Below are 144179 nucleotides of genomic sequence, written 5' to 3'. Positions count from 1 at the left end.
GTACATGGTTCTCCTCCCCATTTCACCCTCACAACAACCCTGTGAGGTAGGTTAGTCTAAGACAGGGGTCTGCAACCCGCGGCTCCGGAGCCGCATGTGGCTCTTTTACATCTTTGCTGCGGCTCCGGGGCAGATACTAGCGAGGGGAGGAGGCGCATTGTGCGCCCCGACACTCCCCACTGTGGCGGGCGCTGTACTGGCTGTGACATCGCATGGGGGCAGTGCGTGCGTTAGTCACGCACCGTCCTGACATCACCTTCCCGCCCGCTGTCAGATCGTGGCTCTGGAGATATATTTGTTTTAAATGTCACAATGGTTTTGCGGCTCCCAGTTGTTGTTTTTCTTTGGAAACGGGTCCAAGTGGCTCTTTTTGTCTTAAAGGTTGCAGACCCCTGGTCTAAGAGATGGTGACTGGCCCATGCTAACCCCTTTGGCAAAATAGTGGTGCGGGGCATCCCAGCTCTAACTGCACAATTGTCTCTCCTTCTGAAAGGACCAGGCATCTCCCTCCTTTCCGTTTGATCCTTTCCCCCATTTAGGCTCCTCAGTTCCTGCACACGGCTGTGACGCTTGATCAAACAATATGAAGTTTCCTAGTTCTCCCCTACCTCCCCCACCCCTAAACATGGGAAAGATTGTGATCGTCATCTGTTGTAGTTGATTATCTTCCGCATGCCCATTTAGGAACAATCATCTCTCCACAAGACAAATGGGGATTATCCTAAAATTGAGGCAAGTAACTGGGACCGTGTGAAGTCCTGCAGTTAAAGATAAGATAAAAGTGCTTTTTATCTACAGATATGTTAACTGTGATCCCCATTTATGGGCTATGAGGGTAACCTAGCATTTAAAAGCTTCCTTCAGCTTATTTGCAGTTTACAAGGCAGTTTCGCTTTTTGGCATGATATTTCCCTCCAATCAAGGGCATGATATCTGCACTGGAGAGCCATGTGCAATGCGGGGCCTGGATCATCTGACTTCCTTGATTCAGAATATATTATAAAAGCATATGTGGAACTAGGGGATAATGATCACCAGCATAGCTTTGAATTGCCAGCTCTACAGAAAGCTGCAGAAACTGCTCATAGTTCTTCTGAGAAGCGGTGTGAGCCCCCTCTTTGAATATTAATGTTACACAGCCATGCAGGAGCATTGCACATGGATACAGGAAGCATTCCTTACTTGCATGTTATATATATGATTCATGTCCAAAAGCCACTCTGAAAGGACTGCAAGACCAGAGGCAACACTGACTCTTGCAGGGTTTCCATCAAACATGGGAAATTGGGTTGGGAGGGAATATTGAACTTTTTTAAATGATCTTGTTGTAAAGCTTATGGAACCAAGATTTTCTAGATAGCCTCAAATGCAGGCAATCCTTACTAATTGCCACTTCCCCCATGTGTTTTAACTCTTCAAGGTGTAGTTCTCTAGCAAAGTAATGTGCGCAAAAACGCACATCTTCTTTTGCAATCACTCGTAGCCAAGTAAGATTGTCTCCAAGAAAACGGTCTTAACAGTGAGTCCGTAAGTGACTGTGGAGGCCAATTCTGGATCCACATGTCCTTCCACAGTGAGGACATAGGTTTCCAGGCAGGAGCTGATCACAGTGAGGGTTTGCCAAACGTGCCTTCCCCTTAGCTTGTTTCTCCTTTTCGCCCTGAGTTTGTGCTTCTTCAAAGTCCACGACAACTTTGGTAAAGGTTGTTCTCCAATTGGAGCGCTTGCAGGCCAGTGTTTCCCAGTTATCAGTGCTTATACTACATTTTTAAAAGATTTGCCTTGAGAGTGTTTTTAAACCTTTTTTTGTTGTCCACCAGTATTTCGCTTTCCATTCTTAACTTAGAGTAGTTGCTTTGGAAGATGATGATCAGGCATCCGAACAACATGACCAGTCCAACAAAGTTAATGTTGAAGAATCATTGCCTCAACACTGGTGAGCTTTGCTTCTTCCAGTTCACTGGCATTAGTTCACCTGTCTTCCCAAGTGAGTAAAGTGGGTATATAATTGCATATACTTGTGAAAAGACCATACAAAAATGCATTACATTTGGGGAAATTGTTTTGCCAAAAATGTTTATATTAGGGGAAATGCCATATAAAAATGTGTCTACTAAGAGAAAATCACACAAAAATGCTGATGAATTCTCATGAAAACTTTTTAAAAAAATGCAAACTGATTTGGAATTTAAGATTGGAAAAATGAGAAACCAGAATGGACAGATTGTTCCATCACTACCACATTGTGATTTTACAGAACATCAGATACACTGACTTACAACAGCATCCTATGTGACTTACCCAAAGGTGAGCCTCAGAGTGTTTAGTGGGTAGTTTATAGGATTGTAGCCTTATAGTGTGAAACTGAGAAGTGTGTGTGTTAAGTAGTGCTGTTTTTCTAGAAAAAGAGGTGCCAGAACTCACCATGAATTGCCTCCCTTGTTCTCTTATAATGGCAATGGCTCCCACCTGAGAGGTGCTGGAACTGAGCTCCAGAGAGTTTAGGGTTCCCATATGTCCGAAATTTCCCAGATATTGCTGGGATTCGGCCGTCGGAACCAGTGTCTGGGAGGAAATTTCTGGAATGTCCAGGGAAATCAGGCCATATGGCTGCTCAAGCCATGCCAGAGGCGACATGGGCAGTGGCGGCTGTATCTGCATCAGCAGTGGCTGTGTCAGTGGCGACATGGCCTCTCTGGTCCTGCCTGAGTCTTCCCATCTGATGCGGCTTGAGCAGCCATTGGGGGCCACCATTGCTTCTGGGGAAGGGCCAGGCAAGACTGGAGAGGCCACAGAGCGGCAAGCCTCCCTGTCTGGGCCCAATCCTGGGCATGACCTTGCCAGTGGTCACTTGGAGGCCAAGGGCCTGAGAGGGAGAGGTGGCTCCATAGCTAAGCCCACTCAGCGGCCTGGAGTCAACTCCCAGCAAGGGTCCCAGCAAACTGTGGGGCCAGAGCGGGCGCTGGAAAGGAGCAGGGCAACAACAGGAGAAAAAACCTCCACTTGGCTGTGGCCTCCATGTCAAGGGCAGGTCTGTCCTGGAAGGCGGTTTTCAAAATATGGCAACCCTGGAAGAGTTCCACCTTTTTAAAAAAGCCCTGGTGTTAAGTTTTATGCCAATTGCCTTTAATGGTGTCTGACATGCTCTGAGAACAACGCTAATTTGATAGCTCCAGAATAGCCAAGGTTGTTCTCTTCAGATGCGGTTGGACCACAATTCCCATCATGCCTGACCTTTGGCCATGTTTGCTGAGGCTGATGGGAGCTGTAGTCCAATGACACCTTAGCTATCCCTGCTACAGCTAACACTGCCTGGAATGGCAGCAGCGGCTGCTCACCTCTGAATTATTCTCAACTATTACATTGTTGTGGTTTTCTTTTTAATCCCAATTTTTCACAGAGATTGTGTAAGAATCTAGAGTTTCCCTCTTTTGAAGAATACCCTGCAAATGCTTCCTTGAACTTCCCATCACTCAGGAAAGTTGCAGGGTTGGGAGCAAAACTGTTTTCGTTTGTGATATATAGTAAAGAGGGAGCAGCACATGAGTCTTTCTTCTTTTAGCTAGGCTCTCACTTCTTACAGTCCCTTTAACACATGTAAAGCATATTTGACATTTATAATAATGGAATGATTAGGAATGTTACTGACATCAAGGTTTAAGGGACTGGGTGACATAAGGAATTTATGTTCTACTTTAATCCATTTGTCAACCTCTGGGACCTGTTTTTAAATCTAACTCAAGCCATATACTGATTATGGGGGATGCCCCCCCCGACCTAATCCAGCATCTTGAAAAAATACTAGATATATGAATGCAGCATTTAAAACCTATATTTTAATACAGAAGATAAATAGTATTTGTTGCTGTGATGTTCTCAGTAGAATTGTTTAGTTACTCTTTCCTCAGACGAATAGCCAAAATAAACACGGGTGGATTATTGAAGGGAATAAGTACACAGAGGCAGACAAGGGTGTGCAATTCCCTACGGTGCTAGACACTAAAGACTTATGTTACACATCAAGTCAATTTTCATTTTAGTGACACAGGGAGAAAACATCACTTGTGGGCTGGCATTGATTTTACTTTTGTCAGCAAGGAAAGTTTCACGATGCCTTCTTTGCATCATTGCTCAAGTATGTACTGCAGCACTCATAGCAGAGGCTTTTAAGATATCAAAGATGGCAGTATCAAGTGCAACAGAATTAACAAAATTACCTGAAATAACTCTTTTATGCAGCCAGATGACAGCCTGTTGTTGTTATCCCAGGATATAGAAGGGAAGATGAGGATGCTCTGATGGGGATAGGCCTCAAATGTTTCTTGGAGCAGAAAAGCAGATCCCAGGGCTCATGTCTGTCTGGGATTACTGGTCTTTGAATTTCACTTGACCAGAACACAACTTGAAACGTAATTATCCTTTGGATTTTGCACTTCTGTGAAATTTGCAATAGCGTTATATGTCCAAATGCATGAAAAATATGTATCTTTTAGACTAAAAACATTTAGAAGTACACACGTTAAGGCAACTTCTCAATTTAAATACAAATTTTGTGACAAAACATTTATTTAAATAATAAGTAAAGGTAAAGGGACCCCTGACTGTTAGGTCCGGTCATGGACGACTCTTGGGTTGCGGCGCTCATCTCGCTCTATAGGCCGAGGGAGCCAGCGTACAGCTTCTGGGTCATGACTAAGCCGCTTCTGGCGAACCAGAGCAGCGCACGGAAATGCCGTTTACCTTCCCGCCGGAGCGGTACCTATTTATCTACTTGCACTTCGATGTGCTTTCAAACTGCTTGGTTGGCAGGAGCAGAGACCGAGCAACAGGAGCTCACCCCATCGCGGAGATTTGAACCACTGACCTTCTGATCGGCAAGCCCTAGGCTCTGTGGTTTAACCCACAGCGCCATGCGCGTCCCTATTTAAATAATATGTGAATACAAATTTCCGTACAGTTTCTAAAAAAGATAATCACAGATTAACATGGAAATAGGACAAATGAATTAACACATGCACTCTTGATGTGGAGCTGAAATGGATAGATCCACCCATCACTAAAGTGACACTATAGGAGCTCAATAGAGAGAAAAATGTATATCTCATCTGTTTAGGATTTTCACTTGTCCTGATTATATGTTCCAGGGCTGACTCCAACACTGAAAATGGAGCTGAGCCCTGGTAGAAGAAGAAGAAGAGTTTGGACTTGATATCCTGCCTTCCACTCCCCTTAAGTAGTCTCAAAGCGGCTAACAATCTCCTTTTCCCTTCCTCCCCCACAACAAACACTCTGTGAAGTGAGTGAGGCTGAGAGACTTCAGAGAAGTGTGACTAGCCCAAGGTCACCCAGCAGCTGCATGTGGAGGAGCCGGGAAGCGAACCCAGTTCACCAGATTACGAGTCCATTGCTCTTAACCACTACACTACTCTGGCTCTTAATTTGGTACAAATTAAGACCTGATCTCCAGCGTTCCATGCAATTGAGTGGCATTTGCTATACTGAATTGCTATTGGGCAAATTTAACCCATTACATCACAGAGAACCCTATGGGTTATTAGAACTTTAAAAATCTGATTTACCTCATCCGCTGAGTGTAGGTCTAAATTCACGTTCGAGCCCACTCTCACCCTCCTGAATTTTCAGAGTTGCTCTCAGTGTACCTGGCCACACAAAATGCCACCTGCTTCAGCCACACAGCTTGAAAGACATTAAAACATTTGGCAGACCCCCTCCCCAAGTGTCCCTAATTTCCTGGATTTATGGAAGCTGTCCTGGTTTCTGATTTGATCCTGGAATGTCCTGCTTTCCCTTAGGATGTCCCGTTTTCATCAGAGAAATGTTGTAAGGTATGGAGTTATGCAATGCCTGACCCAAGGCGATAAGTAACTATGCATCCTTTAGAAGACATCTGAAGACAGCCCTGTATAGGGAAGTCTATTTTTAATGTTTAATGTTTTATTATGTTTTTATATATGTTGGAAGCTGCCCAGAGCGGCTGGGGCAACCTAGTCAGATGGATGGGGTATAGTAATAGTAATAATAATAATAATAATAATAATAATAATAATAATAATAATAATAATATAATAGGACGTCCATATTTTCATCAGAGAAATGTTAAAGGGTATGACTTAGGGTATGTATGGAACAATTTTGTGCCAGGTACATACCTGAAAGTACATTAAAGAGCTAGTGCAGCCTGACCACCAACACATCTCCTGTCCTGATCAATACTTCACATTTTTTCTTAAATATTGTTACCCTATTAAACAGATGTTAGTAATTGTGAGTTCTTATGCTTTTTAAAAAAATGTCTCCTTTTCTCCTTATACTCCTCTCTCTCTCTTTGACAGAGTTACTTTTTCTCCTTTTGCATTGGAGCAAAGCTATTGATCGGTGTGAGTACAGAAAGGGAGAGAAGCCTGTATTGTTTTAATTAACAATTCCAAGAACAGTCTATAGTCTGAGAAAATGAAAATGCATAGGCAAAAGAAAGAAAAAGAAAGCAACGTAGGGGCAACCAGGAACAAACCAATTAAAGTGGAGGAAAAAAACCTCTGCAAAAGAAAGGCTCCACTAATAAGTTTTTAAATTATCAAGTTTGAGTAAGCAAGAATATAATTTGCATTAATACCTAGGGAACATGAGAAAGAACTTTGATTGTTGAAAGGGCCATAGAAGTTATGAAAGTGTCAGGCACATTTCATCTCCCAAAATTGTTCCATTTAGATGGACTTTTCCCTACCTCTGAGGAATGTGTAAAAGGGGTAAGGAGTTAATTCAGAAGGACTGACCAGGGATAATGCTTCCAGATCAAGCTGTGGAACTGCAGACAAGATGAAAGGCAAATGTCTATGGTTGCTTCATAAAGTCCTTCCTATCACAATCTGTACTCATAGCTTAACTGGTTTCAATCGGCCATCATTATTATCATCACCATCATCCAAACTAATGAAAGAAATAGCAAACTCCAGCAACACCAAACTGCATGCACCAATTTAGAAATCTATTAGAGAAATTATCTTTGAACAATGGGAAGACACTGGAAAATTGGAGAAAGGGAGAGGCTGGTTTGGTATCTTCAGAACATCAGCCTCTTACATCTACATAACTTTTTAAAAATAATAATAATAGGTTACAGCTTTTCTGAAATATATTTATTCAGTATCATATTGTTATAACTTGTTTAATATTTGTACACTGGAAGGCATTGTGGGAAGTAAGTGGTATATATATATGTGTGTGTGTGTGTGTGTGTGTGTGTGTGTGTGTAAAATCTCAATATAATACAGCTACAGAGGTATAGTGCAGATGGATCCTCAGTTGAAGGAAAGGTGATTGGTACCTTCAGCAATCTTCCATCCAATCATTGCCAAGGATCAGGAACAACAGCAGACCTCTTTATATTGCTGTTTGGTCCTATTTGCAGCATATGAATAATAAAAATAATTCTTTTACATATATTTGTTCACTGTGGGCAATTACTAAATGCACTAAAGAATCGAGTGAGATTAAGAAATACAAAATATTGTGACATGTAAATTGCTTTTAATTCTGGCAGTTGCAGTCTTGAAATTTAAATTTAAGCTGTGAGTCATTTTATTTTGCTCTGTAGGTGAAGTAGAAAGCATATGAATACAGGATGCGCAAAGCCCAAATGATCGTTTTCACAACTGTATGATATATATTTAGCAAACTCTAAGCCTCAGCAATTTCCATCAGCCTTTCTTTCAGATTGCTTGCTTTGGGAACTGGAGAGGCGCGCCATAGTTCTATCAACAATTCTGCCTGTCAATTAATTAGAATATATATTCCTATTAATTCAGAAATGTGAATGATACGTCTTTTATTAGGCATATAAAGCTTTGCTATGCAACTCTGTCACTGGAAGGTAGCCCTGCCATGAATCCCAACGCGATGCAAAGTTTAATTTTCCATATGTGAGAATTGTACTTCTCATTATTTGTTTTCCTAAGCAAAATCTCTGTGAGTCAAGGAACAAGTTTGCTTTCTGATTTATGCATTCATTACTCTTATTCCATTTTTTCCCTTTTGTATTTGAAGGAAGATCTCCCATCAGGGGAGGCAAGAGGATACAAATATGGAATTGGGCAGAGCAATCCTATGCTTACATCAGATCCAGCCACCAGATCCTTGGTGTGCTCAGTGCAAGAGGGGAGAGGGAAAACACACAGGAAAAGAGCAGCAAATGACAGACACATCTACAGTGTCCCTGGAAACATTGCCACAGCCCATCAGTCAGGGAGTGTGCCAGCAAAAAACAACCATGTGCCTCTTCAATTCTGAGAGCTATCTCATATTGATGGGAATAAACCACAGGCACACGCCCCAGCGTCTCTACAGTTGGCAAATATTATTTGGCAAGTGTCACATGTTCTCACATGGCAGCAATGTGTGATGAACATAAATCACATGATATTACACGTGAAAATATGTGTGTATAACTTTTGTTGTTTAGTCGTGTCTGACTCTTCGTGACCCCATGGACCAGAGCACACCAGGCACTCCTGTCTTCCACTGCCTCCCGCAGTTTGGTCAGACTCATGTTTGTAGCTTCGAGAACACCGTCCAACCATCTCGTCCTCTGCCGTCCCCTTTTCCTTGTGCCCTCCATCTTTCCCAACATCAGGGTCTTTTCCAGGGAGTCTTCTCTTCTCATGAGGTGGCCAAAGTATTGGAGCCTCAGCTTCACGATCTGTCCTTCCAGTGAGCACTCAGGGCTGATTTCCTTAAGAATGGATAGGTTTGATCTTCTTGCAGTCCATGGGACTCTCAAGAGTCTCCTCCAGCACTATAATTCAGAACCATCAATTCTTTGGCGACCAGCCTTCTTTATGGTCCAGCTCTCACTTCCATACATCACTACTGGGAAAACCATAGCTTTAACTATACAGACCTTTGTCGGCAAGGTGGTGTCTCTGCCTTTTAAGATGCTGTCTAGGTTTGTCATTGCTTTTCTCCCAAGAAGCAGGCGTCTTTTAATTTCGTGACTGCTGTCACCATCTGAATGATCATGGAGCCCAAGAAAGTAAAATCTCTCACTGCCTCCATTTCTTCCCCTTCTATTTGCCAGAAGGTGATGGGACCAGTGGCCATGACCTTACTTTTTTTGATCTTAAAATTCGGGCCAAATTTTGCACTCTCCTCTTTCACCCTCATTAAGAGGTTCTTTAATTCCTCCTCACTTTCTGCCATCAAAGTTGTGTCATCAGCATATCTGAGGTTGTTGATATTTCTTCCGGCAATCTTAATTCTTAAAATGTAACACATTCCCCATGTGAAAAGTACTTCTGGCTAGGGAATAAGCCTGGAAAGTTACATGTAAATTGCAACATGAAACGATTTCCCCAGGCTTTTATTTCATACTCTACACATGCTAAGTGAGCGAACATTTGCAAGTATAGTGAAATAGATGGGTGCCATCAGACACAGCAATCCATTTATGTTTGCCATGCTTTTTTCCTGCTTTGTACTTCCCTTTGCAATAAAAATTACAGCACTATGTTTGCACACATTTTGTGAGTTCTGCTCACATGCAAAAGAAGCTCATCTTCTCTTCTTTGGGAGGAAAATGACACATGTTTAATGTATAGTGGGAACCAATCCTTAGAACTGCAGGGTTTTATCAGAATCGACATGTTTGTTCTTTAGGAATAATCACATTTGTTGGGTCAAGAAAAAACAGCCAGCCAATGCCCCAGCAAAACTGAGCCTTAGCAGACTATTATTAAGGGCACCAATCAAACAAAGGAAACGTATTGTTTTTGGAGAGTGCTAAAAGAACAACAGCAGCAACAACAACAAGCAGGTTGATTGGCATCTTCTGTCCTGTAGATAAAAGAAACAATTAAAGGAAAGGTCTACTCCTTGCACAGGTGGAAATTAGAAAAATCAGTCTTCAGATATACAACGGGTGTTTCTCTCTGTCTCTCATTTCCCAGATATAAAAAGTAATTCAGGACTCCTGGAATTTTATAGCATGTAATATAAATAAATGCATCAGCAGAGTACTGGGGCATTTGGGATCTTGTATGCACAGCCTTATATATACGTTTCGTACGTGAGCTCTGCATATTACATGCTGGAAATATACACGCATAAAGGCAGACACATGTATGTGTTTCACATCAAACATCTTCTGTATGTTTCATGAGGGAGACAAGACCCATGTGTTTTGCAGAAGCTTTTAAAGCTGTTTCATTTATTTTATTAGCCTTTAATGAATGTAATTAGAACCCAAGTAATTAAATGCAATTGTGCTCAGTATGTTCCTGTTGTAAATTGCCCTAAACAATGTGCATGGTGTGAACAAATTTGTGGGATTAATAGAGGATAGATAATGTTTTTGGATAGTATTTCACACTAAACGGCCGCAGAGAGAAACAAAGAAGCTGGCGCAGTGTCATTAATCTTAGTCAACTGGCAGCTTTGGTGTAATTTGCATGACTTAGGCAGTGACACAAGATGGGGATAGCTTAGGATGGGTGTTAGATCATCAGGATATGTATGTATTTCTTTTCCTTTGGAGATTTATTTATAAGCAGAGAGAGGTTTGCATGCAAAAAAAGAAAAAAAAAGGTGATATAGACTAAGACATAAATGTGTGTAAGATAGAATGTATGTTAGGTGAATAGAAAAAAAAATCCACAGAATTCTGTATGTATTCCTTTGTTTTCATACTTAGCATATTGGTTTATGGGTATTAAAAAAAACCATCCTTGTCAACTATGGAGGGTGGAGGGAATACTCTGACGGGCTGCAATTGGATAAGATGTTATCACCAGAATAAATTCTTTGTATTTCTGTATCGGAAAGTATTTTCTGTTTTGAGTGGCTTCAAGTGTCAGTACAGAAAAAGCAACTGTATTTATTTACTTAGGATGCTTAATTCCCTCTCTCTCTCTCTCTCTCTCTCTCTCTCTCTCTCTCTCTCTCTCTCTCGCTTTGTGTGTAGAATTGTTGTACTTAATAGGAGTGAGCTTTTTCATAACAATATATTTCTTGGATGGGGCAACCCAGTCAGGCAGGCAGCATATTATTATTATTATATTTTTATTTGCTTGGTTTGACACATTTCCCCCTCGCCTGCCCCACCATATAAAGAAGCTGAATATGGTTCAGGAAAGGAAACAAAATTATTAAGAATAGTCATCATATGCTACTTTGATATGGCTGTATAAGGCTCGCATTAGGAAAATACTTTGAACTGATAGAAAAAACATAATCAATAATAAAATGAGAAATACAATCAGTTAATTTCCCTCCCCCCATTCCTTTGATCTAGCTAGAAAAATCTATGATTGATGCAAATATTTACAGGACGAGGGCCTGTACAATGAACAGAGTGGTACGTTAATAGTCTGCAGAGGTAAACAGGGCTACTATAGCTTTAATTTCTGAAAAAGAAAAAGAGATGAATTTCAACAGGTGCATTTTTCCTCAAGCCAACGTGATCAGAAGCACATACCAACACCCCCTGTCCTACTATACACAGGCTTCCTATAGCAAAATTGCTCTACTTTTTATCCTTTTTACATCCACTTTGCTGAACATTTAAGTCTAACAGGCAGTGAATGCTGTGAGCATACAATTAGTTACCACCAGCATTCCATTGTTTTTGCTTCAGAATCGTATCTTTAAAAAGCTTACCTTAGGAATTCAAAGGAGGACTACATAATGCAAGGCTCTGCACCTTAGAGAGATGAGAATTTATATGTTGCTTCTCAATAAAGCTATAACTGTGCTGTTACACTCATAGGATTACTGGAAAGTGCACCAAAACAGAAAAAATGATCATGTAGTCTTTTAAAAGTATATAACTGATGTCTTATATACTTATTTAATGGATAGCCCATATGGTGCCCTCTGGATTTTGTGGCCTGTAACTCCCATCATCGTTCAGCCTGGACACTGAGCTCCAGCTCTGAAGGCCTTCTGGCAGTTCCTTCACCGCAAGAAGTGAGCTTACAGGGAACTAGACAGAGGGCCTTCTCGGTGGTGGCACCCGCCCTGTGGAACACTCTCCCATCAGATGTCAAGGAAATAAACAACTATCTGGCGTTTAGAAGGCATCTGAAGGCAGCCCTGCTTAGGGAAGTTTTTAATGTTTTATCTTCTATTGCTTTTATTATTATTATTATTATTAATATTCTGTTGGGAGCTGCCCAGAGTGGCTGGGGAAACCCAACCAGATGGGTGGGGTATAAATAATAATAGATTGATCACGATCATGATCATCATCCCTGACTATTGGACTTGCTGCCTGGGGCTGATGGGCCTTATAGTCAAAAACATTTGGAGGACCCCCATTGGCTACTTTGGATTTATTCGAAATAAATGAGCAAATCACCTTCACCACACTGGCTCATGGAAGGATTCCTGATGTGCACTAGCATAGAGTCTGTACACATTAAAGCTCAACACGACCCCACCCCCACCTCTCCCTTTCCTCCCTCAGAACACACAGCTGCGTATCCAGGCAGCACAAAGGGCTGTTTCAGGGAGTAGGGGTTCTGTGCATATATCCCACATCCGTGTTTAATGTTCCCTTACCACTGACAGGCTAAGTTGGTGGAGTTGGGGCATCCATGTGCTCCTCCCATTCCTGAGTTATTATGCAGCAATGGGACAGGGAGCAGGCAATGCGCTGAAGAGCACCCCTGACAATACGCAGCGATATGTGAGGACAATTGTTTTCTGAGGTAAAACAACTCTGGACATCAAATGTGGTGATTTTGTATAAATTCTTAAAACATACGAAATCTTAAAGATTTTGGAACTTGAGAGATATGAGCAGAAGAAATCAGTAGTTCTGTTTAAATATATTCAAATATATTCTGCTTAAATGTATCCAAGAGGAATATTAAGTAAGTTTCCTGATTTTATTATTAGCTTTAACTGATTTTATATTTATTGTATTGCTTTAACCTTGCTATACACTACTGAGAGTCTATGGTGTTAAGTGGTTTAGAAAGTGTGGAGATAATCCCTAAATTTCCAACACAGAAAATACAAGTTTCTCAGAATTGTACTAACAAGGACTTTCCCACCACTTGTGCTTGCTCATGTATATTCAGAGCAATTCTAAATGGAACACTTTTTCGTTGTTTGCTACATTCTAGGCATGATTTGGAAACCTCTCAAATGAAAACAAGACATGCCCTCTAAAATATTATGAATAGTTGCAGGATTGCACCTTAATGGGTTCAAGAATATGGAAGTGCATCTGGATCGGCATGGAAATAAAGATAACCTTTTGCTGGGCCAGTTGTGAATATCCTTCTGCACATTTCTACTAAAGATTGAAGTTTTGTACATTTTTGTGAACATAACGTGATTCTGGGAACTGTGTTTCCTTACCATTATTTTGAATTGTGCTTAGCTGAAAGTGCCTCCCGACCTTTGCAGACTCATCTTCTGGTTGCAAAAGTTGCGGTTTTAGGGAGTGGGGTAGATAAAATTGTAAAAATTTGGGGAATGGGGAGGGGGCTAACATTTACGGCATGGTAGAAGAGCCTGCCTTCCTTCCTTCCTTCCTTCCTTCCTTCCTTCCTTCCTTCCTTCCTTCCTTCCTTCCTTCCTTCCTAAACCTTTTACTTGCAAGCATTCTTCCAGAGATATAGTAGGGGCAAATGGCCCCAAAACTGGCTAGGAGCACTGATGCTGCTTGCTGCAGTGGCAAGAAGTGTTGAAAGAAAGAATTCTCTTCTACCCAACATTAAACATAAGTATATCACACACACACCCTTTTTAAATATAAATTACTCCACCCTGCCAGACAGTTCCAATCTCAAGCCCTCACAACTCTTCCATTGCTATAGGGAGTTACTGAATATTTCTGAAACATGTTTCACTCACCGTATTATTCGGTACTGCGTAGAAATTGCATCCTGACAGCCATCCTGGCAGATGGAGCTGCCTTTGGTATCAGCGCAACTGGCTAAGGGGGTCTACAAATATGGGAAAGAGCATGAGGAAGTGAAACAGATGCTGTGCTAGACCATTCAACCATTTACCTTGAAAATCAGTTTGGCTGCAAGGAGATGAGAAAAAGAAGTATGCATTGAAGTAAGTCCTTGCCTCCTGACTGTTAAGGTTCTTTACAACGCCATGTATGTTAGAAGCAGCCAAATCGAGCACAAGTCCCCTCCACTGATCTGCCATGCAAGGCTGGTGCAAGGAAGATTTGCTCAAACCCACTCTGGAGAAGCAAGCTAGTCATCTTGCAAAATGCTCCTAATTTTTTTCAATCGAACCTTGATGGCTATCATCTCATCACAAACTGTTTTCTGGACAAGTTTACTGTGAACAAAAGGCACAGCTTTGCAAATTATCACCAACTCAGCTTTTGTTTTTGCAAACTGGCAGTGGCTAAAGGCAACCTTACCCGAAACTGCCCCACCCACTACTCCACTGCCACAAGCAATGTGGCTGCCTGCACCAGCTCAGATTTGCCATTTCTTCTTAATATGTGTAGTTAGCCGGACATAATCTATGCTAGCTTCCACTCTGAGGAGAAAGCACTATGTCTGCCAGGAAAATGTGTGAAACAACAAAAAAGTAATTAAGAATTTATGAATACAGTTGGCTCCTATTAATAGGCCATTGACCTGAATACCCATGCTCACCATTTAAAGACCAAGGATAGCAATATTTATTGTGAGGTCAGACATATTGATATAACATTAAATGAGACATATTCAATACACTGCATAGCAATTATGATGTTAATGTAGAAAGTGGCAGGGATGTAGCATGGATATGGATTGACAGCAAAAGGAAGTTTCGATGGGAGTGCTTGAAAAAACTGGCCAGCCAAAATGTATCCACACATTCAAAAGTGGTTGTGGGGATTATACTATGCTGTACCCAGAATACCCTGCTGAATATTTTGGAGGAAAATGAGGCAAAATTTTCTGCTTTTTCTATTGTGTGTTGTTGTTGTCACACTTACACGGTTCCCTATTCCTCCCATTACTTCCAAAAACTAAGAACACCCCACTCCCAACAGTGTTATGTTTTTAGACTACTCCAGGCCTGCCTAAATGAATGAATGAATGCATTTCGTAGATAGGTTTGTGAAAGCAGATGGACACATTTGGCCTTTAGTCATAACGACATTCCGTTAGCAGTGGGTCAGATTTAACTACAACATAGAGCAGACCCACTGAAATTAATGACAAGGTTATTTATTTCAGTGGGTCTACACTGAGTATGATTAACGCTGGGTTTCACTCAGCCTGTTCTATTTTTTTGGTTTAGTTATCTGATGCTTTTATTCTTTTGATATCTTTTATTATATTATCACAGAACCATACAGTTGCAGAGCTGGAAGGAGCTCTGACGGTAACCCAGCCCCATGCAATGCCGGAATCTCAACTAGATCATATATGGCAGGTGGCCATCCAGCCTCTGTCTAAAAACCTCCAAGGAAAGAGAGTCCACTCGTAGGAGTCTATTCCACTTTCAAAATGAAGTTCTTCCTGATGTTTAATTGGAATCTCCTTTCTTGTAACTTGACTCCATTGGTTAAGACCCTAGACTCCAGAGCAGCAGAAAACAAGCTTGCTCCATCCTCCATATGAGAGCCCTTTAGATATTTGAATATGGCTATCATATCTCAGAGGAGCTAAACATACCCAACTCCTTCAACCATTCCTCATAAGGCTTGGTTTCCAGATCCTCGATCATCTTGGTTGCCCTCTTCTGCACTCATTCCACCTTGGCTATATCCTTCTTAAATTATGGCACCCAGAACTGGACACAGTATGCCAAGTGTGGTCTGACCAAGGCAGAATAGAGCAGGGCTATTACTTACCATGATCTGGGTACTTTACTTCTGATGATGCCGCCTAGAATAGCATTAGCTTTTTTAGCTGCTGCATCCCACTGTTGACTCATCTTAAGCTTGTGGTCTAGTAAGACCCCTAGATTCTTTTCGCATGTATTACTGGTAAGCCAGGTATCCCACATCTTATATTTGTGCAGCTGGTTCTTTCTGCCTATTGAAATTCATTTTTTAGTTTTGGCCCAGTTCTCCAATCTGTTAAGGTCATCTTGAATCCCGATTGTGTCTTTCAGAGGCATTGGTGTCATTTGTAAATTTGATGAGCATCCCATTAATACCTTCCACCAAGTTGCTCATAAAGACGTTGAACAACACTGGGCCCAGGACAGAACCCTGCAGCACCCCACTTGTCATTTTTTTCCAGGATGATGAGGAACCATTAGTGAATTGTGAGCACTATTTGTGTTCAGTCAGTAAACAAGCTAAAAATCCATGTAACAGTAATCTCATCAAGTCCACATTTTACCAGCTTCTCTGCAAGAATATCATGGTGGACTTTGTCAAAAGCTTTACTGAAATTAAGGTATGCTGTGGTTTTATATTATTTTGAACCACTCCAGAATTTAGATAATGAAGGCTGGTCTGTAAATGTTTTGGATAAATGAAATAAAACAATAACGAGTGGGGTCTGCTGAACTTTAAATAACTATGCAAATAACTGATGAGTCCGAATAAAAATGCAGCAATAGTAAGTATGCCTGATGGAATGGGATTTGTGGTTTAAATTCTTATTGGCTGATGGTTATCCTACAGTGTTTAAACACATGATTAAACAATTCCCACATTATAGTGACAGACATGTGTTACTGCAACACGAAACACATTATGGAAAATGCAACAAACTTGGCTATTATAAGTATTTCAGTGTATTACAAGGGTGGGGTGAGGGGTGAGGGATGGTTGTGGGAAAAGGAAGTATCTGTGGGACTGAATGTGGGTATGTATGAATATTTTTAAGGATTGTATGAAATGTTTGTTTGTATATTCATAATATGTATGTATTAATGCTTAATTATTTTAATAATAAAATATTTTTTAAAAAGTATTTCAGTGTATTGACATTTGTTACATATCTCCTTTGAGTTGTTACAGAGCAAGCATCCTTGAAATTTTCTCTGTGTGGTGCGAGGGCCTTCTACTGTCTGACTGATGTGGGAAAAATTTGGGCAGGTATTGAAGATTCCCAGAGTCAGTTGGAAGTAAGAGGGAACTATATGGATGTGGGTGGTGCTGTGGTCTAAACCACTGAGCCTAGGGCTTGCCGATCGGAAATTCGGTGGTTCGAATCCCTGCAACTGAGCTCCTGTTACTCGGTCCCAGATCCTGCCAACCTAGCAGTTCGAAAGCATGTCAAAGTGCAAGTAAATAAATAGGTACCACTCCTGCGGGAAGGTAAATGGTGTTTCCATGTGCTGCTCTGGTTTTGCCAGAAGTGGCTTAGTCATGCTGGCCACATGACCTGGAAAAAATGTCTGCGGACAAACGTCGGCTCCCTCAGCCAGAACAGCGAGATGAGCGCCGCAACCCCAGAGTCATTCGCGACTGGACTTAACTGTCAGGGCTCCTTTACCTTTATATGGAGGACACAACATACTGTATTTTTGGAGTGGCATGGAGAAGACATTGTGCAGAGGCAGTTTCAAGTGGTCTCTGTGTGATTAATGTAATGTGCAGACTTACTCTCATATTTAGACCAGAAGAGAGATGGTTGCTAGAGTACTTTAGGAGCAGGGAATAATATTTGCTGCCCTTTCCCCTTTCTTCTTCTCAAATCAAGAAGCATTTGTTGACAAAAGGTTTAAGAAAACTATGTGTTTTTTTTTTTAAAGTTCCTAATATTCCGTTTACTGTTTTTCTCTCTGTCATTGTTCAGTGAAAAGCAGGATAGAAATTTAATAAATAGCACTGTAGGTTGGGTTGGATTTGATCCCCGGCCACTAAAGAAAACAAATCTCAATGCTGTTTTAATGTATTACCGTAATTGGACCTCCATTTGAGCTTATGGTCACCATTCCTTTGAAGAAGCTACCATTCGAGGTAAATTTTCTTATTGCAATAACATCTGCGTTGAGGATGACAGAATTAGGAGCCTTGTCAGTCAATAAGGGCCTTTGCGTAATTTATGAGATTATTATTTGTCAAGGTCTTACTTTTATCCTTAAGGTGAAAGGGTTGTTTTTTTCTGGTGTTGTTTAACAAACATTAACCCTATCGCCATACATCAAACTGCTTGAGGACAGAGAAGATTACGAAGTTCTTCATAACATAGCATGGGGCAGAAAATGGCTACAGTTCAAAGACAAATGTGAACAAGCTCACAGAGCATGAATAAGCCCCTTGGTCAGCCTTTAGTCTATGGGCTTGTCCTTAGCTTGTGTGTCAGCCCTGTGAAGGTATTATAAAGAACTAAGACTAAGGAAGGTGTTGGTCTGAAATGAATCAGGGAGTCCTTAGCTGAGTTGGCTTTTGAATCTGGTCAGTTGTGAGAAATAAAAATGAGAAAAAGTAGTAGGGGCAGACGTAATAGAAGTGTATAAATTAAGCCTGATGTGGAGAAAGGGAAAAGAGAGATTTCCCTCCTTGAACGTGGAGTCATCCTCTGAAGCTGAATTCTAGAAGACTCAGGAGAGAGCAGTTGCAGTGGTAATGGAGGATAAAGCTATCAATGGCTACTGGTAATGATGGCTTTATACTATCTGCAGTATCAGAGCTGATATGTCTCTGAACACCAGTTGCTGGGAACACAACTGGGAGAAGGTTATTGTTGGGAACCATGTAGAGTGGCTGGGGCAACCCAGTTAAGATAATAAAATAATAATAATAATAATAATAATAATAATAATAATACCCATCTGGCTGGGTTTCCCCAGCCACTCTGGGCAGCTTCCAACGAAACACTACAATACAATAACCTATTAAACATTAAAGGCTTCCCTAAACACGGCTGCCTTCAGATGTCTTCTAAAAGTTTTGTAGTTATTTTTCTCTTTGACATCTGGTGGGAGGGCGTTCCACAGGGTGAGTGCCACTACCTAGAAAGCCCTCTGCCTGGTTTCCTGTAACTTGGCTTCTTGCAGCGAGGGAACTGCCAGAAGGCCCTCAGCCCTGGACCTCAGTGTTTGGGCAGAACGATGGAGGTGGAGACACTCCTTCAGGTATACTGGACCGAGGCCATTTAGGGCTTTAAAGGTCAGCACTAACACTTTGAATTGTTCTCGGAAACGTACTGGGAGCCAGTGTAGGTCTTTCAAGACTGGTGTTATATGGTCTCGGTGGCTGCTCCCAGTCACCAGTCTAGCTGCCGCATTCTGGATTAGTTGTAGTTTCCGGGTCACCTTCAAAGGTAGCCCCACATAGAGCGCACTGCAGTAGTCCAAGCGAGAGATAACCAGAGCATGCACCACTCTGGCGAGACAGTCTGGTGAGATGGGTGGATGATGATGATGGTGGTGGTGGTAGTCATGTCCTGCTTATGGGCTTCACATGGGCATCTTGTTGACCTCTTTGGGAAGAGTATGCTGGACTTGATAGGAGTGTTGGTCTGATTCTGTTCCATTTCAGGGATGGGACACCTGTGGTCCTCCAGATGTTGTTTGCCTCCAACTCCCACTATCATCTCTGACCATTAACCCTCCTGCCTGGGGCTAAATGCAGTTGGATTCCCAACAACATCTGGTGAGCCACAGGCTCCCCATCCTTGTTCTACTCAGTGTTTCTCATGCATTTCTGAAAAGCAGAATGCATTCCTCAGGATACAAATAGTGTTCAGAAAAGCCCCACCTCACACATTGTTGAAGATGTGTTTGTTTATTTCTCAAAGGAGTGGCTTTTTGAAATAATCAGTTCTGTTACCATCATGGGTAAAATATATGCAATCAGATTTGCAAATAATGGTGAAAGTATGTAATTACCGTAACAGAAGTATTGTGGCTTTTAAAATCATTTTTAGAATGCATTTATTGCCTGAGCTACCAGTTGATAGGATCCATGACGAGAGCTGCTTCTTTTTCTTGATCAGATTTCTCAGTTGTGCCACATCATCTTGTCTCAATTCTGAGCCAAACTACTTAGCGTGGCACTTTTCAAACAAAAAGGAGAAAAAGAAGAAGAAGAAAAAGAAACCTTACTTTTGTCACTCTTATAAATGTGCCCTTTCTAATTCCTTTTTCTTTTTTTGCTTTTAGAAGAATGAAAAAGACAAAAAAGACTATTACTGTAATTAAAAGTCATTTTTGAATAACCTCAGAAGATTGTTTCTAGAATCAAAACATCTTTATGGTCCCTTTTCTAAGGAAAGAAAGACAAGTGACTGGGATCCTGTACACTTTACTGTAGTCTACATTAATTACCTTCTATTAAAAAAATTGACAAAGATCTTTTTGAAAGGGAATCTGGCACTCTTTCCAGAGAAATGATGGCAGACACCCTACTCTCTGCTGATTTCTTGACACTTCTAATTACCTGTATTCATTTGAAATCACTTTCTTTGTAGTGAGTTATTGGCATGATTTTCAGAGAACAAGAGGAAAATGGAAAACATTTTAGCAAGTTAAGGGGGGGAGGAATCAACAGTATCATTGTTTGCAGCTTTTGTTGAAACTACCTTTGCAAGTCATTTGAGGGACATGAAGGTAAATGAAAGGTTATACTTTGCCCTGCACGTTGTCGCTGGTATTTGTAATGTCAATAACTGTAGAAGGTTGTCAGGAAACTGGAGAGATAAAGGTCAATAGAAATGACAAATATATCATTGTATGTGTTTGAATATGCAATATCAGCCTAATCTCGTGGTGGAGGTTTTCACACCCTAGAAATATCAATCAGATGCTGTATCAAATCTATGCGTCGCTTTCTGTGCACCTTGTCTAAAATGGGATAGCATGAAGTGGTAACCTCTGCATTTTTATGCTGTCCCTTGCCCAATTTATAATAAAACCACAAGTTCAGGCAATTTTCAAATAAGATGGCTATGTTTAGAATTTATTGGAATAATTATACCAGAATATGGTAATTGGGAACATCTGCTTTATACATGGTTTATGTAATCACAAGGAACTTTGGCTGGAATAGACAGAATGGAGATAAAATCAATATTTAAATGGGAAATGTAATCTTGGGTTTTATTTGTTCCATGGTTTCTACCTCATTCATTTGCGATACAAATATAATTATGAGAATTGCAAAACAAAACCATGGCTTCGATCCATATTTTCCTCTTGCTGGAAGACAGGGGAGAAGCAGTTTTTGCCGATTTGCATGCCTCCACACAGTCATTTGAACCCTTTGAAATTCTGCTCTGGGAGGCTGCTTATACATACTTACCATCCTATATATCCCTACTCAAAAATAAGTCCTACTGAATTTGTGGGTCTTAGTCATGTGTACCTTTAAAACAAACAAACAAAAAAACAAAAACAAAAAACCCCCTAATCTGCCAGTTATTCATCAGAAGAAGTGGCAGGTGGTTGTTTACAAGCTTGCCTGAAAGAGATGTCTACGTACAGGAATATTCTGAAAACATTCATCATCTCTATCAGGTTTCATCTATGCATTTATTTTAGATCTTAAATGCACTGTGCATTTATTTCAGATCTTATCATTTATGTGGAAATGTTCAATTTGGTTGTGTACTTCTTAATGTTTTACTTATTGTTCATGACTAATTTTGCTATGTTTATAATTATGTACTTTTTCGTGTTGTAATCCGCCTTGAGCATGGTTTGAACTATGGAAAGGCGGCATACAAAGAAAACGTATGTATGCATGTATGTATGTGGTGTGGATGTTGAAACCCCCTAGCACAGTTTAGTGCCAACAAAGGTCCGTATAGTAAAAGCTATGGTTTTCCCAGTAGTGATGTATGGAAGTGAAAGCTGGACCATCAAGAAGGCTGATCGCCGAAGAATTAATGCTTTTGAATTATGGTGCTGGAGGAGACTCTTGAGAGTCCCATGGACTGCAAGAAGATCAAACCTATCCATTCTTAAGGAAATCAGCCCTGAGTGCTCACTGGAAGGACAGATCGTGAAGCTGAGGCTCCAATACTTTGGCCACCTCATGAGAAGAGAAGACTCCCTGGAAAAGACCCTGATGTTGGGAAAGATGGAGGGCACAAGCAGAAGGGGACGACAGAGGACGAGATGGTTGGACAGTGTTCTCGAAGCTACAAACATGAGTCTGACCAAACTGTGGGAGGCAGTGGAGGACAGAAGTGCCTGGCGTGCTCTGGTCCATGGGTCATGAAGAGTCGGACACGACTAAACGACTAAACAACAACAACAAAGCACAGTTTAGGGGTGAACAATGCTGTTTCTGTTAGTTCTGGCAGGCAAAAACGTGGGTAGCAGGGTGGGTATAATATACTACGTAATTTATCATATTCAATTGCTTAAATTTTATACCTTTGGACTAATATTTACACACACACTGGATGGCTTATTCAGAACTGATCCATTTAAAATGGATTAATTTGGAGGATGGATAAGAACATTAAGAAGAGCATTCTCCACCAGGCCAATGACCCATCTAGTCCAGCACCCTGTTCTCACATTGGCCAACCAGATGCCTGTGGGAAGCCTGCAAGCAGGACCTGAGCACAGCAGCACTCTTGCCTCCTGTGATTCCCAGCAATTGGTATTGAGAGGCCTACTGCTTCTGACAGTGAAGGTAGAACATGTTAGAATTCCTGCTCCGTGATTGCAGTCATGGGATTTTTGTCTTTCACATGGCGGTATATGTTTTGACTCCACAGAGTGGGAAGTGATGGAGACAGGATGTTTGTGTTACTGTGTTCCCTGAAGTGTTCCGTGTATGTTTATATGTAAATAAAGTAGATTAGCCAAAATGCTGAGTTGCTGAGGTCTGTTACGCAACTGTGCAAACTCTGTGGATCCCTAAGTGTGCTGATATCGGTTGGCATCGGTCGCTGTGATGTTCGGGCTGAAGAAAGCTTATGAAGCTCCCAAATGATTGACCAGGAGGAAGGGAACATGCCAGTTGGGCATGTGTCTCTACCAGGGTCCTACTCGAGTGTAGGCTGAACTCCTGACAGAACATAGCTACCAGGGCTAGTAGCCATTGATATCTTTATTCTCCATGAATTTGTTTAACCTTCTTTTAAAGCAATCAAAGTTGGTAGCCATCACTGCCTCCTTTGGAAGTGCGTTCCATAGTTTACTCTGTGCTGTGTGCAGAAGTTCTCAATACGCTCTGCATCCACAACTAAATTAACTTTTGAAATTAGATCCATTCAGAATCTTTGAGCCCCCTAGACTTATTTATGCTTCTGGTCATGTCATCAAGAATGCAACAGGGCCTAGAAACTTTGCCCCTTGAGGACCCTTTCTACCTCCTTCTGCTATTAAGGCAGGGAACTTCAAGGAGGGCTCATGGCAGGCTCCTAACTAGAACTTCCTGCATATGTTTTCAGCACCATTCAAGGACTGCTGGCATTATTAGACACTGCGATGATCTCATGTAGCAGAACTCGGTGACACTTTTGGATGCTGCCGAGAGACAAGGGGGAGTGAACAATTTTATTTTCTCCCTTTTAATTTCTCCTTATTGTCTTAAAATACAAAGAACCAACATACCACAAACATAAAAAGTGGGAATGGTAAAAAAAAACCCCACCTATACCTTCTACAGAGTTGCAGTTCATTGAGAACTATCAGAGCAAACCATTTCTTCAGGTTTCTGGTGCCTCTGTGCACTGATGTGGGAAACTTCAAGTGAATCTAAAGAATTTTTTTTAAGTGTCTGAAGCATCCCATTTCCCACCCATTTACTACACTATAATAGTCCTTGTGAAAGGAGTACTTAAAACGACTTCCAGTTGAAAAACTTGCAGCCTCACCTTGCGTATTATCAAAGCACAAAAAGCATCTTGTCTAGAGCAAACTTCAAGCAGGTCTTTCCCACTGAACCCTGAGAATAGTTGCTCTATGTTTTGGGGCTACAGATTTCTAACAGAGTTCTTGGCACCTTCACACAATTACATTTTGAAGGTTTCCTTAGGGCAACCGCTACAGTTTACCCAGTTTAAAAGCAATTTAGGATTGCAGAGTTGATGTGCCCCTAGTGGTTTCATTGTCAAATAGAGTTTCGGTATATATGAAATCAGTAAAGCATGTAACTGAAGAGATTCGTTTTACGCATGTGCCAAAGTCTATTCATATTTGGCAAATTACTTAAGCATGTTGTTACGGATAGTCCTGGGCAAAAGTGGACTATGTTTTTTCCCTACCAGATGTGGCCTTGGCACTTTAATTTTCATAATGGGTATGACCTCATGATAACTTTCAACTCTAAGCAGCTATCTTAGCAGATTCCTTATGCACATGATTACTGAAGCAGTAGATCCTGGAATACGACCCCATATAGGTGTATTTGTGCACCAGTCATTTTTCTTAGATATGACAACAGATCAAGTCAGTGGAACCTACTTCTGAGTATATATGCATAAAGTTAGGCTACAAACAGATGTCATAGGCCAGGAAGTTTTTCTCTATAAAGCAGTGCTTGGGCAAGGGGTTGCATACGTTTCACAGACTTCATTTCATAATTCCTGGGTCAATTTGTTAAGGAATATGACTTCATATTAAAACTGCATTTTTAAAGAAATCCATTCTTAAAATGTTCTATTTACAATCAAGTGGCATGTAAATTTTGTTAAATAAGATAAATAAAGTTTGAATAAGTTTAAAGCAATAGGAATTATTTCTTTCTGGTGAATTAACACACAAGGAGCCCTGCAGGGGCAAGCAGAGTAGGTCCACCATTCCCTGTCACCGTTTGTGTCTTGATGTCTTGGAAGGCAGACATATCCAGTAGGAAGTCTCCTATGCTCATGGAAGGTCCCTGCACATTTTAGAAGGCTGATTTTCCAGGCTTCAAAAATGCCCTGGGAGCCTCCAGAGATATACTCCCCACCTCATACATTTGCCCTTCAACTCGTGGGGGATGACCAGACTGGGAATTGGGGGTGGGCAGAGATGGTGTGATTGTCTATGTGCTTTCCCCTATATATGTTTACTTAATTTTATTCATTTATTCTAAAAATGAATACCCTGCTTTTCAGCATCTGGGTCCCAAGGCATCTTACAAAACATTAAACACCATATATAAAAATATCAGGGTGCCGTTCATGGTGCGAACAACCTGTGGAATAAAATAGTTTTTACCAGCAGGCACAATGCCTACCTGATTTCTATGGGAAGGAGTTCCACAGAGTTGGGCCCATGTCCTTGCCCAGATGATCTCAGTGATTGGCTTGGGATATACAGGGGAAGGTGGTCTTTAAGGCAGGGGTGCTAACTTGCCCCCCCCCCCACATTGAGGGGGCCCAGCATCACATGACGCATCCTGCCCCCACCAGGCACATGAACGCTCACCTGGTGGCAATGGGGGGGATGGTAGCCCCCTCAATATTGGTCTACAAATATTGAGGGGGCTGAAGCCCCTTCTGCCCCCTATAGTTGGCGCCCCTGCTTTAAGGTATCCTGGGCCTACACTAGTAGAAGAACCTTAAACCTGGACCAGTAGCAGATGGGAAACCAATGCAGGTCTTGGATTTGTTCTGATGTTGCAGTTCTGTTCCTAGTGGGCTCCTGGAATTATATATCCACTGTATCTCCATGTGTTGGATTGCAGGTTCTGTGAACTGAACTCTACTCATGAATGTTCCTACTGGACTCAATATTTGCTGAGTCCCTCTTCCCTGTGTAACCCTATGTGCCTCCTGAAAAGCTGCTGGGTGACCCTCTGAAGCAAAGTGAGAGTTGGTACAGGTTTGCAGGGAGAAGTAAGAATCTGGAGGAATTGCATTTCCCCTTCCTCCAACAGAAACATCTCCTGATACTCAGGCCCTTCCATTAGTGGAAGAAAGACTTCACAAGAGGGGACAGTCTGGATCTGCAAAAATTAAAAATCAATATGGATATTCTAGGAAGGACTCGTGACAGAATGCTTGATTCTTGCTGGCTTCTCGTAATGAATATTTCCTGGAAAATCCATGTCAAATATTAAGGCCCAACACACTATTTCCCTCTCTTCCCAATGTAAGCTTTCTGGGGAGTCCAACATGATGCTGTGAAGAAAAGGGTTTTTTAAGAGGCTCAGTCCTGCTCATTTTATATACAGTGGTACTTCAGGTTACATACGCTTCAGGTTACAGACTCCGCTAACCCAGAAATAGTGCTTCAGGTTAAGAACTTTGCTTCAGGATGAGAGCAGAAATCGGGCTCCAGCTGCATGGCAGCAGCAGGAGGCCCCATTAGCTAAAGTGGTGCTTCAGGTTAAGAACAGTTTCAGGTTAAGTACGGACCTCCGGAACGAATTAAGTACTTAACTTGAGGTACCACTGTATTCTCAACTCCAGTAGCAAAGGCTGATGACTAAGTGCAATGCAAACTCACGCCATCTCCTGGCATTATGTATACCACCTGTTTTACCACATGCTGAGAGCCTTTTTGCACACAGCCGTAGAACGGGGAATATCTTCTACATTTGTTGCTTTTCATATAACAGCATGATAGTGAATTGAAGTCCAGACAGAGCCAACTGGTCCCTGGAATGATTTTTCCACTATAGCAGCTTTCCGCTCTTATTCCCCAACCTTCTCACCTGTAAAGCCCTCGTTTCACAAGAGGAGTGGGGAGGAAATGGCTTTGACTCAACATTGGTGGAAAAGATCAGATCTTGCTTTCGGGCAGGCCTGTCTCTATCATGTCTGCCATGGGTCTGTGTGGAGGTGCAGAAGCTCCTACAAGCTGTGGGAAAGAAACCCGTGTCTGTGGACTGTGTTTCCCCCCATGTCTTGACTTGTTAGAAGGTGCCTGAGTTGTGAATGGCTTTTACAGTTTCACATGAGATCATAGCATTGTAGAGTTGGGATTATGTGGGTGATCTAGTCCAACCCTCAGCAATGCAGGAATCTTTTGCCCAATGTGGGGCTGGAACCCATGACCCCAAGATTAAGAGTCTTGAACAGTTCTTCTCAAAGATGAGATTTATCCCCATATTTTTTTAAAAATAATAATAATAATTCAAAGAAAAGAATCTTGTTCCAATACAATTATATATTTATGCATTTATTAGTTAATACAATGATAATTCAAGATATATTGCACTGCACCTGAGAAAGTTAGCTCCCTGCTCGCCACCCACCTAAACTCAGAAAGTGAGAGGAAGACCTCTGATGAGATTTAGGCAAGCTGATATGGAATATGAGTCCTTTAGATACTTGGGACCCAAGCTATTTAAAGCAAATAGTAAATGGTAGCACCCTGAATTGTTCCCCAAAACAGGCCCACAACCAGTGCAGGGCTAAATCCATCAACATCCCAAGACTTTCAGTCTAATGCATTATGAAGGAATGCAACCTCATCCCTGGCTAAATAAACCATCCATCCACAGCACCTCCCTCTTGTCAGTATTGGGTTTCAGAGTATTGGTCCACATCCAGTCCCTTACTGACCCCAGACGCCAGTTTAGCACTTCCACAGCCTCATCTGACTCAGATGAAAAAGAGAACTAGAGGCACTGGGTAAGGGTAAAGGTAAAAGACCTCTGAACAGTTAAGTCCAGTCAAAGGTGACTATGGGGTTGTAGCACTCATCTCACTTTCAGGCTGAGGTAGCCGGCATTTGTCCACAGACAGCTTTCTGGGTCATGTGGCCAGCATGACTAAACTGCTTCTGGTGCAATGGAACACCGTGACGGAAACCAGAGCACATGGAAACGCCGTTTATCTTTCTGCCACAGTGGTACCTATTTATTTACTTGCACTGGTGTGCTTTCGAACTGCTAGGTTGGCAGGAACTGGGACAGAGCAACAGGAGCTCACTCTGTCGTGGGGATTCAAACCACCGACCTTCTGATCAGCAAGCCCAAGAGGCTCAGTGGTTCAGATCACAGCGCGACCCGTGTCCCTACTAAAGGCACTGACCACATACTGAGTAATGTTTTAGTCCAAATCTGTGGATTACCAGGTAGTTCCTTATGAGATAGACAAGACAGAACCTTATGCAACCTTGTAACATAACTGCAAGATTGCGAAGCCATCCAGATAAGAAAAGAAGCACCCAAAAGTAGTCTATCTGATCCTGAGCAGGGACATCCTTCCTAGAAGGGTACCATGATAGCAGAAGCTACCGGGAATCTCTGGGAAATAAGCAGGGTCATACTCCCCCTTTCCTTCTCCCACATAGGTAATCAATCAGAGTGAAAAATGCATGTCAGTACCAAGCCCAGGCCTGAAGCCAGATTTTAAATTCAACCTGGACAAAAATTGCTGGCCAGTGCAACTGAAGGAGCACTTAGGTGATGTGATCAGAATGTCTTACACCAGACAACTAGTCTACAGCCGTGTTCCGAACCAAATGATGCTCTTAAATGTTTTTCAAAGGCAGCAAAACATAGGGCACATTACAATAACCCAACAAGGCCATGTAGGGATGAAGCTGGTGCCCTGCCTGAAGCCATTGCCACCACCTAAATATCCATACACTCTGCTGGATCCAAGAGGACTTCCAAGCTACTTGCTTAATCCTTCAGGAAGAGTGCAACACCATCCTGGACACAACCCTAAATCAGCTTGTTTGGATATCTTCATCTTGTCTAGTTTAAATTTGAGCTTATTTTTCCATGTATGCTGCATCACCTGCCCCAGAAATACCAGGATGTAGCATGAGAGAACCATGTTAAGTAATTTAACTCCACTGGACAGCATGGCATTATCAAATTTGGGGGAAATATATGGCATATTTCATGTTGTACCCAATTATTTCGATTTCCTGCTAGACTAAAATTTCCTGGGAAATATGCCTATGTAAGCTCAAATAACCAAAGACCCATCTAGTCCAGGAATCTTATCCCATTATTGCTGTTCACCCAGGAGTCTTTGGTGAGTGACTCTGTCAAAAGCATTTTAAAAGTCCAGGACATAGTGCCTCCCAAATCATTCCTATCCATTTGTTTATTTACACTCTTAAAGAACTCTAAAAGTGTAGTGATACAGAAAGCCATGCTGATTCTTATTCAGCAAGACTTGTTCTCCTATGTTTTATCCTTAAAAATGCTTTTTACTAGTTTACTCAGAACAGACATTAAGATAACCAGCCACCAATTTCTGAGATCCCTTCTTAAAAAATGGGTTTTACATTGGCCACTTCCCAGTCGTCATGTATGTAATATTTTAAGGACAAATTACGTATTTTTGTTAGAAAATAAGCAATTCCACATTTTTATTTTTAAGAAGTCTCAGATGCATAAAACCCGGATCCAGTGATTTGCTTCTCTTCTATTTGCCAATAAGGTCTAAAACTTCTGAAGATGATCAGGCACATGTGGGAGGAGATGGGCATAGCCAGGATTTATGTTGGAAGGACAGGCTTTCGTGGGGGGGGGGGCAGAACTTCAGATTTGTATTGATTTTTCTTGATGGGGGGGCAGCTGCCCCCTTGCCTCCCCTTGGCTACATCCATGAGGAAACCCAAAGCCTTTCACCATAATGATTAATACCAGTATTTTAGATTGATCCCAGAAACTTAAATATGATTGTCTCTTACTGTTGGTTCTGTTTTGGACCAAGTGAAGTGTCTGTTCAAAGGCAATCCCATGTATAAAACACTGTCCAAATGATAAGGTTAATAGCGTGTGTATAACTAGCAAGCTATCTTTGTCCAGACAGGGTCACAATTGGTTTAGTAACCTAATCTGATAAAAGTTGCTTTAAGCTACTAAGGCCACCTGTGATACCTGTTTATTTACAGCAGGTGCCTATAGATGCTGCTGTATTACAGCTCACATTTCCCTGACCATTGGCCATGCTGGGTAGCGCTAATGGGAGTTGGAGTCCAACAACATCTGGAGGACCAGATATGCATCCCTGCTCTAGAGCCAATTCTGGATTCAAGGGCACCATCAAACTATGAACTTGGTCCTTTAGGGTGGTGGTGCCACTCAACTGGGCAGACTAAGTACCCACTAACAGTTCCTCTTTCTTGTGAGGTGTCTTAGGGTTATATCCAATGAAATCATTGCACACGTAGAACAATTTGTTGATTTCAAAGGGATCTATGATCTCCTGCATGTGCTTAGGCTCTCAACCTGACGCTACCATCAATATCCAGCTGAGGTCAATGGCAATTCTTCCTTTGGTGGATGATTCCATGCATTGGCCACAACCAAACAATAAAATATTGGATGTCCAATTGGGCACTCCCATCGTTAGCAAAGGGAGAAGCATGTATCTTGAACACATGCAATATTTATCCTCATACAGTAAATTCCCATGGGCACTAAAGGATTTGGATCACATCAGATGAATTAGGTGGATTCTGTTGGACCTAGGAAAACAAGGTTTCAGGTGGACTCTGTGGGTGGTCATTAAGCTTTCATTCTCTGCCAACCTCAGAGGGATGTTGCAAGAGTAAACAAAATAACTAAAAGTGACATGGGAATGTTAAGTCAGCAGCTGCAGCATGGAGCATGAAGCCACCGGGTTGTCCTTTGATAAATAGGTTTTCTCTTCCCCTCCTCACAATCAAAATCCTGCATAATTATCAGTTCTTCCCTTGGCAAAGGATATTGGTTCTGTCTGATAAACATGCATCTCTTCTTTCCTGAAATTTAGAATTATTTGGCCTATGCTAGTTGTATAAACAAATTAATTCTGAATGTTCTCTTCACAAGTAGATCACATGCATTACAGGACTTTATTCTATTCACTGTAAAAGGGAAAATAACGTGTTTCTTGTGAAGAATTTTTGGACTGTAAACCTCCAGTTTTCTGAAATGATACGACAGTAAAATACTTTTTCTTGAATTTATCCTTTGTAAAGACAATAGGCTCATGCATATTTTGCAAAATAATATTAAAATCTCTAAAGAAACCCCCTGCAAACATTTCAAAGATTTGCTTGTGCAAAACTGAAAACTCCGCAGTTGTAGGGAAATTTGATTTAACAATGCACATTTGCAATTTTTATTTCATGATTATTATTATTTTTTCTTGACAAAGAAAGGCCTTTTGTTCTGGTTTCTAGAACAGAATCACATTCTGTGACTTTCTACTGTCCCCTAGTGGCACGTTAATCTTTCTGCCTACTGTGTTATTGTCATTCTATATTGTTTCTGTGGTTTCGTGTGTGTGTGTGTGTGTGTGTGTGTGTGTGTTTTCTTGAGACTATCATTAACAAACATCTAAAATGCTATTGTATAGCCCACCAATTGCACATACTAGTACTACCAGGGCTCTGTAGCCCAAGTGATCCTTTCATTTATTTTCAAACAATATAAACAAAGCATGAAACCATATGCTATCTATATATTGCATTACTTCATTACAGTAAACACTGCATAGTTTTAGATGTTAATACTAAACTGATGAAAGTAGAATATTATTAGTTGTGACAGAGTTTATACATATCCTACAGTAGCTAAGATGTAATTTGTGACAGGATGGAGGGTTTTCATCAGTGCAGCGGCAAGCATCTTTTCTAAGCATCCATTCTTTTCATTTTCTTCCAGAGAATTCAGTGATTTCCCCAGAACGTTGGCAAATTTGTTCTTTAATATTGGGTCTCTTATAGGGAAGCCTGAAGATATTACAAGTTATATTTACCTACGTTTTTACACGCATACACACTTTAATAGATGTTCAGAATGTTCACTTTGCTTTTTTCCTCACAGCACAACACATTCTGTCCTAAAATTCCCCATCAGGCAAAAAAAATATCACAAGCTCTTGTGGAGTATGCCTGGTCATCTCTCTGTGAGAGAAATTTTATTATTTTAATACAAAGAGCTAGATTATCTTAACAAGTTGAATTGAAAGATTTGGCACATGTACACAAATTTGCAACCAATCCCAGCAGTCTTACTGAATATCCCTTCCACACAATTCATCTTGAATGAACCACATAATGTAACCAAATAAAGTGTGAGGAAAGAAAGAGGCTGTTTGCTATGTTTGTTATATAGAAACTGCGTTAACATTGGCTTAAATTTAGGTACGTGTTAACTTGAACAACTAGTTACCACAATTGCTTGTTAATATCTGCAAGGGAGATAGATAAAAATAAATAGATACAAATTCCTACATTTACCCCAGTAACTCAGCATTTATAGACCCTGAACAGCTAAATACTGCGATAATGACTACCTAACATGGTCAAGTTTTGTTGTTATAAGCTAATATTGCTGTCAAGTACCTGAACTTGGCACTGCGGTGGGTGGAAGTCATTTGGCATTCCTTATTGACATGATGCCTCGGTTTGAAAATAAACAGTAACATCATAAGGGACAATGTCCTTTTTTTTTGCCAGAAAACTGAGTAGGCAGAGGATTCTTGAGAATTTTCAGCCCTCAGAGGTCATATGGCAACTCAGTGAGGTCTGTTTACATGAACCTGTGTTTGGTTAAGATCTCTCAAAATAAAGCTTTAGATTGCAATCACTTTTGGCACATGTACACAAATTTGCAACCAATCCCAGCAGTCTTACTGAATATCATGCGAAAACGGAAAGGGAAGAACTCACAGCTCTGTTTCCATGAGGGATGAAAACAAGCTGGTTTCCTGCCTCTGAAAACATAACATAACAAAACAAAACAAAACAAAAGCCTTTAAGTGTAAAATTACAGGTCCTTAAAATTGTCATTTTTCAAATGCCCCTCATTCTCTCTTATCCATCAGACATTTCATTCACTTTTGAAAAATTATAAGCGGGTAGTCTGTCAAAAGTGGGAAGTGCTATGACTGGTGAGTGAAAGTGAAATTAAACTTTTAATTAGGATTTCACTCCCACACCTGCATTATCCAGTTCAAATTTGTGACAGACAAGATAAAAGCATCAGCTTCCTCTTTATTAGGACACTTGAACATTTAGCTGTCCCATAAAAGGTCTTTTGCAAGAGTTTTTTGTTCTTGTGTTCAAATTATGCTTTTTGTATGTTACAAAATAGCAAAACATGACCCGAATTCTGTCCCCTCCTCCCATGCAGTTACACTCTTTACAATATGGCTGACAATTTAAATACAATAACATACTGGTGGGGTTATCTATTTTGTGTGTGTCATGGGCATCTGGATGTGCATTTACTTTCCAAATTTACTTGGCCTTCACAGACCAAAAATATAACTAGAAATATCAGAAGCCCTTATAAACAATGTTCTAAAATGCTTAAAAATTGAAACAGATATAATTCATATACACTGGATTTCATTTTTACCTGTTGGTTTAAGTTAGTTGACTGCAACAGAGAACTTCCTACTCTTGTTACTTTTGTTGTTGCTTTACAGCAACAGGTAAACATCTAATTTTTAAAAGAATGAATATTTTAGCACGGTTAGTCCAGTGTCCTGTCTTACTTCCAAGAATTCAAATGTTCTATCATTGATAATAAAGTTTGAACTTGACCTTCCAGGAGGAAAACATTCTGGAAATGTGATATAAAATTGTACTTGATGATGAAATATATTGTGTTCCATATATCCCATGCATGTGGAATTTGAAAAGTTCTAAAGCAGGCATAGGCAAATTTGGCCCTCCAGATGTTTTGGGACTCAGTGGCGTAGCGTGGGGGGTGCAGGGGGGCCGGCTGCACCGGGCGCAACATCTGGGGTTAGGGCAAATCCACAGGTTAGGGGGCGCAAATCCACGGGTTAGGGGGCGCAAATCCACGGGTTAGGGGGTGCAAATTACTTGCCTTGCCCCGGGTGCTGACAACCCATGCTACGCCACTGTTGGGACTACAACTCCCATCACCCCTGACTACTGGTCCTGTTAGCTAGGCGTGATGGGAGTTGTAGTCCCAAAACATCTGGAGGGCCAAATTTGCCTATGCCTGTTCTAAAGTGTTCAGTAGGGATTCCTCTCTAGCAAGTGTGTTTAGGATTGCAGCCTGGAAGAATGCTTCTATTTTCCAGTCCCAAGACTTGATCCAGCAACAAATCAAAGCTTAGAGCAGGCTGTGTTGGTTACCGTCTTAAGGCAGGGGGGAAGAAGAGAGGAAAATAAGTAAAACAGAATCCATGTTTAGTCAGTGCACGTAACCATTCCTGTATTGAGGCCACTCCTTTATAGTGAAGCTATAAAAGTAAACATGGAGCCACTAGACTGCGGTTCTGGACCAATTATATAAATCAGGCTAATGTAAAACTCTGCAATGGAGTTGCCTCACCACAAAACATTGCCCAGCTCTGCCATTTCATCAGATTTTAATGTTTAACGATACAACAGTGATGACCTTGAGTAAAGTTCTCCTTGCAGAATGCACAGATTCCCTGGGAAACAATGAAAACGCCAAAACATTATGAAACAGGTTGTCAGGATTATTTTTGTTCTCCTTGCGTACCGTACCCCCCACCCCATTTTACTTTTTAGAGGGGTCTAGCTTTGCAAAATCACTCGGCTTTACTATCGCCACCGCCACTACAGTCAATGTACACCACTTAAAATATTGAAACAAGCCTTGTCTATAAAAATCTCATTTCACAAATTGCTTTCTTGGAACCTGGCACAGGATGAGAGAACCTAAATGACATGGGCAAGCTAAGAGGGTAATATTAATCATCCTTAGAATTGAAAGTGGAAATTAAGACAGTTTGGAAGGGTTAAAAGTGAGATGTCTAATCTGAGAGGTACATTGAAGAGGTTTTGTTGTCGCTGCTGGCTTATTAATTCAGCAAAGTAAAAGCAGCTGATGGCGACAGTAGCTTACCAACCAATGATGTTTGACACTAGATTCCTACTAGCTGATAAAGGGTATGCTAAACAGAGCCGTTTGAAATGTACAGCCCCAGCCAAGCTCTCTTTTACAAGTTCAGAAGAAGTATAAATGACATTTTGAATGACCCTGTGCCACAGCGGATATATAAAGATATTTCTCTCAGTTTAGGGCGACCCCGTTTGTATACCAATATACAAAGTGCCGCTCAGTTTTAGTGTTTGCATATCTTTGCCAGTGTGGAGGTATGAATTAGACTGAAGTGCCTTTCAAATGTGACACTTTATTCCGCTCAAATAATAAAAATCATTTATTGCAGTAATGTAGATTTAAAAATGGATTAGTTTGAGCGAAAATATGGCCTCCCTGGGACTCCCCGCAGCCCTTTAAATTCCACGGTGCTTTAAAATGTGCTTGTGACTTGGGGAAAATACAGCACCCACAACAGTTAAAATAGCCGTTCTTAATTACCTGAATTAGAAAATGTATTCTAAATGATTAACCGAAAGAGAAAAATCTATGATTCTTCATTTGAAAAAGAGGAAGAATAGTGATAAACAAAGCAACCATGTGTGATTTATTCTCTGATTTTAAATACAGACATCCACCCATTCAAGTTGGCAGGTTAATTATTTATGTTAGTGTTAAACCTACGCACATTATTTTATCCTCTATGCTGTTCATTTCATTTCATTTGTGTCATTTATTTCCCAATTTTTTGGGAAAACTTTCTATTAAAAAAAGCATTCTATAAAGAAGTACTCCGTTGCTCAAGGGAACAACAACATGAGAAGATTGTTGAATCTATGCAATTATGGGAAGGGGGAACAGGTAACTTTTAAACACTGTTGATAAGAGTGTAAATAACTGTTGAATGCTTTTATTGAGTTCTGCTGGCAGTATTTTTAAAATATGAAATAGATTGAGGCACACAGATGTCAGCTCAAGGAGATACCAACATGTTTGTAATATAGTATTTTAATTGGACCCCATTTGGAACACAAGCCCACTACTACAACAATATTCAGTTCTATCAGAATAATATAGTTGTGTTTAAAGGAAAAATCTATTCCATTGCAAACAATTAAAGGAAGATATATGGAAATCATGAGAAGTAGCAAAGTAGTGTTTAAAAAATGCTGCATTGTATTTTTCACTATTTTTTCTTGATTTATTTGTAGAGTAACTAGTGTAGATTTGGACTGAGACATTGCTTTTGGAAGTTATTTAGAAACAGCCACCTCCCACCAGTTTCCATTACTTAGGTCACTTTGAACCTAAGAACATTACATGGGGAAAAATATATTTCAAAAGCTTCCAGCTATTTCTGCTAATGTTAGATGTTGACAACAGATAGTATATTCGCACACTTTTTAAAAGTGCATCAATTTATAAAACATAGCGAAAATGGGGTGGATGGACATTATTAATAATAGTATTCAATTCATGTCTTTAGGTATCTTTTAAAATGAAATTAAATCCCATCAAAAGCAAATAATAAAAGTTAGTGGAGAAGCCATTGATCTAAGTCACGACAGTAGCTCATTTATCTTTGTCTTAACAAGACAATAGCAGATAACACTAAACTGGGTTTTTTATGCATTAAGATTTCCTTCTTAAACAAATGCAGTCGGGGTGAGTTTTGTTTTCCAGCGACTGCCCAGGATGCAATGCCACTGGGCAGAGTTTTGTCCGGTCTTCATCCAGAGGAGGATTAATCTTTGTGATGGTGCAAACAAAATGTATGTCCGGGGTCAGAGTGCGGGTTGTCTTTTGGGATCTGCATTGCATTAATGTCATTTTTGGGTTCCTGATGTTAATCAAAACCAACACCATAAAGCGTCACTTAGCTAATTTGTGTATTATTGTCAATGTTACCATTAATTATGCATTTGTGAGGAAAAAGAGGATTAATGAGTTGTCACAGGTAATTTACAATGATCAGGCTCCCCAGGACATTAGGAAAACACTCGCTGTGTAAGATTACCATGCTAACATTAGGAATGGGCAGCAGGAAAGTCTTTGTGAACCCCTCTGAGCCAAGTTCGTCCTTTACTATCAACATCCTTTTTTGTTTTTTTAACTTTCTTGACAGTAATAATTATAATGTACTTAAAGTGGTGCCGATGGACTTTTTTTTTTTAAATAAAAAAAGCGTACTGCCATCTAAACTGTTAATCATGAATAACTGGTGTTATATATTAATTGGGAATTGTGGAATTTGTTCTGCGTGTTGCCAAGTTACTCAGACCATTGTTCCCCCTGCAAAGTTTTCATAGGCAAAGTTAATGAGCACACAAAGCCTCATTAAAGGTGCCACATTATCAGGTGGCAAGGCCATCATTAGCACATGTCATCACTGTAATGTGATGCTACGTATAATATCAAGACAGCAGGGACAGTGGGCAGCATTATATGAGCCTCATGAACTAGAAAACCTTCAGTCTGATTAATAAGCAGAAGATTCAAGTCAAATGTTGGGAGAAACGTGCTGACTCCCATCCTCACCTAGGGCACTTCTACACACACACACACACACACACACACACACACCGCTTTAAGTGAAGGGCACAAGCGCAGGACATTTCACTATGATTTGAACACACTGATTTATTTATTCATTCATTACTGATTTACCTTTTTCGTTAGAAAATTGCTGGTTTAGTACCAGGATTCCCAAATGCACAGAGAGGTGTCCACACATGCATGAGAATAACCTATTTTTTAAAAATATGGGAATAAACACAGAGAAGTCAGGGGTAGATCCTACTGTGGACATGCTCTCTCCTCCCTCCCTACATTAAAATGCAGTGTTACAACACGGTAAATGCCTGAAAAGGGTTATTAAATTAAAAATTGGCCACTGGATTGTATTATTAGTACATATTCTCTTATATTTTATTTCCCAATTTTGCACGCATAAAAAAAGATGAGGATTATTTTTACACAAGTTGAGTATTCCATGAATTCTTCTCTGGCTTGGAAACAACGAAAGGAGCCACTGCAGAGAAGGCCCGTTCTCATGTTGCCACCTTCCAGATCTCCTGTGGAGGAGGCACATGAAGAAGGGATTCAGAATATGATATCAGGGTCCAGATAGGTTCCCATGAAGAGAGGCAGTCCTTGAGGTATTGCAGTCCTGAGTATTCCATGAATTCTTCTCTGGCTTGGAAACAACGAAAGTTGGCTCACTGTCCTTGTGGTCACTGTTGGCTCACTGTCCTTGTGGTCTACCAATGTGTCTTATTACATTATTGACTGCATGATTCATTTAGCAGCCTGCTAGAGTCCTACCTGCCTACAATGGATCAATGAATAAATAGCCACTTCAACAACAACAACAACAGCCCACCACACACCTCTGCTTTTAATGTCTAACAGTAATTATCCTGATATAGGGGTTCCTTACATATATGGGGAGCAACATAACAGCTCTACTGTATATAAGGACTTTTAGTGGACAGGGAGGAGGTTCCTTTGGTAACATTTCTCTACATTTGTGGAGATGTCGACACCCAACAGAGAACAGAGTACCAGGGATAGCAGAATACTGGGAACAGAGTACTGTTTTTTCATATATTGGCATGGGGAACCCTTTTTAACCGAAGGGCTGCATCCTTCATGGTTGAAGAATAGCTTAGTTGGTAGAGAATGGGACTCATAATCTCAGGGTCATGGCTTGTAGCCCCACATTCCTGCATTGAGGGAGGTTGGACTAGATGTAGCCCCTTCCAACTCTACAATTCTATGATTCTATGACGTTCGTGGTTCATTAAACACTTTATTTTACACAGCAAAATATGCCATTTCTCTGTGTGTTTATTAAGGCAAAAGCCAAGGCCTAGCGCATCCATCACACATATTTTTTATGGATTGAAGCCAGTGTTTTTATTTTATTTATTGAATTTGTATACCACCCTATACCCATAGATCTTAGGACAGTTCACAACATCAAATTACAACGTAAAAAACACAAAAAACATGATAGAAATATGAACAGAAACAAACCAATAACCCTCCCTTCCACAGCACATTTAAAAGGGCATCAGATGTCAATCAGTCATAGGTCTGGTTAACATGAACTTTTTCGCCTGGTGCCTAAAGGGGTATAATGAAGGCGCCAGTCAAACCTCTTTGGGAAGAGTATTCCACAAATGGGGAGCCACTGCAGAGAAGGCCCGTTCTCATGTTGCCACCTTCCAGATCTCCTGTGGAGGAGGCACATGAAGAAGGGATTCAGAATATGATATCAGGGTCCAGATAGGTTCCCATGAAGAGAGGCAGTCCTTGAGGTATTGCAGTCCTGAGTATTCCATGAATTCTTCTCTGGCTTGGAAACAACGAAAGTCAGAGAAGAACTATTGAGGATAGGCATACAGTTGACAATGGAACTGGGCATTATGAGTTTCAGAAATATCATTTAAGAGTTTCAGCAGCATCACAAGTTTTCCAAAAGTCCCTAAAGGATCTCCATTAAATTGGGATAACCTTAAGGCAAAAAATTCAACTTTGCAACCATTCAGATCCCATCTTCTTTATGACTTTAACAATGGAAAGACAAAACACAATGACAAAAAAGGTTTTCCTTTTTCTTTTAACGTAAAGGAACATAACACATACTGAAAATCAGAAGTGGGGAATCTGTGGCCCTCCAGATGTTGTTCAGTTCCCATCAGCCTTAGCCACTATTACCACAGTTTCCCCATTCCTGTGGTAAATATTTGTTGGGAGGTACTTTCCAATAGCACAACACCAGATACATCCTTGCCATAGTGTAATGAAAAATGCAGGGACAATCCTGATACATGACAATCAATAGGAATTTTGCCTTTGGTGCCCATGAAATGTGGAATGCCTCTGATAGCAACTTGCCTCTCAACATAGATGTGAGTTATAAAAATGTCCCTCTCCCATCTGTTAAAGTACAGCAACAACTATTTCACAGGAACCATTGAATTCTCCAGGACCCTCATCCATTCATAATGAAAATGAATTCTTCTATCAAAGTAGAGCTATAAAATTGACAGAAGTGCAACTAATTTTGTTTTCATAATGTGGCAGTAATTTTAATTGATGTCATGGCAGACTTTAAGCTAGTCGTTCCCCAGTGTGTGAGGAAAGTCAGTGCAGTCAGGGTGCCATGGGAATCTTTTCACAACTCTGCAGTCTCACATCTTAATCTGATATTCATTTCATACCATTCATCACCAGCAGTGCCAGAAGCTAAGTCAGATTCTTATGGATGAAAAGTCTCTGTGTGTACAGTACGCTTTAATGAATGGCATTTGCTTTTAATACATTTATTCTCAGTGAACGTTATTTTAACAAATTGGTAAGGCTATCACCTACAACCAAGCCATGCAAAATTCATTCGAGTGGGCACTGTATGGAAACAAAATACCAATTAGTTAATTGCACATAAGACACACACTGTGATTTATGCAGGAACATATATATGAAAAGGCTCAGAAAAATGTAAAAGAGCTTTGTGGACGACCTTTTCTTTTATTTAAGCATTCGTCATTTTTGTCTGGGGTTAAGTAAATATTTGACCTCATTTGGGTTGGTGATGTCAGACCACATCCTCCAGCATACACACAGAGGGGAAAAATGATTAAATCAACAGAAATATAGTATGCAGATCAAGGGAAGTAAATTGTACCGTTCTATTCTGCATTGGGTAGACCCCACCTGGAGTACTATGTCCAGTTCTGGGCACTACAATTTAAGGAGAATATTGACAAGCAGGAACATATACAGAGGAGGACAACCAACCTGCCTCCACTCCTCTCCAGCCTCTGGACTGCCCTCTGCAACAGCCTCTCCCTGCTCACTAAACCCTGTTGCCTCTTCAGTTTCTGACACCTCCTGCCCCCAGTCTGTTCCCTCCTCTCCCTCTGACCACTCATTGTCATCCCACCACCAATCCCCTGGCTCTGAGCCTTCTTTCCCTGGGGGTTCCCACCATTCCTCTGCATCCAGCCAGTCCATGACATAAACTCTGGAATCCTGGTACATATAGCAGAAGCAAAGGTTGGGATGCTGGCTGGGAGCCTCAGATGAAAAAATGAACTGCAGTTTCCTAGCTTCCATGTGACTACACTGTAACTTGAGCCAGAGCTGAACTGGCACAAACTTAGTCATAGCTGAGCCTGAGAAAAATCTGAACCGAATATTTTACCAGCTTAACTCTCTGATTAGCAAACCATTTTTTAAAAAAATAAAACGAAATCTGGAAAACCAGATTTGGCCAGTTACACCTGCAAAAAGCTTCATCCAGCTCTCATTTAAATTGATGTGAGCTATGCCGCTGATTTTAATTGAAAGAAGATCTTGGCCCTTAATGAGGTGGAAATGTAAAACCTCTGGTTAGCTAATGTGAAAGGTCTGTGGTAACAGCTACAGTATTCTTAACAGGCAATTGCACTGCAAAGTCTGCATCCGCCAATAGGAAAGGATTTGCAGTTACTACATACAGAGGCTTATAGCAGCTGATGCGAAAAGCCTGGACCAGATGTGTTGAAAAGTTTTCTGCAGCTGATGGAAAGGGTTCAGGCTGGCCAATGTGAGAGACATATGGTCATGGCCTCAGGGCTGTAAAGGATATTTACAGGACAAAAAATGTACAAGAGCTGGAAAGTGCAGGAAACTTTGTTCTGATCTAAATAAAACCAGTTTTACAGTAATCTGTTGAGGCCACATTCATTCTCAGGTTGCAGTTACAAAAGATGACCTTCCCCAGCACTCTCCACTCTTCGGAAAGTTGTGAATCCACATTGTTCAGCTTTCCCATTTTGCATATGGCCTTTGGCACACCACTCTGTTGGTCCCACCCCAGCTCAGATCCCAGTAACAAGAGCCTGATTGGACATCTGTCATCAATCATTATAAGAATACATTGCTTACTGTGCTCAAGGAGCTTTCATTTTATAATTGTGGGCCAGCTCCGTGTAATTTTTAAGGTAGTATTTCACACAGAGAGGGAAATAGCCACATGGAGAATTAGCACACGCTTTCAGCAACGCTAAAATAGCTTCTTGTCAACCAGTAATACTGGAATCAAACTTAGAAACCATTTCTTGTTTGTCTCAAATGTTACATTTATGCAGATTACAATTAACTTTAAGAAAAGTTGCCAGGAATTTGTCTCTGTATATTTCCTGGAGGGTAAAGAACATATAAATGGTCCTGCTGGATCAGATCAGTAGGCTATATCCGGCCAGCATCATGTTCCTCCCTGCAGCTAAACGGATGCTTCTGAGAAGCCCACAAGCAGGACGGGAAGACAACAGCCCTCTAATGTTGTCTCCAGCAGATTCTCCTCCCATACTGGAGGTGACATAAAGCCATCATGAGTAATAGCCACTGATTGCCTTCTCGTTTTTCTTGGTCCCTTTTATAGGCATGGGGGCCATTGCCACGTTATGACAGTGAATTCTCTAAATCAGTTATGTCAACAGTGGCTCCTAAAGCAAGGTGTTGCTTGCCTGGCTTCCCAAGGAGGAGATCACTGCTGGTAACAGGAGGAAGGGCAGGGTGGCATGGTGCGAATGTAGCAGCGGGACCGGTGGATTGGCTGTGTTGATGTGTTTGCACTGTGCCAACCTCTCTGCCCCTTTCCCTTTTAGTTTCTGCATTGATGTCTGCATTGGGAAACATGGGGCCTCCCACTGCCCTGCCCCACCAGCTGTTACTGAATTAAGTGCTGTATGGAAGGGGCTTAGCTGACTTGCAACTAAGCTCACTGGATTCAGTGGTGCACACCCCAGTGGACTGTGTAGAAGTGGTGTGTGTATATGTGTTAACCCCAAACAACACGAAAACAAGACTCTTCTCTATCCTACCTTACAAAGTCGTAGTAAAGAGGATAGGTATGTCATGAATAATAATAGTTTTTAAGACAAACAACATTGAACTCAGTAGGAGAAATGTACGACAGTGCAAAAGAACTTCAGCACAGGCAATAATAAAAGTAGGCTTGGTTTCCCCCATTGTAGCTTCTGTCCTTACCCTGCCCTATGAGTTTTTGATTGGAGGCCATAAAAAAACAGTTTCGATATTCTTTTCCAAAGCCCTGAACCATTTGGAAATTGTTAGGTGTTAGATGTCGCCTGTGTTACAGAGACCTGACAGGCCTCAACTAGAAGTCAGGCATTTAGTGCTACTAGGCTTATGCTGCGGAACATTCTTCCATCGGATATTTGGCAACCATCAGGCTTCTTGTGAAGAACTTCTTATGCCAATGGGCCTTTACAGCTGCTTAACTTGATTAGCTAGTCACTTTAATGATTATCTGTATTGTTTCAATGGTGTTTTATGTTTTAGTGTTGGACACGGTACTGACATCTCATCACGTGGTGGTATAAAAATACTTTTATAAATAAAGAAATAGGACAAGACTTACATTGCATGATGCCTTATAATTGCTTATAATGGGACGGAATAGTAGGAAAGCAAAGAAGCCTGTGTAAAAGGCAGCAATCAACAGGTATAGCCTTTCTCAGTATTAAAAGTATGGCAGAGATATTTTTCTTGTTGGATCCTAGCATGTTTTGAAGCTGTTATTCTGACTATGGGAGAAAGGCTTAGGTAGTAGTATAGCTACCCCACCCCTGGCTTTCAAATCGCTGCAGGAGAAGGATCGTGAGAAATATAATGGGAGAGGGGTTTCTAGGATGAAGGTGAAACTGTGAATCATCCACGTTGCATTTGCCAGCAAGTGTAAAGTTATTAACACAAACTTGTTGCTATTATGGTTATTATGAATTTTGTTCTTGCAATGGTTGATTTTGCGACATACTCCTATTTTCTTTATTATAAGCCAGTTTGAACATTATTCTTTTTGCGAAAAAGTGGAATACAAATAAAAATTTTAATACAAAGAACAGCAGCCTCATTTGTCAAAGTAATAATTCAACTTCCCCCAACTTTTTTTTAAACCCCGTCCCCCACTAAGAACACATTTTGCTACAAACTATAATGTTTTAAAGTAAGTGGATTGAAAAAATGGAGTCTTTCAGCCTTGACCTATTACATAAAATTCAGTCCAATTAGCTTCAAAGTAATTGTAATATTGGTACACGGGTGGCATTATGGGTTAAACCACAGAGCCTAGGGCTTGCCGATCAGAAGATTGGCGGTTCGAATCCCTGTGGCAGGGTGAGCTCCCGTTGCTTGGTCCCTGCTTCTGCCAACCTAGCAGTTCGAAAGCATGTCAAAGTGCAAGTAGATAAATAGGTACCGCTCTGGCAGGAAGGTAAATGGCATTTCCGTGCGCTGCTCTGGTTCGCCAGAAGCGGCTTAGTCATGCTGGTCACATGACCCAGAAGCTGTACGTCGGCTCCCTCGGCCAGTAAAGCGAGATGAGCACCGCAACTCCAGAGTCGTCCGCAACTGGACCTAACGGTCAGGGGTCCCGTTACCTTTAATTTTAATATTACATTGCTTAAGTGTCCATTGTTTGTTTGTAGGATAGGAGGAGATGGTGAAAACCAGAACCAAATTTCTCTCCCCGCCTCCAGTCACTGCCTTGTACCTACCTACAGTGATCCCCCAAGCTTCCCTTCTAGATTCAGTAGTCACTGATTTCTGAATTCTAGAACTTTTAAACTGATCATGTACAGAAGCTCTTATACTCAAACAATGCAGGATTCCCCTTACTTGTTCTCTTATTAATTTAAAGAATTGTGTACTACCATTCCATAGTATGAGTTTCCATTAAGGTTCTGTACTTCTGTATTCATATATCTTTAAAAAGTGTCAAGTTTTTAATCACGCTTCCTATTGCTGTTGGATTTCTCTTGTTCTATTTTTAATTCCCCAATGTACTGTAATCTGTTATAAACTGAATGAATGAGTGATTGTTTGAATAGAGGCTGGCTCTGCTTAAACGACTGAGAGAAAACAATGTGATGAGAACTATGGATGGCCATCTCAGATAAAAACAGGACTTTGTCTTTGTGAAAGCAACAGAGCATACAGTTTTCAAGATGGGATTAGAAGTGAGTAACCTTCCTGGGAAGTTATTCACAGTCATGGCAGCAGAAAGGACAATAGCATCCCAAAAAGGCTAGAGTTCCTATCATTATCATGCCCACCTGCCTGTCATGTAGCTTTGGAAAGTGCAGACAGAGGAAAGGACCTGGAGGAGCACATGCCAAGAGGCAGGAAAAGTGTAAGAACTATTGGGATAGAGCCATTTTCTAGCTAGGTATGCTCAGGTACGCAAGCACCCATTATTGTAAGGTAGATTAAAGGGATGCGGGTGGCGCTGTGGTCTAAACCACTGAGCCTCTTGGGCTTGCTGATCAGAAAGTTGGTGGTTTGAATCCCAGCGATGGAGTGAGCTCCTGTTGCTCGGTCCCTGCTCCTGCCAACCTATCAGTTCGAAAGCACGCCAAAAAGTGCAAGTAGATAAAGAGGTACTGCTCCGGCGGGAAGGTAAATGGCTTTTCCATGCGCTGCTCTGGTTTTGCCAGAAGCGGCTTAGTCATGATGCTGGCCACATGACCCGGAAAAACTGTCTGCGGACAAATGCTGGCTCCCTCGGCCTGTAAAGTGAGATGTGCGCCACAACCCCTGAGTTGTCTGTGACTGGACTTAACTGTCAGGGGTCCTTTACCTTTTAAAGGTAGATTAAAGCAGGTCTGCCTTCCCTCGCCTTGTACCCCCAGTCCTCTGACACCTGCTACTGACTTATCATTAATGTTTAAAGCTGTTAATGACAAAACCCACCAATGCCTGAAAGACTGCCTTCTTCACTACAGACCCTTTCAGGGGCTAAGTGAAGGGCATGCCCTTTGTTGTTCCACTGCCCTCAGAAGGGTTGGTGGTCAGGAGAGGGCATTTTCTGTGGCATCCTCTAAGTTGTAGAGGAGGTGAATATGGCACCTTCATTTTACAGCTTTCGGCGGATGTTGAAGATGTGCCTCTTTATCCTGCCTTTTGACACTTGAGGTGTATGTTTTTTGTTGTTTAGTCGTTTAGTCGTGTCCGACTCTTCGTGACCCCATGGACCAGAGCACGCCAGGCACTCCTGTCTTCCACTGCCTCCCGCAGTTTGGTTAAACTCATGCTGGTAGCTTCGAGAACAGTGTCCAACCATCTCGTCCTCTGTTATCCCCTTCTCCTTGTGCCCTCCATCTTTCCCAACATCAGGGTCTTTTCCAGGGAGTCTTCTCTTCTCATGAGGTGGCCAAAGTATTGGAGCCTCAGCTTCACGATCTGTCCTTCCAGTGAGCACTCAGGGCTGATTTCCTTCAGAATGGATATGTTTGATCTTCTTGCAGTCCATGGGACTCTCAAGAGTCTCCTCCAGTACCATAATTCAAAAGTATCAATTCTTCGGCGATCAGCCTTCTTGATGGTCCAGCTCTCACTTCCATACATCACTACTGGGAAAATATGTGTATGTTTTAGGACCCACCTTATTTCTGTAATTTTAAGTTGCTTTAAACTGTTTTTAATTTTTTTTTAAAAAAAGATTAATGTTGCATTTTAATTGTTGCAACCAACCCTGGCACCGTAGGGTGAAGGGCAGGTAATAAATTGTAACAACAATAATAATTTTGCTTCGGTTTAATTGCTGGAAGAGAAGTCAGTAGCAGCTGGCGGAGGAATGAGGGAGCAAGGAGAGGTAAGACAGGAGGCCACCTCAAGGAGGACTGTGCCTGCTTTGATTTCACTTGCAATGATACAGATGGCGGTGTTTGAAATACTCACTGAAAGGCTGCAGTGGGGACTTGAGGTTCTTGGCAAGCAAATGACACAGGGCGAGTCCTTTTCCACTGTTCCACTGACTACAATCCCCATAATTCCTTGGCAGGAAATGATGCTGCATGCATCATTTGCTGCCTGATGGTTGACCCGCCAGGATTCTTTCACCATCAGCTGACTGCTAATGCACCCCGTGTCCCCATGGTCCTTTCTGTCTCTTGAGCAGAGAAGGGCTCCAGAGAAGCCCTTCCAGAGAAGGGTTACTTTGTCCTTCAAGCATCTGTACCTTCTAAGCCCTGTCAAAATTTCATCCTATTGAGCTTTATATCACTTGAATGGCACAAGTGGTTTTTGAAGTGAACACAAGGGTGCTCACCTATCACCTTTGCTATAATTTCTATTGCGTTATGATCCCAAGAACCCTGCTTGCCAAACTCTCTTCTTTGGAGGATGTATAGAAGCAGTTGTGTTAACTGCCTGGATGTCAGGTGTGCGTGCAGCAACCAGGCCCTGTGACCAATAGGACTCTGCATGACTGGGGCCTTCCTAAGTTTGTTCTGAAGAGGCAAGGCGTAGCCACACAGGTGAGGCCGATTGGTAACTCACAGCACCTGGTGGCAAGAGCCGGGAAGGGATATAAGGTCAGCATTTTGCCTTTGCTTTTTGCCACAGCAACACGTTCCCTGCCTTGCTGCGTTTGACTCCTTAACTCCTTGCTTCTTGATCCTCGGACCCCTGACATTGTGACTCCTTGCTTCTTGATCCTCGGACCCTTGATTTTGTGACTCCATGCTTCCTGACCCTCGGACCCTTGGCTTTTTGACTCCTGGCTCTCTGACCCTCAGACTCTTTGCTTTCTGACTCCTGGCTTCTGGACTCCTGTTCCTGCTCCCATCCCGCCATCTTGCCCCTGGTCACGATGTCCCCAGTCGGGACTTCGATCGCCCGTGAACCGGACCGTGACACTGGATCACCTTTGTATTCTGGCAAGCCAACAGGCTCAGTTGAGAAATAGACAAGAACTGATATCAACTTTGCTGATCTGCAATTGTACAACATCCCAATGTAAAGTTACTACTCTGCATCTTTCTTCGCTCTGTTGTATTGCAATATATCATCAACCCTTTTTACATGTTATTTTTTATGAAATTCAAATGTGATGACTTAGGGAAAGCCTGAAAGGATATCTATTTTCATATATTTTAGTCTTTTGTTGAAAAAGCAATTGTTGCTTATTTTATACATATTTTGCGAAAATACCGCCTGCTGTAAAAACAGATTCCCTTGGGAATTCCAGACCATTTAACCTTCTCACCTCTCGCCATCCCTGTTTTGTTTCATCAGATTTTAGTTGGCTCAAAGTGAGCAAAGGTTCCATGGATTCTAACAGCAGTTTTTTAAAACTTGATCTTGTACTCTCCCCCTCAAAAGCATTATGCAGTTGCAAAGAAACTAATAAATTATAAGCTGGGGAAGGGGGAATTAAGATGCTAGTGGTAGATGCCCAAAGGAAACTCTTGTAGTGGTTACAATCTGTTTTTTAAAGATCCCCAAAACAGAAACAACAAACCCAGAACAATTTGTATGGTTAAAATACCACACAGCAAGATGCTGTTAATGGAATATCTGTAATGATTATTTAGGCATTGGTTGCTGATTATGTCTCAGAGGCAGCCATTCACTATGCGTTGCTTTTGAGCTTACAAGGACCTGTAATTCAGGGTTGATTATGCAAAAAAAAGTCTGCAAGAGTGTACTGTAGGATATCAAACTAACCTCTCCTTGTTCTCCTGATTTCAATCATCCTCTTCACCCTTCTCCCCTGGAATTATTGTTGGTACTGATTGTGAGAATAAAGACTAGTTACTTCAGTGAAACGATCATAAAGTCAATCATGTGTATAAAATTACTTAGTAATTCAGCCAGCTGGTCTCTATTTGGATTCACTTTAGTTCATTAGTTTACAGGGAGAACTCCCTTCAAATTTAAGGAAAGAAAGGGAAAAATGCATAGAAACTGGTTGATAATTAATTGCAGATTTTAAAGGAAGAAATCAAATTACAAAATGACAGAGCAAATGCTTGATTCTGCTTTCTTATGCACCTTTTGCATCCTTTCTGAATCAGGTCTTGTTTTCTATTCTTATTTGAGCTATATATTGGCTACATACATCGGTTTGCACTGAAAATGATTATTACTGGTATTTTCTTTCCATGGAATTATTTGCACAGAGCCTCCAATCCATACCACCACCAAAGACTTGCCTTTCAGCAATTTAAGAACTGTTTGGGCAAATGGCAAAATGCCCCTGACACTCTGTAACTGCTGTCTTGCAGATAATTGGGGGACCTTAGATGTAAGCATGCATAGAGAAGCTTGCATGTCTTGAAAGAACTGAGCAGCTAGTCTTAATTAAAGTATCGTTTAATGGAACCTGTGATAATAAATGCACTATTCTTATTTGGACTTCTTTAATCAAAAAGTACATAAAGGCAGTGAAGCAGCCAGGGAGTTTATAGCTTTCTAATCCCTTAAAATTATATCCATATTGAGTTCAAATAACTCCTAGATTTTTTTCATTCAACTGGAGAAACCTATCTGAATGTTGAAATTAGGTGACAAATGCAATGCAGACCTCCAAGCAATTAGTAGTGCTATCCTATCTGAAGTGCTTTTTTCTGGGGGGACACATACCCCTAAACATTTTGTGAATCTAAGTTTGGCCTCATTGAGGGGCAGTATTTCAATATGAATAGGAAAAGGAGATTACCCCTAAACGTTTTTTAAAGAAAAAAAGCACTGCCTATATGCACTCAACAACAACAACAACAACAACAACAACACTTTATTATGCCCATAGACCAGCATAAGGAGGGAGGGATACAATAATTTAAAATCATTTAAAATGTTAAAAAACACAAACTAAAAGGGGTTAAAACAGAAATATATATATATATATATATGTGTTTGTGTGTGTCCATAATATATGCACTCTGTTCAGGGGGAGGTGTTCAGGAGTAATTACACACAGGATTTCAGCAAGAGCAAGAACTAGAGGAGAAAGGAAGACATTTTTCACATGTGGCGGAAATGTGCGTTTGTAATGAAATATTGGAAAATGGTAAACATTCACTTAGGAAGAATCTTAGGCTCCCCTACTTCCATACATTTTACTGAATGTATGTGGAGAAGGTCCACAGCTCAAATGCATAAACAATTATACAATAAAAAGTGGGATTATGTGGTCATGGCAAAATTAATCTATTATATTTGATTAAAAGAATTGAATTATAGATGAAATACCGTATTTTTCGCCCTATAGGACGCACTTTTTCCTCTCCAAAAATGAAGGGGAAATCTGGGTGCGTTCCAATGGGGCAAATGCAGGCTTTCGCTGAAGCTTGGAGAGCGAGAGGGGTCCCTGCGGGCAGACATCGGCCAGCCGCACAAGCTCGGGGGACAGCAGGGAGGTGCAGCGCCACCATCCCGCTGTTCCTCGACCTGGTTCGGTTTCCCCAACCTGCTTTCCCCCCCCTTTATTTCCCCCCCAAAAAACTAGGTGCGTCCTATGGGACGGAGGATCCTATGGGATGAAAAATACGGTATTTCATGATGAAGATAGACTATATTTGTAAATCTGTGTAGATTATATGAGCTTCCAAGTGCATATTATGTTTTAAGCAATGCCAATATTTGGAAATTATTGTTTGTGTGGTAGGGTTGGGGAACATGAGTGAGCATGGGCAACAACAGGACATTAAACTGTAGTTCAGTGATGAACTCTTATCTGATATACAAAACATATTTCAGTGCACTATGCAAAGGTTATCCAACTTCTGTTTTGCATGTATTTAAACATCTTGTGTTTTGCTCAAAATGTGTGTTTGGACCCTGGGGGTATCTGTGGATAAAAATTAAGAAACAGGCAGAATAAGAACCTTTTCTGTAAGTTTACTCCTCCTTGTAAACAAACCAGCCTGACTACATAAATCAACTCTAAGAAGGCCATTATCTAATGGAATCCAAAGGATAATCTGAAATCCTTATGTTCTGCATTAAAACACGTGTCTGGCAAATCCATACAATGTAATGTATATATAACAACAAAGCCAAATTCCATGCGTGTGTAAGATATTTTTTCATCATCAGCCCTTTCCCATTATTAATTTATTCATCCCACAATGTATGCCTCACGAGGCAAGCCCAATACCAGTCTTCGAAGAAGCACACATAAACCAACCCAACATCATAAAACATCATGGTAACTTGAACTGGGCCTAAATCAAGTTAAGATGGTATAGCAAAAATAGGGAACTAGTCACATAATCTTCACTGCCCCCATAGTCCACTATTTTTTCTATACCATTTAGATGCTATACCATCTATATAGCCACCTGGTCTTGAAAGCCCACATGGTTGCTGCTTGAACCCATTAAAGACGTTTTGTGGGGCCCAACCATGCAGATACAGATATAGCGGGAAGGGAATGTAAATCAATAGGAATAAAGAAGTAATCCACCATGCACATCCAGTTTGCATTTAGTAGAGTTCATTGCTCTCATTCACTCAACAAATTCAGCAGCAGAGCATATACTGAGGCAAAACCTCCTTCCCAACACTGAAATGGTTACTCCTTGTTTTGTGAAGACTAAAATTGGAGGGAGCCAGGGATGGATGTTGAGGATTCCTTCAAGCCTTGCTGTTTCCCCCCTTGCAATATGGAAATTTCTGAACCTGTGCCCTTAGTTTCCCTCTGAGTGATGCGGGTTGAAACTTTTCCCCAAAAAAACCCAACAACCCCCGAAGCAATTGACTATTTAAGCTTTAGTCATATAAATTTTTCCATAGCATATAGATGACATATTTGTGGAATATGTAATTAACTATAATTAGCAGAAATAAGAACTAACACCATTAGCAGGAAAGTGCATCTATCTAATCTACTTTCAAAGTAGTTGAAAGAAGGGACTCCTAGCCCATGAAATCCTATGTTCAAAAATTGCATTGGAAAGTTGATCTTTAGCCCAGCTATAGTGTGGTTACAGAATCAATTATAGTTCTTCTCATTTGCAGACAAGCTGATCTTCTAGGTACAGGTCAGGTCAGGTCTAAGATCAATAATGGGTTAATGTGGTAAAGCAATTGCAGTGGATAAGTAGCTGCTCCGAACATGCAGAGGCATTAGTTAAAAAGGCAACATTTCACTCAAGTGTTTTTAGATGTGAAAAAGATACGAAAGACTGCTTCTCTAAAAGCAAAACAAAATTTTGTCTCAAGGCTTGGAAACATTATTTTGGATGTAGATGAGCGTAATTTAACAAATGCTTAGAATATATTTTAACAAAAAATCGATGTGTTGCGATTTGGAAAAATCCAATGATGGTTCTTTAGCTAGAACAAGATGGTTGCAGAGATCAATTTTGCTAAGTTTATTTAATAAATAATAATAATAATAATAAAAACAGATAGATGGGTGATTTAGTTTGTGCGCAAGCTACCTTGTAGGACATCTACGGGTTTTCAAAGCCATGAACAAAACTTTAGCAGAATTATTATTGGCTCTGAATCTCATTTTATCTGATTCCAATTAAATAATACAAGGATTGGGGTCAGAGGCTTCAATTTCTTCTGTTCCTCTCATTACTAGAATCGTTGAAAATGAAAATGAGTAGAGGGCCATCCATTTGACACATTTATGGCATGCCCATTCTGGATGAATTCTGTGAGTTTCTTTTAATTTGAAAATATTTGGAATTTTGCAGCTTTGACGTCAGGGCAGGCAGAACTGAAGAGCCTGAGTACAGGGTACGGCTCCATGGTTATTTACTAATAGAACAAAAGGAGATTTAAGTAATTTGAATATCTGTGGTGGTTTGTATGGATTTCATTCAACATCACAGCTGGATAAAACAAACATCACCACTAGAAAAATGCACACTTCATTTCCTGTTTTGTTTTGTTTTTTTAAAAAGATGATCTGAAAAAAACTTATATTTCTCACCGATTACTTCAATGCATCATCAGAAGCAGAAATAATCAGTTATAAGGTTCCCTGCTGTGTAATTCAGCTACACATCATTCGCAGGCCTAGGCTGTATGTCTGTTATTCAAGGCCAATTGGAAACATGCATCTTCCCTCACAGGGACCACTGACCTCGCTACTGACCCATGCAAATATTACATTGAGTAACTTGTCCTTGACTTAAAGGAGTTATGATCCTTATTAGTGACTTAAATATAAACACAGAATTATCACCGAAACGTCCCATAATCAAAACCATCTCCCTCTATAATTAAAAAGAATGTTAAGAGTTCCCCTAAAACAGAATATGAGCCTCTTATGAATAGGGTAAATAAAATATATTTGATACAGCATGTTGTACTGAAACGATACCTGAGGTAATAAAAACCTTATTGAAACTGAGGTACTGAAAGACTGTATTAGAGCACATGAGAAAATGACCTTCCATAAGTGAAAAAAGAATGGAAAATTTTGGCACATATGGACCCCCTACGTGGATCTATTTGCATAAACAACAATGGACACTTGGCAAGTCTGCCAATAATAGAATCTCCCCTTCCCGGCTCCTCATGGACACACATGTACACGGTGGTTGCTTGTTGTGAATTTCTTTTATTTCTTTAATTATTAATGTCTGTTCTATTTGGGGGTTTGTTTGTTTTTTAATTCTTTCCTTCTCCTTTCTCTATACAGTGGTACCTTGGGTTAAGAACTTAATTCATTCTGGAGGTTCGTTCTTAACCTGAAACTGTTCTTAACCTGAAGCACCACTTTAGCTAATGGGGCCTCCTGCTGCTGCCGCGCCACCAGAGCACGATTTCTGTTCTCATCCTGAAGCAAAGTTCTTAACCCATGGTACTATTTCTGGGTTAGCAGAGTCTGTAACCTGAAGCGTATGTAACCCGAGGTACCACTGTATAACATATGCAACATCTATTTAAATATTTAAAATTATAAATACAGTGGTACCTCGGTTTATGAACTTAATCCGTTCCAGAATTCCATTCTTAAACCGAAACCGTTCTTAAACCAAGGCGCACTTTCCCTAATGAGGCCTCTCGCCGCCAGTGCCCTTCCACCTTTCAGATTCCGTTCTTAGACCAAGGTAAAGTTCTCAAACCAAGACACTATTCCTGGTTTTGTGGAGTTTGTAAACCAAATCGTTCTTAAACCGCACTGTTCTTAAACCAAGGTACCACTCCAAATGGTATCAGAGCAATCCTATTTTCAAATTGTGAGGGGTAATAAGATTTGACAGAAGGTCCACTGCCCCAATGGGACATGAAATACACCACCATCATGAGAAATCGATTGGCAGATAGTCCATTGGATCACTTCATTAGCACAAAGATGGGCCAAGAAAACAGGCAGAACAGAGCAGAGTAGTGGATGGGATGAGTCTGGCCTGGCCGATGAGGACACTTAGGTCATATCCTTTTCCACATGACAATTGCATTGACAGAGCATAGTGCTCATCTAGTATATATGAGGTACAGGTGTGTTTTAAATGGTTGTATGAATTTTATCCTCAATATTTGTTAACTAGGTGTATACAATAAATAAATAAATAAATAAATAAATAAATAAATAAATAAATACAGAATAAACTTGGTTCCTTGTCTCCTTGAAGTTCTCTTAGTTTAAAACTAATTTATGGTAATACATAATCACACCGAAAGCACCAAGCAGACAAATCAAGACAATGACTGGTCACCAAAAAAACATGTGGTGAGGAATTTTGGCCCAAAACAGGGGAAATAAAGAAATTCAGAAACTCAGCCCAGTCTTGAATGAGTAGTCAGGCAACTTTTCTCTGACTCTGTTCCACTTCATTCCCTTATAAGGTTCACATGGCCTTTTGTTCCTTACAGTGAGCTGCTCAAGTGGCTGCCATCAGTGAAAGACACACATTGGTTTCAACAAGCACTCAAGATGGGCTCAATAGCCTGCGTGGCAATGATATAATTACAAGAATGTTTTTGACTTTGCACTTCACTATGCAGCGGCATGTGAGTAGCCTCTGAACACAAAACACAGTGGCACAAGCATGGAAACAGAGGACAAAGGGATTGTTTTGCTTCTGGTCCACTTTATTTTAGAATCTGTTATTCAGCACAAATTTACTTTGCGATTGTAAATATTATATGGTAGCCTGATTAAGATTTCTAGTAGATATCTCCTTGAGAAACAGACATTTCAGTACTACAGGTCAGTGAGAAGAAAGTTTTGGGTTTGTCTGAATCTAACCTGCTAATCCATCCAGATGTTTGCAATAGCTTCTTTATAGAATTATCTGGCCCTCTGCAAGTATTAAAACTGGACATTCCATGGCTTCCTTGCAAGACTGGTAAAACTTTACAGTGCCTGGAGAATAGTGCCAGTATTCTAAGTGGGAGTCAGTCACCAAGGCTTCGCTGGGACAAATCCCTAATGCAGCAGCTGAGAACTTGTGGCTTTCCAAATTTTGATGGATGCCAAGTTCCATCAGCTGTAGAACTGTATCAGAATGCCACCTTGAGGGGTACATGTTCTTCACCATTGCCCGGATGCTTAATGAAAGCATTAGTTTAGCAGACTTCTTATTTACATCACTATGCACATTATGTTTTATTTTAAAATAGATAGAACAATTTCCCTGCGATATGACACTTAATCAATGCATACATTTTGCCCACTGAAAGTCCTTTGCTTCTTTGGCAAGTTGTCACTTGTGAATGGACGTAAGCAAGCATTCTTTATTCAGTGCCTTCCGAACCTGTTTAAAATAGTAGCAATGAAACATTGCAGACTACTGGTATATGTAATTATTTCTTAAAATATTAGTACTTCAAAACAGCTAGGAAAATGGGTTGGCAAATCAGAAACCAGTTCAGTTTGAAAACGCAATAGAGAGAGATAATTAAGCAAGCAGTACAAATGAGTAATACCTTTTTGTTTGTTTAGGACAAGTTGAATACCCCCCCTTTTAAAAAGTTTATAAGTAAAAAAAGAAGTATTTAACTACATTAGTATGAGATCATTTTCACTTTTGTGAGAGCTTTGTTTTTAAGATTTTAAATTTTTTAAACATAGTGTATCAAAAATGTTTCGTGATATTATAGAAGAACTGGGGCAATTAAAGATTGCAAGAAAATATACAAGTTGTCATTGGGTGTGGGTCATATACTTCAGATTTTATTGTATTTTTAAAGGATTACCATTTGTAGTTGACTATTGCCTGAAGTCTGCTTAATGAAATCTTTCTCACTCATAGAATTAACAGTGTATCTGGTTGAAAAGCATTTAAAATTCTCTGTGCATACTAAGCATGCAAAAGTGGAATAAAACCTTGCATACTTACAAGGGCTTTTTGTTGGTTTCAGTAGAGCCCAAATTAAGCAGCTCTTGTTCATTTAGCACATTTGAAAGGAGCTGAACTTTTAAGATTCTCATCTGTCAGCCCCCATCATTTCAGTTGACAGCTGACAGTTGGAAAGTGAGATACACATAAACCATGCTAACTAAGTGAAACACTGCTAATAAACACCATTGTCTTTTTCCTGGCTACCAAAAACACCTTCAGCAACTCCCCCCCCCCAAAAGTAGTATGTTTCTTAAAATTATCATTTTGCTGGGTCACTCTTTGTTTATTACCTGTTGAGCAGAAAATACGTAGGAAAGAATTAAAAAAGGACTAATTTTGCAAGAGGTAATTAATTTGGAATACTATCAAATATTAAATATTTTATTATTATTATTATTATTATTATTATTATTATTATTATTATTATTATTATTTCCCCTCCCCCGGTTTGCATGGTGCTTTATGCTGTGTAAAAGCAGAGAAGTCCATGCTCTGAGTAGATTGCAATGTATAATTTGACGTAGGAAAAACAACAAAGGATGGAGTACGAAGAGTTTATCTTGTTGATCGTTCAGCATTTCTAAATAAATGATACCTATCTAGGCTTTTGTTTTTGGCAGAGAGAGAGCAGTTTTCTGCACAAGTTCTTAATGGCTTTGCAACAGGGTACCTGAAAGATTTCCCCATAGATATACTGACCCAAACCCAGAGATCCCCTGTCCCACCAATGGAAGGGAGGTGGTGTTCTCATTAGTGGCATCTTGGCTGTGAGATGCTGTCACCAGAGAATGCCCATCTTCTCTGTAATATTTTTGGCACCAGGTGAAGTCTTTCCATTCTCCAAGCCTTTTAAAATAAGCAAATTATTTTAGTGTTTCTCACCACAGTTTATGATGAGCATACTTTTAAGCAGTCAATTTTTATTTCTCTTTCCACTGGATAAAATCCGTTATCGTGCAAATTGCGATTTTATATAATATTTTAAAATGGTGTTTTCTTGTTTTACGTGCGCTGCCCGGATAATAGTATTATTGGGACAATGTTATTGGGTTATCTGGTTGAAATATAGTAAGTAAGTATTCCAAACTAAATAAATTCTGAGGCTACCTCTTTTAGGATGCTTCTAAGGACAAAAACCTCACCCCAGAATAAAATGCAATACCAAGTAAAATATCACATAAATGAATAAAAACCAGTAATACACAGCATTTAGCCAAATGTTTGTCCAAGTAAAACAATTTCAGAAAAATTATATTAGGAGGAAGCCACTGATACAAATGAGTTTTCAGAATTCTCCTGAATGCCTGAAATAGTTAAAGGTAAAGGTAAATGACTCCTGGATGGTTAAGTCCAGTCAAAGGTGATTATGGGGTTGCGGCGCTCATCTCGCTTTCAGGCCAAGGGAGCCAGTGTTTGTTCACAGACAGCTTTCCAGGTCATGTGGCCAGTATAACTAAACAGCTTCTGGCGCAACAGGACACCGTGATGGAAACCAGAGTGCACAGAAAGGCTGTTTGCCTCCTTGCCACAGCGATACCTATTTATCTACTTGCATTGGCATACTTTTGAACTGCTAGTTTGGCAGGAGCTGGGACAGAGCAATGGAGCTCACCCTGTCGCAGGGATTCGAACCGCCAACCTTCTGATCGGCAAGCCCAAGAGGCTCAGTGGTTTAGATCACAGCACCAACCCCCCATGCCTGAAATATTAGGGCTTGACAGATTATTACTACCATTATTATTATTAATTAAATTAGTATACCACCACTCATCTTAAGATCACAGAGTGGTTCATAACATAAAAATACAAAATGATTATAGGGCCTGATTATAGAGATATGTATTCACCTGGTGCATAAAGATATGTGAAGGTGCCTGGTGAGCCTCCCTGGGGAGAGCATTCCACAAAGAGGGAGCCACCACAGAAAAGGCCCATTCTTGTGTTGCCACCTCTTGTGAAGGAGACACACGAAGAAGGGCCTCAGATGATGACCGCAGGGTCCAGGTTGGTTCATATGGGGAGAGGCAGTCCTATTTAGCCTCATCCAGTACTGGATGAAGCTGATGGGAGCTGTGGTTCAAAACATTTGGAGGGTACTAGGCCAGGGAAGGTTAATCTTAGGTTTTGGGTCTTTTATATATATAAATGCTTTCCTGCAAGCTGAAACTTGATGAGCAAAACCTGATCTCCTCTGTAGACATTCATCCTGGGAGAATGACAAGGAAACGAGAATGATACAGAGTCTATATATATGTTCTAAAAATGTCTTAAGTAATAGAGATATTGAAATTGTTTCTTTTCCCTGATTTTTTATCTTTGAGAATTTCTGGGCGTATAACCTTGATGGAATCTGGAAATGATGTGGACATGGTTTTCTACTTCTTAATATTGCACTTCTTAAAATACTCTTAGAGTTGTGAAACGAAAAACATTTCTCATAAATATTAACTTGAAGAACAGCAACAAAGATCTGAGGGATCCTCAAGAGATTTTGCCCTACCCTCTTTAGCCTGAGGAAAAGCTCCAGGTGAGTGTCGTGCCCACTGAACCAGGTAATATGTCGGGGGGATGTGGTCATGGGTTGCCTACACTAAAAACATGTTATTTAGAACATGTGCGCACTTGTAAACATGCTGCTGATGGCCTAATTTGTGGAGCCCCAGAGTGACTGATATAAATCCTGCCTATTAAAAACATTCTTGTCAATTACCTTGTCAGTTTCAATCTAAGCACTCATTGAAAGGAGTTACTTTTATGTGTTCCCCCTTAGGGCTACCATGGCTTGTTTATAATGTAACAACCACACCCCTAAAGGAACCGCAAGGTAATAAAAATTATCCTTATAATATACACATTATAAGAATTCCCTGTAGTGCTGATTGCTTTAATGATGTAACTAAGCACTACTCAAGGCTGCCAGAACTAAATGCCTTTTAAAGTAACAATGGCAAGAAAAGTATAGGCCAGTATGGAAAGGTGTTAATTACCTAAACGGGCACAGAAACAGTATTGGATCATCTTAGCTAAATATATTTTTAATGATAGAAGGGCCAATAAAATGTACAGTAAAGGATAGGTTAGGTGCTTAACAGGAAAACCGCACTCATGTCTGTTCAGAAGAAAGTCACACTGTGTTCTTTGAGGCTTAATCCCAGGTAGATGTAAGTAGGGTTGGCGTCTGAGAGTGCAATCATATGCCTGCCTTTCAGAAGTAAGCCCTATTAGTTTAATGGGATTTACACCTAGGTAAGTGTGTTTAAGATTGCACTGTTAGACAGGCGAAGCAGAATTGTGTGTGTGTGTGTGTGTGTTTTGAAGTGAATAAACAATATAATGATTAAAAGTGTGAGCTGGAAAATTACCATTTCCAATCTTTTGTCAGCCATGAACTCATTAGATGCCCTTAGGCAAGCCACTATTCTCACAACCTCAGCATATCTGCAATCCCGTTTACAAACAATGCTGGTCCATTTTACAGGACTGTTGTAACAACTGCAGAGATAGGCGGTGCTTTGAACCCTTGAGATGCGCAACATATTAAATCTGAACTATTGCAATAATAATGAATGGCATTGTGCTTTACTTCTATACCCTAGATATTCAATACAAATTGAATGTTTCATCAGGATATAGAAATATAGGCCCGGATTATGTGTGGCTGATGCGAAGGGACCACCATCTTGGTCAATGTTTGGTCAGCTCTTCTACTGATCCAGCTCTTATGGTCCCAATATATGAACAAGAAGGACCGTTGAGATTATATATAAAACAGCAAAAATTACTCCAGATTATCTAGATCAAGCAATTTGTCCAGGAAACCTCCCAGCTCTTTGAAACTATGAAATCTGACATTTCTTTTGTTGGCTCTAGTTTCTTTTATTGCTTTCTGAGATGTCATTCAGATGCTGCTCACAATTTCACCAGGCATTTATCCATTCATTCTTTTTGTTAACTAAGCACCAGCTATCTTTTAAACTCCAGAAATCATAAGCATTGCCTCTGGTTAAAGAATGGATGAAAGACATTAAAAAGGCAACTCCGTGGAAGAGATTTGCTATTATTCATAATGCTATTAAACAAACTTTGATGTGCTTTATGTCTCATGCTCTCTATACTAAGAACTCATCTTAGCTCCCAGTGCCCTGCATGGAACAAGTTATTCATGTGAGCATCGTAGTAAAATTAGTTGGTTCATCTGTAAAATGATATTGCAGGAAAAACAAAGGTCAGCTTCAGCTTTGAAGTTTGTTATTCCAATGTGTTGAAAGTTTTCTGTTCATATATTCTTTTCAGTCTTTTGGAAAACATCAATGAACAGATTTTCTAACATGGTCTTTCTAACATGGCCTTTATCACAAAGCCAAATGTTTAATGAGTATTTATCTGACAATTTAAAAAAAGTTTTAAAACTTTTTTGGGGGGTGGGGGAACTTGGCTGATTTTTCCTTCTTATATTTATAACATTTCACATGGTTATAAATACATTTACAAATATTGGGGAATGAACAGAATGAGATACGTGTAGATTTTTTGCTTTTGAGAAACATACTTGCTTCTCTTGAAACATTTGGATCAACAACATTAGGATCAAAACCATATGCTGTTCCAGGTGTGGCTGAGCGCAAGAGCCACTGATGGAGTTTTATGTAAAGTGATAAAAATCTGAGCATGGGCTGTCACAAATGGTTTGGCTGAACAAAGTCACTGTTCCTAAAACTCTGCTGATATTCTCATGTGGGAATTGAATGAGAAACACCTGGGCAAGAACCAGAATAGGATTGCAGTGCTACTATAAGCAAGGCACAACATTAAAAGTCTTGTGTTGCATGATGAGCCCAGATAGGTCATGCAGTGTCAGAATATTCAGAAATTAACGAACCGAATTATATCTAAGGGGCTGAAAGGTTGGGAAAGTTCAAATCCTAGCATGTACAGGTAGATCTGGGAGAGAATCCTGTCTGAAACCCTGGAGAGCTGATGCCACAGTACTGGGATAGATGGACTGATTCTGCATGCTGTGTTCTGATAAAACACATAGACATAAGCAGGATGAATATAGAAAATATACTGATAACAGAGTATGACATTCTATGTTAAGCATGGATAATGTAGTAGCTCCTTGTTGAGGGTGTCCTTGTTAAAAATGTAAGATGATGTGGGTAGCAGGATTTGTTTTATTGGGACAAGGACTGAAGTGATTCTTACATATTTTTTCTTTGCGATAAGTTGCAGAATCTCACTAAATATTTTATTGTGTAGAGCACTTTGACCTCCATCACTCATAGCGCTAGAACTTGTGGACATCCAATGTTGGAAGATTTAGGACAGATAAAAGGAAGTGCTTCTTCATGCATGGTCAAACTATGGAACCAACTCCCTCAGGAGGCAGTAACGGCCACAAATTTTGATGGATTTGAAAGAGAATTAGACACATTCATGGAGGAGAGGGCTATCAATAGCTACTGGCTTTAGCTCCACATTTGGAGGCAACATTGCTTCTGAATATCAGTTTCTGTAAACCATGGGAGGGGAGAGTGCTCTAGTGCCACTTGCAGGTTTCCCATAGGCATTGGGTTGGCCACCATGAGAACTGGATACTGGACTAGATGAGCCATTGGCCTAATCCAGCAGGCTATTCTTATTTTAGTGTGTTTCCAAACACACAATGCAAATTGCTAGGGCAGCCTATAGAGTCTAGCAGGGATGCAAAAGTTCTCACAGAGGTTTTCCCACACACATAGGTCTATATATTTGGTTAATTTGTGGTTCTGTTTTTTTCATACATTACATGACTGCAAATCCCCAAACTAGGTAAGCTTTTTATTGCTCAGAAGAGTAGCAATGCACATCTTCAGTGTTGAGAGCTCCATGTGCATACCTGAAGGACTTCTACATCAGAGTTTTGGACATTTTCACTATTGATTGCAGCCTCTATTCTGCACCCAGTTGCATTTCCAAAGGCCACACGAGAAGTTATACTAGGCAAAGTGAAATCCAGTTGCTGCCCTTTGGATCCGAACCATCGTGATTCAACAGAAAGATGAAAATGGGAGAAGGGGTTGTGGTGCATTGACAAATTGGTTTTGAGTTTGAAGGAAAAGCAAAATAACAAGATATTTATTGTTTCTTTCAAAATCCAAGTTTATTTATCCACGTCACCCCACAACCGGTGTACGTAGAGCAACTAAAACTATTATGTAAAGTCAAGAGGCCAGGAAACCAGAATAATCTGTTGACTGGACAGGTAGTACTCAAATGAGAATAAAATCATTTCAAGTGTAAAGCCAAGACACATGACAGGGTTAAGTTTAGCAGTAGCAAGACTGACAATTGGCTTCTGTCCTGTTAGCTGTGAGAGTAGCAGTGGGGAAGTGGAAATGAACTAACAGCTAGTAGAATTGCAGGAAAGCCACTTATCATGGTATGCCAGATTACTGTACCTACATGTTAACCTTTGCTGTCCTCTTATGATGAAGAAGGGCATCTCATGTATTTATTGCAACATAAGCATGTGGGTGCTTCTAGACAGGGGCTTGATATTGTCAATGAGTCAATCAGATATCACAAATGGGATGCTGGGAATGTTAGCATAGAGACTTTATGTGCAGCAGCAGAAGTCAACTTTAGTTAAATGAATCCTTGCTTGGATATGGGAGACGTTTTGATGCCAATAATGTCGCATGGGTAGAGAACAAGAAAAAATCTGGGGAGGGAGAAAAATCCTGCGGAGAGCCCCTTTCCTACATCACCCTTTGGAATAGGTCCTTACAAGTTCAGAACTAAGAGTACTAGCACGAAGCACGTAAAATCATCAGATTTTATTTCCTCTTTTTATCCAAAGAGCTACAGTGAACTACAGTGAACCCTTCTTGCTGTAAACCAGCAGAATTGCAGTGAGCCAATAACTTCAAGATACGTACAGTGGTACCTCAGGTTAAGTATTTAATTCGTTCTGGAGGTCCGTTCTTAACCTGAAACTGTTCTTAACCTGAAGCACCACTTTAGCTAATGGAGCCTCCTGCTGCTGCTGCGCCGCCGAAGCATGATTTCTGTTCTCATCCTGAAGCAAAGTTCTTAACCCAAGGTACTATTTCTGGGTTAGCAGAGTCTGTAACCTGAAGCGTATGTAACCCGAGGTACTGCTGTATTCTAAAATAATCAACATCCAGATGATACATTTTAAAATTCTGTGAAAATTGTCCTAGAGCACCGTGTTCTATGCACTTGCATTTAGAGATGGTGGCCATTTGGGAAGCAGGTTTTTTAAACCAAATAAACTTTACTAAACTAATATACATCTTTAAAGTGATTAATGATGAGACTGGCAACGTGTGTTTTCCCAAAGCTAGTCAAGGCAAGAACCAAGAATATCTCTCGCTGGCAGAATACTCTTAAACAACTTTCTAACAAACCAGTTGGTTCCAGATTTCCCTTTCCACAGATGAGAAGTCTGCTGCCATGCGTAGGAGGATTTTGATCCAGCAGAGGGATCTCGCTGGCAGAGCTGGAGAGGCAACTATTGTCAAATACATCTTCCTCCTGTACCACACCGAACCCTGATCCAAGGGATTGGGGGCACCTCAAGAGCAGTGGGGGTGGGGGTGATGGTGAGGTCTGCAGATGGAGAGAGGAACTGAGAAGAGCCACTTCACCCACCCATTCCCAGCAGTGAGTGTATTCCTTGGCTGGAGCTGTGCTCAGGTAATGTTCTTGCTTGTGGAAGTGAGCTCTGGATGAAGCTCCTCATATTTACTTTCCCCCTTAAACTGCTGGAGAGTCCAGATGCTTTTTGGAGGACATCTAAACCGTAACAACCCACCTCATGTTTACATCCACCCAAAGAAATGTTAGACCAGAGATGGGGAACCTGTGGCCCTCTAGTTGTTCTCAGACTCCAACTCCCAGCAGCCCCAGCCAGCACGCCCAAAGGTCAGGGATGGTGGGAGTTGCAATCTAGCAACATCTGAAGGACCAAAGGTTCGCTGTCCCTGCATTAGACAATGGAGACAAAAGCATTTATTAAAATAAATAAATAAAAATCCAGAGTTTAAAAACAGAAAGGTGTCTACTATGATGTTACTGTTATGAGTTTGTGGGAGCTACACACCCTAAATTCCTGGGTCCAGTAACTACTAGACACTTTTGATCCCATAGCTGTCAACCTTCCCTTTTTTTACGGGAAATTCCCATATTCCAGCGCCGTTTCCCGCTGCTTCCCGCTGCTATCCCGTATTGTTAGATATCCCGTAGACTGTCCCCGGGACAGGTGAGGCTGCTGATCCCTTATTTTCAAATCTGAAAGTAGACAGCTATCTTTTGATCCTCTGGAATCAGCATGTGTTAAGGGCAAATTAAGCCTGGTGTTCTAGTCCACCAGGGTTACTGCATCAAAACAAGGAAGCGTCCAGTTCCACTGTCATGTTTATCAAGCATCTATGTGCTGAGGCAAGTAGCTCAGTGTTACAGGATGGATGCTGGATGCCAAAAACAGACCGTTTCATGATTCAAATGTTCAAAGAGTAATCTTGTAGGACATCCCATTTCCCCCCAAAGTGCAACTCTGCTCCAGAAATATTCAGAGTCACCGCACTTAATGAGAATCCATTAATGTCTATTCCCACAGAAATAAGCAAATAGAATAAATCCTTTTTGGCTGCATCTAATTCTAGATACAGTGTTTGTGTTTTGAAAGCCCTTTGCTTATTACGCTATAATTGAAAATGATTTCGACAGTTTAATTTCCCGGGTTACCTTTGTCTTGCTATAAATTAATTTTATATTAGATTGCAGAATGGTAATTTGGAAAAAAAGTATCATTAACCGGATAAAGTATTTAGTTGCAATCCACCAGGCTCTGCTGCTATACAATGGCTAGCTATTTTCAGGGTGCATTTTGGGGGATAGCCTATACAGTGGTACCTCACGTTACAGACGCTTTAGGTTACAGACGCTTCAGGTTACAGACTCCACTAACCCAGAAATAGTACCTCAGGTTAAGAACTTTGCTTCAGGATGGGAGCAGAAATCGCGTGGCGGCAGCGGGAGGCCCCATTGGCTAAAGTACCTCAGGTTAAGAACAGTTTTAGGTTAAGAACAGACCTCCAGAATGAATTAAGTTCTTAACCTGAGGTACCACTGTGCAAGTCTTGTTGAAATGAATGGTGTCAGAAGTTGCCTTCTTAACTTGCCACCAGGCATACCTAGACTGGAGGACAGATCAGCTCATGGACGATGAACTTCTGGATGTACATTGTTGAGAACGAGGAATTGTCTGAGATCAGGATAAATATCCCTTGCACATTTGCAAGCACTTTCCCCAAACATAATAAATTTTGTATGTTGTTTTCACTAATGTATGCATTTTAACGCACACTTTCCACAAATCTGTGTTCTTTTAACACACATTTTTGGGTTGGAAATCTGCAGTGCAAAATTCAGAGATGCGTGAATTTTGAGAAATAGCTCACACATTATTTTTTTTTTTGGGGGGGGGGTGCAAATTAGATTGGTTTGCATTAAAATGCACACCAGACAGAGTTTCTCCTCCTATTTCCATATTTGAGTGATGTTCCTGAAACAGGAACAGGAAATACATCTGAGTTATAAACACCCTCTGGTTAAAAGCCTCACCCATTGCCCTAGAAAAACAGTTTTGGGTAAATATCCAGCAATCAGAACATGGTTTGCATCAAAAAGAGTAGATGAAATAACACATACACACAACCCAAACCCTGTAAAGCTCTTGTCAGGCATTTACAGCTGTACACAGGTAGAAAAGGATCACAGCATCCTTCTTATCCCCTAGCTTTTGTTGACTTCCCTGTCTTCTAACATAAGTTTTGCAATGGGGAAGCCCTTGCTACTCAAGGAAGCTTCTCAAGTGATTAAGAATCCTGGTCTTCCAATATTTTTAATCATGCAGGGAGCCTCCAGAAGTAGAAAAGTCTCCCCATTGCTGAAGCTACACTAGAACATGAGTTGTCAACATCGTGACTGTGGATGCCTGCAGAATATTCATTTCATCCATCAATCATAGTAAGGCAGGCTATTGTGTTAGTCTATCTTCCTTCCTATGTATCTTCCTTTTCTCTCCAGATCACAGAGAGAGTTGATTTAACCAAAGGAAGAGAAGTTAAATAATTGGGCCTGAAATAGTACAGAGAGCAGGAAATCATATCACTTGCATATAGCGGTTAAAAAAGAAAGTCCCAAAGCTCCAAAGATTTCTGGTTTGAACTTCTAATCCTAGTGATCCAGTTGCAAATTATGTGATTTCAGGCAAATCACTAAACCTCCTTAAAGCTTCAGCAACTCTGCAGGACTTTGCTACAAGCCAGATGTGGTTACATTAGCACTGATCTTTTCCATGTAAATAAACAGCCACCTCCACTTTTGACTGTTCACACTTTCCTTAACAGTGTGCTGGCACTCATAATACATGGATAAGACCTAATAGATTTGAAGAGACAAATGAAATCGGAAAGTTGTTCGACAAAATGAATCTAGCTATCAAGATTGAACATCACAGAAGAGGGCAAGAAGGCAATGAAAGAAAGTTAATTTTGCAAGTCCATTTCTGACCAAATGGAATGAATGAAATGAAACGAAAATCAGGAAGATGTTGAAGTGTGTGTATTAAGAAAAAAATCATTATGCGTTTCTAGCCAGATCACAATTCAGAATAAGTATTCTGCTAATAAAAATAAAATAAAAAGTGATGCCGTTTACCTTCCCACCGCAGTTTTACCTATTTATCTGCTTGCGCTGGTGTGCTTTTGAACTGCTAGGTTGGCAGGAGCTGGGACAGAGCAAGAGGAGCTCACCCCGTCACAGGGATTCGAATCGCCAACCTTATGATCGGCAGGCCCAAGAGGCTCAGTGGTTTAGACCACAGTGCCACTCATGTCCCTGGGGATAATATATAGAGATCATGATTAGCTTTATCCTCCATGAACATGTCTATTCACCTTTTAAACCCATCCAAATTGGTAGCCATTGCCACATCTTGTGAACTCCACAGTTTAATTCCACCTGTCCTCAATCTCTCATCATTTGGCATCATTGGATACCTCAGGTTCCAGTATAATGAAAGATGCTATGAACCTCTATGATGTCCCTTCTTGGCAGAGATCTTGTCACAATGGCTGGGTGTGATGTTCCCTTACAATGGGCAAGACTCCTCTTCACACACCCCGAATCCATCTTGATTCCAGATATTTTCCTAGCAAGAGATGTAGCTCATCTTATCTTATATGCAGATACTGCAGCGCTATGAGTCAGGCAGAAAGGATAAGTGCCAATGGTCCAGGATGACATTAATTATATTACTAGACATCAGTGATGCATTTTGGCTGAGCGTTGGTTACCGAAAGCAAAAACAAAGGCGGCAATCTCCATCACTAACAATAATGATGATAATAATCCTAGAAAAAGAAGCCAAAGTGATTATTCTAGTTTCCTGGCTTTACGGCTTGAGTGTAGCACTGAGTGGAGCCGGGAATTGAAATGGCTTTGGATCAGGTTCAAGCAGAGCAGCTGACTAATCGCCCCTTCTGTTAGGAGATAATAGGTTGCCTATAAAACATTATCCTTTTGCAAGATTACCTTATTGTTGATTTCATGTTTTATGAGGGGGTTTCACCACAGAGAGACAAGAGAAATGCCCATTCCTGGGTGTTGTAAAGCTGGAGGGGAAATGAATTGTGATACACCCACACCCACACACCCATAGCTTTATCGAGGCAATGCAGCTCTGACCCTTATAATTAGAACTATTTTTAAGGATCCAAACAGCACAAAGTCCTGGATGAGTGTCAGAGAAGATGTGAAAGGGTCTGAAGAACTGCAGGGTTAGATAGCTACAATCTTAGCAACAAAGATTTTGAAAACGATACCCAACAAAGAATGAAAGAACACATTCCCTACATTCAGAAAGCAATGCCCTTTGGTTGCATTCTAGGGTTTGCAAATTAAGAGTTCTTTTTTTAAAAAGTTAACCTTAGGCAGAAACGGATATGCAGCCACTGGCTCACCACTTCCCAGAACAAAAACCCTTGGCCTTTGATTTTAAATTTGATTTCTCTCTCTCTCTCTCTGCTGGTTGCCATACGAAAAAGATATAGCTCAATAAAATGAAAGATCCACAGTACTGTATTATCGGCCTGAAGGAATTCTTAGTCAGGTTAATGGATCTGATGGTTTCCCCTTCACTGGTTTTCAGGATGATTATATTTTATTTATAGGAGAGAAAATAATAGTTAATCTTAGATATATTGAAAATGTGTTGTAAGGATGCATGAATTGGTAATAACAACAATGCAATTATGGGAAAAAATCTTGCTTTGTCTTTGATCACCTAAGTGCTGAGTTTCTGCAAATCTATTGACTTGAAATTAAATGTGATCTTACCCCTGTATCAACAGCAGAAGTTATCTCTCTGCCTTTCTATTTTGTTTGCTCTTATGAAAAATTTCATTACACAGAATGCTGTTACACAACGGGTCCTTCTTTTGCTTTTAAAAACACAAAAACTAGCCTGTGAAATATCCATCCAAGAGCTAAAATCTCATGGATAGCCAACAAGTTTGCTATCTGGAGGGTATAAGATCTGATTTCGAAGTCAGCCAAGTCATTTGCCAGATGAAAAGCCTACTGGTCAACCATAATTGTGTCCAGAGGTTTGAATCTTAAACCATAATACGTGGCTTGCAAATTTACTGTATAATGTGGGGGACAGTATGAGTAGTTGCTTGATGTAAAGCAAAACCCAAATGCCCTGAGACTTGTATTGTGTGTGTGTGTGTGTGTGTGTGTGTGTGTGTGTGTAGTGTTTGGCCTAGTGCAAGCTGATAGATGTTAACAAAACTAGTAGTGTAAATTTACACTGTAAAGCCCTAAGTGGAGGAGAGAAAGAGACAAGCATTAGATTCACAATAGCATTGAATTATAGCATTCCACTCATCTTACTGTAGTTTACTGAGTTGGGTGGCGGAAGGTGGGGAGGTGCTGAATCAAAGTTAGTCCTCAGGCAACCAGAAATGCTTGTTACATGGGTCCCTAATGTGTGGTGAAAGATCGACTGTGGTATTGCATTTTGCCAAAAAATAAAAGAGAAGCTTCTCGGCAGTTCCATTAGTCATAATGATCGAGATCCATTGCATTACTGTGGGGTAGAACAGCAGACATGCCATTTTGGGAAAGCATAGCTGATTCTATACAAGAGAGAGAGAGAGGAAGAAAAGGAGAGAGACCAGAAGATAGCAATTACTGTTGAATTTTTCATGCTTCCAATGCGTTGTTATCTCAACCCAGCACTCCCACTAATGGCTATGTATGGCCTTTGACTGGACACCAACATTAATTTTAGAGCCTTTCTATTGTTTTGCTTGCAGCAAAATCTGACATAAATGCAATGTTTCACCTCAGGTTGAACTTGGTGGGGAAACAACATGAAAGTCAATTAAAATCCCAACTCACTTTCCACTATTTTTTTCAATAACATTTTATTATTATTATTATTTCACACCAAAAGGTGCTTGAAAGACCTTTGGATCGGAGCTGCCAAAGGAAAATGTGCTCAGCTGCACTTCCTTTTGCTGAGATATACCAGAAGCGAGACTTTAAATGTTTAAAGGGCGGTGGGGAGATAAATATTAAGTCCACACAGATCCAGACATTTGTTTTACAAGGGAAAGGGAGTAAGATGCTAGAAGCTAATGCGGTATAGGAGTTAAAAGCATAAGATATGAACCAAAGATCTCCAGTTCACATCACATCCTTTGGCAAACCACTGTGCTCAGCCTACATTCGGGCCTCTCTTAGAAGAATGTTGTCAGGATCATTCCAATATTGCATTTTCTCAAACAGCTGAAATGTTTCGGGATGGGGGGTGGGGGAAAGAGCTACATAAAGACGAATGGCCTGATCCTAGGGATATTGTAGAACTCCAACAAAAACAGAAACGCCAGCAGAAATTGCTGAGGTTTGCTTATTCATCTGATGTCCAGAATGGAAATCAGTTCAACAAATGTTCACTATTCTTGCTTACTGTTGGCAAACAACAGGTAATTGATTATTTCCCCTCCCAATATGCATTGTGTTTCCTTTGCATTGAAACAAATGGGGTGGAGTAACATAATGACAATGTACTTTAAGCAAGAAATTACAGTGCAGCGAATAGCATAGTTTATGGCGAAAGATGAACTGCAGAGCAACAGAAACAAGGTTGCATGTGATGGATACAGGGACAGGGTGGAACACAAAACAGCGCCTTCTTACATTTCTGCCTCATCCTATTTATATTTACTTGGAATGAATCCCACTGAATTTGTTAGTGCTTACTCCCAAGAAAGTGTCATAGGACTGTAGCCTAACTGCACGATCCTATGCATGTCTATTCAGCAGTAAATCCAATTAAGTTTAAGGGGACACATATCCTTTCCTCCTGATGCAAATAGCAGCTTTACAACAGGATAGTTCCATTGCAACCATGGCAGGGGATAAAGGGTTAAAGACTTCCTTCCCTTGTTGTTGTTGTTGTTTAGTCGTTTAGTCGTGTCCGACTCTTCGTGACCCCATGGACCAGAGCACGCCAGGCACCTCTGTCCTCCACTACTTCCCGCAGTTTGGTCAAACTCATGCCGGTAGCTTCGAGAACACCATCCAACCATCACTTCCTTCCCTATTGTTTCCATTTAGATTTTTTTTTTAATGTGCATGGGCGTAGCCAGGATTTTTGTTGGGGGGGGCAGGCCTTTTGTGGGGGGAGAACCTCAGTTAGCTATGTATTTTTATTGATGATTTTTTTATTGATTTAAATAATAAAATCACTGTGCCCATGAAAATGTGTGAACTTTCTGCATTCATGTGATTAATGTCATGTGGCTTGCCATTTAGAACTACTGAGCTACAGATTAAGTGACTTCCAAACTTCAGTAAAAGAGAACTGCTGCTGCCTATGTCAACTCTAGTATCCCTTTGGCCTCAATACTTTGACATGGACCTTGTCTTAATCTGTCCCAAAGACCTCCCTAGTAAGTAAAGTGACACAGATTGTCTCTGTTTTGAAGGGAACTTCTGCTTTGGACAGTAAATAAGTGTGTGTGTGTGTGTGTGTGTGTGCCTGCCTGCCTGCGTGTGTGCTGAATATATATAGAAAAATAGTTTGACCTGAATGGTAGAGAAGCTCTTATTAAAGCAACTCATGCATAGGAAGATGTCCTTTGTGAACTTCAGGATTCTTTTTAATCACCCACGAGGCATATATATGCCCAGCTCAGTGACTCTGGATTGTTGAAGCTAAGCGTTCAAATAAACAATAGTTTTTACTAAGAGACTGGGCAAATAAAAGAAGAGTAACCTGTTAAGAACTAGCACATTGAAAATACTTGATTACATTATTATGATTTTGCACTGACTGAGCCAATAAAATCCAAAAAGCATTTTATTTTCTGTTGTGTAAATGTGTTGCAGGACTAAGGCTATCATTTTCATAAATTTATGATTATAAATCCTGTACCCCTGGCAGTATAGCTTCCAGATTAATTAAACGGCTTTAAGTACTTAAAACCATTTCCTATTCCTATACTTGCCTGATTTTATGTGTTATTCTATGGGAAATTTTTTCTTTTTTTGATATCCATTTTAGTCTCAAAGGTTATTTGTGTAGACTATTTGGACACATGGTTCTCTATATCGCCTCATTGTGATAATAGTTACTGTAGGTTTCAAAGAAATAGTATTTTAGTGGGCTAAACTAATGCCTCTGTACTGGAAGAAGCAAAGATCAACTTCGTTGGACTGGTCATGTTGTTCGGAGGCCTGATTATTGTCTTCCAAAGAAACTGCTCTATTCCGAATTTTAAAAATGGAAAGTGTAATGCTGGTGGTCAACAAAAGAGGTATAAAGACGCTCTCAAAGCAAATCTAAAAAAAAAGTTGTATAAACACCAACAACTGGGAAATAATGGGAGCTCCAGTTGGAGAACAGCCTTTACCAAAAGTGTCATGGACTTTGAAGACGCTCAAACTCAGGCCGAAAGGGAGAAACGTGCTAAGAGGAAGGCATGCTTGGCAAACCCTCACCATAATCAGCTCCCATCTGGAAACCTATGTCCCCACGGTGGAAGGATGTGTGGATCCAGAACTGGCCTCCACAATCACTTACGGACTCACTGTTAAGACCATGTTCATGGAAGACAATCTTACTCAGCTATGAGTGATTGCCAAAGAAGACGACCTGTGGGAGGATGGACTCCCACATGTCTTAAGTTCTTATGCTTGGCATATCCATTCATCCAAACTAGATTGCAGGATATGTTATATACATGTCTAGTTCATGCCTGAGCACAGGGATCTTCCTATCAAAGAAGCACCTTGCATACCCAGTGTGTAGATGAAGAATGCCTTGGGGGTGGGGGAAGCTGCCGTCAATGGTTCCCTCAGTGTCTGAGCTACAGCTAGAACAGCAACAATGCTTCTAGAAATTTCTCACGGTTGGACAGAGGATTGAAGTGGGGTGAAATAGTTTAAGATTAAAAACTGCACGTGAAAAAGGAGCTACTCTGATTAAAGCCATATATTATGCAGTATCTATTTCCTCATTACCACTCACTGTTTGACACTTGTGAAGTAAACGGATGTTAATATAATGCATTAGGAAGAATCCCCCTCCTGAGAGTAAAGCTAGCTTAGCGAAGTGATATTTAATGCTTTCCCTGATATTTATTTAACTAAAATGGCTGATTAGATGTTAAGCAGAACAGAGGTTAATGATCTTTGTTATTGGTATTATAAAAAATTAAGAAAGAATAAAATAGGGTTAATGATGTATGCCATTATTGTTATTATGGGGATTAAAAACATGCCGTTGTTGGCTGTATGGAAAAAATGGGCCCCAAGCTGTGAGTAATTAGCAAAATTATATTGTGCTTTAACCTTAGCCAGTAATTAATTACTAGGATTGGATGCTGTAGACTTAAGCATTGGTCTGGACCAGTTAGTTACAAGGTATAAAAAATCTGATTACACTTTTAAATGAAAAATAGGCCAGACAAAGATGCTACGTCTGATCCCAAGCTGGGTTTAAAGCTCTGGATCTATCTGTGGCGTAAATACCAAAGAGGATGAAGGGAAGTCAAGAAAAGCCAAATGCCCACTGGGTACTGAGCACCATGTTACAAGATGAATGAGATTCGAGATGATGTAGCTTTGGGCCTTCCTTAGTTTGTGGAATAATCTAAATTTGTTCAACTTATGGCATAGATGTCCTTGTGACTGAGCTGTCACCTTGTATCTTGCCCAATTCGCCTCTATTTCCAACATTTGTATAATGATAGGAGGGGGCAGAATCGCTAATATACAACCAACTCCTTCATTTGAATTAGGCTTCTTTTACCTAATTTATTATAGAATGGGCAACACGTTTCCTGTTCACTAAGCTATGTATACTTTAGCTTAGGTTGAAAGTTCACAGTGGCTTGGGATTTATTTATTTCTTAGAATACAATTAAAAGCATGCAAAGTCGCACTAAACTTCTCCCAGAATCACTGCAGTCCATGGAGCGGTCAAAAATAGTTCAGCTTTTGTTCTTAAACAGCTAGTTCATGCATAATAGCCCTGTTGTTTAGCACTGGGGTTTTTAATCTGTGGCTCTCCAGATGTTGTTGGGACCACAATTCCCTGATCATTGAGCATGATGGCAGGGGCTTATGGGACTTGCAGTCCAACAACATCTGCATACAGGTTAGGCATGCCTACTTTAGGTTATCCACACAGAAAATGCAGGCTGGTGCGTTCCCTTTCAGCATGTCTTTCTTTACTTTTAAAAGGCATTTACAAACCACTTAACATTTTCTAAAACCTCTAAGTGGTGCGCAACATTTTAAAACAATGGATGGCATTCAACTAAGTTTTACTCGTCTCAAAGTACACCTATTGAAATTAATTGACCTAACGTTTTATTAATTCATTTCAGTGGGTCTACACTGAGTAAAACCTAGATGCACACCACCCAAGCCAAAAAAGAGCAATATAAAAGCAGTTTAAGCAGGAATAGAGATGGTGATTATCTGATATGTAACTAAAATGTAAGGTGTAGCACTCTGCACATGCCCAGGTGAACCCTCCTCTCTATTTCCAGTTTCCCAATAAAGAGGCAGAATTAGAATATGAGCACTGAGGCGTTTTGAAACCCTAAGAATGAAACATGTGACCAGCTCACAATGCAACTGGCTGCTCGCTGCCATGACATCACAGCAGTCCCCCTCCATCGGCTTCATTCACATCACCAGGCCAAAACAAAAAGGTCTTATTTCTCTATAAATGTGTCTTGTGCAGTCAGGAGGATAGACAGGCAAACCTGAGGCTCCCTCCTGCACTCTGTCACAAGGTAAAGCAATTTGCCTGGTCTGTATGTAAACTGTAAACTGCTAATGAACAAAAGAACACAAGAAGAGTCTATTGGATCAGGCCCATGATCCATCAAGTCCAGCATCCTGTTCTCACAGTGGCTTACCAGATACCGGGGGGAAACCCCTAAGTAAGACCCGAGGACCAAAGCACTGTCCCCTCCTGTGGCTTCTTGCAACTGACATTCGGAGCACAGCCATTGGGGCTAGTGGTCATCAATAGCCTTCTCCTCCATGAATGTGCCCAATGCTCTTGTAAAGCTACCCAAGGTGGGGGCTAAATTGTAGCCACATCCTTCACTCTTACTTTAGTTCTGCTAGTTGATGATGGATCAGTAAACTGATAACATCCCACTCATTGGAATAATAGGCTACAGAGATCTTATTTAGATATTAGGCACAAGACAGATGCAAAAGCATGGGATTAGTTGCACACAATGGCATTTTCTTCTTCTTCTGCCATCCTCTTTCTGATTCACTTTGCTGATACGGAAATCAACCTATTATATTGAGTGTGCTTAAATCACACTGTGACAGAAAAAGAGAACGTTCCTCAAATTCACCATCTCCTCTGTAGTGGCAGTGCCTTACTAGGTATGTTTTGTTGCCCAGAACAAAAGTGAATGACAGTGTGAGAGCTTTTGGTCTATCGTTTTCTTCTGCGGTCGAGAGCGGTGGCAAGACTTTGGGGCAGAGGACCAGGGCCCTGAAGCAAAATGAGCAGGAGGACCCTTAAATTCAAAAGAGCTGCCTTACTCCATTCTGAATCTAGCAAAGTAATACAGCACTTTCCCCCTCACCAAGTCCGTTGGGCTGTACCCCATGCTAGTCCTGCTCAGAACAGACCCATTTAAATCAATGGGCATGGTTCACTCAGGTCCACTCTGATAGAACACATTAAGTCCAGAGTCTAAAATCACCTAACTGCACCAAGGGACAGTCCAACCTGAACAACAGTTATGCCCAGCAAGATCTGTCCTGCATTCCACATGAATTAACATGCTCCCTATAACATTACCCAGAATCCCTTGCAATATGATTAACCTCCATAGCATAGATAGAGGTTCCTTGGCAGATCACTCTACTTGGAAAAGACTTTCTAAGAGAACAGGATTTTAATTCAATTACAGTCAAGCAAGATGTGTCTGGCCACACAGCTCTGTTTTTCACATGCAGGTGGAATATTTGATGTGCATCTGAAGATTCTATAAATGATTGGTACTTTGTTTTCAACTTTCTCCCCCCTCCAAGCACGGCATATGCCTTTTGACTTTGCTCATGAGAAACTTAAACAGGGTTTCCAATGAACATCTCAAGAACCCAATGTAAAGAAGGGAATGTAAGAAAACACCTGCTGTTTCTTTAAAAGACATTTTTAAAAAATACATCCACTTAAAAGGACAAGGTAACTGAGTAGTTAACAGCAGGGTTTAGGGTGACCTTTCACAGATGATAAAGGCAGCAAAAATCTAACATATTTAATACCATAAACAATACATCACCTTTTTCTGCATACAGATCTGTGGCTCCTGGTAAGTGATGCATAAGCAAATATAGAAACTTTCAAAATAAATTATCTGTCTCCAGCTCACCATCATCCTATGGACGGAAGTGTATCAACATAGCTGGAAGCAGTCATCAAGATGCTGAGCTTACACAGTGCAGACAAGCATAAGATGCAGCCAGGTAATTTCTCCCTGTAAAGGTCAATCTACTGCAGTGGTGTTGTCATTCTGCATCCTGAGGCAATTCTGATGTTAGCAACCGAGTCCTGTAATATCTGGTGACACTGGACTAAGGCTGCAATCCTTAGTGCATTGAGGTAAGTCCTACTGGACCCAGGAGAAATTGCTTCTGACTACAGATCCTTAAGGTTGTCTATAAGCCACAGAAGTTGAAGATGCTAGTGAAACAGGAGTCACTCTACAGAGATGAACTCCAAGAGGGGAGAAGTTCAAATTCCTCCCAACCCACACCTCAGATCTTCCCTCTTTTGAAGAAAAAGGGACAGCTCCAACTCAGTTAAGGAAAGGGCCGTAGTTCAGTGGCAGAACATCTGCTTTGCATACAAGATGATTCCAGGTTCAACCTTCAGCATCTCCAAGCAGGACTAGCGATGTTGCAAACCTGAGCTAGACAATGCTGAGCTAGATGGTACAACATTGTGACCTCCCATGTTTCTATGGTGCTCTACAACTAAGGGGACAATTCCCATCCCCTGCAAATAGTCCAAAGAGAATTGAGCATGTGCTCAGCTGCCCAGTGCTGAGTGTTAAGTTGAAAAAGATAACCAGGAAATCTAGAGCGGTGGTGGTGGAATGCCCTGTTTGGAGGCAATGGCAGACTGGAACCCAGAAAAGGAACACTCCATTGTATGTACAGTTACATAAGTATGCTTTTTGTTGTTTTACTCATTTGTAGTACACGTCCATAAAACATAACATTAAAAATGAAATAATTATACATCCAATCATATCTGTATCGGAGTGGCTCTAGATAAAAGTGCATGGGAAAGGGCTGGCAGAAGCAGATTTTTGTTGGATTGGAATCCAGGAGAAATTGAGTGCAGCACCAAGTTCACTGTGGGCCAGTAAAAGTCTGAAGTTTTCAGAAACTGACATTGTCCTCATGTTGTTAGTATTTTTAAATATACTATTTAGGATACAGAAGTGGTGTGTTTGATGCAATAGTCACTTAGCAAATGATTTACCTTTTCCAATTTAAACAGGTTGTATGAATGAACTGTTAAATGCAGACTCTTAAGTCAATTGTCGTTTGGGGAAAGGGAATTGCTCCATTCATTCCCTGAATCATTTTTGGGTTTTATGTCTAAGTAGAAGGTTGAGCCTTTTATGAAAATACAGATCTATAATATGATATATCAGAAAACTGCCTCCTGACATACCAGTCTTCTCTAATCTGGTGCCTCCCAGATGTTTTGGACTACATCTCCTCTCATCCCCAGCCAGCATGATGGGAACTGTAGTCCATGACATCTGAAGGGCATCAGATTGGGGAAGGGTGGAACAAAGAATAAATCTTATGAAGGAGTGGATACCTATGCCAGTATCCTTCAAAAAGAATGGTTTTTTGGCCCACTGAGCACCTCAGCAGAGAACAGAGAATAATAAACATCTCATTTTTGATAAGATGTAAAAGGGCTTCTGGGATTGAACCTTTCAGACCAGAGATTTACTCTCCCCCCCCCCATACATTTAAAAGCTATATTTCAGACACTAGCCTTTTTGTTTTCCAGTCGTCCATTATCAGCAGTAATCTTAACAATCTCTAACCTCTCCTATGATAGGTTTGGCATTAAATGTCAGCTAACTTGTTTCATAGGCTAATTTTTCTTTTTCATTTTCACACTTATGTCAACTCATGACATTATAGCTCTTTAATTTCTTCAGTGAAATACGGTGTCAGCAGGAAACAGTTGTAATTTAGAATTATGTATTCAAGTCTCTTTCCAGTATGGTTGAACTTCCCAGATCATCTATCAGTCTATCTTCTGTTAACAGTTATAGAATGCAGACTCCAACTGTATACTGTTTTCTTCTGCTGGGAAAAAGTCACAATTAGAGCGTCCACATTTAGCAGTTTCGTTGTAACGCTTTCCTGCCTCCTCACGTCAGGCACTACAGCTGTTCCATGCATCAATTAGTGTTTGTCAATAGGAAGTTTAGTGATGCTTCATTATAACCAAAGCAGCTGTACATCTTAGAGAGATTTGATTGGGTTTGATTTTATGTTGCTTTTGCAACAACCAAGTTGACCTCAAAGCTTCTCACTTAATATGTATTTTTATGCTATAACATGAATACGCTTAAATTTTATTAACCTTATTACTAATTTTACTAATAATGAATAGCAAGTAGTAATATTTTTCATGAAAGTTTATGTACATTTTGCTATCTTGGTTTAAATGCTGTTATCCAACTCTGTGCTGCTCTGGTCTAAGGACTAATGCAAAAGAGTTGCTCTATTCTATTCTAGCTCACAACAACAACAACAAAACATCAATAAATAAAGGCACTTCCTAATGCAAAAGAAAAATACAATAAACAAATCTAAACAACAAAAATCAGCAAAATCACAAAATAAATGTGATATATTTTAGGAATGCCAATTAGCTCTGCAGAAAGAAACAGAGAAACCATCCACCAAGCACCCCCTGCCTGTACACACTCCCCTCTCATCTCTTATCCAGGGCAACAGGTTCCACCAACAGGCTCTCAGCCTGGAGCAGAAACCAGTTTTGTCTTCCATTGAAGCCAACCGGTCAGAAGTCAGAATAACCAGAACCTAGAGAAACAAAAGCCCCAATCCTACAAACATGGTGTCCATCAAAGGAAGCTGCCTTATACCAAGTCAGTACTTTGGTCCATCTAGCTTAGTATTGTCTGCACTGGTTGGCAGCAACTCTCCAGAGTTCTTTCATGCCCTATCTTGAGATGCTGTGGATTGAACATGGGCCCTCCGGCTTGCAGTGCACATGATGCACTAATTATGGTGTTGTTTTATGTGATGTTAGTCTTGTGAGGCACTCTAGGCTCCCTTTGAGGTGGGGAGAGGAATGGTTGGTTGTACATTTTAATAACTAAAAGAAAAAGAAAATAATTTGGAGCTGATAAGAGAATGTATACATTTGCAAATAGTCCAAAAGTCCAAATGACCTATAAATACTCATCAGAACACTGATGCTCCTTTGTTCTGTATATAATTACATACAGCATGCTATACACAGATATTGAATATCCACTGACCATCCATGCCAATTCAATACTAATGCACCCTCCTGAACTTCCCTTATAGTTCAGGCAATCATTCTGGTTATCTCCAAGAGTATGGCACATTTGTCTTTTAAGAGGTGTCTGAAGAGTCTGTTGTCTGGTTTTATCAAATGATACAAAGTAAGAATGCTGATTATAGGGAAGATTGGGGTGATCCGGAAAGCCACATTCTAGGTTGCCTATTTTCCAAGTGAGTATCTTCCCATCCCCACCGACGTCATTCATTCACCTTCGCAGTTCCATTTGGGGAAGAAGGCCAACCCCCCCGCCATTTGTATAAAGTGTATTTTTAAAGCTGGGGTCGGTACAAGGTGAAGAGAAGCAGTAATATACTGGTTGACCTTTCACAGGAATTCCAGATAAAGACCCAGAAGTTGAGTCAGAGATAAGCACAAGATCTGGAATTTACAATAACAAACTCTCCATATATCTACCTGTCAGGCCTCTTCCTCCAAGGGAGGGACACAAGGTCACTGAAAAGGCCTCCTTCCATCAACCCTTTTTTTAATTATTGGAGTACAGTTATGCGCAAGAAGAATCCAATATACACATAAAAGAATGTAGCTCTTTAGTGGAAGAATTTAGAACCTTAGTGCATAGTTTCTCTTCCCAAGTTTTTGGATTTCTTCTTCTTTCGTTGTCAGAACACTCTGTTCAAATATTTTGGAATGAAAATGTGTTTGAAGTCAAAACCTGTGCAGCAATGGGCTTGATCCAGAGGCACCCACACCCAAAAGGATGCTAGTACTTTTATGTGGATACACATTCACATCTGCATTGCAGTTTCAGAGAACAGACTACTTTACCTGTGGTGCATTGCCCCTGTGTTTATTCTTGCAGGGGAAAACCCGACACCTTGTCCATTTGGCAACAAACCGGCTGATCTAATACACCAAATCTACCCAGGCTCCATTCATTCATTGCAGAGTGGGATGCTGCATCATATTCTATAGATTACTAGACAGTCTGTTGAAGTGAGATCCCATAAGGTGTTTCACACATGGAGCAGGTCTATGTAGCTAGTACATCCCTGACATACTTGAATTACTGGATCAGGAGGCTGTCTGTTCAAATCAAAGTGGCATTGCTAGACTGAAACTGACGGATATGAGGTGTTCGCAGGCACACAAGAGGAAACATAAAGGGGATATGGTCAGCTGTGCTGTATGGTTATGGTTAACAGGCTTATGGATGATGGAGTGCCATTAAAATCTCACTTGGCTAAAAACAACTTTTATTCAAACAGAAAAAGCAGAACAGCAATAAAACACAGTACAGAGCCATTTTCAAAACAGATAAATTGGGATAACACCCTCACACGGCTACTGAGCTTTCCTGGCAGCTCCTGTATGTCCCATTGAAGGAGGGAAGCTAGATGTGTGTTGTGAGGACATAAAAACACAATCCTGTGCTTTGAGAACTGGTCACAACTCAGTGGTAGAGCATATGTTTTGAAGACACATGAAGCTTCAATCAGGGAAAAATGATGTCACCAAAGTAGAATTGGAATGAACAATCACAGCAAACAGGAGCCCCTCCCAAAACTCACCATGGAAATGTTTCCTGGGCGAACAATCTCTGCTCAACACTCAACATTTCTGCCTGGAAATCAAAAGGGGGAAATTGTGTGGTGCAGCGCTGCAAAATAGTTCTATTTTTACTTGGATATATATATATATATATATATATATATATATATATATATATATATATATATTTGCTTTCGTAGATTTTCACGGGTACAGGAATGCAGGTTTTGGTGTCCTCGGGTATCTTCCCGTGTAAAAGTTGGGGTGTCTAGGCGACGTTTCGACGAGGTCTCACTCATCATCTTCAGGCTGGTGCTTTCGGCTTCTTGTTGCTGGAACAGAGCAGGATCTCAGTGTTTGAGTTCCTATAAATACTGTTGAGGAGGTGTGGCCTCCAATGTTCTAGGCAGAGAGGAAGTTCCCAGGCTAGTGTGCCTTTTCTTCTTTTGTTCCTTAATTGCTTGAGGGATATCTTGAGTGATTTCTTGAGTGATATCCTGAGTACCACTTAGGTGGGTCATTAGGTGTGGATTAGTTACTAAAGCCTTTGTGTCTTGACCTCTTGAACTTTGTGAAGAGTTTTTCTGAGAAGATGGGTGTACTACATTTAGTTGTGCTCTGGCTTGGCTTCGTGTATAGGGGCGAGCTGTGGTTTTGTGGCCTGTGCCAGCCAGATCTGTGTAGGGATTGCAGGGGGGTGCAGCATCCGGAGGTGCCACCATGGTTTGGCTACTGGATGGTGTCTGTAATTTATCTGTGGAGAGGGTCTGGGTTTGGGTCTGGTGTGGTTGATTGGTGATGGCGTTCTGTGTGCCTCTGGATCTGGTGTCAGTTTTTGTGGGGAGGGCTAATTTCCAGATGTCTGGCAAGCGGGATGTGTCGTCACGCTTGTTCATGTTGTGAGGGTGTTTCTCTATCTCGATGGCTTCCATGATTATTCTCTTGTGGTGATGTTCCATGTTAGAGAGCAATTTGGAATCTGCAAAATTAATTTCGTGTCCTGTTTCTTTCATGTGTTGGAAGAGAGAGGAAGTTTTTTCTTCTTTTTTGACGGCATTCTTGTGTTCTGCGATACGTGCATTTATAAATATATATATATATTTGCAGAATATAAAATAGGTGTTTAAAACCCAATATGTATTGGCTATTCTTCAGGCTACATTGGCAAATAGGGAGGAAATATTAATTCTATTCCAGTTATGGTTATTTTCTTCTCTTATGCTATGGAGAATGGATTCAAACCCACTCCTAATCTTCATACCATAACTCTAAATCTAACTGAATCTATCTCTAAATTGAGAAATAAACACACTCCGTTTTGCCATGCTGCATTTGGCCAGTGGCTAATAACCCTACCCTACACGTTTTGATGGCAGAAGGCCACAATTCGGAGGAAGCTGTGCGTGACTGGGAACATATGCAGCAATGGCTGCACATAGTGCTTCTTTTTACTAGATGGAAAAAGCTCGTTTAAATTTATTTTATTTTATTTAAAACATTTGTATCCTGCCCATCTAGTTAAAAAACAAACCAACCACCACTCAGGGCAGCTTGCAATGTACAACGCTGCAATGTAATAATGCAATATAAAAGAATTACAGAAAAGAGACTGGCTCAGCTGCTCTGAAAAATACTTCTTTTAAATTGCCTGCTTCATAAAATAACAGCCTGCCAGTATAAAAAGGTAAGAATATAAAAATAGCCCGTTGGATCAGGCCAACGACCCATCTAGCCCTGCATCCTGTTTTCACAGTGAGCAACCTGCAAGCAGCATCTGAGAGCAAGAGCACTCTCCCCTCCTGTGGTTTCCAGCACTGCTTTTCAGAAGCTTTACTGCCTCCCGCTGTGGAGGCAGGGCACAGCCTCCAGGAACAGCCCTTGCCCCCATTAATATGTCTAATCTTCTGTATAAGATGCCCCTGTGTATAAGACGCCCCCTATTTTGGGGACTCCAAATTAAGAACATGGAGATTGCCCAGAGTTGTTGAGCTTTTTTTGGGGATGGTGGTCCAGAGTTGTTCAGCTTTTTTTTTGGGAGAATTGATGAAAATTGCTCACCAGCAGGAACTGTGCTGCCACTCACGCACATCGCAAAAGCCAAAGACAGGGCTGTCTTAAGCATATGCAGTGCCGGAGTGCAAAGATCCGCCTGGCGCCCTCCCCCCAGGTTGCCCAGTCCCAGGCATGCAGGAGGGCGAAGCTGGCCGGCCACCTCAGCATCTCGCTAGCTTAGTCGCCCCCAAACTCATGGCGCAGAACTGCCCGCAGCAGAAGAGCCCGCCATGGGGCTCCGACCATTGGGAAGGCTCTTCCCCAGACTCAACTCTCGGGCCCCGGACTCTCGGCCTGGTGTCCCTGAGAGTCCGGCGCCCGGGTGCCCCGCACCCCTAGTGCCTATGGGTAAGATGGTGCTGGCCAAAGATCACCTGTCCCCTTGCCGGCAGAAGCAACCAATTGCCTGCTCAATTGACGCAGCGACACCCAATCACCACCAGCCCTTGATGCAGCCACCAAGGACACGCCAAATAGTCGCTGACGATCTCCGGCTCGCAGCAGCAACCAATCACATGTTCCCCCTATGCACTATCTGTGTATAAGATGAGCCCCAATTTTTAACATACAGTAGTACCTTGGTTTAAGAACAGCCCTGTTTACAAACTATTTGGTATAAGAACTCCACAAAACCGGAAGTAGCATTCCGGTTAGCGAACTTTACCTCGGTCTAAGAACAGAATCCGAATGGTGGAAGGGCACCGGCGGCAGGAGGCCTCATTAGGGAAAGCGCGCCTCAGTTTAAGAACAGCTTTGGTTTAAGAACGGACTTCCGGAACGGATTAAGTTCATAAACCGAGGTACCACTGTAATTTGTAAATGAAAAATCATTGTCTTATACACGGAAAACTATGTGGCTATCATTGCCTCATTTGGGAGCAAGTTCCATAGTTTAACTGGTGAGGAACAGTGAGGGAGGGGACCGCCATGTTTCATGGGGCAAGGCGTTTCACTGTAAGAAAGAGAAGAAGATGCTTCTCACATCCATTCTACTGAAAGGATGCAATGCTGAAAGCAACACAATGGTTGCAGAATGCAGATGTGCAGATATATAAATTTTTCAGTGTTTTACTCTCTGTCACTGTGGGATTGAATCTTATATGCATGTTTTGTACCACAAGCAGAATTGTGTACTGAAACACTGATGTTATTCTCTTTCTTTATTCTCTTTATGAATTATGCTAGTAGGAGTAATATCAAAACAGGATATTTTACTTCTGCTTCATAAAAATGGCTATTGCAGTGATCGATTATAAAGATTTCTAAAAATGCTCTCCTGGTGTCAAGGAAGACCCATTGTTTAAATGACTCTAAGACTATGCTATTAATAAATCTGTATTTGTTTTCCTGATTTGTTCAGGAAAAAAACCTTTCCTGTTTAGGTTAAATTTACATGTTCGCAAAATAATGCTGTTACTGAAAACCTTCGATATGGTAGTCATATTTTATCCTGTTATCAGTAATTTCCTATCTTCCCCAACTTTGGATCACTTTTGTCTTCTTAAAAGCTAGGCATGAAAAAGGACTTTTCAAAGTGTGCATCACAAAACCCACATTTTGATAATCTATTTTTGTATTGCGCTGTTTATTTTTACCTTTTGAGGAGATGGGTCACGTTGTTATATACTGTGGGAAAAAGTTTCCAAAAATTAAAAATAACAAGGCACATTAACAAAAGGAAAGAAGCAAAAGAAAGGAAAATGTTGTATTATGATCAGGGGCGTCGCAAGCGGGATACGGGGGTTGAGGTCTGCCCTGGGTGTCAAGCCTGGGGTGTGTGTAACAAAATCCCCCGAGGCGGATCGGCGTGGCACCCCCAGTGGGCAGATTTTCATGATTGGCACGATTGTCGTAGTGAAAATATGCCTGCTGATTGCGCAAATACGCCCGGTGATCAGCCTGACACCCCCGACGGGTGGCACTCGCATCCCCAGAAGGCAGCTTTATGCGATCAGGGGGCAGATTTTCAAGACAATGATGGCGCCAATTGTGGGAATGAGTGCGCCACCCGCTGATCATGAAAATCCAGCCGCTGACCTCATAAAACCGGTCGGATTTTTGTGGGCGACACTTGCATCCCCAGTGCGTGTCATCCTGAGGGGGGGGGGTGACAAAATGGCGGCTGGCACCCACTGTGGGGCCTGTCGCATGCCTGAGCCATGCATCTTGGGCGCCTGCAGTCTCTGTGCTGTCTGTCAGCTGCCTCCCCCCACCTGTAGGGCGGCTGAAGCCCCACAGCACACATGCTGTCCGTATGAGCGCCGCACATGCCATCCATATGGGCGCTGCGCATGCTGTCTGTCATCCATATGGGCACCGTGCGCGCCACCGGGAAGTTCACCCCGCCCTTGTGGGTGGTTCGCTCTGCCCCTTGGCGTGCCCCACCAGGTGCCCGAGAGCCTTCCTCTGTCACTGATTATGATACTAGGGAAACCTCTGGCACCTTAGGGAAAGGGCCTTAATTGGTACCGAATATCTATCCCAATTAAAGGGAGAGAATTAAAGGAAGGTGTTGGGTGGGAAAGATCAGCCCACTAAAAGGGTAATGAGTTTATTTATTATTAAAAATATTTAGATCCTGCTGCTCAACCTCAACTTTCAAGGTAGATTACAAGACAATTAAAAAAAAAATCAATGCTAAGAATGAATTTGTCATAAGTAAAAAGACAGTAAAAACAGAAACCAGAAACAGCTGGAGACTGTTGTTTAAAAATAGCAAAAGTTTAAAGGTGCTAAATGAGTGCCAATGCAGAAAAGCAAGGTATGCCTTTTAATAACAAATATATTATAAATGCCAGTGTTTAGACTGGTGTCTAAAGAAAATTGTTGAACACAGTGCCAAGCAAATGGGTAGGCAAAGGAAATTTCACAGCTGAAGTGCCACAGCTAACAAGGCCCTAAAAGAGAACCTCTAAGGATTGGGGACACCCTGAGTGAGGCTTCTCAGAAATATCCTAGTAACTGGACCGGTTCAGAGCAAAGCAGGCAGTACATGTATAGAGGTCCCATGTCATTTAAGCGTTGTAGAAGAAAGATAGCACCTTAAGGCCTGCTTGGAGACCAACTTGAAATCAGCAATATGGGGTCGTCGTCCCCCAGTACAGTACTGGGGAGATATATCTTGTGTTTCACAAATCAACTGAAGTTTCTGAAGCTTCAGAGGCAGCCCCATAGAAAGTGCACTGTAGTAATCCAGCCTAGACTTTACCATGTTACACGTTCTTTGGACCATGAAAAGCACCTGAACACCTATCTGCTAGATTGGATCTAATGATGCGCCAAAACTGTGTACCATTTCTTGAAGTGTACATATGAAGTGTACATACATCTTGAAGTGTACATATGAAGAAGTACACATATGAAGTGTACATACACTTCATAGAAGAGTACGTGGAGGGATGATGCAAATAAAATATGCCAGGAAGGTAGATCTGAACATGAGTCAGGTTGTATGTGTAAATGGGTCCATGTGCAGGATCTGGACCTGGGCCACTTGATAGAACAAGTGCCAGAATCCAGTAAATTATCTGCTATGCTGAGATGGCAGATAATGCCCTGTTAGAAGTGCTGCATAATTTCTCAGCCTGAATTTTTGGTATTCAGTGACTCGAAAGCCACCACACGTTGCTGTTAGATTTATTTTCCAGTTTAGTACAACAATGATATTGTCAGAGTAAAATATGGCCAAACAGAAAAAAGCATGATTCTTTTTTTATCATTCTATTTCTAGTCATTTGTCTTATTATGCATCATTAGAAATCAATATTCAAATTATTTTTGCATTTCGTTGTTGAAGATATTGTTGAAGAATGGGTCTCTGCCCTAGGTGTCTATTCTGTATTGCGTTGGCGTTGTTTGTTATTAAATGTTTGCATTGTTTTTATCTGCTTTTAGCCATTATTATTGAACATTGCCTTGAGACACTTGCACGGAAGATGATTAATTAATTATTAATAATAATAATAATAAAAATTGTGATAATACAATTGCAATCAGCTAACATTTAATGACATGTGATCTGTGATGCTCTGCACAATCAAAGTTTGTATGCTTATCAGCAAAGCTTATGTCAAACGAAATGTGTCCCAAACTAAGCCTTGACAGAAGGAGAATGTAGTAGCACAGCGTACATGAATCAATGTCTATGTGAATAAGTGTATGATCTATGCATGGGCTTCTCCTCTAACAAATTACAGTTACAGTTTCTGGGGAAGGACTTCTCCCCAAACTTCTATTTTGTGCTAAAGACCAGAGTCTGTAGGAAAAGAATACCACACATGTTCAGACAGCAAAGGGCAAACCAGACTAGAGTCATGCTTAGAGTAGACCCAATGGGTGGGATTCAATTAATGAGCCCCATTAGCCAGCACAAGAACTTCGGCCTGTGCAGTAGCAATTTCTCTCCTTCTCCTCCTCCCATGCACCCAAAATCGAGTCAAAGGTGGGATTCTGGGTTTTCCTTCATGAGATGAAACGGGTACGTGTAATCTATTTCACCATGGAGTTTTCCCCTCTGAGAACTACTTCCCTCTAAGGCTAAGGGAGCTGGGCATGTTTAGCCTGGAGAAGAGGAGGTTAAGGGGTGATATGATAGCCATGTTCAAATATATAAAAGGATGTCACATAGAGGAGGGAGAAAGGTTGTTTTCTGCTGCTCCAGAGAAGCGGACACGGAGCAATGGATCCAAACTACAAGAAAGAAGATTCCACCTAAACATTAGGAAGAACTTCCTGACAGTAAGAGCTGTTCGACAGTGGAATTTGCTGCCAAGGAGTGTGGTGGAGTCTCCTTCTTTGGAGGTCTTTAAGCAGAGGCTTGACAACCATATGTCAGGAGTGCTCTGATGGTGTTTCCTGCTTGGCAGGGGGTTGGACTCGATGGCCCTTGTGGTCTCTTCCAACTCTATGATTCTATGATTCTATGATCCTCCGGAAAAAAAGGTGGATGGTCCTTCTTCTTCTTCTTTGGCAATCACTTATAGCTGAGTAAGATTGTCTTCCACAAACTCGGTTTTAACAGTGAGTCCATAAGTAACTGTGGAAGCTAATTCTGGGTGAGAGTTGATCATGGTGAGGATTTGCCAAATGTGCCTTCCTCTTAGCATGTTTCTCCATTTTGTCCTGAGTTTGAGCATCTTTGAAGTCCACGGTACCTTTGGTAAGGGCTGTTCTCCAACTGGCAGGCTAGTGTTTCCCAGTTGTCTGTGTTTATACTACATTTTTAAAGATTTTCCTTCAGAGAGTCTTTAAACCTCTTTTGTTGACCACCAGCATTACGCTTTCCATTTTTGAGTTTGGAATTGAGTAGTTGCTTTGGAAGACAATCATCAGGCATCTGCACAACATGACCAGTCCAACAAAGTCGATGTTGAAGAATAATTTCTTTGACACTAGTGATCTTTGCTTCTTCCAGTACACTGGCATTAGTTCGCCTGTCTTCCCAAGTGATGTGTAAAATTTTTCGGAGACACCGTTCATGGAATCTTTCAAGGAATTGCAGATGGCGTTTATAAGTGGTCCATGTTTCACAAGCACACAGTATGGTTGGTAGTACAATAGCTTTGTAGACAAGCATGTTGGTTTCCCTGCAAATGTCCTGGTCCTCAAACACTCTGCACTTCAATTGGGAGAAAGCTGCACTCGCAGAGAAGAAGAAGAAGAGTTTGGATTTGATATCCCGCCTTTCACTCCCTTTAAGGAGTCTCAAAGCGGCTAACATTCTCCTTTCCCTTCCTCCCCCACAACAAACACTCTGTGAGGTGAGTGAGGCTGAGAGACTTCAAGGAAGTGTGACTGGCCCAAGGTCACCCAGCAGCTGCAAGTGGAGGAGCGGAGACGCGAACCCGGTTCCCCAGATTAGCAGACTACCGCTCTTAACCACTACACCACACTGGCTCCCAGGTGATGCTCAGGTGATGCTGGATTTCAGGATCTATGTCAGCCCTTGTGCAAAGATAACTGCTCTGGAAAGATGGTCCAGATGGTCAAAGACCAATCATGCCAGTTGGGAACTCTACAATGGGGCAGCTCCATGCTATCCTGTATCCTGATCAATCTGTCAGATCAATCTATAATTTATTTGAATAGGATGAAAATCTCACCTTTGGTCTTTACATTTGATTTGTTTTGCTTCTGTAACTGGATGTTATTGTTTTAATTTCTGTAAACTGAAAATATTTCATTGAAGTGTAGGGTAGAAATGTTCCAGAGATATGAATAAATACATGCATTTGTAATAATTTGTTCCCTGTGGCCTCTGCATGTACAATACTGTGCATTTCAAGAGAGCTGTGCTTGAATATATCTGATTTCAGAAATGCACATACCATCTCTTTGGTTTCAATTGTCCTACCGACAACATCCTTTGCTTTTTCAAGGGTAGAATTTTATCAGGCTAAAATTTAAGGCGGGTAGTTAATTTTATATCAGATTTCATGTGGCCGGCCGTTTCTCTTTGCCTTCCCCATGCCGCCTCCTCTGTCACTTAGCATTAGAAGTATTACTTACAGAGTAGTAATTACCTTTGACATATAATTATTATGGTTTTGATGACAAGAAGGGCCTTTTCTTTTCCTTCTTTCATAACATATATTCCAGAAAGCACAAGCTTATTGAACGTATTTAGAAAGTTTAAAAGCAGTTGGCTTTAGATTGCACTCTGGGATAAGAAGCGAATTGAAAAGACTTTTTTTTTTTTGAGGGGTGGGTGGGTGGAGAGGGTTTAAATAGTGAAGGAGACCATTTGAAAGTTCAAGGGATGATCTCACACAGGCATACAGGCTAAAGAAACCCTCCAAGTGTTGTTGACGCTGAGTTGAGAGGGAAAGAGAGAGAGCCAGTGAGAGAGAGAACTGCCTCAGAGCAACCCAGCCAGATCCCCAACAGGAAAGGAGTGCTTTTAAAGTTAATAAACTGAAGGAGGCTGGGCGGGGGTTGGGGGGGGAGAGAAAAGAAAAAGAAAAAGGGGAGGCTCCTGGCAAGGCCGTATAAACTACACAAATGAGTTTCTAATCTTGCCACACGGGCATTTTTCCAACTCTGCACTCTGAGTCAACCCCAGCTGCAGGCCTGGATGAGCAGTTTAACAATCCTTAGCTCTCTCCCCCCCTCTTTCTTTTTAAATGATCACAATCAGGAATATCATGTTTCTTGAGCCCAGGGGCTATGTGGGATTTGAACAGGGTGAGTGGCTGGCTTTCCTCCAACCATACCTGCAGCTGCATTGCTTAGAAGGATAGAAAACTTCAGGCTGCCAGTGTCGCATTTTTATTTTTATTTTGCAATCCCCCCACGCCCTGACAGTGATGCATTCTTTTTTTTAAAAAAAAAGAGGTGAGGGAAGAACTGATAACATGAAACATGTATACAGAGAATGAATGTGATAAATAATATTTTAGGGACCTACTCTTATTTCAAATTTGATTTGAAAGAGATAATGGAAGGAAAGTAACACATCTTCCCAGGCAAGTGAATTGGGTAGGAGGATATACCAGAAAAACCTGGGGAAATATATTCACATATATTAAATAAAAAGTAATATTGTGCTAGAAAATATGCACTGCGCTTTTATAGTTGCATATACAAATGTGTATCGAAACAAAAAATCAAGGTGCGAGCAATAGTTTATGCAATTTCATTGGGTTTTTGGTTTTTTGTTTTTTTAAAATTAACATCTCTTTATGAATAAATTATTGCTTTATTAACAAAGTAGCTTGTGCAGTACTCATTTTGGCAAAGGCCTTAATTCATGAAACCTCCATACAATGGCATTCAGTGAATACATGAGAGATTTCACCCGTAATAACACAAAATAGAAATACAAGAAGTTGAAGCTAATGACGGTTTGGTGGAGCCATCTTGCAATTCATATGAATTTATGCCTTTGGAGTAGGGAATATTGAAGGAGCCTTTAATCCCGGGTGCTGCAAGAACCAGCTTAAGGATCAATCGACGACTGTTTTGGGGGTAAACCTATTTCAGAAGACCATACACTCAAATTATTTCAAACTTACATGAAGTGAAGAAAGACTCTTAACTGTGGGAAGAGTTCTCAGGTGAAAACAGGCAAACTTGCTATGAGGGATTTTTATGGGAAGCAGAGATCTTTACAGGAAGCCATGAAAGAGGAAGTGTGAAAGGCTTTTGCTTCCCCTTTACAGTCTTCCTCTATAATTTGTGAAGAGGTTTTACTGGGAGTTGCATGAGCTCCAGATGTGGCAATGGCTCAGGGCAACGGACATGCGTACATCCCTCTTTCTCACTTAAATGAGAAAAGGAGTATCACAAGTTACTTGTGCACCCTCTTACGACACTTTGTATAATGCGTGAAAGAGCTCTCAGTGAGAAACTCATCAGAAGAGTAAAGGATCAACCAAATGAGATGACTATGGGTATGCATAAGAATCTTCCTCTGGTATTCACTGGTTGATACTGCCCACTGAGGAATTTTTTGCTCTTGTATTAAGTGCCAGCTCAGTATATACCACCAATAAGTATTGAGGCTGCTGGATGGGATATGGAAAGTATGGAATGGTGAGACAATGAGCAAGATCAGCGAGAAAGCTCTATAACGAATTTGGCTGAACTAAACCCAACAGGGACATTACATTTGTTGTCCATGGGTCTTTCCTTTCAACATCTTTTTTTTTTTTTTTTTTGCTCAGGAAGACAACCATTATTCTCAAATATCTTAAAGAACAGCTCTAATTTTAGTGCTTTTTGATATTTGGAAAGAACAAGGGAGGTAGTGACTGCTGTGAATGACGAATGTTGTATTTTAGGCTCCTGACCCAAATTTAGAAACGTGTAATATATAAAATAAGCTCTGGTCCCATTCTTTTTCTGTCTTGACTTCTGCTTCCTTTATTCTATTCCTTCTGCTAAAGATGGATTTAGCTAATTATTCTTTCTGCTGAACATCAATAGAAGTGTATGCATCTCTGGGCCATTCCCACTCCCCTCACCCCTGAGTCAAACCATATAGACTAGAGGCATTTATTAAATTGCAGCTCTCTTGGGCTCCCAGAGTTACAGGCCAGCCTGGAACAGAGAAGTATGATAAAGTTTTTCAGGTCCTGTTTAGTTAAGGCAGAAAAGCTGGGCTCCAGCCAATATCTCCACCACTCAAGGCTCTTTTCGCAGTCCAAAATTATTTGGCTTAAACATTTCCAACTGTGAGGAGGTCCCATTTCACTGATTATGCAGTCATTCACTTTTCCACATCAACATCAAAGTCATTAACAACTGAGTATTATTGCATTGGCTGGAATTCAGTTAAGGACTAGAGGGATGTTGCTCTTTATTAAGATAAAGCATGGCTTGGTTATGTCACCCATGAAATAATCAATTTACTGTGTTGGTTAATTTCCTCCTCCTTTGATCTGTGAATTAAATTCAACCAATCATTGTTTCACAGAACTGCCACTACAGAGATGGTTTTTAAAATGAATGTATGCATATTTTCTGTGGAGGGTAGTCTCGTAAGTAGACTGCTCAGACATTGCCAACATCCTATCAAATATTTCATGTCGTATTTCCCCCCCTATTCTTTATTTCAGTTACTTTCCTCCAAAGTTTAAAGGAAACGTGACAAACTCACAGACACGATAGTGGCACATTCTCTCATTTTGGCCTTGATGGCAGAGGAATCTGCCAGAAAGGGAGGTTAAATTTCCACCTGGAATCCCCAGTCATATGTCTGAAGCCAACACTTCCACTGGGGTGTTAGTGGTAATGCTGTTTGGACCCTATTTTTGGATTTGACAGATGCCCACATCCTTACGCAGTTGCAGGCACTTTGTGCTAAGATTGGATTTCTGTAGAGGACCCCTTCTATAGTCCGTCCACTATAAAGAAGAAATTTACAACAATGTTTAAACATTACATTTGTATAAAGTAAATACATAAATGCAGCAGGCAAAAGCAGCCTAAAATGCTCACAGTGCATAGTTGAACTGTGGGATTCACTATCACAAGATGTATCATGGCCAAGAATTTGGATGGCTTAAAAAGTAGTTCAGGAAAAAAAGAATGCAGAATAAATCTATCAATGCAATTTTAGGTTATATTTTAGTGATCAAGATTTCATATATATTTTTAACCGCCGCTATATCTGTATTGTCTCTGTTATACCCAATTGCAATTCAATGTATTCCTGTTGTGTTTTATTATTTTCCTGATATTGTAAGTGAGCCGGAACTGGTCTGTGACCGTAATAATAAAATTCAATTCAGCTTATCAGTGGCTACTAGACATAATGGTTATCAACCGCCTTTACTTCCCTCACTCTCAGTTACCTGTGTCTTTGGTGGCTGGCTTGCTAGTGAGGGCCATTGTATTTCTCACTAGAAGCCACAAACTTGGTAAGTGTGTTCTGCATGTGCTGAGGTTTTGCCGACAGTATTCCCAGAGCTTAGTCCCTGGATCTCTGGTATCACGTAGCAGGTAAAGGCCATTGCTAGTAGGCATAGACCAGAGATGAGGAACCTGTGGTCCTCCAGGTGTTGTTGGACTAAAACTTCCATAGTCCCTGTCCACTGACCATGCTGGTAGTGCTGATGGGGGATTGACTCCAGCAGTATCTAAAGGGTTACAGTTTCTTTGGTCAAGATTGAAACTTTCCTTGTTGGGTCGAATTGCAGCTATAAAAATGAATGTATTGCCGAAAATGTTATTTCTGTTCCAGGCCCTTCAGATCGTGGACAGAGTGGAATGTTTTGGAAAGTGGCAGAAGGATATCTCTAAGTTTGTCTGGCAGGGCAAAAAGCCCCGAATAAAGTTTAAAATATTAACTGACTCGAAAGAAAGAGGGGGGTTTGCCCTGCCGGACTTGAGGTTGTATTATGAATCTGCAGCTTTCTGCTGGTTGAAGGATTGGTTTCTGCTGGAGAACACTGATGTCCTGGATCTGGAAGGGTTTGACAATGCATTTGGTTGGCATGCATATTTGTGGTACGACAAGGTTAAGGTTCACAAACTGTTTAAAAACCATATTGTCAGAAGAGCAATATTTATGGTTTGGATAAAATACAAAGACTTATTAGAGGGTAAGACCCCGAGGTGGCTATCACCGGTGGAGGCTAAGGCTCGAAAAAGACCCAACATGGAGGCCTACTGGCCAAAATATTGGGAAATAATTGAAAAAACTGGAGACAATTGGAGGTTGCAGAGCTTGGAAAAATTTAAAAATAAGGTGCGAGACTGGCTACATTACGCTCAAATCCAAGAGGTTTTTAAAATAGATAAAAAGGTTGGGTTCCAGGTGGAAAAATCGAAACTAGAGACGGAATTGTTAGAACCAAAAACTAAGACACTCTCGAGAATGTATAACTTGCTGCTTAAATGGAATACACAGGATGAGACAGTTAAATCGGCCATGATAAAATGGGCTCAGGACATTGGGCATAACATCATGTTTGAGGACTGGGAAAGGTTATGGAACACCGGAATGAAATTCACGGCATGTAATGCCTTGAAGGAAAACATTATGAAAATGATATACCGGTGGTACATGACCCCAGTCAAGCTTGCCAAGATATATCACCTGTCTGACAATAAATGTTGGAAATGTAAGGAGGCTGAAGGGACATTCTTTCACCTCTGGTGGACTTGCCCAAAAGTGAAGGCCTTCTGGGAAGCGATTTACAATGAGTTAAAAAAGGTATTTAGGTATACCTTTCCCAAGGAGCCAGAGGCCTTCCTTCTGGGCATTGTAGACCAGAAAGTGTTAAAGAAGGATAGAACTTTCTTTATGTATGCTACTACAGCAGCAAGAATTCTTATCGCAAAGTATTGGAAGACACAAGATCTACCCACGCTGGAGGAATGGCAGACGCAGTTGATGGACTACATGGAACTGGCTGAAATGACTGGCAGAATCCGAGACTTGGGAGAGGAAACAATGGAAGAGGACTGGAAAAAATTTAAGGACTATTTACAAAAACATTATAAGCTGTATGAATGTTAAGAATGTGCACGATTAGGAAACTTTAGCTTCAGCAACTCGATTAGGTGAATTGAAAATTAAGTTATAAGAAAGAAGAGGCGGAAACACGAAATAATTTTATTATGTTTATTTTAAATATACAAGAATTGGGATACAATATTGTGAATTTAGAAACATGATAAATTGAAAGATACAGTAAGTTATGAAACAAGGTAACAAATTGCTGACGCTTTTGTTACAAAGAACGCAGGGTTTGGAGGATGTGAGGAAGTCCAGTTGGATTGTTAAAAAACATTATGGAAAGTTGGATTTTTTATATATTTCTTTTTTTCTTTGTTCTTTTTCTTTCTTCTTTAATCTATATATCTCTGACTGTAAGAAAAGAAACTTAATAAAATATTATATTAAAAATAATAATAAAGGGTTACAGTTTCCCCATCCCTGTTTCAGAGATGACTTGGCTAGATGGAGCAGATGTCACTGTCCTACTCATAAAGCAGTTTGAACAGCGTCCCTGCCTTCCTTTATCTCTATTTTATATCAGAATTTTCTGCATCTACTTGATATGGCTCTCCCTTAATTACAACTGAAGAAAGCAGTCAGGTCCAATAGTCTAGGAGATTTTTCATAGTAGTGGTTTTTGTGTGTGTATACGGAACAACTTCTGGCAATGTTCTTCAACACTGTCAGTAAAAGCATCTCAATTACAGCATATCCTTTTAACAAGTTTGAAGCAGAATATGCTAAAGATATTGAAAAATGTGCCAAGTATATTACGCCCACTGCCAATTTTAGTCCCAGTAAATTATCCACTGTTTGCAAGTCTGAGCCTGTTGCTGTTCAGAGATTGTATGACTCCGATTTCAGTTTTCATTCACTGCTTTTTGTTTATATGAAAGAATTCAGAGTAAATCAGCACTAAAATATTTGTATATATAAGGATTATCCAGACATGAAAGCAACTACAGAAAAAAAGGAAATCTACTTTATTTTTTCATGTGCAAGGCGGTCAACGTTTTATACAAGGCATGGAAATATTTCATATTTCACTTGTGACATGGACACCACATGTGTGGGTTTTTAATTTTAATAAGCATCGTGCTCAGAGTACAAACCTAAAGGCCTTCTCTCTCTTTTTCTATGTGTTACAAAATTCAAAAATAGCAACAAACTAAAGGAGAGATTGGGGACGTGGGTGGCGCTGTGGGTAAAACCTCAGCGCCTAGGACTTGCCGATCGCATGGTCGGCGGTTCGAATCCCCGCGGCGGGGTGCGCTCCCGTCGTTCGGTCCCAGCGCCTGCCAACCTAGCAGTTCGAAAGCACCCCCGGGTGCAAGTAGATAAATAGGGACCACTTACCAGCGGGAAGGTAAACGGCGTTCCGTGTGCTGCGCTGGCTCGCCAGATGCAGCTTGTCACACTGGCCACGTGACCCGGAAGTGTCTGCGGATAGCGCTGGCTCCCGGCCTATAGAGTGAGATGAGCGCACAACCCTAGAGTCTGGCAAGACTGGCCCGTACGGGCAGGGGTACCTTTACCTTTACCTTTAAAGGAGAGATTATGGTTGTGTGCATTTAAAGCACATTCTAAACACATTATTTGCTTAAAGAATTCAGAGCTGTGTAGTTTATTCCTCACAGAGTTACAATTCCCAGAAAACCTTAAGAAACTAATTCTTTGAGGGAAAGAATGCCAAACCTTGTATGTGCAAACTGAATCCTAGAGGTGAGAATTATCCAGGTGGAGGTAACATTGAAGACTAAAGGTGTGGGTTGTAGGCCCAAGAAGGAGAGCTGATAAACAGAACATCACCACAGACCTGGGGGACAGTGTTAGTCTAGAAGGAAGAAAACAGTAGGAGGAAGTCAAATTAGGAGTTCAGTGAAATTTACTTTCCTATAGAACAGGGTTTCCCAAACTTGGGACCACTGGACCTGCTAGCTAGCGATGATGGGAGTTGTAGTCCAACAACAGCTGGAGACCCAGGTTTGGGAAGCCCTGCCATAGAATATGCTTAGGATTGTATGTTAGAAATGGAAGATCATTTCTGAAAATCCCAGAAAGCAACAAAACAAAGCTAAATACCTGAGTTCAGATATGCACTAGAAATCCAATTAAATTTATTTGTTTTTCTTTTCATTTCTGCAATTAGTGGAAGAGTACTTCTAAATAAAACCATGAGCATCTCACTCATAAATATACACTTCCAGACCTGTATGTCAATTACAAAAAAGGTCAAAAGTGTGAATGCTCTTTAATAATAATAATAATAATAATAATAATAATAATAATAATTTATTTATATCCCAACCAGAGTGGCTTGGGAAACCCAGCCACTCTGGGCGGCTTCCAACAAAATATTAAAATACAATAGTCTGTTAAACATTAAAAACTTCCCTAAACAGGGCTGCCTTCAGATGTCTTCTAAAAGAGGATAGATTACAACATTTACTTTTACTGTCTTTCTCATAAGTATTTGGTATGGGTTTTTTTTTAAAGAATCCAAGACAGCTTCTTTTCTTTCTTTCTTTTTACTCTCTTCAGAACTTAGAATTGAAGGGTGTCTAGAGGAGAAAACTTATCCATTTGACTGACATGTGCCATGTTGATGCTGATGCCTGGGCCAGCCAAGATGAGGACTCACCTCAACAATTATCAGGAAGAGTTTTATACTTAATGGAAGTAATATATTTAAAGAAATGAAGCATTGTAACACATAATAAATGCTCCTTTCTACCATAATTTTACCAACATAAGTAAAAAGACTGTGTCTGCAGCTACTCATGTATGTAGAATCTCCTGTTAATTGAGTCAATGATTTATCAGAGGAAAAAGCATAATTTTTGCAATGGAAGAGATCCAATGCATTAACTTGGTGGCCTTTTATAAAGGGGGGTTTCTTCCTTCCTTTGAATGTGAAATATATCACAAAACGTACCTTATTTTAAAGGGATTGAAAAATGAATACCATCACACTTTAGACCATTATAATTAACATTTAGGGTAATTATGAGCATGATGATTCATATTCCGTTCTTAATTAATGTATATTTCTTTCTTTTGTGCTCAATTTACCGGAAATGCCCTGTTTCCATCCACACACCCTCTGGGCCAATAAGCTGAGAAGGAATTAGGTAAGGAACAAAATGCGATCTTCTGAGTATGTCCAGGGAAAGAAAAACTTTATATCTTATATATGTGGGAAAAGATGTTCATAGAAAACTCACAGATCCTAATAAAAGCAGTTTTCATTTCAGGTACTAGTTAAGCAAACAAATTGCAATGTGAAATCATATGCGTACAATAGTAACACAGCGATTTGCTTACAATGTGTAATACTTATTTAGGAAAAAAGAGTCCAGACTATTGAAAGTTACTAGCGTATAATTGATGCTCTACCACAGTAATCAGACTAGTAACCACAGCCCTTTCATCTGTGTGTTGTATTATTTTTCACTTGCATTTATCATTTTGTCGTCAGCTGGGTGTTTGCCTATAACTACAGAAAAGTGGACATATGGTTAGGATCATGGTAGTCAGCAGCGGAAAAGACTCACTACATCAACAATTTTGGGTCAGGTTTCTCGAGAAGGGAATCAATTAGCTACAAAAATAAAATTGCCAATTGTTTCTGCAGAGAGACAGTGCAATGAAAGCCATGCCAGCAGGATTCTTAGAATGATAAAGTTGGAAGGAACCTCAAAGTTCATCTAGCCGGCCCACCTGCCAAAGCAAGAAATCCACTACAGCATACCTGATAGATGACCATCCAGCCTCCATTTAAAAATACTTAACAAGGAAAACGGGACGCAGGTGGCGCTGTGGGTAGAAGCCTAGGACTTGCCGATCGCATGGTCGGTGATTCGAAGCTCCCGTCTTTCGGTCCCAGCTCCTGCCCACCTAGCAGTTCAAAAGCACCCCTAAGTGCAAGTAGATAAATAGGTACCGCTTTATAGCGGGAAGGTAAACGGCGTTTCCGTGTGCTGCTCTGGTGCCGGTTCGCCGGAGCAGCTTCGTCACGCTGGCCACGTGACCCGGAAGTGTCTCCGGACAGCGCTGGCCCCCGGCCTCTTAAGTGAGATGGACACACAACCCTAGAGTCAGACACGACTGGCCCGTACGGGCAGGGGTACCTTTACCTTTACCTTTTCCTTTAACAAGGAAAAGTCCACCACTTTCCATGTCAGTTTGTTCCACCCTTGAGCAGCTTGGAGATGAGTGGAGTTTGTTTGACTCCATCAACTGGAATTGGAGGAAATAGTTAAGAACATAAGAGCCTGGTGTATCAGGACAGCATCTAGCAGAGCAGAGCATCCTGCCCTCAAAGTGACCAACCAGAAGACCAGGAAAAGCTTGTAAGCAGAACCTGAGCACAAAGCACTCCTTTCCAGTGACTTCCAGCAACTGGTATGCAGAAGAATTTACTTGGGTTTCAAATTTCAGTGGTGCTCTGTGCAACACCGATATTTGGCCCCCTTCCATTCCATGTCGATGTGTCCCCTGCAGCGCCCCAAGGCTCCACACCCAGCACCCCCCTAAATCTGCCTCTGACTGCTGCTCAATTTTTCATATTCTATTTGAGTTGCCATTATAGGCAAACTCTACAAAGGTTTGCTCTTTTGATTGAGTGGGAGTTGTTCTCTATATTTCCGTGACTATGTAGTGTGGTCTGCTACTTATGCTCTATGTGGGGCTACCTTTGAAGGTGACCTGGAAACTACAATTTATCCAGAATGCAGCACTGAGACTGGTGACTGGGAGTGGCCGCCGAGACCACATAACACCGGTCCTGAAAGACTTACATTGGCTCCCAGTATGTTTCCGAGCACATTTCAAAGTGTTGGTGCTGACCTTTAAAGCCCTAAACAGCCTCGGCCCAGTATACCTGAAGGTGCGTCTCCACCCCCATCGCTCAGCCCGGACACTGAGGTCCAGCACCGAGGGCCTTTTGGCAGTCCCCTCACTGTGAGACGTGAGGTTACAGGGAACCAGGCAGAGGGCCTTCTGGTAGTGGCACCCTCCCTGTGGAACGCCCTTCCTTCAGTTGTCTAGGAAATAAACAACTATCTGACTTTTAAAAGACATCTGAAGGCAACCCTGTTTAGGGAAGTTTGAATGTTTGATGTTTTATCGTGTTTTTAATATTCTGTTGGGAGCCGCCCAGAGTGGCTGGGGAAACCTAGCCAAATGGGTAAGGGCATAAATAATATATTATTATTACTATTATTATTATTATTAAGGGACGCGGGTGGCGCTGTGGGTAAAAGCCTCAGCGCCTAGGGCTTGCCGATCGAAAGGTCGGCGGTTCGAATCCCCGCTGCGGGGTGCGCTCCCGTTGCTTGGTCCCAGCGCCTGCCAACCTAGCAGTTTGAAAGCACCCCCAGGTGCAAGTAGATAAATAGGGACCGCTTACTGGCGGGAAGGTAAACAGCGTTTCCGTGTGCTGCGCTGGCTCGCCAGATGCAGCTTTGTCATGCTGGCCACGTGACCCGGAAGTGTCTCCGGACAGCGCTGGCCCCCGGCCTCTTGAGTGAGATGGGCGCACAACCCCATAGTCTGTCAAGACTGGCCCGTACGGGCAGGGGTACCTTTACCTTTACCTTATTATTATTATTTATTATTATTACCATCTTTTAAATATATCAACTTTTGATAAAGGCTTTTCTTTTCTTTTTTAAAGCATTGACAGTTATTTTCCTGTTTTGTTTTCGGTGGAACTCAGCAACAAGGACATTAGTACTGGCAGCCAGAGACAACTTGTCTGTTATGACTACTGCTCCCCTGTAACACCTCCCACCCCCACTAAACTTGGTGTTGACCACATTGAGGGTACACTCTTAGTTGGCTCTGCATATTGGCATAGCCCTCAACTGTCACAGAAAAACTGGTACATCCTTTCCCCCCCCACGAGAGCACAGACCTACATTTTGGGTGCTGTGATATCACTCCCCCCAAATTGCTTGGTGGGGGGGCTGATCTTCCACAGATCACATGACTCACGTGGGAGTCGGCCCCTAGAAGATGGTGTCCCGGTTTTTCATTAGGACATGTTGGAGGATATGCATTGGGCAGCTCAACGGACTTCAGCATTCAAGATAGTGTTCCCTATAATGCGTTCTAGAAGCTGCAGCAATGTGCAGGGGTCCTATAACCATCCAACTGACTCATAATGTTTTCCAGGGCCTAGGAATTCAATCAACCCTGGGCTTTGGCGATATTTCCATAGATATATCAAGGCAACCATTCTATGGAATTGCATTTTACACATCTCTATTTTTTTTAAGCAGGCTTTTTCTTTTTCTTTTTTAACTTGGCAAGAGTTACATTTGAGGGTATTTGTGACATGTGGGATCTCACTTGTAATGTTTGCTCATCCAAAAAAGAAACTTGCTGGAGCACATCCTTAGCAAGAGCGTTGGGGAACATACCAGTAATGTGTGAAATCATACCTTCAGGCTGAACATTGTGTCCAATATCTATGGAACAGGAACTTGGCAATGCAGTTAAGCTGCAAGTATTGGTTGTCTGCCAACTGTACAGCTCAGTGTACCTTCTAGGTGAACTTTAGTCTGACTAGATCAAACGATTTTGCATTGAATGATGGAATACTGTTCTTAGGATAAAGACAGTGGCAGGTCCCTGCAATATATTCTTTTCTGCCCAATGACCTGCATGCTGGCAAAACATTGCGGTTGTCAGCTGTTCTATGTAGTACAAGACTGCAGAGCCCCAGTGAGCAGATGGAGGCACACAACATTTCACCAGAAACAGGACACCCCTCCTGTTCCTCTTAAACGTTGGTCAGAGGGTTGTATTGGATGTTGGAGAAGCAAGGCTTGCAAAAGGATTCTACTTTGAAAATTATGAGGTTTCCTGATAGTGTCTTTTTTTTATCTGCCTCCTGGATCTTTTGGGTTTTTCTTTCTTCTCTCCTTCAAATACTAGTTATGGCTTTGAATGGAGCAATAGTTTGGGGTAGAAGAGTGTTTTGTTCTGTCCACTTTTATTTTTAGGAAAACTGAACTAATTTGCACTTCCCAGATTAAGTCTACACCATGCCTTTAAGGCACATTTCCCCTCCCAGAAGCCTCCTGGGATCTGTAGTTTGCCCCTCATAGAGGTATAGTTTCCATTATCCTTAATAAACCACATGGTTCTTTGAGGGAAGCCACGTGCTTTAAATGTGGCTTTCTGGTGTGGATTAGTCATCAGTATAGGCCAGTTTATGATGTGGACTAGACAGAAACCTTAAAGGTATGGTGTGTATAGGTCATAGGTCATTCCTAAGTCATAGACAGGAATGTAATTATCCTTCAGATTTTGTGCTTCGGATCAAGGGATGGATATCCCATAATTTTTTCAAGCTCTATTAGCTAATTTTAAGAAGCTGGGGGCAAGGGCTAACATTTGGAGAAAGCAGAGGGTGAGGCTTGCAGATTTCATAAAAAACCCCTCCTGACCTGTTCCTTTATAATTTGAGCACTGCCTGCTTGCTTAATGTTGAGCTGCAATTTAATTTTAGTTTTAGAATTGGTGCTGTTGATGTTTTTATGCGTTGTTCTATAATTTATAGTAATCTACCTTGTGTATTCTGTTAATGAGCACTCACACTTTACATTGTGGGTGCCCTTTGCGGGATCGCACATGGTGCTACAGTTCCCAGGGAGCTTACTGGCAAACAGGGGCTGGCTTGCCTCTCAGCGTTAATTTTGGAGGTTCATGCCCAGCCTCAGTAATCAAGTTTATTGCTGGGAGGTGGGGCCAACCCCATTTATAAATAGGGGGTGGAGCCAACAATAGCCACACAGTCGGCTCTGGAGATTCCTGGTCACGCAATGGAAAGACCCTCCGAACGAGCAACCAAATACTATAAGAGCGTTTAGAATTGGTGATTTAAGATTAAAAATATGTATGTATTTTGGGTGATGTGTCTTTGTAGGTATGCTGTGTTGGCCAGATAATCTTCCTTTGATGAAAGTTTGTGAGGGACCCTTGCAAAGCCGAAGGCTGGATCTACACACAGAAAAAACACACACTATAAATAAGTCAAAAATTAGATTGTTATAACAATGCAAAATTTGCAACAATATAACTGGCTGAGTATAGCTGAGTCCACAGTCTAATCAGATCTGTTTCAGAACAATAGGCTTTCCCCACACTCCTCCCACTGACCTCCCACAATGGGTTGTTGGGAGCGGGCAGGGACCCCCCCCCCCCGAACAGCACACAGGGGAGGAGAAGGGGGGTCCGTCAGGAGGTTGTTGGCTCTTCTTTCATTGGAGGTTTTGAAGCAGAGGTTGGCTGGCCATCTGGCATGGATGCTTTGAGATTCCTGCATTGTAGGGGGTCAGACGAGATGACCCCTGAGGTCCCTTCCAACTCAACGATGCCATGATTTCATCTAGCAACCTGAATACAATTATAAGAGTGGTTAAACAATCAATCCCTCTTCCCATAGATCTCAGGGAATTGTAGCTCTTTGAGAAGAACAGAGGTCTCCTAACAAATCTCAGCACCCTTTACAACTGCAGCTGCTAGGATTCTTTAGGCATGTATTTAAAGTAGTATAACAGGGCTTTAAATGTATGGTGCAGATGAGTCCCTAATCTTGTAGATTGAAAGACTGTGAGATCTGTATTTTCCTATGTGATATACACTCTCAATAACTGCCAGTCTCAGAGTTCCTTGTACCTGATAGGACAGACCAAGCACTATAATAATTGGGCCCAGTGGTGAAGTTGCTGGTGGGATTTACACTATTCTGGGATTAATGTGCCCTTGAAAAAAACGGGTTTCCTTCAGGATAAACATATACAGTGGTACCTCTGGTTAAGAACTTAATTCGTTGGAATGTTTTGGAAAGTGGCAGAAAGATATTTCTAAGTTTGTCTGGCAGGGCAAAAAGCCCAGAATAAAATTTAAAATTTTAACTGATGCAAAGGAAAGAGGGGGGTTTGCCCTGCCGGACTTAAGGTTATATTATGAAGCTGCAGCTTTCTGCTGGATGAAGGATTGGTTACTTCTTGAGAACACTGATGTCCTGGATCTGGAAGGGTTTAACAATGCTTTTGGATGGCATGCTTATTTGTGGTACGACAAGGTAAAGATTCATAAAACTTTCAAGAACCATATTGTCAGGAAAGCAATATTCAATATCTGGTCAAAATACAAAGACTTAATAGAAAACAAGACCCCAAGGTGGTTGTCACCTATGGAGGCCAAGGCTCGGAAAAGACTCAATATGGAGGCCGAATGGCCGAAATATTGGGAAATAATTGAAAAAGTTGGAGAAACTTGGAGATTGCAGAGTTTGGAGAAATTAACGGGTAAAGTGCGAGACTGGTTACACTATGCTCAGATTAAGGAGGTTTTTAATATGGATAAAAAGATAGGATTCCAGGTGGAAAAATCGAAACTAGAAACAGAACTGTTAGAACCTAAGACTAAGGTACTTTCAAGAATGTATAACTTGCTGTTGAAATGGAACACACAAGATGAAACGGTTAAATCAGCTATGATAAAATGGGCACAGGATATTGGATACAATATTATGTTTGCTGACTGGGAAAGGTTATGGACCACAGGTGTAAAGTTTACGGCATGTAATGCCTTGAAAGAAAATATTATGAAAATGATATATAGGTGGTACATGACCCCAGTCAAGCTTGCAAAAATATACCACTTGCATGATAATAAATGTTGGAAATGTAAGGAGACTGAAGGAACATTCTTTCACCTTTGGTGGACCTGTCCGAGGGTGAAGGCCTTCTGGGAAATGATCTACAATGAGTTAAAAAAGGTATTTAAGTATACCTTCCCTAAGAAACCAGAGGCCTTCCTTTTAGGCATTGTCGACCAGAAGATGTTAAAGAAGGACAGAAATTTTTTTATGTATGCAACAACAGCAGCAAGAATACTTATTGCAAAATATTGGAAGACACAAGATTTGCCCACACTGGAAGAATGGCAAATGCAACTGATAGACTACATGGAGCTGGCTGAGATGACTGGCAGAATTCGAGACCTGGGAAAAGAGGCGGCGGAAGAGGACTGGAAGAAGTTTAAAGATTACAGTGGTACCTCGCAAGACGAATGCCTCGCAAGACAAAAAACTCGCTAGACGAAAGGTTTTTCCGTTTGCGAGTTGCCTCGCAAGACGAATTTCCCTATGGGCTTGCTTCGCAAGACGAAAACGTCTCGCGACTTTGTTTCCTTTGTCTAAATAATAATTCGCAAGACGAAAAATTCGCTAGACGACAAAACTTGCGGAACGAATTAATTTCGTCTTGCGGGGCACCACTGTATTTACAAAAGCTTTATAAACTGTATGAATGTTAAGAAAGTGCATGAAAGGAAATAATATGGCATCAGCAGCCTAGATAAGAAATACATGAGAATAAGTGGAATTATAAAGATGAGATTTGAAGTAATGTTATGCCTAAACTAAGCAGTTAAATATTTGATGGAAACATTTAAAATTAGAGGCATAATGTATGAGAACTTGAACATAAGAACTGAAATAAGGTAATAAATTGCGGTTTATAATCTTCTTACGGAGAACGCAGGAAAGGGAGACGTGAGGAAGTCCAGATAGTTATGGAAAAAATGTATGAAAGGTTGTGATTTCTTCTTTTTTCTTTGTTATATTTTATGTTCTATATCTTTGTCTATCTGTGTCTTCTTTGTTTGTTGTTTAGTGGTGATGGTGTTTCATATGTTTGGTGATCTTCTTTTGTTAAAAAATTGCAATAAAATATTTTATAAAAAAAATAAAATTCGTTCTGGAGGTCCGTACTTAACCTGAAACTGTTCTTAACCTGAGGTACCACTTTAGCTAATGGGGCCTCCCACTGCTGCCGTGCCGCCACCGCGCGATTTCTGTTCTCATCCTGACGCAAAGCTTTTAACCCGAGGTACTATTTCTGGGTTAGCGGAGTCTGTAACCTGATGCGTCTGTAACCCAAGGTACCAGTGTACATACCTGTCAAGTGCCCTGGAAAAAAGGGACATCCCACTTTTCAGCACAAGATCATGGTGGCCATTTTGGGTGCCGCAATCTCGCGTGCTTTTGCCCTAGAAAAAGTGTTGTGTTTTTCTCAGGGCAAGAGCAAGGCATGAGTTACATTGCTCATCCGGCAGCAGTTTCTGGAAGACATGCATCCCGGATTGGAGCTTTAAAAAGTTGGATGGTATGAATGTACAGTGGTACCTCGGGTTAAGAATTTAATTCGTTCTGGAGCTCCGTTCTTAACCTGAAACTGTTCTTAACCTGAAGTACCACTTTAGCTAATGGGGCCTCCCGCCGCACCACTGCTGCACGATTTCTGTTCTCATCCTGAAGCAAAGTTCTTAACCCAAGGTACTATTTCTGGGTTAACGGAGTCTGTAACCTGAAGCATCTGTAACCTGAGGTACCACTGTATAGGGTTGACACCATACTGCAATGCTTGGCTATAAATCAGGGCAGCCTCTTCATCCTTAGCCCTTTCAACTCAGGCATGTGACATAGCAACCCAGGGTAAGTTAAGTCAGCAAAAATAGTGGTGTAACTCAAACAGTATTTCAAAGGCTTGTTTTCCCTTTGCCAGGCTTAGGCTGGCACAACCAGCAGACCCTGATCCTGAACGAAGTTTGGATCTGGGGTACTTTATGCCAGCAGGCTTAATTTACAGCAGGCTTGCTTTATGCCAGCCTCTTGCGAATCATATCACTCCCTAAGAGAGGAATGGTTTTTTTTTTTTTGGAAGCCTCAAGTCACAACCTGCCCAGTGTTGCTTCTGCTCAAGCACCATTCACTTCCATGGGACCGATTTGAAAGCAGCGCTCAGATGGCTTGCATTTGCTTTAAGCTGCACGATCGGAGAGGGGAAATAATGAATAGTTTAATGAAGCCTGCCTGAAGATCTCTCGAGTATATCAAAAAAGCAGCGTGAGACAGTTCCTTCCGCTTACTGTGTGAATCCCTCTTACATGAGAAATCGTGTTAGCCCTCATAGCACTACATTGCGGCAAACATGTTTTTATGTCACAAAAGCCCAGATTTTACAAGTGAACTTGACCTAGCTTTTCTTCCTCTTGCTTGTTCCCCTCCCTCCCCTTTCTTTCCCCTCCCAACCTTTGTGCTAAGTGTGTCGAGGTAGACAGGGCTTGCACTTCTCAGCTTGGATTCAATTTGACATGTTATGGGGAGCTCTGGCAGGAATCTGTGCTGCTAAGTAGGTCACTACAGAGTTCTGATCATTAGCATATTGGAGGGCCGCAAAAAATGGACTTATCAGTCACAAGAGGACAAGCAGAAGACACGGAAGAGAACTGTGGCTTTGGTTTTTGCACTTGTAGCAGAATCAACCCCGTGTTCTTCTACAAGGAAGTCCAGCACATTTTTATTTTTATTTATTTAAGAAAACACACACACACCCAGAAACGAGACTCTTTCCCTCCTCTGCTGCAAATGTTTTTAGCCCCGGGCATTGCCTGAGGCCATAGCTAAGGAAAGTTAGCCCAAAGCTCATGATGAATGCTTGCTGACTTCTGTGGTCAATGTTCCTCGGGAGTAAATGGTAAAGAACATATGGGCTGCACTTTGTGCTTTTAGCTTGAAGGGCTGAGGAAGGGAAGGCAACGAGAGAACAAAAATGCATCTCTTTTTGAAAACATTCGACATCATGATCCTTCAGCCATTTTTAAAAACCTATTCGCAGCTGTAGAGGAGACAGATGTTAAATGTGTTCTTTTAGAGCAAGGAGGCTTTCTTATCTGGCTAACAAATAGCAAGATAAGCATCCATTTGCAAGTGCAAGTCTAGTCTGGTCTCCTCAAAAGTAAATTTGATTAAGTTCAAGGAGACCTATCTGTATATAGGATTGCAACCTACAGAATAGAATAGAACCACCCATCCTGAAAATTATGGCTAAGAAAACGGTCTTGAGACCCTTCACTTGATCCTAGAGATTGGCGCAAGGTAGGTATGCAGCAATTGGCTTACTTGATGGCCTTTTCTCTACAGTCTTTGTTCATTTTCTAGAGGCCTGCCACTCAGGTCTCGTATAAGGAAATCTATGTCCAGGTAACTTGCATACCCATTGAACCCATTCACCAATACAGCTGAAGGAGGAGTTGAAGGATGAATCTTAATGGCCGAAGGACCAGGTTATCTGAAGGGTCTCCTTCTCCAATCTGAACCAGCCCTGTTTTAGTCATATTTGGGAGGGCCCCTTCTCCCTGTCCAAGATGAATTTGGAAAGGATGCAAGTAAGCACCTTTTTCACTACCTTCCCAAGGCTTCTCCAATGGCCTTCCACCAGCAGATGCCGACTTTTATTTATTTATATACAAGCCTTTGTCCTGTAGAGCTTGTTGGTTTCTATTTGTATTAATTCCTGTTTTATTCTGATTTAATCTCTTTTCTTGTGTTTTGTTGTTGTTGTCATGCTGGGTCATTTTCATAGGAACAGAGGACGCTCCCTTCCAGAAAATCAGATCCTTGGTCCACCTAGCACAGTATTGTGTACACTGAGGGGCTGCACTTCTCCAGGTTTTCAGATAGTTTTCTCCCCCAGCCTTACCTGGAGAGGCTGGGGAGGGAGCCTTGGACCTTCTGCATGCAGATTCTCAGCCACTGAGCTATTGCCTCACTCCAACTTCCTGAAGCTGTTTTTCTTTTAATAATAAGTAAGTTGAGGCTCCATTGCATATCTTGGTATACAATGTGAGTTAAATCCAAAGCCAGACATCAACTGCTTGAACTGAAATAAATGAAACTCAGACATCTCATATTTGCTGATGCCACTTCCGGAAAGTCAACTCTTGAAGAAGAAGGAAATCCATTGGTTTAGCTTGAAAACAACGGCTAATGAAAGTTACTGGCAAGTTGCCTGAAAAACTGGCCTCTGCACAGTTTATTTGCTGGATGCCCCATCTTCTTGTACACTTTTCACTTTTAGGCCCTTAGGACCCACATATCTTTCCTGCCATGTTTTGGAAAGGAGCTGATGTGGGGAATTATCCCAGGGTTAAGCCCCCAGCTAGATATACAGCCTCCAGAGCTCCAGTTCAGTTTTTTAAAAGCCACCAGGAGATTTGATAACGGCAAAACTGACGTGTTAGAAAAGTGATATGAATCCAGCCCTCTGTTGGAAGCATGTGTTTTATCTGCAAAGTGGGGCTGTACCATTTCTGTGTTTTTTTGCTTCAGGACCTTTACATTTTTTGGGGGGAAACCTTTTACTAGGATGCATCTTGCCATCCATGAGAGAATTCATTTTTATTTATTTATTTTTGAAATCCTCCTCTTCAGCTGGGTGACACAGTAAAATGAGCTTCTGCTTGAGAGTGTCTGAGAAATCCACAAAGAGTGTGTGATAACGCTACTCCAAGGAAGGGCCTGAATCATCCCCTTTCTCTGCTTCTGAGTTATGAGGCCACATCTCACTCAAAAGATTGCACGTTTTATCTCGCAGGTCATTCCATTTTATTGCAGCATTGCCTTGCTTAACGCTATACTGAAAGTTCTTGTCAGTGATTCCATTACAGACCTCCTATTTTGCTGAATTTATATCTCGGGGCTAAAAATTCCCTCTGGGTTAAAACTTGGCAAGTGTAATGCTAGGCCTTTTTATACACGGAGAGAATTTACCCCCACCTGCCCACCCACCCAAATTAGTCAGGCTGTTTGATGTAGATGTCAGCCTCTAACCATCTACCTGAGATGTGATTTGTTGTAGGCCATATTTCATTTATTGAAATTTCACAGGCAATTAGTTCTTAATACAAAAGACTTCCACATTATAAGTATTTAGAAGCAGGCTGGCACTATATATTACAAATGGAACAGAGAAGTCGCAAGAGAGGGGGACTTTGTAGCATTTCACTACCTGATATTTCATCAAGTGCACTTTGATGCAATGGCAATCAAAGAGCTAGACTTCCCTGAAATTAATATGGTTTGATTACTTACAGTCTTGTACGGCTTTATATGATAGCAGGCAGTCTTACTCTGTTCAAAGTATAGCCTGTAGATTTCCGATAAGGAATAGGCAGGTTTATGAGCAATTTCCCTAGCAGGTCCTCAGACACAAACCCTCTTGAAGAGGCACTGCTTAGAGACCCCTTAGGAGACATTGATTATGAGGTGGAGCAGGACATCCTCTTGTTACGGCCTGGATCCGAACCACATCATGTCCCTTTTTGGCCTATGAGGAACGCCATAGTCCTTTCCTCTTCGGATAGGCCTCAAAGGAAGGTGAGAAAGTCATTCTTGGGGCATAGCTATTCTATTTTTCTTCTTACATTTATATCTCACCATTGCTTCAAAGAGCCCAAGGTAATTTGCATGGTTTCCCTCCTCCTACACTCAAAATAACCCTGTGAGGTAGGTTAGGCTCAGAGACTGTGAGTGGTCCAAGGAAACTCTCTGAGATTCATGGTTGAGTGCAGATGTCTCCCAGGTCCTAGTCCAACACTTTAACCTGGCTCTGCTTGACATTATGAATTCTTAATGGTTCTCAATGAAATTTTTGCCAGTATGTTGTGGGATACAAAGATTTAATCAAATGAAGGGGGGGGGGAGGTTATCACAAAGTATATGTCACTGGAAAGGGGCCATTGCGTTACCAGACGGCAACAGCCCCAGTCCTCAGGGATCATATGGAAGGAATGAAGACTCTGACAACGTTATATGGAATAAAAATTAAGCCACAACTTTATTAAACTTCCGAATGTAGGAAGACCTTAGCTTAGGCCTTGGGCATGTATCCCTTCCAATCCCCCAGCCGGGGAGAACTAGGGCTCATCAGGGTAAATGGGAGACGGGGGTGCTCTGTGAGATGTAAGTGTAGCAGGCAGCCAAGCCCATATCTCCGCACACAGGGTAGTTCACTGACGACCTTTCAGTGTATGGCCAGTGACACCCATACAGTGGTACCTTGGGTTACATATGCTTCAGGTTACATGCGCTTCAGGTTACAGATTCCGCTACCCCAGAAATAGTGCTTCCGGTTAAGAACTTTGCTTCAGGATGAGAACAGAAATCGGCAGCAGCAAGAGGCCCCATTGGCTAAAGTGGTGCTTCAGGTTAAGAACAGTTACAGGTTAAGAACAGACCTCCGGAATGAATTAAGTACTTAACCTGAGGTACCACTGTATATATAACCCATTTAAGAGGAGGACCCTGGAATTGCTGCTGCAGGGGGGTAAGTCACTATCCCCCCCCCCCCAAATAGGGAAGAAAAGACTAAAGGATTCCACCCAAGGCCATAACCACCAAAGTTGTGATGAACTGCTACAGGGAAGACAAAACCTGCCAAAGCAGGAAAATTTCTTCCCGGTCCTTCAACAGCAACCACTCAAAGATTGCACCAGCGCCCGCTAAACAGGAAGAAAAAGTTAACCTGCAAACAACAAACATTAAACAAAGGGAGGGTAGGGACTGAGGCTGGGCGTGACATCTACATGGGCGTGAACTTTTCTGTGGTGGCTTCCTGTGTGTAGAATACTCTCCACAAGGTGCTCACCTGGTGCCTTCATCACATATCTTTAGGTGCCAGGCAAAAACATCCCTCTTCTCCCAAGCCTTAAACCATCTATGGCCTTTTAAATGGGGGTGGGATGGAAGGCTAGTATTGTTTTTGTTTATAACTATGCTATGTATTTTTGTGTTTTTATATTGCAAACCGCCCTGTGATTCTTGGATGAAGAGCGGTATAGCCATGTAATAAATAAAAAATAAAGAAAATACGAAAAATCCCAGGAACATGTTTAAGCCTAATTAGCAATTTAACTTGCTTCACCACCACAGAGTACCTACTCAGAAGTTTGGCACTGGAATCACAAATGAAAGCACTACAAGTTAGCTGTGGTTATGTGCTGGATTAGGGTTGTTGTTAAAAGATACTGATTCACTAAATAGAAAGACTATAAGGGCACTCAGTGTAGGGTTAGTTGCTCATATGTACATAAATCTAATAATGAAAAAATGAGGACTGCTTTGTTGGGAGATCACTAATCCAGCAAGTTTTGCATCATGCATGAATATACCCTGGTAGCCAGTTAATGTTTTTTGTCACCCCAAAAGATGGAATCCACTGGGCTGTCCAGCAGTGCAAACATTTTTGCCACCCAGCTCTTTGTCACTTGCTGCCTCTGTCTCTCATATTTATCTTACATTATATCTGACAATAAGGGACGCGGGTGGCGCTATGGGTTAAAGCCTCAGCGCCTAGGACTTGCCGATCGAAAGGTCGGCGGTTCGAATCCCCGCGGCGGGGTGCGCTCCTGTCGCTTGGTCCTAGCGCCTGCCAACCTAGCAGTTCGAAAGCACCCTCGGGTGCAAGTAGATAAATAGGGACCGCTTACTAGCGGGAAGGTAAACGGTGTTCCGTGTGCTGCGCTGGCTCGCCAGATGCAGCTTGTCACGCTGGCCATGTGACCCGGAAGTGTCTGCGGACAGCGCTGGCCCCCGGTCTATAGAGTGAGATGGGCGCACAACCCTAGAGTCTGTCAAGACTGGCCCGTATGGGCAGGGGTACCTTTACCTTTACCTTTATATCTGACAATGGAAAACATTAAGATTGTTGCTCTTATAAGAGTGCAATACAAAAAAAGGTGAGAGATAATTAACTCTGGCCAATTAACAGTGACAAGCCTTGCTTCCCAGCCTAAAATAATATCCAGTGTTACTCTCCCAATTCTATGGATTTTTGAGCCTTCGAGATCAGTTAATCAATGAACAAGTTGTTCAAAAATGAGCAGCATGCTGCAATATGGTACACACACACACACACACACACACACACACACACACACACTTATTATTTTGGCTGGCATAAATGGAAGTCAGACCAGACCTCAATAAATTATTATTGCAGTTCCTTAAAAGATATATTTACGGTTACATAGGCTGTACATGCAAACGTTTTACTTGTCACTACCAGCTGAATATCCCAAATGTGATGATTTTAGCTTATATGCCAATCTGAAATCTGTAAAGGATATGTTTAATAGCATAAGGTCTGAGAACCAAGCACATGCAATTCCAGGGCAACATAATTAAGTAAATGAGGGCTCTTTTGTGCACCTATGATTGCTTTTGCTTGGTTAATATCAGTCTTACCTCACTGAACTTGTATGAATTCTGCATTATTTTTTTTTATATTCCACATCCCCACTTTTCCCCTTTCCCTCCCACATACAGTGTTCTGCTATACAAGAAGAGACAAGCAGAGGAGAATAATAACGAACTTGAAAATTGTGCATTAAAAATAGCCTTTCATAACAAGGTAAATAGAGATTATTATTTTTTTTTACTCTATTTATGCTGTCATGTGTCAGGAAGAATCAACTGCTCTCTGCATTCTGCTCCTACTGTGCTTCCCTGCTTAAAACATGTTGACTATCGAACTTTGAAAGTGGCTTTGCCCTTCAGAACATTCATTAAAGCACAAATAATGCTCCTTTCCCCCCCTTTCCTTTTTCTTTTTTTAATTGCTCCCCCAACGCAACCCGCTCCAGCACCATATAATTAAATGCCCGTTTTAAATGGTTTTCGTTATTTAAAAAAATAATCAGCAAAGGCAGATCTCCAAGTTTAAGACTTCACTTGAGATGTTATTCACTAAACTTATAAATAGAAAAAGTGTCATGTCAAACATTATAGCTGCCAGATGATTTTGCCTTTTACCCAAAGTCATCCTCTTATTAATGACTCATGATTTTATATTATGTTATTTAAATATAATGTAATTATAGATTGTTTTTGAATAATTGGGCATATCTTGCATTCATATCTGAACATATTAATTAAATCCAACATATGTATTTATAATATGCAATGTGCCACCATTGTTCAGGATAATCCCTTTAATCCTGTTTGAATAGCAAGATGTAAAAAGTTAATCCCAGTAACATCTTTATAAACAAATATTTAAATAAATCCATTTGAGTCTTTGTTCTCTATAGCACCTGTTCTGAAAAGGCTGTGAAAATACTCTAGCCCTCCATTAGGAATAAATAATAGGGTGCTTAAGGACAGCATGCAAAATAGGTTCCTGTATATTTTGAGTCATACTGGCAAATACTAGTACCAAGATCGCCCTCCCCCCTTCAAATTTGCTTAATATAACAATGCTTCAAACTCAGTTCTGTGCAAGAATATTTATGGATCCTAGAAAGATCTTTTTAGAAATCTCTTCAAGGTTGCCTGACAATAGTACAAATTAAATAGTGGAAATTCGGATACATATTGAACTCCATATCCCACAGAAATGTAATTATGGGTCTTGGAGCTCTCACGTTCTTTTTATTCTGCCTGGCACCTGGCCAAAATGCTTTAGTCTAAGGAATCCACACTGAATCCACAGTTTTGGATTTGCATGACTGCACTATGACTATGGTTTCTACATATGGCAAGACACCAGGAACTGGGAAAGAAGCAATTGTTTTTCCCCTGCTGTGAGCAATGGAATTGAACATGCCTCACATTGTTTTCATGCTGGGATGTCTCCACCTTCCTGAAAAATATAAGTGCAAGCCAAGCTTATTAAATTCCTTTGGGCAGCAAGAAAAACATAAGCAGGCTTGCATGCACATAGAGTGTCCTTGCAATCATGACAGGTGATTTTGTTCTACGTTCAGCAAAGAACACTGGGTAACAGTCTACTGAGTACAAATCTGAAGTGAGGATTGTAACACATCTGGTTCAGAGAAAAGTAGTACGGGAAGAATTCTACTGTTACTAAGAAAAATACTAATAAGTCATTAACCCTGGACCAGAGCTGGTTAGCATGGTGTCCTTCAGATGTTCGATTCTAACTCCCTTTCTTTGGAAATAATGTTTATTGGTTTTACAAATACAAAATAAAAAGTAATAAAAAGTATATCCATATAAAGAGATTCCTCTGAATCTCGGGGCTTACCTCCTTACCCTTCATGGGGTCCCATTATAAACATTTAATATTCCATATTCTTCCATACTCCAATTTTTATATCAAACCATATTATCCATAGTTCCAGTTACAGATGGGTAGCCGTGTTGGTCTGCCATAGTCAAAACAAGATTAAAATTCCTTCCAGTAGCACCTTAAAGACCAACTAAGTTAGTTCTTGGTATGAGCTTTCGTGTGCATGCACACGAAAGCTCATACCAAGAACTAACTTAGTTGGTCTTTAAGGTGCTACTGGAAGGAATTTTAATCATATTATCCATAGTAATTGTTAAACTACCAGTGAAATCAAAATCCTGCTAATGTTTCCATCTGCTTACAGTGGTTTCATAAAGAACTTATAACCCCCCCCCCCATTCTTTTATAAAGTTTTTATCCTCTTGGTTTCTGAGTTTTCCAGTCAGTTTTGCCATATCGGCATAGTCCATCAGCTTAGTTTGCCATTCCTCTCTGGTAGGGACTTTATCTTCATTCCATCTCTGGGCTAGTAACATCCGGGCAGCTGTTGTTCCTTACATAAAAAGCCTTTTCTGCTCCTTTGGGATTATCAGTACAGTAGTAGCTCGGTCTACGAACAGTCCTGTTAACAAACTATTTGGGGAACAAACTCCGCAAAACTGGAAGTAGGTGTTCCGGTTAGCGAATGTTGCCTCGGAAGATGAACAGAAGATGAATGGTGGAAGGGCACCGGCGGCAGGAGGCCTCAGTAGCACGTCTGAGTTTAAGAAAGCTTTTGGTTTAAGAACGGACTTCTGGAATGAATTAAGTTCGTAGACTGAGGTACCACTGTACCTGTAATTCCTCCTATCCTGTCCCAGGGATGACAGTGATCCATCTGGAGGGCAGCAAGGTGCTTGTGTCTGACCCTAGACCATTTGTCAATGTTTTATTTGTTTATTTATTTATGAGAAGGTATACCAACCTCTGGCTTAGAAATTCTCCAAGTGGAGTGCTAGACCAATTAAACTTATTTATATATATATATAATATGTGTATTGCTTTGTCATGAAAATATATCAAAGCAATTTGCAGCAATAAAAGCATAAAACCATACAATAATAACTGTGGGGGGGGTAGTTAAAAATGGTCCTCAGTTAACCACTGCGGAAGGATGTATTCTTAATTGCCTGTATAGGCCTGATGGAATATAAAAGTTTTTGGGAGGAGTTTAAAAGTTGTCACAGAATGTGCCCGCTGAATCTCTAGTGCCAGAGAGTTCCATAAGACTCGGTTTGTGACGCTAATGGCTCAGTTTCTTCTTGTCGTCAAACGAGCCTCACCGTAAAACATGACTAAAATTCACAGTAAATGAAATAAAAACCCTATATATTAAACCATCATCCAAAACAAAGGTAAAACATTTAAACCATATGCCTGGATAGGCTTTGCAGAAGCAGGAAAGCTTTCAGCAAGCACCCTACACTGCATAGATATGTGGGGCCATAAGAAAAAGTGGGCAGAGCAATGAATGTTAAGTCTATCTTTGTACAGTAGGCTTGTTTCTACACACACTTTTCTGCATCCATGCAAGCAAGAAACAAAGTTCAAGACAGATTCCAGCCAGGCAAAAAAAAACTCAAGGAGACTCCATAATGGGTTGGTGAGGGGTGTGTCCTGGGGAGAGAGGGTGTGGGTGGGCCAGGCTGGTTGGCGTCAAGAGAGACCCAGGGGCCAGGTAGTGACGCCTGAAGATCCACATTTCATTCCCTGAGGTTTGATATCCCTGCCCTAACTCCATGTCCACCCAAGATCAAGGGATTTCTGAGCTTTTAACACTATGTTGGCTATAGCCCACCTCTCCCATGGGCGGACTGGTGGCCTTCTTGCTGCCACCTAATGCATGTTTCATAATGGTCTTTTCCTTCTCCCATCAGGAAGAGTCCAACTCCTCCCTCAAACATGACCAAACTGCTGGATTGCTTTGCTTGGTTTGCAAGCTTTTAAAACTCCAAGACGATGAGGGGAAAAACTGCTCACTGCATTCCGATATTCATAGAAGCCTTTAGGCGGAATGTCTTCACACATTTGTTTTGATTATTTCCCAAATGTGTATAGAAACCATTCCCTCTCAGTTTTGGTCTGTGAGCAGCAGTAAAACTAAATTTGTATTCTCCATTACAAGATTTTATAGTCTGTTCATCTTCTCTCACTTTCTTTCATTCAAAGACAACACAGAATAGCAAATTCCTCGTCATATCCTGGCTTTTTCAGAGTGTGGTTCCGTTTGAAACAGAGGATGAAGTCAACCTTGGGTGACTTCTGTTCAGACCTACCAAGTCGGGACTACGACTACCACATAATTTTATTCAAGCAACGGTCATAATTCAGACTGGAACCAGCTCTGTGCACCAAATATTTCTTTTCCCTGGTTGTGTTCTAACTCAACCCTATTCTCTAGGTTTGATTCAAGTAGCTATGCTTATAAACATTATAAGTTGAAACTGAATTGGAGCAGGAACTTCATTATAAAGTGCAGATCTCTGGTGGACAGCAAAAACCAGGCGTGGCTGTGCGCGCCCCTCTGTTTATATTTCCTGCACATCTACAAAAGCGGGCAGTTCCATTTATCCCTTAACCATGTTTGTGTACCAGCCCACTAACTGCTGTAACACCATTCCAGAACAAAACTTGTCAAGCTCACGATTAGTATATAGATCACTGCTTTTAGTATCACTCTCTCTTTTTCCTTTGATAATGATGGAGGCAGGGATGGGAGGGGGTTCCTGAGGAGAAAGTACCCGCCTCCCACCCCCCACCCCGGTGAAGATACTGAAGTGGGGGAAAGAAATATCCTCCTCAGTTAATAAGAGCAAATTCCTCAGAGTAAATCACCTCAATGTAAAGAAAATGAAATGCTGTAGCAAGGCCAGCATCTGCTGCGGGAAGGTGAGAGCCTTTCCAAAAAAAGGTAAAAATTCAATTAAAAAAAAACCCCCCACACAGCTGAGTGCCCATCCTCCATCTTTTGTCAAGCTGCTGTAATTGCTACTTATTCCCACAAATCAGCCCAATTAAGCATGTTATACAAAGAATGCACAGTTGAATGCTAAGACCTAGGGGATATAAAATGAACAAATGGAAGGCTTCCATGGAGTGCTTTTGACCAATCATCTCATCGTCTTCAGAGTCTGTCAAGATGCTGAGACAGAGAAAGGCTGAATTCAAGCATATATTTAAGCTGCAGTGACAATAAGTGCTTCTCTAATGACAGTTCCCTTGTGTTCCTACTCTCTTTCTCCTGGGCCCAGTTGCAAATCAGAAGGTTCCATTTTCACAGGGGTTTTATGGCGAAACATTACTGCTCAATGAATGCCATGGGACATTTCTTAAACAAGTAGCTTTCAGAGGAGCAGAGCCAGTTAAAAGAATACGTTTCCTCCTGATGATCAGCCCCTATGAAATGAACACCTGTAGTGAATGTTCCTGAGCATTACAAAGAGCATGTTGCTTGCTCAGGGAAATGACCTAATAACACTTTCGATGCGTCAGGCAAAATGGGGAAGCGTTAAGTTGTTGGGCACATTTAGAGGCCCTTGCTAACAACTGCTAATTGTATAATGGAAAAGTTGAGAGAGGAATTAAACTTCTGTCCTCTTGAAACGTCCTTTAAGTTAGGGGTGCTGGTTGATAAATGAATGTAGTTGATTCATCGGTTGTTCCTATTTTTTTTTCACTTAATGAAGCAAATTTTGAGCATAGGGGACATGCTTGTTTATTTTCTAAGGGCCAAACTGCAGGTTAATTGTACTGTTATCCTTTTTTTGGAATTAAAGAAAAGCAGTCACAAATGATTTTGAGGTTGACTGTAGGAGGGTTTGTGTGTGTGTGTGTGAGGGGCTGCCTAACCCTTTCCCTACCATTGATTTTTCTGCTCAGAATTGAGTTGTTTTGAGCAGCAAATAGATGGCATAAAAAGAATTTGGCCATTTTCCTCCCTGAAGTTTCTTTGCACTTAAAAAAAAATCTGTGGAAAATCTAACATCATATGCAGTTTGGCTCAATGGCAATTTTAGCTGTGGTGTGCTAACTGGGAGAGTATGGGTGAGCTTTCCAGATCAGCAGGAAAACTGAATATACATTATATAGAGGTGAACACGTACTTCCTACGGCAGGTAGTTAGCCGTGTTGGTCTGACGCAGTCAAAATATATATAAAAATAAAAAAATTGTCCAGTAGCACCTTAGAGACCAACTAAGTTTGTTCTTGGTATAAGCTCTCGTGTGCATGCATACTTCTTCAGATACACTGAAACAGAAGTCACCAGACCCTTATATATAGTGGGAGGGTGGGGTGGGGTTTTTCTCAGGAGGGTAGTAGGAGATGGGTGATTGACTCAATGGGTATAGTAAACCTGTTGACGACTGTTAACGACTGTTTCCTACAGCAGGTAAGTGATGGTGATGGTGAGCTTCTATTAGCCACATTCAGGGGTGTGTGTGAATCCATCTGTGATCAACACAGCACTCTCATGTACAAGAGAAATGTATCATCATATTCAGTGGGAACCACAAGGCTTGAAGATCTCCAAAAAATATTGTAAGGGGGGACCCATAAGGCAGCATACATGCACCATAACACTTTAATCCAGGGATGCTCAATTGCCACAGAATTCTGACTGTCTGTTGGGGGGAAAGCCAGAAAACCTGGTCAGAGGGTCTGGAACATGGAATGGCGTATCTTGCAAATGCATGGTTGCTGGCACTCTCCACGGGAGCACTTAGTTCACCACATTTTGTTTCAATTCCCACTTGTAACAATAACAGTAATAATGGTAAAATCCTTGTTTATGTCTAATGATGGTGTCAATGCTCTGTAATATTTATATGCTGCCGTTTGTCCACGGAACATTTCCCCCGAGAGAAAAACACCAAAGACAGTGGAAGTCTAGTTTGAAAAACTACAGAGTCTGCATCAGCTTCAAGAATTTGCCATAAAATGCACAAGATCCTCAGGGCTACGCAGAGCCTGCAGCTGCTTCTGTCTCAGCTTCTATGTGTTATGGAGGTATTGTATTTCAGCGTGTTGTAGCCAATGGAAATCTTTCCATTGACAGCAATGAGTTTTGAATTAGGTCCCTAATTATCTGCAACCAGCAGACTGTGCAAAAAGAAAAAAAAAGAAAAGAAAAAAGAAAAAAAGACCAATCTAATTATATAGCATATACCCAGGGCTCTGTGTAATCTTTGCTCAGGGAGAGGGAGGATGCAAATCTGCATTGCCAAATTTCAGACTTTTCTGCTTGCCATGAATTATGCAATCATTTACTTTAGATGATATTGTCTACTTCGAAGACGTAGTTTATGGAAAGTGTACATGGTGCCTTTGGCGAAGGTGGAGGTGGGAAAGGGAAAGGATCAAAGGTAATGGAGCCATAGCAACTGAGTATAGGGAAAACATCACTTCTGACCACTGGAACACCATCCTGCCTCGGCAGCACTTCTACCTACAACTTTCTAGGCTGTTACATGCAACCTATACGGTAGACCCAACAAACAGCAAAGGCAAAAGGATTATCACTCAGGAAGAGCTCCATTCTTATGTGGAAATCTGCATTGCTTGGGCTGAATGTAGGAAGCCTGGTGTGAATGCAAATGTCTATTTTATCAAACTAGGAGGAGAATCTGGTGCAAGAGTTAAGTGTGCTTATATCCCACCGCCTTCATTGAGATTTAAGTATGAGTAACTGCACACTGGATGGTACCCGTCCCTTTGAGGTCTGAGTGTATTAAGAGCAGCTAGGCAATTATCAGCCTCACATAAAATCCCCACTGGTTGTCTCAGCATGTAAGCTATAAAAGAGAAGAGCAGATTTTATTATATATATCACCAGAAGACAATAGAGCAGAAAGCAGGCAAAAAAGAAAAATGGTCACCAAGAAATTTAGTGCTGAGGAACGCGTACTATATTTTTTGCCATTTGCCATATTTATTGAAAAATCAATGACAGATCTCCCACAGTGTGAATGTTGCCTGACAAACTCTTATTATAGGCTAATATTCTATTACACCAGTTCATTTGTGTAAAACTTTTTGCAAGAGTGGCAAATATTGATAGCACTTCAAGTTGAAAAGCAGTGCCTTCAGAAAGGGAAAGAACCATTTGACAATGTAGCTCATTAAGAAGCACAAAATAAATGTGTTTTGGGTGATTGGTGGGAGAAAACAAATGAGTCAGGAACAGTATTCCAAGGGGCAAATTAATTCAGAATTCTAATAACATACCAAAAATGCCCAGTGTAATCCACTCAGTATTTCAAATTCACTTTACCAAGTGTAAGAAGTAATTCACATAAGCAGCAGTATTTTTTTTGTTTTGTTAACATTATTTAGATGTTCACTGTTATCAATGCCTGTTTATATCTCTTCTGTGTTAGATTTTTGTGAGGTTTGCTTTTCTGTTTCATGTGGATAGGAAGAAAGAACACGTAAAAATAATGCTATCTTCAACCCTCTTGTGTATTTTCTTCTTCCCATGCATCTTGGCCGCCATTATTTCCTTGACCTGCTGCTTTTGTGCAAATATGTGTGCTTGTGGTATTATTTTTGGCTTCATTCTGTGATCCCATTAGTGAACATGATGATTCATTACCGTAACACATAGCCAATGAGATTTAGTTACATGATGTAATTAGCGCAGAAAACCGAAATGCTCCAAATGCCCTTGCTCTGAATGAGGAGAAAGAGGGAGCGCATCCCTGTTACCCGGGAAGCCTGCCTTGATGGTCCCTGCCCACATTTATGGAGCAACCAGGAAAGTGAGAAAAGTGAATTACATGTAGCAAATGGGAGTTGAGTTGTGAGCAGGCTACATGGTAATGCAACCACATGGAGACTTCACTACATAATGCAAGCACTAACTGGGACTGGGAGTGTAGGGCATATTATTACTATATGAGCAGGTACTGTACTAGCCTGGCTAAGCCAGGTGAGGTAGCTGATGGGTCTCAAACCCTCGGTGAGTTAGGGACATCCCCTGCATGTGAAAACAGGCTCCGGGGTGTTGAACAGACAAGACCAATAGTGGGTCAACGGTCAAGAAGGCTGTTTCTGCACATGCGGTACAGGAAAGTGGGGGGCAGATGGGACTCATCAACCTGGGAAGGTAGCCCATCTAGTCTGCCTAAACCTCTGCTGCCTTGCAGAATATCTTTGAGAGAAGAAAAGGCTAAAATTCCAGAGCAGAGTTCCTAAGACGGTTGGATGGCACCTTGTACACTTCCTTCTGACAACTCCTGCAGCCAAGTTGATGCCAAATGTATCACTTTGCTTTCCTCTGAACAGCATCAACAAGGCCTAGTTATCTGGGCAGCCCCGAACCTCCATACACCCTGCTGGGATTGCTCCCTGGGGAGGTCACTTTGGTGCTGCTAATGTAAGGTTACCAGATGTCCCCGTTTCCTGGGGACAGTCCTCGGATTTACAAATCAGTCCCCTGACAAAATCCTATCATTCCTACTGAAGCTGAAAAGCGCCCCCAGATTCATTGAAAAAAAAAATCTGGTAACCTTATTCTAAATCATTGGGTTGACTTCATCCCCAGAAGCACATTCTGTTGTCTTTCAAGACAGATGGATGCCAGAAAAATACTGTTTTACACACCTTCTAAAAAAGTGATCCAGCAAGCCTATCCAGACACATACTTTGGTTATATACTTGTTTTTAACAATCGCTGATTTTATCTTTCTTGAATTGATATTTGTTTTATGTTCACAACTTACTGGAGTTTTGCTTAGCAATTCATATGTCTTTCTAAATACATAATTTAAAAGCAAAAAAGCAAAATATCATGCCAATCTAAATCTGGCCCCTTCCTTTTCCCAGGCCCTGAGGCCCTGGCAGCTGCCCAAGGCTGCTGAGAGCTGGCACTAGTCCTGAAAGACAGCATAAAATACATGCCGACATTGAAACCTGGAGCTGCCACTAAAACAGAGCTCCTGTTGTGTGTCAAGTATTCCTCTCTCCGTGTAACCTCTAGTTCAGTTCACCTGTCTGTGCATCTCCTCTGTGCTGGCTACATCTGAGGATATGGGGGAAATTCAGCAGGACCCATCCGAACAAGGAGTACTTTGAACAAGGAACTCCATAACCACAGAATAGGAAAGAAGAACTTGATACAGCGCTGGTGTTTTTGGCAGCAGCACTGAGATCTATGTAGGCATTGGGGAAGAATTCAGTTCAGTTCACATCTAAAGGGGCACTTACGTAATTTGCACTTTCTGAGACAAGATGCGAATCGAAACACAGCCATCCTTCGAAATTCACACTTCTCTGGATTTTGCAGTGCAATTCTCCAACTCAGTAATAACTGTTGTGGAAAGATGCCTCTACTGGGGAGAAGTGTGCTTATAAATGTATATATCAGTGCATACAAATATGCATTCTGTTAGAGGAAATTGCTTTGCAAAAATGTGTATAATAGGCAAAATTGCATCAAAAAATGTGAATATTGTGAGAAATTCACACCAAGATGCTGCTGAATTTTCATGAAGACTTAAATGTCAGTTGATGTGGTGATGCAGAGAACTAACTCAAGATTGGGGGGGGGGAATGAGAAACTGGAAAAAAAAATTCTCATATTTGCCCATCCCTAGTTCTTTGTAGCATGTAGCTTATAGGTTGTTTAGATGGTATTCTAATACTCCTCCTATTGCTACCCCCCAAAAAATCAAGACATAGTTTTTTCTCGATGCTTTGGGGCTATTGCATGAGAGGTACAGAGCAGGCCTACACTGCTGATAATGACAACATATATCTGATCTGAACTGTAATTAAATCATCTAATTTTCTCTGCTGGATCAGCATCTAATGGGGTGCAGAATGCAGAGGTGAAAGATGGATTGGCGTGTTTTTTTGGTTAAAAAAGGGAGAGAGCAGCACTTAAACAGCATCCACTAGTCAGTTCCACCTGCGTGTTGAACTACTTTAATATTAAATGCTAGCAGCCTCCCTTGTTACTATCGGGCATTCAAGCTGGTATCCTCCTGACACTTGGAAAGTGGCTTTGACCGTGTTCAACTCCTTTCACTGTGGGGGGTTAATCTCATAAAGATTTCAGCCACACAAGCACTGGTGTCAGGGGTATAATGATCACTTTGAAGTTTGTTTGCTTTCCAGTGCATTGAAACAGTTTAAATGTTCTAGAAATAGGATTAGATGCCCCAGTGAATTCATTTCATTTACCCCCAGCAGTGGTTTTCCAATACTATATGGTGTTTACATGGTATCAATTTAGAGGCATGCTGATTTCTAAGATTCATCCCCTCCCCTGTCAATTTTCTACTATATCTTGCCTTGCAGTTCTAGGGTAAATGGTGTGTGCATGTGTTTTTAAGAGACTTTGGATTGCGGTGAGTTCTTTGTTTTTAGGGATGCTGTAGTGGCCTTTGTGAAACTTTTATGTTATCTAAGCAAATGAGATGAAGGTATTTTTTATTTGATGATGGTTATATGCTGCAATTAAGTCTGTGCCTTCCATGACAGAATACATTGAAAATAAATTCTGAAGCCAAACAGAGTCAGGAAAACAAAACCGAGAGCTCTCTGGAGGAACTGCGATGGTGTCCAGCGAGAAACCTCTAAATCTATTAGGAAATGGGAAATATTTAAGGATATCAAACCATTTAATTGTGAGGATAGTGCTCCACTGCTCCAGCCTAGATCAGAATCAAGCTTTGATGTTAAGAATATTTAAACCAAATAGCAGAAAGCCAAAAGGTATTGAAGATTTTAAAGTTTTGTGTTGTCGCTGTCAATTTTAGCTGATTGAGTGTACCAGGTTAATTATTCCCATATTTCATAAATGACATTTGCTGAAGAATTGATGCTTTTGAATTATGGTGCTGGAGGAGACTCTTGAGAGTCCCATGGACTGCAAGAAGACCAAACCTATCCATTCTTAAGGAAATCAGCCCTGAGTGCTCACTGGAAGGACAGATCGTGAAGCTGAGGCTCCAATACTTTGGCCACCTCATGAGAAGAGAAAACTCCCTGGAAAAGACCCTGATGTTGGGAAAGATTGAGAGCGCAAGGAAAAGGGGACGACAGAGTACAAGATGGTTGGACAGTGTTCTCGAAGCTACCAACATGAATCTGACTAAACTGCGGGAGGCAGTGGAAGACAGGAGTGCCTGGCATGCTCTGGTCCATGGGGTCATGCAGAGTCAGACACGACTAAATGACTAAGCTACAACAACAACAACAAAGACAGTGGGTTGGATCCAGTGTACGTGTGTGTGGAACTCCACTCATAGCACTCTTCCACTTGAGGAAGGGGAGAGATGCTGGTCAGCAATTCCTCCTCCCTCCTATAGCTCTCCGTGCCCTCTGGAAAAACTACTCTGGAAATCTGGGGAAACATGCAGAACAGTGTAGGCGGTGTTGCTGCAGAGGAAATAAATTTATCTAAAATTGCCTTTCCCCTCCCCATGCGCTGCTTCAACTGTTGGAGGCAGGATACCATTGAATGCACTCTGCATCTATATCTCTATCCCCCCCCCCAAGTTTTTACTTTATTTTTAACAATATGCAAGCAAAACAGAACAGGAAAAGGGGGAGAACAGTCAATAGAAATAGAAATATCCAAGTATTCTCAACAAAGCATATGGATTTAAATTTTTGTTACATTAGTACATGATGAAAAAAGCCATTTTTCCCAACAAAGCAATCATAGTTCTGCCTTCTCTCTCTCTGACCTGGATCATATTGATCATTTTAACCATGGTGGCTATATCCCAAACTTTGGTCAGCTAGCATGGATTTTATTCCAGTTATGGGCAATGATTGTATGAGCTGTACTTAATATGAAGTTCCATCTCTTGTCCTGTTTTGGGGTATGTGTGTGTATATATTTTTTTTACTCCTTACCACCAAGCTCTCATTGTCGCGGGGTATGTGTGTGTGCTCAAATAAATAAGTAAATAGTTGACCTGATTTTGTTGAACAAGTAACTTGAAAATCACTTCTGATTTATGATCAAGTTACAGTCCCAATGATATGGAAAGCTGGGGGAGGGGGGGACCTCCACTGTGGAGCTTCCAAGGTCATTTAAGGTGGAGTTTAAGCATTCTTGATTTTTGCTGTTGGGATTTAAGCCAGCAAGGAAATAGCATTTTAACACTGGCCATGTTTCACAATACCTTTTATGTCTACTCAGAAGTAAATGGTCAATTCTTGGATCTGAACAATGCATAAGAATTAAACAGGAACACTCAACTGAGAAATAGCTTAGTGTAAATAGCTTTGCTCTCTGCGGCATTTACACCACCAATGATTTCTTACATTATAAAACAGGGCATGAATTTGCAGACTCAACTGAGACAGGTTTTTGTGTTATTATTTTTGGGAAGAAAGTCTTTTTCGCTTCTTATCACTTCTGGGAAATATTACGGAGGTCTTCAGTTGCACATGCTGTATGAGCAAACACCACTTAAGCCAGGCTTGGCTTCCTAAACAAGTATTTAATCTCCTCATTAAAGATATATGAAACTAGAAATCAATGAGCACTGGTGGTTAGAGCTTTTTAGCGGAACTAATGGCTACACCTTGTCTAACATTAGAAGCTTCACTTGTGGTTTACAGCTGCTACACATGGAGAAACATGAATCCACAAGAAAAGATCTTAGGCAGTTTTAATAATTGTACTGTGAATTCTGAATAGACAGGTCACATAAATATATAACCAGTACAATAAAACATTTTCAATTCACATTTCAGCATCTTAACTGGATACAGTGAGCTCTTAACCGTATGGCACTGGATGACAGGCTGTAAAATAAGCTACACCTTAGATACAAACTTCACAGAGACGTACTATAAATTGTAGAATTATACAGTGCAAATAATTGCAACACTCAGAAAACAGTGGCGTCGTGAATTATCCCAAACTGGAAGTAGTTCAACAAGATCTTATGGAGCCCATGAAAAATAGAGGATCTATTTAGGTTCCAAGGTTAGCAATATGGTAAAACAACATATAGCTCTATTGTGCTAATGAAAGACCTCTGACATGATTTTGGCCCTTCAGTTTTGCACATATCTTTATTGGCAGGGCTGTTGTTGTTGCTGCTGCTGCCGTGTCTTGTGTTTCAATGCTCGTCCAAATAATTAATAGAAGTCCAGCCAGCCAGATGATGTGGGGGGAAATCTCTTCCAATTCTGCCCAACTATCAAGAACTCCTGCATCCATGTGCAGTCACCCCATGTGGCGAACCACTAACTGCCGGTGGCAGCTTCTCAGTGAAGCACCTTTAGTCCCTCAACTGACTTGGCTCATCCAGACTAACCATTGGATCCTTCATCTTCCAGCTGGATCTTCCTCAAGCAACAAGGACTTTTGGGCAAAGGGTAAGGGGAACCAGTGAAGGAGAGAACTGGTAACGTAATCCTGAGCTGAACAGATTACAAACTGTGTCAACATTAGGTACAGGTACATTTGTCCATCTAATTCTGTATTGTCTCCTTTGACTAGAAGCTGTTGCAGAGGAAGAGCAGAGATCTTATTCACCACTTACTCACTGATCGTTTTCAACTGAAGAGGCCACAAACTGAACCTGCAAAGTGCAGAATGTGTGCTCTGCCACTGAACTAGGATCCTTTCACAAAGCTAAAGCCTAGCACTGTTTTGATCATTGCACCAGACAGAATCATCCTCCCTCTCTCCTCTTCCTCATGTGCTTCTCCTGATCCCCCAGACCAAGTGGGGTAAGTTGGGGTTGCAGGGGGATAGGCCTGTTGCACAAGCAGAAATCCTTGTGCAGGGTTCGGCTGATGGGACTCCTTAGTTGAATCCCAACCACAGCTTCATTTCCAATTAGTGCATATCCTATAACTTCCTGCTGAAATCTTGTAACTTTTCATACCACAGAAGTTTGGAGGGTTGTCCCACTTTTATGGTGCTACAGTGCAAGGATGCTCCTCCAGATGGCAATAATATGGGGATACTGGGAAAGCACTGCTGGGCAACTGATATAACAGGATGTTGTGTGGATGTTCTGGTATAAATCCACTACTAATGTCGTCTTTTACGATCACTCGGAGCCGAATAAGATTGGCTTCCATGAAAATGGCCTTAATGGTGAGTCCGTAAGTGACTGTGGAGGCCAATTCTGGATCCACACGGCCTTCCACAGTGGGGACATGGGCAAGAGTTGATCATGAGTGTTTGCCAAGCATGCCTTCCTCTTAGCTCATTTTCCCCTTTTGTCCTGAGCTTGAGCATCTTCAAAGTCCACGGTACCTTTGGTAAAGGCTGTTCTCCAATTGAAGCACTCGCAGGCTAGTGTTTCCCACTTGTTGGTGTTTATACTACATTTTTAAAGATTTGCCTTGAGAGAGTCTTTAAAACACTTTTGTTGACAGCATTACGCTTTCTATTTTTGAGTTTGGAATAGAGTAGTTGCTTTGGAAGACAATCATCAGGCATCCGCACAACATGACCAGTCCAACGAAGTTGATATTGAAAAATCATTGATTTGATACTGGTGATCTTCGTTTCTTCCAGTACAGTGGTATTAGTTTGCCTCTCTTCCCTGTCAAATTTTTCGGAGATACCGTTGATGGAATCTTCGAGGAATTGCAGATGGCGTTTATAAGTGGTCCATGCTTCACAAGCATACAGTAAGGTTGGTAGTGCAATAGCTTTGTAAACAAGCATGTTGGTTTCCCTACGAATGTCCCGGTCCTCAAACACCCTGCACTTCAATTGGGAGAAAGCTGCACTCGCAGAACTCAGGTGATGCTGGATTTTGGCATCAATGTTGGCCCTTGTGGAAAGATAACTGCCCAGGTAGGAGAAGTGATCAACATTTTCCAATGTTACACCATTGAATTGGATTTGTGGCACTGCAGAGGGGTTGTTTTGTGCTTGTCAGTGCAGTACTTTAGTTTTTTGGATGTTGAGCGATAGGCCAGGTTTTTTGTAAGCTTCTGTGAAGAAATTTAGGATGGTTTGGAGGTCATCCTCTGAGTGTGCACACACTACGTTGTCATCAGCATACTAAAGCTCTATGTAGTATGATGCATTGAAAATGGTTGCTGGAAACCAAAGGAGTGCTCATGTGCTTGGGCCCAATTTGCAGGCTTCCCACAGGCATCTAGTTGTCAAGGATAGGATGATCGCCTAGATGGGCCATTGGCCTGATCCAGCAGGTTCTTCTTATGTTCTTATTGCATCAATGGCATGTGACAAAATACACCCTAAAAAACCTATGTGGGGCGAGGCAAGAGTTCTATAAAAGAAGGACCATGTCTGGATCATATCATACCCACTTGTGTGAGCTTCCTGGCACACCTTCACAGCTCTGTGTACAGAAAGTAGTGGTATGCTCCACTGCTGAAAATGAGAAAGCGTGCATTTTTGCAGAACCTCTGTGTGACACTTGATGTTGCTACAGCAAGAGTCACCACTGTAATGCAGACATTTCTAAGATGAAAATGACATCTTATCTCCTCAGCAGTGGGGACTACTATAGGGCAAGCCACAAAGAAACCTCTGGCTGTATGTCTGTTTCTGGCCCATATTAGTTGTTTGGCCTACACCCTCTCAAAACAGAAGAATAGATTCTAATGTCAGTGACTTCTGACCCAAGTTTTAATATGGCAATTTACAGATCACTGACTGCATTTTACTGGACGCTTCTGTGCACAAGATAATTTTTTCCTTGGGTGGGGAAGGAAAAATGTTTTCATTCTTGCAAGTCAATTTGTCAAATCAAGTCACATATGTTCAAACTGGCAGTTTCCTGCTAAGGGGAAACAGTAGTCTGGTGCCAGAAATAAGGGTGTTTGTAATGCAGCTTTCCATAGTGACCCTTACTATTTTTCTCCAGCTGCTCTGAATCATGTATCTGTAATCACAGATGCACTACAAATAACATAATTGGTTGCAATTTGTTTTCTAATGATGAGAGAATTCAGGCTGAATCAGGTTATTCTGCCTCTTTCCACTACAGCCATGTACAAAATTGTTGATTGCTCATTCCAAACTAGCTTAATTTGCCACAGTTTGAGTGTAATTATGTTAAGTTTCTGCCAAAATAATCCAGCATGCACTGTGAAATTGCTTAAAGTGAGTCGGGGAACATTTCTGCCTTTCTCTCCTGTCGTCCTGGTGCAATGCTGTCTAAAGTGAGGAGCCAGTTTATAAATGCAGGCATTCTGGAAGCATGACCTCTTGCAGTCTAAAACAAATCACTCTTCCTTCTGCCCTTTCCACTGACTGTTCACATGCATATCAAGTAGATGGGCCTCTTCCTGTGGTGAAGTGAATGCTCCACACAGAGGTCTGGATGCATGGAGACCCAATTCATTTTCTTTCTAGAACAGATTTGGAGAACGTTTGGCCCTCCAGATGTTGCTGTCGTCCCTGGCCATTGGCTATGCTTGAGAGGGCTGATGGGAGCTGTAGTTCTTTGAATAAAGGGTGGGATACTCAAACAAGCAAGCAAGCAAACAAACAAACAAAATCTGCAAAATGGCTATAATCTGGCCATTGTGAGGAAGATGTAGGAAAGCAATGTTTAGGCTAAGGACTTGAGAAGGCTGGTGGAAGGGAAAGGACTAAAGTTCACATGCTGATTTGAAATTAACTGCTAATATCAGCAGCACTTAGTTGTAACCCACACTAGACCACCGCCAACATTTCTGTATCTCTCTCTTCCTTAGCGCAACCCTGCAAGAGAAGTTATTTTCCTTTTGCAGATGAAAACCACACAGGAATGCAATTATGCAATTATCCTGTCCATTTCTAATAGGTACAGTTAACCAGAAAGGATTTCTTCTTCAAAACACACACACAAACATAACCTTGAACATAGAAATCTATTAAGATAAATTCATTAAGCTAGTCTACTATTTAAAAACTACTTATGCAAAGATAAAAGCCCCAATAATGCATTATGGTCAAAATGTTAGAGAACAACTTCCTTCGGTGCAGCTAATGAGAGCTATTGCGGGGGTGGGAGTGGTTTCTTACAGGCAACCCATGCTTCTGTGAACAATGCTACCTTGAAGGATAGCTATTTCCTTTAAAAATTGCCAGAGGTCACAAATTCTGGCAAAGGACAATGATCAAGATGTCTTTCTTTCCTTGTAACAGGTTGCAGGAACCTGTGCCCCGCCCCCAGATGCTGCTGAACTAGAACTCCCAAAGTTATTCAGTTCTTTATGCTTAAGCCAAGAAATTGTTTCTGTAAAGCGTGTTCTCCTTCATGGAGAGCATGTGTTGTGGTGGGGGCCTCCAGGACACTCCAAAGTTGTGGGGCGGGCTAATTGATCGTTGGCCACTGATGTGATTGGGCTTCCCTTGTCGTTGGGAAGAAGTTAATGTTGCCATTTGTTGTTTGACAGCCAGAAATGCTAAAACTCCTTGCATGAGGCTAGGGCTTCCTCTTTTCGCCCGTGCATCGGATTGCCAGTCCCCCCTCCCTATATTTAGGGTTGTTCGCTTTGACCTTGCTATGCCTGTCATGGGGTCGTCTGCTCTTGGGGCAGGGACCCAGTAGGAATTTTGTCCATCTGGCTGATTGGCTGGGGCCATTTGGTTTTTGCCTACTGCGTAGCAAATCATCACAATTTGTAAGGTTGCGGTTAGGCATTGGTTTATGGTTTGGTTGGTTGAGGGGCATGGATTGGCTGTGCCTGCTCCTCTAATGCTGACGCTGCAAGGGATTCCGTTAAAGGAATTGGGGGCTAACTATTGCTTGTCCACTCTGTCAAGGGGGTTCGGGCCATTGCAAGAGCTCCTGGTTGCATTTGGGAAGGGCTGAGGGCAGGTTCCCTGCTCCGTCACTGCCCCCAAGTGTATTCCCCTTTTCTGACTTTTGCAAGCGTGCAGAATGTCAGGCTGTCCCCCATGGGGGGCAGATAGTCACAACCAATGCCTAAGCAACCACTCACATTTTTGTATTTTAATAAAGTTGTGGCCAAAATTATGCCAAAAACCTTAGACAAAAATTTCTGTGTCATGTGTGAGTTATTGGGGTGGCCCTGGGGACCTCGACACGCAACTACATTTAGCACTAATAGTCACATTAATGGCTCGAGACTACTGAGGAAGCCCAGAAAACTGTGCTCAGGGAATGGGCTATCAGCCAACCTCAATAAATTGGCCCTGCCAGGGGCAAAATAGCAGCTCTTCAACTTTATGGACTGCTAGGGCGAAACGGGGATAGAACGCTGGCACCCTGTCTTCCATCTGCACTTCACAGCTACCAGGAACATCGTTGAACTTACCTACCTTCTTCTTGAACTTACCTAAAAAAACAAGAAAAAACAAAAATTGAGTCAAGAAGTTGTAAATCTGATACTGCAAGTTCACGTTATCTTAGATAGCTTGTAAGTTTTCATGGTACTTTGTAAGTAGTTGTCTTATTCTCACAAATCTGATAAATGGTGAAAAATTGTTTTTGAACCAAAATATTAATTGTGTGACTAATTGTTGCCTATGTGCTGTATGGGTTGCACAATCATTATTAATGGCACAGGTTGTATTTCTTCAGCAGAACTAGAAATCCCTGGCAATTGGCCATGCTTGCTTCTGGGGCTGGTGAGAGTTGTAGTTAAGCAACATTTGGGGTGAGGTCAAAGGTTCTCCCCACATGTGCTATGGGATCAACTCCATTCCTTCCCCACTGAGTCAACAATGATAATTAGGATTATTCAATAAGAGATCGAGAAATTTGTCAACCAATAAGAAATAGACAAAGAAGCGATAAACACATTCTTAGACCTTAAACACTAGAACGTGTGGGCATCCAGTGAAGCTAATTGTTGAATGTACATCTTCATGTAAGGTAAATGACTCCTGGATGGTTAAGTCCAGTCAAAGGTGACTATGGGGCTGCAGCGCTCATCTCGCTTTCAGGCCGAGGGAGCCGGTGTTTGTCCACAGACAGCTTTCCGGGTCATGTGGCCAGCATGACTAAACCACTTCTGGTGCAACAAAACACTGTGACAGAAACCACAGCACACAGAAACGCCATTTACCTTCCCGCTGCGGTGGTACCTATTTATCTACTTGAATTGGTGTGCTTTCAAACTGCTAGATTGGCAGGAGCTGGGACAGAGCAATGGGAACTCACCCCGGCGCGGGGATTTAAACCGCCGACCTTCTGATCAGCAAGCCCAAGAGACTCAGTGGTTTAGACCACAGCACCACCCGCGTCCACATCTTCATGTAGGGCATAGCTAAACTATGGAACTTGCTTCCATAAGAGACAGTGATAGCCACCAGCATGGATGGCTGTAAAAGTAAATTTGATAAATTCTTGTAGGATAAGGCTTTCACTGGCTACTATTCATGATGGCTGTGCTCTGCCTCCAGAGTCAGAGGCTACAGTGCTTCTGGATACTAGTTGCTGGGAACCATAGGGGTGTGGGGGCACTCTTGTGCTTGGGTCCTAATTGTGGGTTTCCTACAGGCATGTGGGTGGCCACTTTGAAAACAGGATGCTGGACTAGATGGACCACTGGCCTGATCCAGCAAGCTCTTCTGAAATCACCTAGGGGGTTTCACAATAGGAGAATAAAAAGTGTGCTGTAGAGCAAAGATAGGGAAGACCAAGCCCAGAAGGCCAAATGTGGCCCATCTGGTGCCTCTAGACAGATTTCTTGAGACAGTCTCAAGACTCTTTTCTTGGTTGCTATTTGTAATTTCCATCCAGCAGTTAGCCCTTGTTGTACATTTTAATGGGTTGCGTTATATTTTATGGATTTTACTGATAACTGAAGATCCACTACATACCATTTGTAGTGCTATAGCTGCTGTTTTTCTGGATTTTTTTTCATGCTTCCACATGACATTGTTATCATTCCGTTGCTATTCTGGAATATTTTTCTTCTACTGCCCCAAAGCAGACATTTGTGAAAGATCCAAAATGATTCTGCAATCTTTTCTTTCTGTGGAAGGTATTTAACGCAATTTTGTGTGGCATTCAGGGTGTGTTGTTTAAGCAGCTTCCATTTCACAACTTAATTTAATTAACAATATTTATGTACCACTTGACTGTAGTAAAACTTCTAAGTGGCTTACAGGAAATATTAATATTCCCCACTTCCTCTTCTCATAGGATTTTTTTTTTTTGACAGGAGGTTATCCATAGCTCAGGACCAAAACAGTGACCTCCCAAATTTCTTTTCATTTAATCTTGTAATTTCACTCATGAACAGAATACTGGAATACTAGGTGGTTAATACAATACATAACTCCAACATTTACTGATTGAATGAACAAAGGAACAGGTATGTGACTACAGTCACACAATTTTTCTCTGTTCTAACACATTTCATCATTGATGTGAATGGGGAAAAGTGCCGTCACCTTCTGAAAAAAGTGAAATGTGACCAGTGGTATGGAGGGTCCACTACAATTTTGCTCCATAAAATCTGGAGAAAAACAGAAACTTATAGCACCTTAAATGGCACATCTTGAAGGGTACTACTGTATGTCAGATGCACTGGAGTACATATGGCAGTTGAGGAAGAAGTTTAAAAGCAGATCAGGACTGTGGAAGTATTGCACAATTTCTTCCAAAGTAAGCAGCTTCATGGCGAAAGTGCATGCAGACTTTCAATGTTATATTTTTGTCCTTTCATCTCAAATCTCTATGGCTGCAGGAAGAGCTGCCATATTGGCCTGCTTTTTAGGCTACATTCTGTACTTGGGATTTTGAAACCTAAGTACATATACATGTCATTTATCAAAAGTGTGCAGACGAGCAAATCATTCTTAATCACCCCACTATAAACACACTTTTAGTTTACTCCTTAAATGTAATATAGTGCTGCAATTGACACACAACCGTGCACCCTTTGTAACTGCTGCCCTTAGTGGGCATCGTGCACACAGATATTGGAACCCGAGTCCAGTAGAAAGTGCCTCAGAGGAAGCAGCCTTTAGTTGCATTCATTTCAAAGGGATTTAAATTTTACGTAAGTATGCTTAGATTTGCAGCCCCAGGCGATTTTCTGTTGCTTTCTTTTTGCCATGATTTAAGGCCTTCACATTTCAGTAACACCTTCTCATTTTCAGTCTCTGTTCAACAAAATTGTTTTGCTGATAAGTCAGTTGGCTAATTTTATTATCCCTAGAGATTCTCTTTCTCTCTCTCTCTCCTCCCTGCGTTTTTAATGTTGTTTCAAGATAAAATCAGGATATCAGTCAGTCTCAGTTATACTACATCTCAATCCTATAGTTGTGAGTGAGGTCACTGAACCTATGCTTGCAAACTTGGCATTCAGTATTCTGCAAAGCTAGATCAGCACAGAAAGAAATACCAGCATACAATTAGTTTATATATGTCACTAGGCAAGATGAATCCACAGTTACTGCCTATCGAACCCGTGGAAAAGGCACTCTGTACTAGGCATCCTCAACATCGTGGCCTTCAGATATTTTAGACTACAACTCCTATTATCCCTGACTGTGCTAGCTGGGGCTGATAGAGGTTGTAGTCCAACATATCTGGATATTATGTGTGAAGGAGCCACAACTGAGACCGTATTTGCAGTTTAAATTCATATTTCAATATGTTTAAACTGCTGAGAACTGCATATGAACATTTGGGGGGGGGGGAAATGCAAAATCTGGTGAATAGCAAGGTTCCAGTCCTCCCACCTGGCAGCTGTGGCTCACACCATTTTGTCTTGAAATTTGTGAAGATTAAAGCATCCCTAAATATGCAACAAGATATAAAGTCAAAACCAGACCCAGTATGCCGAAGTGTTTCTGTTTAGGGGTTTCCCCATAATTTTATTTAACAGCAGTTCCTCAAATGCTTCAATGTTAGCTTTCAAAGCAGCTTCTGCTGAATTCTGAGAGATGCTTGTCATGTAGCTGAGTTACTTTTAGAAAGGGATTTGGATGAGCCACTACTGTATGCATGTGGGGCTCAACACTTTGGGATGAATTCAACATCACTCTAAAAAAGTTGTTCCATTGGGGCAAGAATTGGGGTTTGCCAGATGGAACAATTCTTCATCTCCTCCCTTCACACCCACTGTTCCAGGGGTTCTCCCTACCTCAGAGCCAATTGGGGGGACACGGGGAGCACATGGGGAGAAGGGAGGAAGCCCCACTGCTTAGGCAAAAGTCTTTGCACAGGGCATTTGCTAACAGGACTCATTTGCTGAAACCTGCCCATGGCCCTTGGAGTAACTTGCCCAAGCATCTGTTGAGAAGGCAGGGTTAGTATCCCTTGTGAACTTTCAGGATATGGTGCAATGATGCTTCTCAGTTTGCATAGACTAATATTCAGTAGAAAGAAGATGCTTTAAATCACAGTCACAATCATAATAATCATAAGTTAAGCTTGGAAACAAGAACGGAAATGGATCAATGGCAGTTCTTATCTCCTAGCATGATATTTATATTCATTTTGAAAACCATCCATCCAAGCATTAGTACTCAGCTTCCATTCTATTTGTATGTGCAAGAATACCATTCTTTGTTCGGCTTAAGCTTTCAGCAAGGTGACTTTTGTTTCTGACAACATCAGCCTCTGAGAATCACTCGAGATAATACTAATACCCTTCCATCATAAAGAGTGTTGTCAGAAGGCCAGGCTGGCATGCCAGTCTCATGATGGAAAGCAAAACAACCCCAACACCAAAGCATCTTTAGCAATAAGTTTGACCCTGTGGTGATCCTGGCACCTGGGTCCCTGGTAGAGCCCCTTGATGTGCTTAACGTGTTAATCTCTGGTGTTGTGCCAACCATTTATGGCATATGGGAAATAAAAGAAGTAGCTTGTTAACCAGGCACTCCCCAGTATCATGCTGTAGAGCTACCATTGCCGCTTTGACACAATAGCAATTATATCGCCCATGCCCACAGAAGCACTCCAAAAGATGATTTCCAGTGCAATCCAATGGCTTCAATTTACAAGAAAGGAGATGCTGACTTGAACATCTAGAAGACCTTTCTGACAGTAAGAACTGCTGGACCGTGGTATGGACTCCCATGAGAGGTTGTGGACTCTTCTTCCTTGTAGGTTTTTAAGCAGAGTTGGATGGCCTGAGATTCCTGCATTGCAGGGGGTTGGATTAGATGATCCTTGGGCTCCAAAAATTCTGTGTTTCTATATGCAGTCGTGCACGGATACCTGTCCAGGGCTGGCAGGTGCAGGGAGAAAGCGGAATTCCCCTTGACCTGTGAGACTTAGTGCAATTCTGTGCCAGCTGCTATCGAAAGTGAGGGTCTTTGGAAACGGCCTCCTGGGCTTAACATTTGCCAGGGAGATAATATGGCAGTAGTTGTGCTGTGCTTTGCTTGCTAGCTCCTCCTGCTGCTGCTGGTGAGCTCCATAGGATCTGACATCCTGAAAGGTAAATGATGGCTCAGCCATTAAAAGTGAAATGGTTGGTGGCTGATAGGATGTTGTTTGAATGAGACTTTGTCCATAAATACAAAGGGAGAGAAGCAGTAGTTAAAGATTGGAAGCTATGGCTACTTAGGGGCAAATGCTTCCCTCTTTGGGACCCTCCAACTAGAAGCTAAAGAGAGTGAATGTAATGAAAAACAGTTTTGAGGACACCAGAGAGAGTTATTGCAGCTGTATGGCGTTTTTCCCCTCGTACTGCCATATAACTGATACCTGCACTTGAGGCCCTTTATGAGTCTAAGAGGTAAAACATAGGATACTCATAAAACATACACACATCATTTCACTGTAGGCAGTCGTTCCATTCTGGGATCTAGTCATGAACAGAAAAGTTCGCTCTCTCCCGATATATTTTTAGGGCAAGTTAATGTAAATGAAATAAACACTGGAGCTATGTAAAACAAACCAAATCAAAATCACAGCACATTCTCTTTTATAAAAGCAAGCCTGGTTTTCCCCTGCTTAAGACAATTCAGGGCATAGTCTCATGTCACAAAAAGTGACCCCTGATGGACCAGTAAGATAGCTTCAAGTCTGATTTCATGGGCATGAATAAATTCTCTGTTGTTTTCATACACCAAGGCTGGCTTGAAGAACACTTGCTTTGGACTAATATGGGGCGGATTTCATGATATTAAAACATAATATTATGTTCTTTTTTCCAGTTGCTAAATAGGGTGTGGCTATTCACCTTTCTTTTCTGATCCTTCCATAGTGATGAAGTTTAAAATACATTTTTTTTAATTTAAAGAAAAAAGATTCATTCCAGATGTGCCTTAGAATAAATCAGTGACAGGTTTCTATGGTTGTCATTTGCTATTAAAATTTGGTAGGGCACACAATGTCAGGGATCCCCACTTCAATAATTCACCTACTAATATTGAACAACTGTTAAGGCTTTGAACAGTATTTGTAATGCTGTTTAAAGTTTCACAGTAATTAAATGTGAAACTTTAAACAGGCGGTCTCCAGGGCCACCTCACCCACAATGCATCACTCTGAGTAAGGACCCTTCCACATCTGGATGGCATGGAGCCCCCTTTAGGAACACCACTAGTCACTTTGCTGCAGCAGTAAATTGACAGCAGTGGTCGCAGGCAGTCACTGCTGGCCACTTCTCCATGGACTGATTGGTGTTTGTCTGAGGGCGGTCAATGGCAGCAAGTGAATAAATGAGTGAATGAATGAGAAAAACAGGGGTGGCAGACAGATCAGGAAGTACCAATCAGCCATTTCTTCTTATCCATCACTTCAGACAAGCGGCTTGACTTGGCTAGGCTAAATGGAAGGTTGGCCCTGGAATGAAGCGTTAGATTAGAAATATAGTTGATCAGGGTTGAAAGGAGACCCCTAAAGTTCATTGGGATTCTTTAGGTGAAGCCATGACTGTTTAAAATGGTTTAAGACTGCTCTAAATATATAGTGCAGATGGAGTCTAAATTAGTTTTAAGATTTGGGAACAGTGCATTTACTGATCAGAGAGCCTTGTCAATCAACATTTTGCAAACTAGTGCTGGTGGTTTTTTGTTGTAACTTGATTTACTGTGGTGTGTTGTCAGTCATTTTTTTTAATCCAAACTAGTCAAGATTGATGTAAAAAAAAGCTTTTTGACCGAGTTTTGTCAGCTCCGTTGGGGGAAAACCCCCTATAAACTGCATAATCCAGTGTAATGGTGAATATTTAAGATCTATTGATTTTAATTAGAAAGTTAAACACAAACTTAAATATTTCCCATTGTAGTGATAAGATTTAGATCCCATTGTAATGATAAGATTCCACTGAATAGATCATTCCTAAATCTTCTACATTTCCAAGTATGAGGGTTGTTGCCAGATATCTTGATTTTATTATGCTTTATTTTGTTTTGTTTGTTTGATACGGCGATTCTGTTAAGTTTGTGGAATCATAGAATTGTAGAGTTAGAAGGGTCATCTCGTCCAACCGCCTGCAATGTAGAAATCACAGCTAAAGAATCCCTGACAAATGGCCATCCATCTCTGTTTAGAAATCTCCAGTGAAAGAGGCTCCTTCACTTTCTGGGGTAATCCATTCCACTGTTAAACAGCTCTTACTCTCAGGTTGGAATCTCCTTTCTTATAATTGGAATCCATTGGTTTCAGCAGGAGACTCTCTGGAACAACAGGAGACAAGCTTGCTGCCTCTTCCATGTGACAGCCCTTCTGATATTTGTAGATGCTACCTCCTAGTCTTCTCTTCTGCAGGCTAAAAATACCCAACGTCCTCAGCCATTCCTCACGTTGCTTGGTTTCCAGACCTTTTATCATCTTGGTTGGCCTTCTCTGCACACATTTCACTGAAAACAGCAGATCTCTTGTCTTCACAATGACAGAAACAGCTTCAAAATATGAATCGTAAGACATTTAACCCTAGAGTGAAATTATATCTTACAAGTTTAAAATACATCTCATGCACTTAATCATGTTTATTAGTGTGAATGGTTCCTGTTGGCATTCCTGAAGTTGCTTTAAAAAGTCACCTGCAGACATTGGGTTTGTGTATGCTAGCTGGATCAGATGAAAGAACAGGGGATATTGACAAGGGAAAAAATGGAAGCATACAAAGGAATACATAGGACAGCTACTTGGAAAATGATATCTACCTTCGATCCATTAAGAGATTTGGGGTGGGGTGAGGAAACAAAATTGGGTTTAATTTCACCATTGCTATTTGATGTTTCTTGTCATTTAACAGTTGAGCATCATAGGCATCTACTACTGATAATATCTTGGGAGATAGAGAGTGCTGCAAGAAAGCACTTTTGTGGGTATTTTGAGCTTAGAAAAACGGGAAGATCGTATAAGCTCCTCTTGCTGGCTGAAAGCTGGAGCTTGTGTCAGGCTTCACTAAGCACACAAGGCTCTGATTTTGTATCATTAAAGACTCATTATCTCTTTTAACTTCTGTTGAAAGCATTCATCCATAGCCATAGCTACCTCTGAAACAATAGAAGCTACCAGCTTAGTAATAATGCATTTTTGCCAGCTTAAAAAGCCTTTAAAGATGGATTGGATTTCACAACAAAGGAACAAAAAGCCCTTGTATAGAAAAATATATATATGAAGGGTTATTTCTACAAATGACTTAATTCTTTTTTTAAAAAAATAAGAAAAATTATAGCAGGTTTTTAAAGATCCCTCTAGTTTTCATAGCTCTCAATTTACTTAGCTTATTGAGAGAAAATGCATTTTGTTCTAAGAAGAAAAATATATATGCATGCCTTTTTTTCTAGTGCACACCCATGAAAAAGTTTTTTTAAAAAAAAAATAAGAATGAACCACAAATATTATATTGACATTCCATATTTTTGTCCATTTGTACATAGTCATTGAGCAAGAAACCTCTCCCTTGAATTCAATAGTGGATTATATAAACTGTTATTTCTATATTTACAGGTTTTGTTTATGCATTCACAATACCTCTACTACATTATCTGATGCCATGATATAGTTTTCAATCTTATAGCTACCATAATCTTCTCATGTATTCGGTACATCTGAGTCGGTTTGTTGGCATAAGGGAATTTTGAAGGTTATATTGCAGTACATGAATCAACGGAAAATGAAATGCACTTGAGACACGATCAGCCAGTTTTAATTCATTGCAGAAAGTTAGAGATACCAAAATGCATTTAATGTAATCTGATCTCTTTATTCAAGCCTGAATTTATGAGCAATTCAACAGGAGTAGAATGACAACTTTGTTTAAAAAAATAGTAGCCTACATCAAATGCCAATTTAATATCTCACCAGTATATTTACACATATTGCTCAAGGAAAAGAATATTTAAGGGTAAACACCTCTTTCTGCAGGTAAATGAATTCTGGGAAGTATATTTTGTTTCACTGATTATGTCATTCTAATGTAGGGTTAAAATACAAAAATCTCCAGGAGTACCATAAAGCAGCTCCTTAGTCCACAAGTCAATCACTATTTCATTTGTTGGGGGGGGGGCGGAGCTTATGGATCATTGACCACTTGCTTATTAATGACCTCTTACTGACTGACCAACTAGTTGTCTATAGCATAGGTTTATTTCATACACATAGGTCTCTTCATACCTAGGGATTTGGAAGAGATAATTACCATTCTTCAAAGAGAAAAAGCATATTGTATGAATGTCAGACGTGGAATTTGGGAAGAGAGAACCAGGTTGGTGACATAGCTTTCTCCTTCTTCCATCCTGTTTTTGTATATAATAGATTGCCAGTCATTTATGACACACTTGGTAAATAGTTGAGGTTCCTGCTTCGCAGGGGGTTGAACTAGATAACCTTTAGGTCCCTTCCAACTTCATAATTCTGTGGTTCTTTGGTATCACCACCCTAGCCCTATCCAACCTGGTATTCCTGGGCTTAGCAGCCCCTTCTTATTCATTTTGCCTTGCTGTGTCTGAAGCCTGGTGTATAAAGAATAAGGTAGGGATAAGGTGGCAGAGCAGAACAGTGGTGGAATTAACCATATCACTTCAGACTGCAGATGGGCAAATCACATGCTCAACAACACCAAGGTTCAGCCCTGCCAAGACCTCAAACCTGAGGTCTCCTCAGATGAGGAGCAAAGAGAAGAGGATCCCCCAGCAGATCTCCACCCGGCCAATGACCCTGAAGAGACATTGGATCTGGACAGCCCTGTATTAGGAGTGGAGGTCCCCACACCAGGTACCTCAGTTTTTGCATGACTCTTAGCCAGAAAGGCTTGGATATAAGATACCCATCTGAGCTGCTACATTAATGAAGTAACAACTCTGATCCAAGCTCCAGTTTGCCTGACCGAGGGAAATGGGAGGATGGATGGGAGGAAACCAATATCTGGACCTATTTCAAACTGGGTTCTGCTTGGGTTTGGGGCTGAATTAGCCTTGCCCACCCTGCTGAATGACCTTTATTGGGAGGGGAACAGGAAGAATATGTTCCTCTTGCTCTTGCCTGATCTCACAGTGGCTTTTGGAAGCAACAGCCATGGTATCTTGCCGGTAGGAATGGCAGTATCAGTCAGTTTGGTTTTCTCAGTTTCTCATTTTCCCAAGCTTAAGTTCAGTTTGTCACATTTCCACATTTTTGTGTGTGTGAATCTTTCTAAAAGAAAATTCCTCATGGAATTTCACCAGCTTTTTAGTGCACATCTCTCCTGATAGTCACATTTTTGTATGCAATTTTGCCTAATATACACAAAATAGAATATAAAAAATTCTGTTTCCTGTTTTAAGTATTTACAGTTTTATTTCCATTTCTTAATTTAATTTATAGAAACCCCCCTTCCTGCCCCCCACTTATAAACATTCACAATTCAGATCCTGAATTGACTGGTTGTCAGGATACATTTTAAAATAAATAAATAAAATATCACGCCCATACTACTGCTTTTCAAAAAGCTTGACAGTTTATCTTACTTCACCTTTAAGGCATATTTAGTCACTGTCCTGTAGGCCACAATAAATGTTGTGCAGTGTTCTACAGTTCATGAATTTTAGCAATGCTCATCTACTTTTGCCTTAAAATAAAGTAAAGCAATGCAAATCAGTTGTTGTCTAAGCTAATACACAACTGTTGTCTAGCCCTACTCAATTTTTTTGACATTCTGCTGGGGAATCTGATGCAGCCTCATAATTATGTGTTATCACCTCTTCACCTGTTCTCAGAGCAAAGGTTCCTAACCTTTGAACTGAATGAAATAAGGTTCCCTTAGGGCCTATCAAAGCCACTCTGTTTAAAGTATTCACACATTGATTAAAATATACCTTAATCAATACTGCAACAGTGTTCATACATAATATGAAGTGCTTCCTACAACAGCTCTACCTCAGATAGGTTTTTCTCCTCTAAGAGCTGAATGTGCTTCAATTTTCTCTGTAGGGGTGTGTGTGTCAGTTTCAGTGCAACGTATTTACAGCTCTCTTGTCAAATTTAACGTTTGGAAGCAATGAATATGTTGCAAAACCTCCTGCAGACCTGATGTCCCAGAAGGTCTCCATGCTTCTGGAAGGGATTGTATCTTGGTGTTGCAAGCTGGTGGTAAAAAAGAAATGTTGGAAAGCACAGAGGCCATCTTATCTCAGCCTGCTTGGGATAGTTATTGGAAGAAAGAATGAGGGCCAGACAGGCTCCACAAGTCTGCCAGTACAGGAATAAACAGAAGTATTTGTTCCTAATGAATGCTTTCAGTATCTCATTTGGATGAGAGAGAGAAAGAGAGCTTCTTCTACTTCTACACTGCTTAATATGTGGTGTAAAGTCTAAAAAAAGAAGAACAATTCATTTTTTTTTTAAAAAAGCCGCACAACCTAAAAAATATATTGAAAGCCTCGTTATCACCTCATTCATCCATTGCCCTGCCACTGTGGCAGTTGGCCTACTTGCTTCTACTGCACTTCACAACCCCCCCCCCCTTACATAACTGCTTACACACACATCTTGGCCTTGACCCCTGAAGTAACTGGGTATGTTTCTGAATGGAGGTAGTGCTGGTAAATGCAATTTTTTGGTCTAGGTTTATTTTACATTTCAAAACATTCATTCTTTCTTCTCTTTCCGTGGTTCATTTTGCATACGATACATCCCTGCATATTTTACATGAGCTAAACCATTCAGTAATCCATTGTTACATCCATCAAAACTTATTTACACTGTTGAATTTATCTTAATGCTCCCAGCATTTTTAAATGAACACAGTTTTCACCCATATATTCATTCAGTAAACATTTTCCAGTCTTCTTTAAACATACATTCTTCTTGTTCTCTTATTCTGTATGTTAAATCTGCAAGCTGCACGCATTCCATCAGTTTAAGTTGCCGTTCTTCTTTGGTTGGGACCTCGCCCGTTTTCCATTTTTGGCCTAATAAAACATGGGCCGCCATAGTGGCATACATAAATAGTCTTTTTTGACACCTGGGAATTTCCCTCTGAATTATCCCCAACAAAAAGGACTCTGGTTTTTTTGGGGGGGAAAGGTACTTTTAAACATTTTTTCCAATTCATTATATATCTTTATATATCATTTCCTTGGCATTTTCACCCTGCAGAACTGGACTTTCTGGGTCAGGCAATGGTATTGCACGTTATGCCTTCCTAGATAACCCATTGCAGAAAACAACTTTTGCTGCTGCTTCATCTAGTTTCTGTGTATGTTTCTTTCTCAGCTGCTCTTGAACTACGCAACTTTAATCACTGCCAGGTGCTCTTCAGCACTCAAGTGCTTCTTCAGAAATCCATAAAAAATAATTTTGCTGTTCGCAACCTCCCTCAGTTCCCAACATAGGTTTGCTCCCTGGCTTGCAGGTGTACCTGCAAGGAAAAAAACAGTACATTGCTCCCTCACCTGGGTGTTTGCCTGGTACTGAGATACACCCCAAGGCTAGTGGAGCTGGATTCCTACAGCTGTTTAGGAAGAGGTCAAGAACTGATCAACTCTGAAGCCAGCATTCTTGCACACTGTAGTGCTATT

This window comes from Podarcis muralis, chromosome 1 (assembly GCF_964188315.1).
Source record: "Podarcis muralis chromosome 1, rPodMur119.hap1.1, whole genome shotgun sequence".
Taxonomy (NCBI): domain Eukaryota; kingdom Metazoa; phylum Chordata; class Lepidosauria; order Squamata; family Lacertidae; genus Podarcis; species Podarcis muralis.
This window is presented reverse-complemented; position numbering follows the sequence as displayed.